Source organism: Oreochromis niloticus, linkage group LG1, assembly GCF_001858045.2.
Source record: "Oreochromis niloticus isolate F11D_XX linkage group LG1, O_niloticus_UMD_NMBU, whole genome shotgun sequence".
Classification (NCBI taxonomy): Eukaryota; Metazoa; Chordata; class Actinopteri; order Cichliformes; family Cichlidae; genus Oreochromis; species Oreochromis niloticus.
Genome location: NC_031965.2, coordinates 23,739,686 through 23,883,864, shown reverse-complemented (window position 1 = coordinate 23,883,864; position 144,179 = coordinate 23,739,686). Strand labels below are relative to the sequence as shown.

The 144,179-nt window shown below is 39.7% G+C and overlaps 1 protein-coding gene across 2 annotated transcripts; it reads left to right on the top strand.

Annotated features, from left to right (window-relative positions):
- Positions 1-31,568: 31,568 nt before the first annotated feature.
- mafa (MAF bZIP transcription factor a) lies at positions 31,569-103,607 on the top strand. Of its 2 annotated transcripts, XR_268989.4 has the most exons (4): positions 31,569-33,347; positions 40,906-40,973; positions 50,732-50,821; positions 51,463-52,492. XR_268989.4 is itself a non-coding variant. In XM_005467138.4 (3 exons), exons 1-2 carry the CDS (start codon positions 32,380-32,382, stop codon positions 40,931-40,933), a joined length of 996 nt encoding a protein of 331 aa, XP_005467195.1. In that variant the 5' UTR covers positions 31,569-32,379; the 3' UTR covers positions 40,934-40,973; positions 99,514-103,607. The 2 variants fall into 2 exon arrangements, 1 of the variants encoding a protein (XP_005467195.1); XM_005467138.4 differs by lacking the exons at positions 50,732-50,821; positions 51,463-52,492 and adding an exon at positions 99,514-103,607.
- The last annotated feature ends 40,572 nt before the right edge of the window (positions 103,608-144,179 follow it).

Here is a 144,179-nt window from a genome sequence, read left to right as displayed (position 1 = left end):
CAGGCAGAAAGATAAACATCCTAAATGTATTAGCAATAGCATTCTCACTGCAGTATGGCAAAGAAATGAAAATATGGTTTTGGAAGGCAGTGCATCATAACTGTTAAATACGGAGTCAGCTACACTTTGTGGGGGTCACTTCAGATTTTAAATAGGTTAGTGGAAAGTATGCAGCAAAAACAAATGTCTTGTGCCATCTCAATCCTCTAATTATTAGTAGGGATAAAAAGAATAAGACACGCAGATGAGCCGCAGTAAGAATAATAGACCACCTCTATTGTGACCTAGATAATCCATTATGTAAATGGCAATATTCACTGCTCATATTGTGTTAGCCGTCTATATTAATTTCTACTGTGTATGTGTGGGTGGGGTGGTTTTCCTCCTTGTGTTTAGTGTGAGTTGTGAAAATAAAACAAGATGTAAGACAAATCCACAGTGAAGAATTGCCCCTTTAGCATAATTCTTATACAGTATAATAAGTATATCTTATTGTAGAAGAATATGTCTTAATTATTTTGAGTGATCACCTTTGCACCACTTTGGGATCTTGTTGTGTGTAGCCACATAATTACTTTGCACCCAAATACATTCTGGCAGAATAAGGTAACCTATTATGATGTGTCATTGTTTAAAAAAACAACAGCATTCCACTGACTTACATGAACTTTCTTCAGGAACCTTAAACCAAATTTTAACCCTAAAACTTAATAGCCCCCTAAGAACCGAGGAAAAAAGAACCTTCCTATTGAACCTGCCTCTTTGGAGCTTAAAGAGGCCACCCAAACACATGAGATATCAATGGAAAACCCAGGATGCCCTCTATTTAGCACATCAGGACTTAATAGGGTAGCTCAAATAAGTCAAAAGATACAGACCAAAAACAAATGTCCATTACAGAGGACATAAATAAATAGGCTGGTTCTCAGGAGGATATAGAAATATGTGACAATCTGCCACAGTCTTCCTCTTCCTATAAGTGAACACCGCAATGAGTGTTAATCTGTTGCAGTGTTCCCATTAGCCTTTAGGTAATTTACATCAGAATTCTTACAGTGGATCACTTTGTCTTGCACATCATCTTTTAAACCATATCCAGTAAACATACAGACCCGAACTGTTCATTCTTGCACTGACAAGCTCTTTCTCGCTTACTCGAAATGCCTCTTTGTGGATTTCCTGTGTGAGGAACACAGACTAGTCAGCTTCTCAACGAATCCGGACTTTTTCTTGAGGTCTTCTAATGAAGGGTGTTGTTACTGCAATACAGGATGTAGATCACTGGCATCTTCATGTACATCTTGAAACCTCAATGAAAGTACCTTGTGGCCTTGTGAAATGCGAATGAAGAACTGCTTTTTAACAATTAAAAGCAAAGGAAAAAACGAATGCGAGAAAGTTTTCCTCGTGTAGTCATTTCATTACTATAACAGTTGTGGTTTTAGAAGGTGATTACACTGCATGCTCTGCAAATTGATGTCAGTCTAAAAAAGTTGTACATATGTTCTTGAATATGTTAAGCACAACTGTTGTTTATAGGGCAGTGCTCAAGGAGATGAGTGGGAGATGTGTTTTCTAATGCAGTATTAATAACAACTAGACTATGTACTCTCAAACACTGAGGTCTATTCAGACACATATTCATTTCAATCTCCATTTTAAAAATGTTTGATACTCAAATCTGCACTTAAGGAAGCATGGGTTTCTCATTGCCCTTGCTGACATACAATATCCCAATGATTGAGTTGTATTTATGCCAGTGACTGGAAATCTAATGCAAATGTGACGCAAAACAGGGCAACCTAAAAAGATGGTTGGAAAAAGAAAGGACAGCTACTCCACTTCTGGGATTGTGGCTATACAGTAGCTGCCAAAACTGAGACAAACCCAGTAATTCACCCAAATGTTAGTATGTTAATTCATGGTATCTATACCAGACAACTGTAACACCAACAAGAAATCTAAAGAGACACAAATGCACAGTGAAGAAACTGAAAAGCAGTGGTTAATTCTGTTCTACATTTTTGAAGAAAATAAAATATTTTGGGTGTGAAAAATTTATGTTAGTTTAAAAAAAAACCATATTTGCCCATTTGTACATAAAACCTCAGATCATCTTTTTGTGCACCACAGACTGTTTAAGGGGAAACACTGAGATTGATGCAACAAATTGACTTCTAAGTGAACAAGAAGTACATTCTTCTCTCAACACTTAGTAGGTTTGGGTTAGACATCATCGACATCATCTGTCAGAAAAAAAAGCCATCAAATGAAGTAAAAAAATTTAACCAATACTACCACTTTCATCTAAACTAGGATGAGGTGTGCTAAATCAATAAATAATCAAAACAATGTATTTACACTTACTGCCAAAAAATGCACAGTAGTTTAACACTGCACAAAATAAACCTGTGAAAGTTAATGACCTGAAAGCTATTCTATTATAAAATGCTCTTAATCACAAAACTCTAGTAGAGGATTGGAATAACAAAGGAAGCTTCAGAGAGAAGCGTATTAACAAAGACACCTCTAACCTTAAAGGACACACATTTGTTTATGTCTGGATGTGTGTATATTTTTTGAGTGGGGGAGGAGGAGCTGTCAGTGGCTTGTCTCATCTGTTGGCAGGCCTTCCATCCATCAGGGCTTAAGTAGTTTTCCAACAGTACATTGACCTTGAGTGCCTGGTATCGATTTCCTGTGGTGTCGCACTGAGAGGGGTCGTTACCACGTGGCCCCTGCCGTGGGGTGTGATCAGGAACAGATTCTTGAAATCCCGATGCGATGGTGATGGATCGGCAGCCTCTGCAGACCATCAATCCTCGCCTACCGTAACCAGGGTGACACCTGAACTGAATTTATCATCATACAAGCCACAGACGTGGCAAAGACAAGGATGCAGTGTTACACTGTCAAATAAACTTTCACGCAGGTACAAACAAATACACACTCAGTTGTGTGTACTATATCTGACCTTAGCTGAGAGCATATCCTTTTTCTATCTACGGTGGGCCCGTGATTAAACTGGGGATAGAATTTAGATTGGTGATGTGACAAGATGATGTATGACTAGATAAGAGTGTGTCCAGATATAGTTGCTCAGCTACATATAAAAGGCATCAACACAGTAGTAAAGATATCCTCTCTGTCTATGTGACATTGTAAAGAGGAGAAACTGAGTGAGCTCAAATTTCTTTAGCATTTAAAGACAAAAGCTAAAGTGACCTTACATGACCTGTCATCACTGGTTGTTATGAGCAAGTTTATTCTTATGATAGAAAGGTAAACAGAGGCTGTTCAGTGGTGAAATGAAAAAAAAAAAACACTCTCCTTTTTAAAAAAAAAATGAAATTTGTAGTATCTATATTTTCTCTCTCCTTGATATTTTCTCTGAGCAACAACCATGTCTAGTGCCTGTATTACTTGCTTTGTCGTAGAGGGAGTAGTCTGTGGTGCCCTCCAGACCACAGCTCAGAGCCACAGCTGTAGGCCCCATGTGGAGGACATCAGTTTACAAGTGATACCCACCAGAACACTCTCACAGTACAATGCTCCTTTTCTCTGAGTTCTCCAATAGGCACCACACGATGAGATTGAGACAGAGATTTTAAGAGCAAGCAGATACACGCATACACACACACGCGTGCACACACGTTCAAGTTCTTATATACTTATTTCATTAACTCTGACAGCCAAAGAGATTAATGCAACGCACCAGTAATAGCAAAAAAGCAGAGTCTAGAGGCCCAAAACTTCTCCATATGCAGATGCCTCACTCCCAACATCCTCACAGTAAGACCTGGATTAGGTAGCATCAAAGGAAGAAGACTGTAATCAATCGATTTCTTTTTGGATGTTAATTCTTTCATCAAAAGTAAAACTTTAAATTACTTTTACTTTCTATTTTCAATTAAGGTTTATATATATCTATATATACATATAGATAGATAGATAGATAGATAGATAGATAGATAGATTCTCAGAATAATCTTTTCTTGAATTCACATGATGGACTATGTACAACTGTTGACCAGACATACAGTAAGATCTTGCTGTGATAATTGTACAAACTAATGCCTTTTCATGTGCTAATGCACAGTTTTTTTTCATTGTTCTTTGATCTTCTCAGTTTGACAGTGGACTGGCCTCCATCTCACCAGGTTGACTGAGAACCAAAGCAGACAGGACTAATCTATCCACATACAGAAGATGGCCTAGACCATGCTTCAGAACGGCACGCTGCTTTGATAACGAATGGCTTTGAACGATTCCTTAAACTATTGATTAGCTTGAAGTTGACATCCAGCAGCAGGAGAAAAGAGACAAAAAAGACAGATAAAATCAAAAGGCTTCTTACTTATAACCCTTTAAGGCAAAGGTTTGTGTATGTGAATATCTAAGTAGTTTTCATCCTTGTTTTCTCTAAAATTCATTATTATACTTGCGTATAACATTTTATTTTTATTTCCTGAATGTTTTTAATTAAATATCTGGAGATGTTTTATGTAATTAGTATAAATTTTCCCAAGAACTAAGAGGCTTTACCAATTTAGGTGTCAAATGAAAAACATTTTTAGTGTTTAAAATATATTGATAGGAATTTATTTAACAAAACACAACACTAATGATAAATGACAGCACTTAAAAATAAACCTATGGCGGCATCAGCATGCATAGTTTCCTTCATATTTGCGGTTTCAGTGTGGTACAGTAAATACATAAATAAAGGCATGGGGTTGGAGGAGTTGCAATGAGTCTTCCTGTTTCCACTTGTGGTGTCCTTGTCCGTGGTCTGCTTCTGGCTGCACGGCTGTTGTAGGAACAGCTTCTCTCTGTGCACCACATAATTCAGCCTGGGAGGTAAGATCACCCCCTACAGCAAAGTCGAGACAAGACATTGCTCAGTTCTTCCACTACTCCATGTACTTCTACATGAATTAGTGGAAGAACATGTTACCATCCACATTTCTTTCTTTTTTTGATAGAAACGAGCTGAAGATTGTTATAGTTAAAACCTCGAAACATACAGTCGTGCATTTTCTGATGAATTTTCTTATGAAAACATAAAAAATAAATAATAGCAGCAATATGCTAACAACTACACAGGGAATTTTCAGGACTCTATATGTCTGTGTCCTTCCAACCACTGTGCGCCATTTCTCTGCCTCTCTCTTCGAACATTGACAACAGCGTAATTTGAACTGCTTTTCCCAGGGGCCTAATCGTTTACTTCCTGCTTGCAGAATATGCAGGTATTGATTAGATATCAGACCCTAATTGGGGTGCAATCTCTCTCACCCTCAAATGTTCAAATCTATGATGGAAATGGCAGAAAGTAAATAAGCTAATAATACTTGTAAATAATTCTGGCCACTTGCCCTGCCACCACATAAATACAATGTCTAATATTCATTCTTTCATTTTAAACCAAGGCCTTTAAGATCAAAACAGTCGAACTAACCTTTGCTTTAGCAAATATCTGCCTATTACATCCATGTTTCACTCTCTGCATTGTATGTAAAAGGATTGACCTACATGACCCCCAGCTCTAGAAAGCCTGCACAGCTTTCTGCTCTGCTTGGCCTCTTTGGAATACTGTGGGCGGCTCCGGGCACACGGTGCAGAGCATGGCTGGAATGGGAATAGACAGTTAATGGGCACTTACAGGATGGTGAAAACATTTTCCTCTGGAGATGCTGTGGTTTGGAGATTTCTCAGCAGGACGTAGCATAGCCAGTGTCCCGCCACTCACTGCCTCTGTGTCTATGTCTATTTTTTAGTGTACTTACCCAGTTTGTCTTAATTTCTGGTGTAATACCATTCAGCTGTTGGCATACCTCAATGGTAAATTGCAGCTGCTGGTATGCTGTTTACTTATGCCTATCTGCACCCCTACTAACTTTATTTTTCCTTCATTCATCCCATGGCACGCCACTGGACAGGTTTGGCAGACGCCAAAACCAGTCTGCTTATGGTGTGTCTGAGGGTCTGGATTACAGTGGAGCCTTTCGCTCACTGCCCAGCAGTGTCTGGTGATGGGTACTGGCTGGGCCCCAAGCCTCACGTCCACTCCAGACCAGACATATGAGAATGCCTTTGAGTCTGGTGTCACCTCAGGATACGCTGGAGTCAGCTGCACATTTTCCGAACCCGTCGTTCTGCTTTTTACTACACTGCTATATCTCTGTCTTGCTTCCATTTAATCCACACCTCATATAAGTTTGGACCTCAACCTCAATATACAGTAGATTTTATGATCTATAAAAAGCGCTTTCCCACTTTCACTTTCATGTGTTTTTTTTCACTTAACATGTTTGTTAATGTTAGGTCAAGTGTTTGCACTGATTCCTACTTTTCCACAGAATTGTAAAATTTTCCGATATCTACATATGAGGTTTACTTTTATGCCAGTCGTTTTGATTGAAAAACAGCAAAAAATCTGAGGCACAGATTAGATCACTTCAGTTGTAAATACTGAAGAACATACAAAGGCTAACGATGGCTAATGACTGCTGACATCTCAGCCTTGTAGACTGTTTTCTGCCACAGTACAGAATATGCCACAGAGGATTGTTGAAGTGTAGGTGCTTATTCTCCGAGAGTGAAGGATATGTGCGCCTGTGGGAGGGATGAAATCTGCAATGGAAGGCAGAAGTGTCCAAATGTGACCCCCTCAGCAGAACCATCCTACTCTAAAGGCTATCTAATTGACTGGACGGTGCTCTCCTGCCTCTGTCCATCCTCCCCCAGTCCCTGTGGATAGCCGTCAGATGGATTGTGTGAACTTGCCCCTAATCAAGACCCATTCACCACTAATGAGAGGACGGTTAATGACCAAATAATGTGTGTACATTAGGTCAGTGTGTCAGTAAGGCAGAGGAATGCATAAAGCTTTAGACAAGCAGGAAGCTTGAAAATTAAAATAGTCAAATTTAGCTGATATGGAAAAAAATCAGCTTTTGAAAATGAATAACAAAAAACTGAAAATAAAGGAAATACTTGTTTACTTTTTGCTTTTTAAACAGTTGGAAAGCTGGCTCTAAAAGCAATCTCTGTCTGTGAAATTGGACTTAAGTAGAATGTCAGCGGCTTGTTTTGTACTAAATGTATTTGGTAACACATTCAACATTATATTTGTAAGCTGTTATGAAAGCTCACTCATCAGAGAAACACTCTCTAAACAGCTGAACCCATTTGAGAACTCATATCAGTTGTTTCACGACTCTAAAGATGCAGATAATTTTCTTGCCCACTGGCTAGGCCATAGCTGCACATCAGTCATTGCTCACAAATTTAGATATGTTTTTATGCATCTAATTTTTTTAAGAATGTATTTAAATACATTACAAAAAACTGTGTGGGGAAAATAATCACTTGAAAATAAGTAACAATAATTAGATTTTTCAGCTCCAGCAGATTTTTTCTTTGTTGTAAGCCGACATGTGCTGCTGCTCCTCTGAGATTTACTGCACTTTGTGGTTTTAGCCAAGTGAATTCAACAAGCTATAAGCAGATGTTACATGATCTACCATGGCTGATTTCCAACCCTAGACAAGATAAAGCTAGTATAAAAGGTAGAAATCAGTGGGTAAATCTAATTATCATCATTACCTTAACATTAATATCCTGTGTGCAAGCCTTGATGTAACCTTACAATGATTATAGTGCATTACTTTATCTCAATAGTGTATACTATTGCCTCCATTAAACATTAAACCACCAATTATATAGTTCTAATATCTGATTAAAAACTATAAAATTAACTTGAATTCTATAATTAAGCTTTATAGGTTCCAGTTTATCAAAGTTCTTAATAAACATCTTTGAAAATAATCTCTCATCTTACTCTCACATCCTGTCTTTCTTAGAACTTTCTTAAGTGTCGCATGTTAACATTTTTTTTCTCAAGAATGGAAAACACAGCAACTATTTACTTATCAGGATACACTGTGTGACAAACTGTGCAGAAACAGTTTGTGTTTACTTATATTTGTTCAGTTAAAATAGTTGTATTTGAATTACTTTCCACTTTAAAAAGTATTATTCTGTTCCATAGCGTGTGGCGTTTGTTTTAATACCATGATCACAATGTTACTGACGTCCCCACCATGAACACATTGTAAGCATGAGGAGGAAAAACTGATGTGTTAAGGCTTTAAGTGGAACCATGGGATATCATTATTCTATTACAAACCAAGTATCTCCATGCCATCAATTGGAAGTAACACAAAGCTGAAGAACAAAAAAGGAACTTTAAGCATGAATCTGTAATTAATTTGAACTGTAATTAATTAATCTGTATTCTGTTATTCTATCAGGTCATCTCTAGAAAAGTTTAAGAAGCAAAACAAAGAAAATTACCAATTAGTAAAAAAAAAACAATATTACAAATGTAATTGTTAAGCTTCCCTAGAGTTACCACCAAACTTGGTAGCGAGACCTACATTTGGTAGGGGGAAATATTCATTGTCAAATGTAAAACAATAGCCTAAAACCAGGTTTAACTACAACTCCGTTGGTTGAGCAGGAAACGTATCTACCAAAAACCTGCTGAAGCTTGGGTTCAACTCTGGTCTAGAACATTTCCTGTCTCCTGTGTTTCTACTCTGACTGCACCATAATGCTAATAAAATATAACCAAAAATTATGTTTTTAGGCTCTAATATAACTCTCATTTTGGTCCATAATATGACGTTAATAGATCTATTTAAAACTGGAAACCTGGAAGTAGTAGAAATAAGGTCATTGACAAGAACTTTAATGAGCCTTGAAAAATCTCTCTCCAACTCTTTGGGATGCTAGGTGTCCCCATGAGAATTTAGAACCAGACTACTATTTAAAAGGCCCTGGATGACCATTTTCCAGTCCAGGTTAGAGTAATAAATGTCTATTTCTAGCTGATTGTGTGTCATCTTTGGACCGGATTAGTTAGCAGGCAGCTGGACCTCTGGTGGACCAACATACCCTCTTCTTCCACAGGAGAGACAAGGGTGAGGATTCATCCATCACTGCTTTTGTGAAGACCTTCCTCAAGGGAATGAGCAACTAATGACTGCTTTGCTAGGGTTGGAGATGAACCCCTGGGGTACATCATGGTCTTGTTTTCTTGAAACTGTGAACTGGATTTGATTTTTGATTGCTTGATTGGCTAAATGCAAGGCAATTTCAAAAGCTATGCCTAAACAGATAAGAGCTGTAAGTGTTTGAGACTGTTGCTTTCACTTTCAGTAGCACACTATAGGGTTAAGCAGAGTGCTGCTCAGGCTGGATTGTATTCTCTTCCTCCACACTGTGCGGGGCCAGGGAGGGGGAAGGGAAACAGGAGATTTATGTCCTTCTGTGACACATGCTGCTCTAGGTTTCATGTTAGTGGAAAATTAGATGTTTAAGAGTCTGGCAGAGAAATACAGCTCTCTTTAAATCCTCTGCTTGTCAGCCAGTGTAACAGCATTATAACTAAAGTCCAGCATGATAATGCTTTTAATGACAGCAATATGTCACCTTTTCAGCAGATTTTCATGGTTCTTTTACTCTGTGTCCAAGTGAAGCCTTCAGCTGTTTAGAATACAGCTTATATGATGCTTTATGACTGGTCATGTTAGGCACCTACAAGAAAAAATGAAACTTGACTTGAAGACGAACTTAAAAAATAAAGGGTTTTTGTCACTTTGACCTGATTAATATTCAGACAGCAAGTTCACTGACAATGGAAGCCCAGTTTATCAACTTGTCTGCCCACTCTGCCTGTACACAGAAAGGTCTATGAGTGAAAGTGGTTCCTAATGCTTTACCTAAGGTCTGTGGGAAAATGACTTGGGACATAATTTGGCAATCTTTTCCAAACAAGAAGTCACAATTCCATACTTTCCACCCATGACAGTTAGCCTTTGTCCATCCAATCTGACATTCCCATAATGCCCACGTGTTTCAGATGCCTCCCTCTTCCTTGTTTCTTCAATTCTGTGTCTGTTTACTTTCTAAAGGGCTCTCTCTGCCCTCTGTTCTCAGCCTTGCTGCCCACTCTTCTGTAGGAGAAGAATGGAGACTGTAGTAACTGCTGGACTTCTCGATGATGCTGAGGCTTGTGCCACAAGATACATGGTCCAGAAGCTTTTGAACCATCCATCCATCCGCTCTCTTCTGCCTATCCTTTTTCCCATTACACAATTTTTGTTCTTCAAACTGAGTTTCATCACATTTATTTTGAATACAAAATGTTAATGTCACATTTAAATACCAAATATCTGGTAAATCTGAATATGTTTATATCAGTACAGAAAAAAGAAAGTGAATGTGAGATGTATCCTTTTTAGCATACTGTGCCATAATGTCTAGGGGTCAAGCCAATACTAAATATATTGGGAATGCTGTACATGTGTATTATTTAAATGTTACTTCATGTACAAAATAACTAACATATTGTTTATTGCTGATTGAGATTTGAGAGATCTTTTCTGTTTTACCCCAAACCAGTCATGGTACCTGGCTGCTCCTCCATGACCCTGGTTCTGCCTGTGGTGTCTTACTCTCAGAAGAAAGGTCTTCCTTTCAGTTTTCATCAAGTGCTTGTTCAAAGAGATGCAGAGTCTCTTCCTGCCAGTATATAGCATGAACTGAAACTTTGTAAATCAAACTAAAATTGTTATATGCAGTGTAAAGATGTGACCATGCAAGTGAAGGAAACTCTAGTAAAAAAATCACATTTCACAACCGGGAGGAACAGAAGACCAAAGATGCGATCCCCTGTGTTGTTTATCAGAAGGACAGCATTGGTTTGGGTTGTCTGGAAATAAACCGAGACCCTACTAAGGAAAATGGAAATTTTCAAGTTGTTGAAATGATCAAATTTATCTATAAATGTTCATGGCTGCCTCTTTTCAGTGATATACTCTTGCCCAGTATGAAACCCACAACAACAAAAACTGAAAAGATTATGTTTTTTTAACGTGAGCGTAGATTTAGTCTCTTAATCACAAATGTTCTATGAATGTCAAAATTAATATATGTATATGTGGAAAATAGTCTAAAATATCAACGGAAGTAGTAAAGTTAATGTAGCAGTAGTTCAACCAGAGTTTTTTTTTTCTTTTGCAAGAACATGTTCATACAATTACCAAGAAAAGCAGTTTCACTTCACAGCTGAGATGTGACTGCAGCAGAGGAAATCTGTGACCTTATTAGGAAATCTGAATGTTGACATCTGCTCAATACTCTGAAGTTTGAACTTTTGGTTACTTTCACAAATGGGTTTCCCAGTTTTTCAGAATTCAGTTGAATTCAGTTCAGTTCATTGTTATTTATATAGTATCACCACAACAGTTGCCTCAAGGCATTTTTTATATTATACATCTTATTATATATCTAATTGTTATAACCCAACAATCAGTATATCCCCTTATGAAAAAGCAAGCAGAATGAAGAGAAGCTATTGTATTATGGGAGAAATATGATCTCTCTTTCTAGTCCCTGTCAGATATTCTCACTACAGCATTTTGGATCAACTGAAAGCCTTTTAAGTAGGTTTTAGGACAACCTGATAATAAAGAATTACAATAAACCAGCTTAGAAGTAATAAATGCATGAACTAGTTTTTCAGCTTCACTCCGAGGCAGGATATTTCTAATTGATCAAATTTTAGAAATATTATGCAAATACAAGAAAGCATATTTGTTTAATATCCACATTAAAGGAAATGTCCAGGATTCCTTACAGTGTTACTGTAGGCCAAGGTAATACCATCCATACTAAGTATCTGGTTAGACACCATGTTTCTAAGATTTTTAGGGCCAGGTACAAAAATCTCAGTTTGATGGGTTTGTGTCTTCTGGCTTCATGGACAAATAAAGTTGGGTATCATCTGCGTAGCAATAAAAATGCATGCTATGCCTTTTAAGAATACATGATTGAACACATAATGTTCTAATCTTTGTACAAACTTACAGTCAATGGTGGACTGAGGTTTAGCGGGACAAGCATAGAAATGAGTCCACTGTGAGAGGCCAGAACAAGATCACTTTTTAACCTGCATTAGTGATGTTTCTATACTGTCATGACAGTTTTACAACTCATCTTTCAAGAATTATTTGAAAAAGAAGGAAAGTTGGAGATTGGCCTGTAATTAGCTAACACAGCTGGATCAAGTGACAACTTTTTAAGTAATCGTTTTATTACCGCTCCTTAAAGGCGTGCGGTACACAGCCCATTAATAGACTTATGCTGATCATATTTAAGACTGAAGCATTAGTTAATATAAGGATTTTTACTTCCTCTCTGTCAGCCCAATTACTTTTATATTTTTAGAATAATGATTTATCTCTATAGAAGCATTGATCTAAAACTTTACTGTTTGCTACTGAACCACGAAAGACACTTTATCTCATTGCCTCATCTGTAATGGCTTCAGGACTATCATCAGACTTATACTGCCAGGAGATGGTTATCACCGCCGGACATCCCTGTTCAAAACTTCAAATCCAGCTCACCCTCATCAACGAACCAATCCCTAAAACAACAATAGGGGAGATAAAAACAGTGCTATATAAACCACAGCAGCTTGTCTTCCTCTTGAGCACAAAACCTGTGACCACTGCTTCCTGGGTCAGAGATTGCAGCCGGATTTCATCCAGGAAAGGACGAGTATTCTCTTAGCTAATCCCAGTTCTATGGATGTTGTGAGAAAAGCTTGACCAAAGAAAAACACTGGACTCCCATGAAAAGAACTGAATAGACGAGCAGCTGAAATTTTTGTATAGTATATGTGGGTTTGTGCAATTACCAGCACTTTTGGGGTTATTTGACTCATAAAGAAGAAGACAGTGGAAAAATGTTCTTCAGATGGCATTTAATAAGTGATTTGTAACGCTATAGCCTAGAGATTATGCTGTTTGTATACCACACAAGGCCATCCTATTTAATCTCATCAAACATAACAACCCATATCATGTCTTCTCTGCCTGGCACTCCTTAGAGATATACACAGCCTCATTTATCTGGTCTGGACTGGGTCCAAAATCTTCCAGCAAAACCTAAATTTGTGTAACAAGATCTGGACCTTGAGATGCACGCCTGCCACAGCAAATTGGCCTCATGTAGAGAGAAAAAAAAGAGGAGAAGTAGGGGAGGGCTGCAAAGCTAGTGAAGATGTAAGCTAGCAGGGGGAGGTAATCTTAGATCCTACATGGCCTGGAGTAGCGTGCCCCCTGATGCTAAACATTTGGCAGTGGACCAAACTGTGAGGACAAACACCATGTCTTCTACAATTAGACACAGTTCTCTCAACATAGTAACATAGTGCTACTTCAAATGCGTCTTTTTATGCAGAATTTTGGTATTTAATTTGGGCTTGCCACTGGAAGTGGCAATGGCTTAGTACACTCAATTAGTCAGTGAGCTGTAAAGCCAGTAGGTAGGTGCAGTTAGGTTTCTTTTGTACATGATAGAAAGTGTCACATTTTTCATTGTTACAGTTATTTGTTTTGGATTTTGCAATGCAAAAGAAAAATTGCTTGATTTCAGATGGAGAAAGATTCTGTCATTCAGTGATGTTTAGGATTGACTGTTTGAAAATCAAATATTCTCTCACGGGAAGACTTTCTGAGCACATTTCTGTAGTCTCTCTTTGTTCTGTTTCCCTTTTTCTGTCTGACAGCAGATGTAGGTGTGAGATAAATGTGTTCTAGTAGTGTGTTGCATGGCTGGTTGCAAATTTAATGCATATCCTTTTTAATCTGAAGTTTCTCTTGGTTTAGGTCCAGTTCATATCCACAACCTCTATGTACTGTTTTCGTTTCCCTGGTCAAGTTTTTCTTTCCGTAAAGGTGCAAATTAAATCACTTGTCTACCTGCCAAAATATTTACAGCTGCTTAAACAGCAATATACCACTCTGACTTTGTGTCACTGTTTCCTTATTACACATTTGTTTAATAATAATGAGTTGTTAATTACTACCAACTTCCTCTCCTTGTCCAGAAGTGATCAGTGAGGTCTTTAATCAACTCAGAGACAGAGAGAGTTTAAGACAGGCAAAGAGAAATTCACCAAGACTTTCCTCTGCTTGGATCGTATTGAGATGCAGCTTTTCTGGGGGTGAATGAAGCACTAGAAGTACTATCACTGTACACTTGAAACAGTGCATTTCGGGTAGCTACTGAGCTTATGGAGTGCAGCACTGTGACACTAGAGATAGTTCTCCCATCTATGGTGAGGTTTACATAGTACAGTAAAAGCACTTTGGTTAATGTTAGTCAAACGCTGTGGTCATGGTTAGAGGCTGATAAATACAGGCAAAGTCACTGTGAACATTCATGCATTAGAAATCTCACCAAGCCACACATTAACTAACCTAGGCCAACTGGGCCAGAGGCTAAACATAACCATAAAACATAATAATTTCACTCAAGAGGATATTATACAGCAAAATTGGATCTGAAGGCAAATCCATTCTCAAATATAATAAGTAGCATTTTTAGGAAATTTAATCTGTGTGCATTTACCTCCCTTCAAAATACACTGGCTCTCAATAATTAGCTGTAGCCTATATACAGGGAAGTTCTAGAAGCAGTAGTGGATCAAAAAATCAAAGAACTTTATCAACTAGTTTGTTCAACTTTCTTTCATTTGTTATTCTATATTTGTAGCTCTTCTTTTAGTATATAATACAGATTTCCTACAATATTTCCACTGTATATTTTTTATGCAAAGGCCCTTTTTTGTGCTGAAGACAAGGCCAGTTCGTGCCACGAGCTGGAGAGAATGAGGAAACCTCAGCTCAGTTTATGCAGCCAACACTGTAAAATTAACCCTTTCCATACCTCAAACTGGCTTTCCTTTGACCATTTCTTGTTGAAGAGTTATTGCACATGCATCACCCTCCGTTGTGCCTCCTGAACACAATGGGTTAACACAGAGACTTCCTGTGTTGGCAGCAGTCCCAGATAAAACATGCCTCTGCACGTAGACGTGCAGACGATGAAACATCTGTGTTGCAGAATTGACACGTGCATACAACATTTTACAGTTCTGTGTGCGCACCCCCCCACAAATCTTCTTTGTTGTTTGCCTTTTATCATATTTTTAGATGAAAAGATAACAGTGTGTGATTCATGAGTTTATTTCAATTCAGATTTGGAAAAAGAAAAAGAAAGACGCTTTATACAGCAAACTGCCAAGTCATGTGAAAGACTCAAGACGCTCATCTAATGTCACTTACTAAGAAAACAAGATTTAACACTACTTTTAAAAAACCAGTGATTGCAGTTGCCTTAAATACATGTTTGCATTTTAGTTTGTTAAAGAATCAGCTCTTTTATGAAGTACTTATTTCCACCTTCCAGTACTTTATTACCTTGTTTCTTCCTAAACATTTTTGCTTTCTTTATCTGTTGCAGGATAACGGGGTCATATAGAATGCACAGACAAAGTCCTGTTAAGTAGAAGTCAGAAAAACCCAAAGGTTTACTCATGTTGCTGGCGGTGATTAGTGAATTTTAAATTATCCCTTGCTGTCTTTGTTACTGAACAATCATAATCACATTTTGAGTACTGGGAAGCTATTCAAACAAATCAAATCAACCTGTGTGTCCTCTGTAGATAAAAATGAGCGTCTGATTTGATCTTATTTAAGCTATATGCTCATTATAACATGGGAGTCCAGCTTTTTTCTTTTGTCAACTTTATGACATTGGTGACATTAACACTGAGCTTTGAATAATCCACGAACTTTAATAATATAGGGGTATTTTCCCCCGTCCTTCCCACGTCTTCCAATTTGTAAACGTGAAGAATACATTGCACTTTCTACAACAGAGACCTTTTGTTTATTTAAAGGTTGCTATGCCAGACAGGCGGTATGCAACACTAGAGCTGTGGTGCCCTGAAGCAGTCAAATTAATGAAAATCAAAACAATTGTGAGCAGCAGGAACAGCTGTCGTGCATACGCATTGGCGAAATGAAACTGAGAAAACTGAGAGGAGGTAGTCCCCCAGTCTGCAATGCAGTATTAATGTGAAGGAAATTTACACTACTACTTGCCACTTGTTAGACTTTTCAACTCATCTCAGCTATATGTGCATAACTGTATCTCTCACTTGTTGCTTGTGTCTAGGTGCAGGGAGCTGGGTGTTTCTGCCCCAGGTGGAATTACTACCCTAACCATACCACTCGACTCGCTCATCTCCTGCTACAGGTGTGTTGTCTGATCTGGAAATCTATGGGAATCAGTTCTCTCTTTGTTCTTTTCCCCCATTATTTTCTGTCTTCCAGGAAAGGTACGCCTTACGATGCCAGTAAGGCATCTAGTGCAGATGTCACACCCCCATCCATCGACCCAGATCACGTCACTCACTAAACTGAAGATTCACTAAGATACAGAACTTCCGTAAATGACTTTATGCTACATCAGCTCAACCACACAATGCTAAACCATGCTAAACCACACAAACTCAATTAAAACAATTAGTTATCCACAGTCCAGCTAGTGATGTAGCATGATTTAGATTTATTTGAAAATACTTCATTTTCTTTTTTCCTCCATGCATCCTCTTGGGATTGCAGAGTAAGTTTCATGATGGGGATCCTTGAACTGGATCAGTGAGGTTTAAGACCTTCAGAGGAGTAAAAGCTGTATCTTTTTATCAGACTTTTCCCCACAGATGACAGACAGTTACAGCAACACAGGAAACATTGTAGTGTTTTAACACGTACCAAGTCCGGGGTTCCCCAACATCTCAGGATGTTATATATGAACTTGCGGCATCACATCCTGCCTTCCTCTCACTGCTCTACCACATCACATTAAAGAGAACCTATGCACATACACACACATATATACAGACAAAACAGTACACAGTACACATACACTTGAAAATATTCCCACACTGTGGTGTTTCAGTTTTGTTTTCTTTGCTATTGTACTTCACCTACTTTCTAGGCTTTTTTTTATCGCTCATTGTTTGTAACTTAACGTCTTTAACCACCTTTGAAGTATAATATTCTCTTATGTGAATAATGTAGACCATGCTTTATTTGGCATGTGAAAAAGTTAAAAGATTGCTTAGCATGGCTGCTCCTGAATGTCCTACATCGTAATAAAAGGATGACAGACCTTGTGAATATTAAAATGTCTTTCAAATGGGTACTGAAGAGCGAAAATGGAAATCTTAATGCAGAGAAGGAGAGACAGATCCGTTTTGCACTGTCCGTGTCTGACTCAGTGCTCAGTGTGCAATAATGACAGAAGTAAAGCACACCACAGTGATCAGTTGGGTAAGCTCCTAGACCTCCAATACACCCCTCTTCACTCTAATTGACGACTGTAATTTGATGGCACTCGTAACAGAGTTAGAAAGCAATTAGCGTCATGGCCCATCGGCACAAACAGTGCAGAGAGGCCACCTGTGGGTCACTTTTTAATTTAGTGAGTGCTTAGTGCTTAGCGCAGGACTATGCCTTTGATATACTCCGTAGATGGTAAATCCTGTTAGTGCTAACTTCACAAACTACCCCACCAACCAATATCCATCTAATCCACTGGTTAGGAGCTCACCAAGCCACACGGCAAATTATTAGGGTGTCATCTGGCCTAGGATTAAAATCCAGACTCCTTCGCAGAAAAAAAAAAAGAGAGATGAAAAAGTGGAGACGAAAGGGAGGGGAGGGAAGAAGGACAAGGCAATGATGGGGGAGGGTGTTTAATTAAAGCGACTGATCCGTGCTGTTTGTTGAAGGACTAATTGTCTTTCCCCTGAGGAGGCTGTTTCCTCAAGGAGCCTCTCCAAATTATACTCTAGACGGTAAATCCTTCTTGGTGGTGAGGACTACAGCTCTAACTGGAAAGGAAAGAATAATTTAAGGAAATAAGTTTATTTCAAAACAGTAACAACATACAAGGAGATTTCCTTTGTTCCTTTTGTTCTTTGTAAATACTGATTGTCCCAAGTGTCTGTGTTTGTTCTAATTAGGCCAGCAGTGTTGATCTTGTCAGACACTGTGCTGTCCCTTTTTTTTTTACCCTGGGGAGTGTGTTTAACATGTAGCCTGCAAGCAGGGTACTTGACCCAGAATGACCTTTAACCTCTAATTAAACCAGTTTGGGTTTTCCTCCCTAGCTGTTATCCTCTGGCCCAGATTTCTGACTTTCCTGCCTTTGACTGTAACCCTGCCGTTGAGCAAAACTCCACATGGGTCAGCAGGACACAGTATAAGCTGTTTATGGCAGTCAGTACTCATTGTGTTTATGTTCATTTTAATGTGTTAATGAAAAATGGATTGTACCAGCTGTATAGTGGGTAGAAAAAAAGAGCTCGACATAGTCTGTTTCTCAGAAAGAACGTTCCCATCACATGTTTTTAGGGATCAGTGTTTTCTTGTTTCTAAGACTTGACCCTGGTCTTGAGCAGGAGTCCAAATTATATTTTGTCTAATCTGGTCAGGTGGGGTTATGTTGCATTGATGGATTTCAATATGACTAATTCCTTGATGGATCTAAACAGACTCCCTATTAGCGCTGATCAAGTGGTGCACCACTATCATCACATGTCGGTTTTTAGGTGGGACAGAGAGTGTGAACTGATGAGAATATGACATTTATTCCTACTCATTTTGACCACAGCTGCTCATTAATGAGTGGCACGTCATGCTGCTGCCAGTTTTAGTGTTCTTTAATTGGGTCTGTTTGGGTTTACCGCATTTTCAGATCTAATTATCCTCGGGTTCGACAGTCCTTGGGTACTATTTGGTTCAGGTCTGTTTTTTTGAAAGCTAATTCAAGCACATCTGGTTCAGGGAACTTCCTCATGAGCTTATTTGAGACTGTTCTAAAATTTATTTTTCAGAACTTGAAATATTAACAAAACGGGCACCACAGCTTTTACTTTAGAGTCCATAACCCTTCACTTAGCAAATCTCATCGACTTCAGTTAACAGAAATCGCCATTCACACAAAAATTATGGTCTATCGGAGAGGAAAATTCCTCTAACAGTTTTTTGTTTTTTTCTTTGTTTTACACAAAAATCAAACTATATAACTGAACTCACATAATCACAAAATCAATGTATTGAAGCATGACTGACCTTTGCTTTTTTTGCTTTCCTTATAGGAGTCTTACACTAGACGTAGGTGTTTCATTAGAAAAAAATATTGCACAACCTTCAAAACATAATTGTACTTATGCTTTACATTCTCCGTCAATAGCTCAGCACTGATTGTGGGCTTTGTGACTGCAGGTTAAATCGTGAGTTTTTTGTTTGTTCTGTTTTTTAGAATATACATCCAACAGGTCCATAATAAATCACATGTTCAATTCCAGCATGGCTTCTGATTGGTGAAGAACACACTGTCACTAGGCAGTTTTAACCAGTCACATTTCTCAAAACTCCACCTACATAGACAAAGCCAAAGCTCTGGCCCCCACTTGACCAAACAAAAGAGGAGAAAAAGAAAAGAACTGAGAGATCCCACAGTGCTGGACAATGACACAGTGTAGATTGGACATGTGTGAATGTGTGGATGCTGTATCAGCTCTTTGTGCTACGACTGCTGAAAGCCTGAGTCACAGTAAAGTCCTCTGGGTTGATTTGTAACTGGTCATAATAGAAAAATACTAGTTATTCTTTTCTAATAACAGGACTTCAGAGAAATATTCTAATAGACAGCACTCTATAATAAGTACTGGTAAAGAAGTTTGAATGGCCCTTTTAAGCTAGTGCTCGATTACTGAAAATTCTTCACAATATAATATCAGAACACACTGTCCTCTTTTACATTTAGTTTCAAACGCCTGCAGACTAAATCAAGATACTCCACTGGGCATAAAATTACAATTGCATGCATATAAAATGTAGTGGTCTCTAATGCATCCGTTCTCCTGCAGTCTGCAGCTGAGGTTTGCCTATGAGGCCTGTGTGGACGTGTGAGTCTAACTGGCACTCTTGCAATATTTCCAGCCGGCGCTAATGTCTTTAACAGCCAACTGTGGTCTGAATGGGGTGCAACAGGAAACACATAGCTGTCATCAAAACACACTTTTCTGGTCAAGGGTCCTTGCGATAAATAAAAACAGGTTTGATTCATGCACTGACTATATTGTCACGATCCCAGATAAGCCTGCCAATTCACTGTCATAAACAGAGTGGATTTACAGTTTCTATTTTGCATTTTCTATGGAAGCGAGAAGGTTAAGTAAAATCCACTGGCAGCATATTCTGCCTTGTAAGAGAGTGAGCAGTGCTGTGTCTTCACTTCAACCGTGCATGGAGTGGGAGCAGCAGTCACAGATGGTGAACAAATGTTCTATTGAGGGAGTGTTGCACAAGAGTAGGTTCATGCGCAGCCTAGCAGTGAGCTTTGCTGCTGATGGTGTGAAAAGCAGCCACCAACAAACGTGCTCATGGCAAACACGACTTCTTCCATTGATCTGTGGTGCAATTTCACTCGAAGAGTGGGAATACATGTTTGCTTTATAGCATTTTGCCCTTTGTTTGTGTCTGAGCCCTTAACAAATCATTTTACTCATTGATCAGTATTGATCAGAGTAGCTTAGATATGGCCTAATCAGTCTTAAAATTTCTGTAAGAGCTGTTATAGATTTGTTTTACATGCCATGTATTATTATTTAAAATAAATCAACATCCTGTGTTGTCTGTCTGTAAGATATAGCTTGTAATGTAGCACCACTGAGTTTGGTTTTAAGAGAAATAATATTAAGACAAAAAAACATTTCTTGAGATTTAAGTAGGGCTAAAGCTATTTCCATTACATCTGGAATATTTCATCTCACACTGAATAACAAACCAGATTTTGCCCACAAAATTGCAGAGCAGGCCATTAACACGTAATTACTTGGTGTGAATAATGGCTGCATATATGAAATACAAGCATTTGGACAGCATTAACTTTTTTCAGGTTTATGTACCTTATAGAAACTGAGAAAATTAACAAAATGTGTCAGGAAAGGGAGGCTGAGTGTAAGTATGGACATTTTTTTTAAGTTTCAATATGGTATATAAATTATTTGGAAATGTGTATTCTCTTTAAACTTACATTTTACACTGTTTTATTGGAGGGGTAACCTAGCATAAAGTAAATCAAATAATTTTGATTTACTATATAAATTGTTCAGGCCTCATATCTTTAATCACTGACTATAACATCCAGTTTTGTTTTTCATGGTACACCTAGATACCAGTGTACAGATTTCTAGGGAAGATGTCCCACACACATCTGCTCTTTGGTGGAAAAGACAGACACACATACGTGTTGCTCTATCTTTCTCTTTAGTGTTGAAAATGTTATATTTGATTCAAGTCACGTAGCATACTTGGCCAGGTCATAGTTTTCACTTATTTCTTCTTTAGAAAGCCTCTGTGTGATTTTGGCAGTGTGCTTTAGATCGTTATCATGCTGGAATATTGCTCTTCTGTCAGACCTTTGGAGAGTTGGACTCGTCTCATCAGCCAAAATATTGGAATTATCCACAAGCATTCGTGGTGCCATCAACAAATTTCATCTCCCAAACACCTTTTGCACTCCATATGCATCACCATATTGTCATACTGTCACATCCCTGCTTCACTTGCAAAACTACACATTCACTTCAGCAGAGTTTGCCAGGCACATGCCAAACATGCTGGACACCACGTGCATTCATCTTTGTGAAGTTTCAGAATGAGATTTTTCCAGTTCCTTCGAGAATTCTTTTTTTGTGAAGCCTTGATGCAGACACAAGGATAGACACATCCCATAGATCCAAGCCAACATACTTCTATTGCTCACATGTCATTATATAATCATGTTCATGAAATTAACCTAATTAATCATGGGTCACCATCAAAGTTTCAACAAAGGTGTATTCACTTTCGTGGAATTAATTTTCTACTTAAAAAAAATAATTTTATTGTTCATAAAAGGAATTTTTACTTTTCAAATTATGAAATAATTGAGAGGTAACATAGCCTTGAATAGTTTCACATTTAGATTGTTGCACAGGGCGGTAGTCTCTTTTTTGTGTAATGCATTTTGCAGGAGGACCCCTGATTTTGCAGTGACGGACAGATGTGCATTGTGTTATGTATGTTGGTAAAACCAAAGGAAAACAAGGTCAAACAAATGTAGCGCTGTAGGGAAATCATAGATGAATTTGGAAACATTAATTGCTATTGAGCCTGACAGCAAACACACTACCAGGACTTGTTGTTATGGCCTTTACATTAATGTGAAAGCATGCAATGATTGAGGATTCTTCTAATGAATGAGTTAAGATTAATAACAAGATTGGACCAGGAGCAGAGGGGAAAGGCAGACAGAGTAATGAGGGTTGCCCTTGTGTGTGAACAGTTATGCCATTGTCTCCGTGAGTAGGTGTTTTGGTCTGGATTGGTGGGCCCTGTGCTGTAATTGCGGCTTGGAATGTCAGTCTGGTTAGAGGATGTGCTTCGACTACTGGGTGTCATTGTCTGTGTGCAGTCCAATGACAGAGCTGTGGAGTCACAAACTGCAATTTAGTTCATGACTTTTTATTAGCCAATTTAGTTCCTATGTCTCCATGGGAATAGCATCTTGCAGAGAAAGACATTTGACTAACTGCTTTGACAAGCCTGAATGTACAACAACAATGCCTAGCTTGAGTATTAGACATATTCTATGTAGATTATATGCATAGTATAGACTGAATGTGTGTGTGTCTGTGAAAAGTGCATGTGTGGTGGGTGGCAGAGTGCAGTAAGCATTAATACTGTATCCACATGCAGGTGCCACATTGGTTGCTAGTTTACTGAAATAATGCATTAATGTGGCTGCCATATTGTTCTGAGGGAGGCCTCTTAATGCACGAATGCCTGTGGAAGGAGAGGTCAATTACAACTCATTACTTGGTGAGTTTTTTTCCATATTTATTTATTATTTTATGCCAGCAACCTTATCTGACATTTCTATAACATAAGGTTTAAAACTGCTTGTCACTGACTCTACAGTTTTAAAGAACTGATGGGATTACTTCATTCATTTAGCTGCCTCTCCTGCCTGACTTTAAATGAAAGCTTCAAGTTGGTAATTTAGTCTCCTCTTTGTAGCACTGTGGCCGATGAATATCGTCAAACTGTATCTTTTAAGAAAACATGCACAAAATACACAGAATAAATCCACCTGAAACTATTTGAATGTGTTATTAACTACAGTTCAGATGCCGCTAGCTGTCACTAAAGGCCATGTTAGTATCGTTAGCATTCAGAGAAATAGCTTACATAATTTAAAGTCACTTTAAACATTTACACATACTGTTGCATTGAAAAGTATTACTGATAAACTATGTGATTTAAAAATGTCATTCATTTTCCTCTATCTGACACAAGCCAGTGATAGCTTAATCAATAATCAGGATAGGCAGTTGAAAATAACTGATGAAGTTACATACCAAATTCAAACCTGTGACATTCTACTTTGAAGCTACCATTAAGGTACCAGCGTTCAGTACAAACAGCCTGTTAAGTGTTTTGACCTCTACTGAGCATTAAGTCCTTAGCACCTCACTACAAGGTTGTCATTTTTTTACTGAGTTGTTGTTGAGTATTCATATTTAGAAAAGTTATTCAAACTACTGCTAATAATGCTACTACTTAGTATGATATACTCTAAAATTGCCTTCTTTCATGCTTTACTTTTTGTGGAGTACGGCAGTCTACAGTGGATCAATAGATGGCCAGACTCCAAGCTGTTGGGGTAATAATCCTCACTTTCACCATGTTTCTGACAAAAACAAATGCTTAGCAATTGTTCACTCTTTTGCAATAGCAATAATACTAAATATGTGACTTTTTGGTGTAAAATTTGGCTCAAACAGCCAAAAATTTAATGCATGTATTTTTATTCAGGATACCAAACACCTACAGATCCATAGATACTTGCATTTGTGTGTGTGTGCGTGTGTGTGTGTGTGTGTGTGTGTGTGTGTGTGTGTGTGTGTGTGTGTGTGCGTGCGTGTGCGTGTGTGTGTGCGCGTGCGTGTGTGTGTGTGTGTGCGTGTGTGTGTGTGTGTGTGTGTGAGCATGTGTGCATGCGTGCGTGTCAGGATGCAAAGGGAATCTTGATGCTTTGACACACTAATCACCACATTGACTGAATTATCATCATGTGCTGATTGCAAGAAAGCAATGTGAACTTTTATCAGTTTAGCTGCCAAGAGATATAAATGTACGCATTGTGCAATGGTGATCTATCTCTCTATCTCTCTGTTTTTCTCTTGCTCGCTCGCTCTCTCTGCCTATCTCCCTCTGTGTCTCTGTGTCTGTCAGACAAGCCCAGAGACTCATTGTTGCGCAGGAAATGCTCTCACGATACAGACTGCTAGCTTGTATACTCTAGATTTAACCCTATAATAGCAAGAGCGACATTTAACTAACCAGCTCCTGTTTGCCTTATGTTAAACCCTCATTCCAAAAACAAACTGGACTTTGACAGACTACAACCAAATAGAGTTACCAAGAAAAACCCAGACAGAAGACGAAACTGAAAGTATGGGGAGCAACTGGGGTGTTTTTTCAAATTATATATGTATTTTTGTTTGACATTATGCTTTGGAAATTAAAAGATATATTTCTTTTTTTTTTTCTTTTTTTGTTCAAGAGGTCTTTATGCTTACAGACACTGACAATCTCAGTGTCTGTAAACTGCTTCTGCTTCTGCCACTCATAAAGACTGACAATTATTTACCTGCACGTCTTGTGTCTCTCACGTACAAATACGGTGGGGCAGTAGTTGCCTTAGCTTAACAACATGTCTCCAGAGGAAGAGACATTTACAGGCCAAACAGCCCTGTGAATATCTTATCGCCCCCCTCCTTACCTATGCCTCTTTTATATGAGTCCACACTCATCAATGTCCACACTAAAATCTCCATTAAAATGAATCATTAAAATAGAGTTTGCAAATGAACTAAAACATATCTTTTGAAGAGTAGCAGGCCTTTGGCTCAGGATTGTTTAGTGCATTTTTTAGGCTCATTTAGCAGTGATAGATTTATTTATCCAGAAGGTGCTTCTCTGATCTTTTTATCAGTCTTGTAGGCTGAGAACGGGCCTGACTTTCAGCCTGCCTCCTAAGCCTCGTCAGTATCTTCCCATTTCATTAGGAATCGCTCAGCACTTCAGAGAAACATTCAATTACGCTCCAATGGTAATTAAATGTTCTTCAAATGAGTTCATTTAAATCATCGCCATTTGGGCTTCAGTTGGGTTTTTAATGCCGTGCTCAACACAGAGCTCAAATGAACGTTAAGCGCCTCACCCAGTGGGAATATTTGAACGGCCATGCTCACAATCACAGTCAGATGACTTTTAACCAGCTTAGCGGCGTTAACAATTGAGAAGATATCATTACTAGGAAAAGATCAAGACTGCAGGATTTAAACATGCAACAACTCTGATAATATTGGTAACTCTCTAAAGCAGATGGTGTGTACTTGCAGGTCAGAAATGAGCGCTGCAGCCTCACAGTTTCAATGTCACAGTCAGTCTTATTGGAGAACAGCAAGTGTGACATCGCCTGAAGTTGCTTTGCTCACCGTGTTAGATTATGTCTGATTTGACATGGGTAATAGAGGGGACAAAATTCATCCACTCACGTTTCATTGTGACGAAGGTTTCCACATTACAGGTTTGGAATGTATGACAATAAAAGGCTTAAATGTCATTGCAAATCCTCCAATTAGAAATAGCTGAAATGAGTTTTAACATTATGGGACATTATGGAAAAAGTTAAATATGACGAGGCAAAGCCCATAATGACACTTTGCACTCTTTCTTTTATAACAGTCTTTTTTTAGTTAATCAGACAATCCATTATAAAGGGCACAGGTTTAGTTTTACAATAGCTAATGCACCACTATAAAAGCTGTAAAGTGTTTTGCTTTTTTGTTTTTTTTACCAATGCTACCTTCAGAGCAGAACATAAGTACTGAGTACACTCGCAGAGAATAAACTTTTAATTGTTCATATTGTGTGTTAAAAGGACCACCTCCTACCACAATGGACCAGCCCTGTACAGTCCAACATAATAAATGCAATAATTATGTGTTTCTGATATAACTGTAAATCATTTAATGACCCTACAAGCGAGAGTTATTTTTAAAAGGGGATTCATCAATATTCTCCAGGGGTGTATAAAGAAAGGTCAGAAAATCTCTCATTAGGCTTGAGCATGCGCATGAGTGCGTGCCTCTCTTTGCATTTGTATATGTCTGCATGTAGTTGGGAATATGTTTGTGGAATTGTTTCTGCTTTTGTGTATTTATTTAAATAGAAGAAATGTCCTTATCACCCATTCACAAATATGTAGACGTATTTCATCACTGCGTGGTCATCTGCCACACAAGACTGATAAAATGAAGATCCTGCTTTTCTAAACATTATAATATTATGTGTCATAACCCTGAAGCCACATCATTTTTTGTATATGAGAAGTATTAGTTTTATGTACCAACATACAACACATAGGATTTGAGAACCCTTCTCAAAACTCTGTGGAGCTTATCAAACTGTTGTTTGTCATAAGCAGACTGTTTATCTTCACTAAGTCAATAGTCTGTATTGGCATATTTGACAAATACTGTGTTGAACATAATAAAGAGATAGTCTCATTAGGTTCACTGTAATGACCATGTAAAAGGTGACAAATGAATGGGAAAACAACATAAATAAGGACATGTCCAAGTGTTAAACTAAAGCTGAAGCCCTTGTATAGAGGTATAACATTGGAAAGGTATAACGTTAGGTGGTATTATATCATATTATTATTTACCTCTGCTATGATGATCAACTCAACGAGAATTGCAGGAGTAAAAAGAGGTATCACAATAAAATTTAACTTACAAAAGCAAATAATTCTTGTGTTCTGATATTCATTGTGCATTTATTCATTTTTGCATTTGTGAAAATAAACAGCAGGAGTTAGAGGCTGGATACTTTCCAGAGGCTTCTGTACAACGCAACAACTGAACATTGCATGTTTGCAGCGTAAAATCTTGTAGACTGGAAATTGAGAAATAGTAGCTTTATGGTAACGAACCTGCTATATCAGCACTGAACTGCTATATTGTATATTGCTCACCAGTGTATTGAAAAAACAAACAAGTAAGGGCTGCAAACAATGCAAATGCAAACAATTAAGTAAACATATTTTCTGTTCTTTCTTCTAAATTTAAAATATTAAACTCAGAACTGGCTTCCTTTCTTACAATGGCCTAAAAATGATCATATGAAGTGTAGCAGCTTAGAAAGGATAGAAACTTTTATCCCAATCAAAACTTAAACACACACTCTCACAAACAGATGCGTCCCAAAACTATCATGCTAGCAAATTACACAAGTAAAGGGAAATACTCAAGCATCACAGGCGCACACACATTTACACGCAGAGTGAAAGTTCAAAGTCCAAGTCGTGTGAAATCATTGGATGTCCGAAGGAGATAACCCTGGAAAGCTATCCACCAGTTAATATATCATTTAATTGTGATACACATTAACCTTACACATGACAGTAAACCAATACATTATGTTCATGTGAATGTAATTATGGCTAATATGCAAACCACTCTGCCAACGCTTGTACAATATTGACTAGTCTTCTTCGATTACTTTGCATGGGGTGAAGAGAATAGCATACATTTACTGGGCACATAGTATTAATTAGCAACCATGTCACTGAACTTGACAAATATTCAGCTGGGAGGGGAAGGGAATGGAATATGAGAGATAAAACCTCAAAACTCATGTGTCATCCCCGGGTCGTGTGACACTAAGACAGTCAAACATGTGTGACTGTGCTGTTCACAGCACTGTAACACATTCACTGGTTTACTGCTGGTTCTTTGCCATGAAGCCAAAGAACTGATACTAACTTGTGTTCAGACACCAGAGTTCTCTGCTTACATAAAGCCCACTAGCTGTAGGCTACGAAATACTTTCCACCAGTGTCACAGCGGCTAACCAAACTCCACCTCAGACTACAACCCTGCTCTCCTCCTGACCTTATTTTGTCTTCTCTGTCCTCTATCACACCCTTCTCGGCCTCACCCTTCTTCTGACTAATGGATTAAAGTAATTGTGACACGGCTGTGCCCACATTCTGTTGGTAGGGTGAAAATTGATATTCCGGCTTTGTTGCTGTCACTAAACTGTTGATGAAATTGCATTACAGCAGTGCAAAACCAGCTCATCTCGTTAGTAAAGATGTAAAGCATGGGTTGCTTTTCTGTCTTCTTCATTTTACAGTTAAAAGTAACGCCCAGAATGCTATGTTTTATTTTGTTTCTTGTTTGGTAAAGTCATACTGAACTTTTTTTTTAGCTAAATTGCCTGTATGGTTGCAGGCTCTATCGGCTTCCAGGTATTCATGAGTGCCAACATGGATTCAGTAACAGTCTCTGGTTAGTAGCAGCTTAGAAAAGTGAAGGAATGCAAATAGGGGGAGTAGATGGCCCTGCCTGAAACTGAGGAAGCCCCTTCCCACCACACACAAAGTCTAACAGATACAAAAGACAACTTACTGACCTCTGAACTTCCCACTCCGTTGCCTCTAGAGCTAACCAGAATGAGAGAAATTCAGACAGATAACAGCAAAAGACCAACCTAAAACACAGTATTCATGTTAATGCTAAAATTGTCTTCTGAGGTTTAACAACTACTGACTATATACTTTGTAAAAAATATGTGTCACCATAGACAAGGAGTCACACAACAGATGTGTGTAGAAGTAATGGAGAAGTAAATTTGAGTCCTTATCTTATCAAAGCCATTTTTAATATTCTAGATATGTTGACGTAATATTCTTCCTTTGAACCAACATAAAAATATTAAAGTCACCAGTCTGTTGTCTAAAATCGAACAAGTGAACATAAAGCAGATATTGCTAATTAACGTAAATATATTAATGTTTATGATGTTTAATTGCACTAATATTCCTGTTTCCATGATTGCGGGCATTTCCTTCAGCAAGGTCTGCAGGATTAAAGACATATTGCCAACAAAAGACACCTCTAACACTTAAGATATCACAGGAGCACGGCCCTAAGCTGATCAGATCTAATCTCAGATCAGAAGATCAAATTAGAACATGACCAACACCCTAGATTGATCATAAACCATTACAGACCGAAGCTACAAATAATCTTGTTTTGTTTCTTGTTTGTTTCTTGTTTCGTTTTTAAACTGTACACTGTAAACAACTACACAGTGTTTAATGCATCACATTTGACGGTTTACATGATGCATTTTAGATTAGCAAATTTAACATAGTCAAAGCAAATGAATTGATAACATGTAAGTGGATCCATAATTCAGTGTTTAACACATTCACCTAACCTGTGAAAGATCCCCAGCTCAAGAGTGGGAAGGGACACAAATCCCAGAGAGAGTTGTGCCAGGAAGGGCAAAAATCCATGCCAAATCAAATATGTGGATTCATCCCTTGTGGCAACTCAAAATGAAAATGTGTGTTAATTAAATAAAATGAGTTTAAGTGACACACAAAGTGAGTATATACACAAATAACCTTCTTAAGTCGTGTCTCACAATTCTTAACTTTGGAAAGCCAACGAACCCATTGAACATTAATGACTACAGCATTCTAACAAGCTGCACTCTTCGGTTTCATGTGGCTGCTGTGGTTTCAAAAATCCTCCAGGTTTTTTTTTCAAATTGCTGAAAAGCCTGAGCGAAAAAATGAGGTGACCTATTTAATGAGACTGGATGGTTTCACATCTTTATAAGTCAACCTCGCTTTGCTGTTCCATCTCATCCCATGAACTTCTGTCTTTCCAGTTTGATAAGTTGTCTTCACAGCATATACTGATCTCTCTCCATGTAGATCTCTCACAGCTCTGCATCATCAATAACTTCAAAGGCACAAAAGCAGCTAAATTAGGTTCGCCACTTTCTTCTGTCATGACTAATGAGCTTTCCCTTCGTTTGTATATTAGTCTCAGTCCGCTGTGGCTGCACCCCAGGGAACAGGCTGCTGCTGTGCCTTCCTGTGAACAGGTAAGCCCAAACAGATGACAAGGCAACAGAATGGAAATGAAAACAATAGGGTTTTGTTTGAATTTTATTTGAGCCATATGTAGCCATACAAATGGATACATCCACTTACCCTTTAATAAAACATTCAGTAACAGTAATGATGATGTTTTTACACAAAACACAGCCTTATAAAAAATCTTTTATTCTGCATTTATTCTAATTTATTCAACAAGTAATAAAATATATTTTGAAAGTCCCACTGCATTTAATGATTAGAATATCAGAGTCAGAATCCCTGAGGATGTTATGTCAAAAAAACTGAAAGACATAACCTGAACTATAGTTTTGGTCAGCCATAGCCAAGTGTTGAACTCCCCGTGGTTGTAACATATCTGGTTTATTGTCGAGATCATCTTCCACAGCTTTTGGCAGAATGGACATGACTGAGTTGAACTATCATTAAATAGGACGCATACAAAAATCTAAAAATATACATCATTGAAAAGATGAGATCATACACTTGGAGAGAGAGTGGGAAACAGGCTATGATTATAGGCTTTTGTCACAGGAAAGAAATGGTTATTTGTCAGCACCATGTCAAAATAGGCCACAAAAGAAATCAACACTCTTGTGGCCAGTAAGACAGGGCCACAGTGTGGCTTACATCACTATTTTCCCTAACAAACTGCTTTATTTTTTTTTAAGTGAGCTGCTATCAGTCATTAGTTAATTGCATTTTGCCTATACATTAATAGGAGACTTCAACTATACACTGTATACAAACTGTATACAAACCTTACTATTTATTCTGACTTTAAAAGGTCATGCTGTGTCCACTGGGGTAAAGAAACTATAGTCACCTAACTAGACAGGACTTACAGTGGAAGCTGGATTACCAAGACTGACTCATGTTAGTGCTGTACACAAGTCAATTAAATGTAGGAGACCTCTGAACTGAGATAAAGAGCAATGTACGAGAGAGTACTCAGATAAAGTGAGTTTTATGGCTTTTACAGAATATCAGTTTGCACTGAGCAGCGGGTTCACCCGCATCCACTTCCTCTGATATGACTACTTCCATAAAATACAAAATTGACTTTGTTATGTAAGTTGTTTGAAATTTAATTGGGGTACTATGTCTTTTCCCTACTGAAATGAAGAAAACAACGACACTCGGACCGTGTATATGTGTTTGTGTTTTGCAAACAGCATACGTTTCATTAAACTTTCAACTCTTCGAAAATTGTGTGGACTGGATGGGGAGGGGAATCCCTTTCACTAGCATGCCCAAAAGGTGGCAGTGTTGAGTTTTATAATGGTGTGCGAAAACATGACAACCTCTTCAATCCGCCTTTCATATTTTTTTCCCTTTTTTTGTCAAGTTACCGCGCAGCTTCTTTTACATGCCACTTTTGTTTTATATTTAGTTGGTAAAACATAGTTTCTAGATTTTAATTGCGCTGTACATTCAGACAAATATCAGACATTGCCATTAGGAAGTGGACGGGGGTTTTTTTCAGGTAATGTTCGCAAGATTAAGACTTTTGTCTTAAAATGTATAACCAGTGTACGCTATAGGATTACACGAACTACGTAAGGTCTGTTTTATGATTGCTTTCTCTCTTTTTTTTCTATATGTCAAGCATTACAACTCCGTTTTGTAATTAATTTAGAGCATGCATGCTCTGCTTCGTTCCACTTACAACTCATACTTCGAAAAAATAAATATATAAACAAATAAATAAAAAAATTGAAATCGAAATTACGATAATAAGAACAAAGGGATCTATGCCCCGACTGACACTCAGCTGGTGTCCATTGACGGTAGATAAAAGTTTTGTTTCTCTAGGCTACTAATATGTTAATTAGCTGTTAGAGTGTGCGACCCTATTGGCTCGTCGTCCGAGTCAATTTCCCATTTCCAGCCTGACGTCAGAGCGGCTACAATGCTTAAACTCATCTGCTGTGTGATCCCACTAAAAAATCGCCCCACCAGACAGCAGCTTAGAACGTGCAAGTGAGCTTTTACTCCCTGACTTTCGGTGTGTTTCCCTCTCCGCGTGCGCAATGTATTCATGAAGACACCGTAAAGTGTTAAATGTTTGAAATCCAAAACCGCCGAATTTCACATGCTGAAAAAGGACTCCGCTACTCGTACGCGCGGCACTGGTGTGTCAGTGCAATAGACTCTGCAAAGAAACTCTACTCTCACAAGCCTGCAAGTCCGCGGCTGCAAAAAGGACGCTGAAAACCTAATTTTTTTTTTCAGTTTCAAGACAAACGCGTAAAAATCAAACTGGCTCACGTTCTTCCCAACCAACCCAGTTTGACAGCTGCTCTTCACCCCATTTGGAGGACTGTCAGCAGCAAGAGGATGGCATCAGAGCTGGCAATGAGCAACTCCGACCTGCCCACCAGTCCCCTGGCCATGGAATATGTTAATGACTTCGATCTGATGAAGTTTGAAGTGAAAAAGGAGCCGGTGGAGCCCGATCGCAACATCAGCCAGTGCAGTCGCCTTATCGCCGGGGGATCCTTGTCTTCCACCCCGATGAGCACGCCTTGCAGCTCGGTGCCCCCTTCCCCAAGCTTCTCGGCGCCCAGTCCGGGCTCGGGGAGTGAGCAGAAGACACACATTGAGGATTTCTACTGGATGTCCGGTTATCAACAGCAGCTGAATCCAGAGGCGCTGGGCTTCAGCCCCGAAGACGCGGTCGAGGCGCTGATCAACAGCAGTCACCAGCTCCAGTCTTTCGATGGCTATGCCAGGGGCCAGCAGTTTGCTGGCGCAGCCGGAGCAGGAAGCACCATGGCCGGGGAAGAGATGGGGTCCGCCGCGGCGGTGGTGTCGGCAGTAATTGCTGCGGCAGCCGCTCAGAACGGAGCGCAACACCACCACCACCACCATCACCACCACAGCAGCAGCCACCACCAGGCACCGGGCGTCCAGTCCAACGGCACTTCTGGGACAAATCACCCACACATGCGCTTGGAGGAGCGGTTCACAGACGAGCAGCTGGTGACCATGTCAGTGCGGGAGCTCAACCGGCAGCTACGGGGGGTCAGCAAAGAAGAGGTGATCAGATTGAAACAGAAGAGGAGGACCCTAAAGAACAGAGGCTACGCTCAGTCCTGCCGGTTCAAGCGGGTTCAGCAGCGGCACGTCCTGGAGGGAGAGAAGACACAACTCATGCAGCAGGTCGAGCACCTAAAGCAAGAGATCTCCAGGCTGGTCCGGGAGAGGGACGCGTACAAAGAAAAGTATGAGAAGCTCATCAGCAACGGCTTCAGAGAAAATGGATCCAGCAGTGACAACAACCCTTCATCTCCGGAGTTTTTCATGTGAGTTTCGACATTATCGCGAAATAAAACTATATCAGATGAATAACTCACCCCGCGTAAAAAGTTTTCATTCTGAAACTTTTTTTTTATTATTTACTTGACGCAAATCCCACTATATGCCTAGATCAAGAACTAATTTATCAACTTTTTGATTTTTTTTTATTAAATTTATTTTTTTGAAAACAAGTTCCCTCCATTCTACCACTGCTGTATATTTGGAGGGCTTTGTTATCCGCATTTTTTTTTAATCTAGAAGAGGCGTATTGAGAAAACTTTCTACTTTTTGCTATCATACTCTGTATATTACACATAGTTTGTCTGTCAAGATTTTTTTTTTCATCTCTGTTCATTAGATTTGCAGTGTTTGATATTTGAAAGTTGATCCAACTTTATGCCGCAGTATACCAAGTGTGCATGCAAGCACTAAGTATACTCCTTTGAAGTTCATCAACTTGGCCCTTTTTCATCATTTTACTTTTGATTCAGTGTACAGATTCTTATCAAAAGTGCATCCATCGACAGTATGTTTTTCCTTTTTTTTTTCTTTCTTTCTCCTTTTTTATTTTTTATTTTTTATTTTTTTGTCTGCCAAACTTGGAGGATTGCGAGCCTGCCGTTTGACGCCACCTCATCTCATGCGTTTGCTTGTTATTGTGTGGAGCAACAAAAGACTGTATCCATTACAAACTCTTCATTGTTTTAAAGAGATGTGTTATTGAACTGCCCTGCATGCTGGACATGTATGGTTTTTCTTTCTGTGCTTGAAGATGTCCTTTTTTGTCGGATGACTCCAGCATGGCACTCATACTTCATTTAGGCCTCCTCACTTTTTTGGGACAGAGACAAAAAAGTGACAGGACTTCCCACCCCCTGTAGTGGTGCATTTCAGCTGTGTTGAAGTGCACCACCATCGGCTGTCATAAGACTGCAGTGAATGCGCTGGCATTCCTGGTGGAAGTTTGTCGGCGGGGACCCTGGTGCGAGGGGAAAAAGAAAAGACTTCACTATGAAGGAAATTACCAGTCAATTTCCTGGAAGTTTAGTCTGTTGCTAAGCCTATGTTGTTATTTAAATATATTCCATTGTGCATTTGTCATCATCTGAATAATTTTTAAAGCGTAATTTAAAGAAAAAGTTTTATAATCTATGATGCAAAAGATATCATGTGCTACAGCTTATGTCATATAGTTTCTAGGATAATTAATATTAAGATTGCTGCCCAAAACTATTTTTCACACTGATTAAGAGAAATTGGCTCGGCTCCAATTTATACAGTGAGCAGTATTGTGCAGTGCATAAAACAGCGCTTTTGCAGCATGTGCTATAAACCGAAGTGTGAGAGATCTGGTGTCCGCCACACATTTTATTATTATATTTTAAATAACTATATTTAAAAAAAGTATATTTGGAGAAGATAATTCTCACAACCGGAGTCTTAGTAAATTACTGTGCTTTTGAAAATGTGTTTCTTGATTGAACTGACTTATTCTGAACAGAAATGCACTAAAAAATGTCATGTGGAAGTTAAGGGAAAATTAGCTTTCCATCTCCCAAGAAGATAGATCTGACATTCGTTTACGACCTAGTCGTACCATTTGGAGATATTAGCATCAGTTCAGGGTATACTGTTGTTTTCTCTTAAATAAACCTAAAAATTTGCAAAGCAATAAGTAATTTTTCTAATCTATAATGTCCGGACATTATTAGATCGTCAGGGAGTGTCACCCTGCATGTATAAAAGGGGGGAGTACCATTCGCCAATAAATTTTGAAAATATGTTAATTAATCTTTCATCTTACATATAGTATATATATACTTATATATATATATTTTGCTGTGCAAAATTATTTCATTCACTAACCATATGTGATGTTCATATGTGCTCGTTTCTCATTTCATACAATTAAATGATATGCAATAAATGTATGTAATTGTCTTCAATAAGTTTCTCACTTTTCTTTTGAGTTGTCCTGAGACTCGTTGTTGTTTGTGAGTGAAACACACAGAAATGAAACTAGAAAACATGTCATCTCCATATTACTGCCCCACATTTTAACACTGCTTGTAGGGGTCTTGTTACCCTCTTTTTAAGGTGTTTCTGCCAGAATTAATTTAGTAAGAGCTTCTTAGACCATTTTGGAAGAATCAGAAACAGGAATGAGTTGAACATTTAAGGAAAGCAATTCAGGCTGGCAGTGTAAAAAAAATGTAAAATGTAGAGATGCAAGTTCATTGTTGCAATCACTTAATGAAGCCTAATAATAATAACAATAAATCACAGTGGCATGCAGCTAATTAAACATTTCTGCTTTGCCAGTCTGTTGAATGATAGAGACGCATGTTTCTTCACAATCCATGAATTAACACCAAATACAAATATACGTATTTATTATTTCCTATGATGATGATCCTAAAAGGGAGAAACAGACCTTACCTGCTGACATTTTTCATTTAAACTCCAACGTGATTCTATCGTTATAATCAAATAATTATGTGTTAGAAATATTGTGTTTGCATCTCAGTCCATGAATTTCATCCTAATTTTTATTTGCAGAAGTCCAGTTTGATTTTATGTCTGATAAATCCTGTTAATGTTATTGTGAACTGTCTGGTCATGTGTGAGCATTTCTATTTGTGCATATGTGTGTGCTTGTCTTAAGTGCTGCTTCATGTGGGAGTATGCAGGCGTGTATTTGGACTTAGGTGTAAATCTGAAAGTGTGTGTGTGTTTCCTTGAGTGGCAGTATGTAATAATGACAACGCTGTGAGTTTCTTGTGGCTGTGCATGATGCATGCTCCATATTTGTACCCTTCACTTACCCTTTTTTACACATTCTTTGCTTACTTATCTGTTGTGCCCGCTTACCGTGTTTCTCGGACACTCTGCACTTACAGTCATTAGCATGTCATCGTTTGGATTTCTCAGTTTTATCCAGCTCTATCCTGCTTGTCAGTGGGTCTGGACGTTGGCCTGAAGCAGACATGCTGTGGGAGACGGGGTGCACCGAGGGCACAGCCATGTCAGGCATGTGAGGGGGCGCTGGAGAAGGTGCCAATTTATGTCAGCCACTGTGGTTAACAGAAGAGTCTCCGCTCTGCTGTACCCAATCTTGCATTTCATTTGGTGTTTTTACATCATACGCTGAATTCTTTTTAACATAACTTTTGGACTACACTTGGACACGAACTAAACTTGCCACTTTCCAGAAAGACAAGAGGAAAAGTTCTTTGCTGAGTTCACAAGGAATAGGCTTGTGGGCATCCGGAACAATTTGTTTGTTGAAACAGGAAGACCAACGTGTCAAAATACACTTTGAGGAAACGCTACAGTTTCTGAAGAAAGATTCAATCTGGATTTGTCTTCTGTTTTGCAGTTTAGCCACAGATTATCAGTGTCCAACGGATACAGACAAAGAACGCCTTTTATAAAAATGAACCGCACTGTCAGTGTGTTAAAGCAGTAAGTGCTCAACTGTTCGGAGTCTTTGCCATTATAAATTTCATACTTGTTAAATTTGCAAAAAAGCAAGCTTCTGCGCCATCTGCCAATGATGATGTGCTACACAGCTCATCAAAAAGGAGAGAGAGGGAGAGGGAGAGGGAGAAAGACAGTTTTAACCCAAGATCTGAGGTGTGCACTGCTGCTGTGGTGGCTGATTTGCCCAGAGTGAGGGGAGAAGCTGAGACAATAGTCAGGCTTGGGCTGAATTAAATGATTTTGCTGATGATTAATAGTGGTGTGGGCCAGTGGCTCCTGCGATGTAAAGATGATAAATCGTGAGTGTAGCTCTGTGCAGCTGTGCCAGTGTTGGGTCTTAGCATGTACACACCATGCAATTTACAGCCAAGCCGTTCTCCTTCTTCTTCAATTTATCTAATTACATCTAAAGCAGTAGTACTGTTATAGTCTGATATGTCACATTAACCACAACAATGTATGAAATGACTTTAGAGAGGATGATCATTTGCTTTTCCCCTCATTTAAAAGACATGTTTTTGTATTTGCCATTTCAAAGAGGAAATAATTTCCTCTTTACTTAAGAGTCTCTTCTTTTCTGCCTCTCTTTAAACCATGCTTTCAGTGCAGTGGTTTTTTTTGATGTGTTTTGAGTGGCATGTAAAAAATGAACATTTGTTTTTTTGCTCAGGGCTTCTTTATAAGACTCTTAAACTTATTTAGTTTGACTGTTTCCTCATTGGAACAGATCATTTAGACCTCTAATGTCCATCCACTAAAACACAGTCACCGCACGCATACTAGACATGAAAACACACTCACCAACTTACAATACGAAAACAAAAGAATAGATTTGCTCCAGTCTTTTGTTTCAGAGCATAGCGTTAGTTGTGCTTCTCTCTGTGTGTGACTCAAACACTCGAGTCCCCGAGCTAAATGGCATTTTTTGCGAAGACAGATCTAATTTGTAAAAAGATGTTTCCTCTTATATCTGTGGTGCCCGTACGCAGCGGTTATGTAAGTGATAAAATGATCGATCTTCCAGCGAGGCACTCATGTGGAACGCTGGCGCTATGCAGGTTGACAGCATAAGATGCAGCACAATGTTCAGTTAAGTACCAGTACGCCAGTTGACAGAACCAAAAATAAGAGCCGGTTGGGGGTTTGAATTCTTACAGGCTTTAGAAAGTGCCAGAGGAACAATTGGAGCAAATCTTTTTGTCTTGCTGTTTCGCACGGTATGTCGTGTATGTGTTTGTAGGTGTAGATGCACGAATCCGTGTGTGTGCATGCATGTGTATTTCTCTTGTTTTGTTTTTTGTCAAAGAGGATGAGCAGAGGTCAAAAGTTACAGCGCACAAGGCTGCTCTCAAAGTCATTAGAGTAATCCCTGCCCTAGGGAACTCATGCTCATTTCCTCTGCCCAGAACCCAATGAATGAGATGTACACACACATCCAGCATGGCATAGTATCCAGTAAATTCAGCACTACTCCCTGCTATATATTTTTTAATTATCAACATCCTGTATTTCACTCATATCTTTACTTTTTTTTGAATTGCAAGAAGACAAATAATATATCTTTGACTGTGAAAAAATTATATAATAATGCTATATTATAATAGCACACACACAAAAGGCTTTTAAATACAGGGTGCAGGACAACTGTATATTAAATATGCTGTGAAGGGCAGTGGCACTTGGCTTAAGCTGGCCAGGTTTATTTTCTCGCTGCCATTCATTCTGATTATTTTCAGGTATTTATTTATTTATTTATTTATTTATTTACTTAACCCCACTTAGCCGAGCTGCCTCCGAGTCACTCTGAGTCTGGTAATATTTGTGGCACATGGTGAACATTCAATCTTGTTCTCACACCCACTTCATTCAAGCCTTTTATTGTGGGTGTTGCAAAACAAAGCAGCCAGTCGTACTTGGGGTAAATTCATTGTTCCTGTCTTAAATATCAACTGACTCAGAGTGGGTGTGTTAAGTTGTGGCTTTCTGTCACATTTTACACAACTGGGGTTAATAAAGACTTACAAGATATCAAAAGTGCCAAGTTTCAACTGTGTTTTTTTTTTAAAACATATTTTTCTAATCTGTCTTAGTGTGATGATGAATCCAAAATAAATGGAATAAGATCTGTGTTTCTTTTTTGTTCTTTGAATTTTCACATTTGTTCATCCTACCTTTGCATGAAATTTGCCTCTGTTTTTCATTTTTATTATTTTCATTTTTGCACATTTTTAGAGCTGAAGCATCTCCGAGCATCTCTCATATTCCTAAACATGTTCAGAGGACATCTCAGGGCCACAGTTATATTGCTTTTTGTTAACAGTTAGAAAATGTTCTAAATGAGTTTGGTTGTGGATAAACACCACTGTCGACAGAAGATGGGAGAGAGGATGTGCAGCAGCAGCAGCAGCAGCAGTCAGGTGTCTCAACACAACCAGGTGGCAGCCACATCTGTGAATGGTCTGTCTAAGTACAGAAACAAAAAAAGGAACATTATTCTCACTTCATAGTGTAGAAGAGAGGAATAGTACAATCGTATAAGAGAGGAATGGTGCAATAGTGCAGTTCACTGGGAATAAATAAATGCCAGGCATCAATACTTACACTTTACGCTTTGCTGTCTATGATGTCTGTACATTTCTTACTTCCTTTTGTGGCAGAAAGCTTGCTTCAAATAGACATTAAGCTGATACATGTGGTGTCATTAGAGAGTCGTCCTTGAAAGACTGGCTGCAGGTTATGTTGGTAATGAGGTGGTAGGGATTTGCTGGGGTAATTTTATATGTCTGTAAATGGACCCAAACCAAGAGCCTGTGACTTAAATAAATGCAGCAGTGCTAAAGCGCTAACAGAGTAAAAGAAAAAGTGAGGCAAACAGTCTTTCAAACGGGCATATGTTTGTGAAATTTCTCCCACTAAAAATCTAGTTACATGAGTGAAATCCCTCTGCGCTCCACAAATGTTATTGTTTTCTAAACATTTAAGTCCATTCCTTTGGTTCCTCAGGTGTAACTTTTAAAGCAGATCAGTATGAAATGGGGAGCTGCATGCAGAGCGATACACATGGAGCATAGATGTAAGTGCAATTTTGTTGTTTAGGTAAGTCCAAGTAATATCTCAGCATATATATTTTTAGACTTTAAGTACTTTCACCTTGAATGACAGGTGAAATAAAGCAAACCTAAGACATCCTGCTGTATCTAACAGGTGATATGATTTGTCAGCTGATTGGCTGCTGATAACAGTTTAGCACCATTAGGAGCCTTTTGGGTTTTTTTGGTTTTTTCTCAACATCTGTCATCACAACAGCTGCCTCGCTGCTTTTGTGTCGGTTCTATGTGGCATTTATTTGAAAATCCAGTGATTTAAAATTTCCCTCACAGTAGCGTACAGGCAAATTACTTCCACCGCTGTTATTTTCCAGGAACTTTAAACCTTGCTTGGAATCTGCACAGGGAGCTAAGAGCTAAGCTAATGTTTTTACTTGTGCAGCAACATTTATAGGGGATATGAACTGTATTTGGACCTGCCTAAAGCAACATGCTCACTTTTGTATGTTTTGCCAGGGTACTTCTGAAAGTTTAAGTCACAAGGTAGCAGGGAAACAGGACTTTATCCCTCTCTTTTTTATTTGCCACGATTCCTCCCCTGTTAGAACAATTAATTATTCAACTGAATGAGATGAACAGAAATAAATGCCTCTACAAAAAAGAATCTATTTTGCCTTGTCTGTGTGACGGCACGCCGTACGCTTAGATACTTTAGTTTTGTCTCTTGTGCTTACGGTGTTTTGATGCATGGTGTTCCGCCTGTAGAATCTATTTGCATGTAAATTTTTACAATTCCCCAGCATCAAACATCTACTATGATACATGTAGTGTATTTCACCAAAGAGACAAGGTGAGAGTGAATCTTGCTCAGAATGAGTCTGCTTGTTTCTTTGTGATTGTTTGTGTGGGCCTTCTTGTGTATATGCGTGTCTGACGCAGACAGGAGGGAAGAGGGTGAAAATGTGACACCAAGCATATTTACGCTGATATTAATTTATCTGATCTGTTTGTCCAATCTTTTCTGCTTCTTCAGGTCATCAAGAAAATTTCTCCATCTGTGATTTCAAGCACCATCCCTCCGTGCCCTTGAGGATTCTTGAGGTAAATGTCTGATATCTTTGGCCTTTTCAAAATATTTTTCTTTTTTTTTTTTAATTTTCTGCTTAATAACAATGAGCGATATCAGATTTGTTGAGTTTACAAAATATTCCTTCTTTAGAAAAATACCACAGCTGTGCACATAATACCAAACATAGCTGTGTTATGCTATAGTATACAAGTATTATTCATGGTATGCATTTTTCATTTATAGCGCTACACAATTAAATCCATATTAACTATTCATTAATATCAGGCAGTCATGTTAAATAGAGAAAATAGTCACCACATATGCTACTGAATGTTTTAAAACATAATGCATGTCTGTAAGCTTTTTATAATGGATACATAATGCATTGTATATGCTAAAGAGCACACACCTTCTTAATGTTGGCAATATCTCTCTACCACATCTATCTCCCTGATGCAATAACGTTCCTTGATATCAAATCCATTATCATACCTTATTTTAATCCTTGGAGAAGAAAAATGACACGACACATGAAGTTTTGAGTCTAGGGCAACATCCCTCATCCCCGATCAGGACAACCAGCAGATTAGAGCCACTCATTCAAATGCAAATTATATGTTCGTGTTTTGCACCAGTGACAAAGACTGAAGAATAAGATTCGAGTCTTGATATCAATTTGCAGAGACAAAGGGCAACCTGGGAGAATGTATATTGCAAACCCAAATGTTCCTGTAATGGTTTCACTGATTGTTCCAAAGCAAACAACTGCAATGTGCTTCATCATGACACATAAGAATGAAAGAGCGTTTGCATTCTAACTTTTTCCACCAACGTAAAGCAGAATATACTGTGTGTGTGTGCTTCTGTACATGTATTTGTATGTGCTGTTATTTACTTGATTGTCTCTAAGTGGGGAGCGGGATCAGTAGCTGGCCTTTCGCCAGATCCACTTAACTTCAGGAGGGGAAGCAGGACAAAAGCCATCAGGGAAGACAAGGACAAATCATCTTTAGATGAAGTGTTTTAAGTGCTCTGATTCTCCTCCCACGTCATCACTGTGAATTAGGTGCCCTCTGCTCACTGCTAAGGGGTGTCGAATATAAACAATGCCATGGGAACGGATGTTAAACGAATTAAAGTGGAAAACCATGAGGGTGTCTATCTTACGCGGCCTCGTAAATCTCGGTTCTCCTGCCATGCGCTGTGCTGATGTTGTGCTCTGACAACCTGCCAGCTGAACTTAGAGGTGCTGCGTGCGGTGTGGTCTGGTCCATCCCGTTCTTAGCAGTTTCAACCATGGCAGACATTCCAGGCAGAGCCATGTCTTTGTTTTATGCAAATCCATGCATATGAAGAACGGGGTGGGGGGGTTGGGGTGATGAGCAGTCTGGCCACGTAGCTCCAGGAGGACAAGCTGAGTGATGGAGACGGAGAGCCAGGTCTTGGTGTCCTTGCCTGGGGAAACAGTGTCCTGACTCGAGCCTGGACTGCCACCAGGACACTATGTCACTGCGCCTCTACCTAACTAATCCTAGAAGAAAAAGATTTTCGCAGGCACAAATGTATTTACGCCACGAGATGCAGAGCTGGTATGAGGATACTGTAAATAGAGGTTAACATTGGTATAAAACTACCTGCCAGTGTGTTTTTCCTGTGTGTTGTAAAGGTAGGCACAGCTCAGGGGATTGCCATGCAAAGAGACACTGGAGTTCAGAGCCCAGTAGGGAGCTGAAGGACCCAGAATATGCTGACAAAGATAAAATGCCAGGTGTGTGTATATGCAGTGTAAGAGGCTGTGAGAAAGTGGAGTGCAAATATAGATTGGGGGAAAAAGGTCTGAGTGTGTGTGTGTGTGAGAGTGTTTGTGCTCACATAAAGATACAGCATACAGTCATGTGACCATTGTATGACAAGGTGGTTTGGGTGAAACCTACTGAAGCAGCATCACCCACATACCACAGCTCATCGCACTGTTCAATTTCCCATCTTAACAAGTGTCTTTCGTTTCTTCACATCGGTGTTTTTCCTCTGTGCAGCAAATTATGATGTTTTTAAACTTCCCAAAACATCTTCTCTTGCCCATCCCTTCTTAGAGTTGCTTGTTAACGGTAATGGTTAGTGGGAGGCGAATCCGTCACAGCGTGCTCTATTTCTGGGTGCCAGGATGTTGGTCTCAGTCGTTGAGGGCAGATGAAATCGATCCAGATTAACCTGTCATGTGGGGGAGAAAATGAATGGGACAGAGGGGTGCAGAGGCCATAGAGAGAAAGGGGGGCAGTGTGAAGTATAAAAACAACCTCCTCCATATGGGTCAAAAGTTGTGGGATGATTTATTCAAGACTGGGTGCTACCCCACCTTCCCCCCCTCCTCCTCTGCTCCACCTGCCTCTCGGAAAGGAGTGAGAAACTGGAGACTGTTCAGGAGGAGGTGACTATATTTAGCCTTGATGACCAAAGACACTGTGGTCTAACTTTAAAGTTAAAAATACATACATCCATGTACAGTGAGATGGACACAGTTTGCGTCATCACAAGCCACCTATCACAAATTTATCAGCTTGAAGTGACTCAGATGCTTCATGAAGAACGAGTGCAAAGCAATGTGCAGCTTCCAATAGATGCGTTTTCATTACAAGACTGTATGAGATTGAACTAAGTTTTAGTACCACTGATTAAATTCATGCTATAAAAAGTTATCATGAAACAAAGATTTTACTCGTGAAAATTATGTATCCTAAGAAAAATATGTGTGTGTGGGGGTGGGTGTTAGGGGGCAAACAAATAAGCAAAAACAGAAGGAAAAGAATTGAGATTTATAGTTTCATTTGACTGTGAAGTGCTACTAGATTTAGCCTCGTGTGTTTGGGCAGAGCTCCACTTTGCTAATTATTTTCCTGTGGCAGAGTTCTCAGCATGGCGCTCCTTTCTCACTCTGAGAAGAGAGACTCAGTGGTAAGTGCTTAGTCAGCCCTACTCTGGGTGTGAGATACTGTTGAGTCTCTAGTGGACTGTAGGGAGGCAGAGCAGCGTGGGACCAAAGCCATCACAAGGTGAAGCCTTTAAAGTGAGGGCGGGCCCATCATCACCCATCAGTGAAAGGAAGCGAGATAAAATATGAAAGTTGGGGACGCTGAAAAAGAGTTCTGTTTAGTATATTTCTTATTCTACACTGTTAAAAGTGTTATGAGAAATATCATTGCTGTGTTGTTTTGTTAGGTTCTCGATGCCTCTTGCAGAGGCCTGAAGAACCCAGACACTGAGTAAGAGCTGTTATAAAGCTCCATAAAGCCAGCAGCTCCGCTCTTTATCAACTAGCAGTGGCATGGACTTTAAAATATATCAACACATCATCATCAGATTCAAGTTATGACTTGGTGGTTCTTGACTTGATCTCTGTGGAAATCCTGCCTGCGTTCTGTTTCTCTCTTCCCTCTCTATTTATATTCCAATGTCAAACTTGTCCTTCTTTCTATCGCTACTCCTCTTTATAGAGTGCCACACAGCTCCTCCTCTTCTGTCTGCCCCGCTATCCTCCAAATGACTCTCCTCCCAAACAAACTTAGCTTCCTTCCCCTCCCCTCTGTTCCCAGCGTCACTTTCCCTCCCTCCCTCCCTTCACCTCACACTGCACCTGCTTCCCTCCCGCTTTCTGTTCCCTCTCCAAACGTCACTACTCTCCCTCCCCCCCTCTCCACTTCTATTCTCCCCCTCGTTAGCTTGATGAATGGCTTCACTGCAGGGAAAGTGCTGATTTTCATCCCTCTGTCTGATTTCTGCTGGCTGTTATTAATTTCAAACACTCAGAGAAAAGCAAGTGAGTCAATAAATAAGGAAATGAACACACTTCATCCTGCCATATAGCAGCTCTTGCAGTCATTCACCCAGGGTGCGGGTCCTCTGTGGAGGCCAAGTCTGCATTTACACTGATAGAGTTCAGCTCCCCTCTTGAATCACAACACGGCAACATATTTTTTAAGGCAAGAATAAAAGTTGTCCAGTAGCACTGCATCATATCAAATGTTCCTGTAATATTTTTAGTATCTTGCTTCAACAGGGCTAGGGGGGAGACAGAATGGTACAAAGCTAATAGCTCTGAAGAGACTTCCAGTGTCTTCTCTCATCTCTCCTCTTTCACCCTATAGTGCACCATTTAAGAAATGTACACACAGAGTGACAAAGAGGAGGAGAGAAAGAGAAGCAATGAGAAGCAGCAGGCTAACAGAGTTATTGCTGCGCATTAAACAATGCTGTCGACGCTGTGTAGTTAGGGCTGTATGTCTAAGCGCACATTACTTACATTCCTGGCTTAATGCATTGTGCGTACCTGCTAATGTCAAACACAAATAGCCTCCGAGAACAACACAATTCTCTCAGTTTCTTGCTGTCAAACAGGAAAATTCCAACCAAAAGTTCCTTTTCTTTACTTTCTGTTTTCAATTAAAATGCTAGGGTATTTAATCAGTCCAGGATCCCAGTAATGCATGCAGAGGGACAGATATTAGGCCTAAGATATTATCACACTGTTTACAAAGTGTTAAGACAAGCAATCAGGTGGGAGTTTTAGTAATGCACACACATCATTAGATGTTTAGTCTGTGCTCTGGAGCCACAAGCCACAAGGCTGTTTCTCTTGGCCATTAAAACAATATTTGGTTTTACCTTAATAAACATACAGATTTTTTTGTAATTAGCTGATAGATTCCTGACACCTTACTAACTTAGTAATTTCAGCTTTATAGAGCTCCCCAGCTGAATCACCGCAGTGTTAAACAGTGTTGCAAGTGCAATTTAATGTTGTTTTGCAGGCGTACGTTAGTCATAACTTGACTCACCTAAACTTTTAGGCAGCATTTTACATTTAGCACACTTAACAGAAACTCCTAAACGTGGAGAAATCACACGTGGCTGCACAATGCACAGTCAGACAACTTGGACAATTTAGACAAAACTGATATTCTCTGGATAGTCAAAAAAAAAATACATCAGCTGATAAGATTAGGTGTGTTTAAAAGATCATGAAGAAAACTGGGTGTTAAGTTAATTTTGCTAAACCGATAGAAACATATGGTGTGCGTGGACTCCAAAGCCCCCACCTCCCCCATTCGCGATGTGGGGACAGGAGTGCTGTGATAGAAGAAACAGTTAGAGCATTTAACACTTTGTAAATAAACATCGGGAGTCTAAATGCAGTTCCATAACTAAACCAGAGGCCATTTATGGGAGGTGAGAACAGACATAACATATTTTAACTATGTATGTTTGAGAAAGTGCAGACTTGTCGTTCGGTCAGAGGAGAACCAAATCACATAATATAGAAAAGTGTGTGAGACCTAAAAGATTGTGTGTTTAATTTAAACAACAGTAGGTTCTGCTTCTTTTTGCTTACACTGATTATAAATTATGTGGGAATGTACGGTGGAAGAAGATGAAAACAAAGTTGTAATAATTACTTCGCACTCTTCAGTTGCACCCTGTTAAAGATATGCAAACTTTGCTTTTATAAAGGGACAACATATATACATGAGAGGGAGGAGAGGAGAGGAGAGGAGAGGAGAGGAGAGGAGAGGAGAGGAGAGGAGACGAGAGCTGTATTAGTAGTAGCTGCAGGGCTAGTGGAGCCTGTATGTCTGCTTCATGGCTCTGTGAGCGCAGACATAACTATTGTGTTTACAAGGCTGAGTTGCTCTTACTGTTAAATTATCGAGGTGGGGGCGTGTTAAAAGAGGAGGAACAGAGGGAAGGGGTGGGGAGGGGGTAAATATTTGTCCGTCTCTCATAGTTCTGGTTAACCAGGCTGAGGAATTCTCTTTGCATCTTATAATTACAGAATTTGGGTAGTGTCACTCTTGGAGAGTGCATGGCCTCAGAGACCTGAAAGAGGAGGCCCCTCTGACACAGCGTAGAGAACGAACCTTAAAGTGTGGAGGCGGGAGAGTGGCACACTTCTGCGTCTCACTACTGTCAAAGAGGCTTGTGTCAGGAGATTACACCGTGAAGTTAAACACCGCGTTGGTCACTTTTTTCTTTTCATTTTCTCTCTTTTTATTTTGGCTTGGACGAGTGTGAGACCTTTCGGAAAGAATGTTGTGGCTGAGGCAAAAAAATAAATAAATAACTGAAATGAAGAAAGAACCACAGTCCTAGTTTGCTCAGTCTTTCGCGGAACGGAGGAAGCTCTTTCCTCTCCCTCGTGCACAGCCCCTGTATTGAACAACATCTTCACTCCTCTTAGTTTTTATTCCTTCTTCCTCTCTGTGGCCTGATCATTAAAGGAGAGGGATGAGTTCACAGCTGATAGTGTCTGGTTGCAAGAAGCGGACAACGGTATAGGATGACATTATCGGAAGCGGCTGCATATAGATGCTAAGACCAAAAAAAAAGAGAGACACAAACAGAAAGAGAATATTATGGCGTACTTCTCTCAGTATAAACTTCTGTCTGCTTGAATTACAGTAATGACCCCTGACAAACCATAATAAGACACATGCATCTCTATGGATACAAGCCATGACCAAAGGAATGGCTCTCTGTTTACTTTCCAGTTTGACATTCTGGAGTATGAGACTCTTGTTAGCAAAAACTAAAACATGATTAGTTTCCTGTTCTCTTCTAAAACTAATAATACACTGCACACACACACACACACACACATGGAAAAACACACACACACACAGAGGCACACAAACGCACACACAAACCCATATGGCTAAAAGAAAGAATATTAGCAACTTACAGCCAAGCATGGCACAACTGCTATTAGTGAGAGAGATTTGTAAGGAGGGTGATGGAGAGGGACGAAGCTTACCCTCTGTCTCTGTGGCTGAAGTGGAATAGTTGTGGTGACGGGTTGTGACAGCCGAGGGAACGAGGGAGCAGGAGGGGAATATCACTCCAAAAATCCCCAGGATACAGGGAGGGAAGAGTAATTTAGAATGAATGGCCTGCCGTATGCTCTCGAGCAGTTTCTCTTGTCTTTCTCACTTATGGATATAGAATTGCATGTGGACAAGTCATTTTCTCTCTCCTTCTCTAACACACACACATGCGAACACACACACACATGCGTAATAGATATTTACTCTATGAATTCTTGCATTAACTCTCTAGTCACTAGATTATCATAATGATTCAGCCAATAAGTATTAATACTGGCTCCTTTGCTGGATCCCTCGGGTCAAAATTAGACATACATCACACATATGCCACACCAGAATGAGATGCGCACAAGTCCTGTACACTGACTCTCATTTCCTTCCCTCGTCTCTTGATAGTATCCCTAATAGACCTCTCTCCCAGTGGCACACTGCTGTTGCAACATTCACCTACTATTGCTTTAATGAGATGTCTGCGCCTGTATGAGTGTGTGCGCATGTGTCTGTGTGTGCCTGAGAAAGAAAGATGTTAGCGATCCTCGCGGCCCTGTTTATCTCCACGCTTGTGTTGGAGTAGAGGGAGGTCAGAAGCAGGGCTGCTTGTATCCATCTCCATTCCCATGGCTGCTCTGTCACAGGCACAGTGGTCACAGGAGAATGAAAAGACTATGGATTTTTTCTCCTCCTCCCTACACTCACCAGAGTAGGAAGATTAGGCAGAAGATGAGCACAGCCTGGCCCATTCAAAGCAGCTTTAAGCCCAACACTGGAAGCATCTGACCTGAGTTCTCTGGTTCATGGAGCACAAGTACACACAACACATGCATTTGCGCACGCACACATGCACAAATCAACCAGGAAAAGATTTCTGGGTTCGCTTTTCCGGTTCAGAGCTTGGTCACATGGTGCCTGGGTGTTAAATGCTGACACTGTGGCCTGTGTACATTAAGATGCTCCAAGCCCATGCAGGTGCACACACCTAAAACACTGAGAAATAAGCCTTCACACTCCCTGCTCAGCAGCCCCAGATGGAGGCTGACAGTTGCATGTGCATAAAAAGATATTTTTAGTGAAAACTTAATAGACAATAAGGTGAAGTGAGTCAGGAGAAAAGAGGGGAAGGAGGGGGCATCCGGGGTGGGTTTGTGAGAAAGACACTCGTGGGCAAACAGTAATAGGGAGATAAAATTCAAAGCTCTGCAGCTCTCACTAGCAATTAAAATAATTTCCGTATAATTTGAGAAAGGCCTGACCCGCCTTATCGGTTTCCAGATAAGTCTCCTCCTCCTTCTCCTCTTCTTCACCCAAATGCAGAGGGCCTGATGACTGAAAACCGACAGCGCACTGATAACCACCGCCATATGGGCTCCCTCCTCTCTGCTCAACTCATTTCACTTGCTGCTCTTCCCTCTGCACAAACACTTAAAGATGCAGGCACACATTCACACATGCAGACATGAAGCAAGCACCATGATCAAAAGCTTCCCTTGTTTCTTGTTTTATTGTGGTGTGTGTCCATGCGCGTGTAATTTTTATCATTTCATATTCTTTGTTTTGCACCTCGGTGGAGAAGAAAAACGTTAAGCGTTTGTTTCTTTAAACTGAATGGAAATTCTGATTGAGAAAAAAAGCGTAAGATTGAAAGAGTGAAGCATACTCTAGAGAAAGTGTGGGTTTGCAAAGCGAAACTAAACAGGGCCTGAAACCTGATGCCGTCTCTGTTTACGGGGGTTCGGTGTAAAACTACATATACTATATTAGATAAAACTAATGGTGTGGGCAAACGTGGAGCGCAAAAATTAAACATACAGATGAGGCATCATTTAAATATCTTTCACGGGAGTTGATTAGAGCGCTTTGGAACATCTAAAAGTGGCAACGAGTAACTGTAACTACTTCACACCTAGCAGATGTACTGCTGGGTATGGGCAGTGTCAAGTTACAATGTATTTATATTAACTAATATATATTCCAACATAGATTAGAATATGTTGTGGTTAAAAGCTGTTTTTTGATACTGTGTTTCACCTGGGTTGAGTGCTTTGTTCTGCTGTGTGTGGGAAAAGATTCCTACATTACTAAAAACAGATACACATACACATACATTGACACAACATGCAGAGGAGAGGAGAGAAACTAGTGTGGTTGTAAAAGATGCAAATAAAACAAACTGTGCACGTACTTTAAATAAGCCAAAGAACAGAAATCAGAAATTTGTGTACGTGTGTTATTTTTTTAATTTACTTTTTGTTGTTGTGTTTTTTTCCTTTTATAGTTTGGATGATTAGTTCTTAAGAAAGTTACAACATAAACAGGCCCATTTTAACAGGAACTTCCGTTGACAGTTTAACGTGAAAGTGCATCAAATCTGACTTGAGTAAACGGGTGCCACCAGGAGCAATATGCATTCTTGGGAAGCCAGTAAGGGTTCCAGTATTCTAGTGATGGTTCTCCAAATATGAACTAAGTTCCTCACATACAAGCTACATGGGAATCACTGTGGTCAAACTGTTGACACTCTTCTTGGTAGATGATAGGATGTGACAACTGACTACAGACCTTTTGCTACTTTACATAAACAGTTGTGGTGGGAAATGGTCAGTGGCAGTTATGGCTTGTGTGTCACAATGTGTCAGGTACGCTGGTCTCAGATGCTCATTTGGGTCATGTGTGAAACAGTGATGTGACACTGTTATTCACAAATGGTGTTTAAACCACAACCATCTGTAAGTGTGTGATCTGCAAAAGAGAGAACTAGGTTTTTCCAAGAAACAACAGTTTAGATTAGGTGTAATTTGGTGTGCTTTATTTAAAATCAATGTGGGATTTTTTTTTTTTTTTTAAAGGCGATTACAGATTTATAAAATGTGCTCTTGTGCATTTGGATGTTTGTGTATCTTCTTTACCTGTGTGTGCAGCGCAAGCCTCGAAGTTGGTAGCATGTCTGAATCATTTGGGAGGTTGTGCTGTCACGGACGCACAGAGGGCAACGTTCCAGTGAACAGGAGGTGGGTGCAGTGACATAAGCGGGACGCAGTGCATCTACTATACGCGATACTCTCACAACACCTACATATGGAGGGGTCAAGGACATGCACACACTAAGTAATGCACATACGCTATCATGAGATGTAATTTATTTTACATAACACTGACTATTTTAAAGACCAATTTCAAGACAAATTCTGTGCAACATTTCTTTGCACCATTATACTGCATTTAAAGTGAATACAATTTTTTTTCTAGTCTCTGAACAGATACAGTACAATACAGAGCGAGTCTGGTTTCATATACTTGGCAGCATCCTGCGCACACACTGTGTGCGTGCTGTAAATAGCCAGAGTGTGTCGTGCATCTCTGCTGTGTTTGGACCTATTTTAGAGCTGACACAGGAAACAGGGCCATTCTGACAGCCACCCTGCCAGCCGGTACTGCACACAGCAGCCCCGGAACCTTCTGTCACACACACAAACACGCACACTCATAGACACACACACACACACAGTCATACACAGAGAAAAACTAGATGTTTTTCATGTTAACAACCTACCAGTCCTTAATCCACCTCATAGGCTTCCACAAATCATTTAATGTCCTCTTTAAGTCCACATTTTTCTGTTCACCAATGTTTTTTTGTTTTTTTTTGCAGTTCAACAAAAAAGACCTTCAACAAAAGCCCTGGACCTGTTCTCAAACATCTCCCATCACATCTTAATTACTATGAATTTGCAGTGCAGAAGTGATTTCACATCTGAATCGGCTAGAAAAAAATAGCTTCTGTGTTACAGATCCTTGCATAATGTCAAGAAAAACGATAACTCTGGCAGAGGGAAGCTCAGTTACTCAAGACACAGGTTTCTGCTTTCAGCTACATGAGACAGCTGGAGATCCAGTCCACAGTTAATTTAAAGTTAATTCGTGTTGTTTAGTGTGTTTGCTATTCTGGTTCCTTGTTCCTGCACCGTTCTATTTTTTTCATCTATCCACCAGGGTGATGTAATTTAATTCAGCATCTTTGTAATTCATTCATTTGGTAAATATTTTGAGGGACTTAGTAATATAGAAGCACAGACTGCAGGAGTTTAAAACCTAAATTAAGCCGCATCTCAGTGATATGACAGTGCTAGCTCATTTAGAGACAGTTAGTATACAGACATAAATGCCTCTTCAAAGGCTGCTGCAGAGTCCCACTCACCAGCCTCTCATGTTTGGGGTGGAAGATAAATTCTGCAGGCTGCTTCTGCCTTCCTGTGTAATTATGTGCACGGTGATGTGCCTTTACAGCCTGCCTAACAGTCGGAAATTATCTCCCGGAAATGAAGTCCAATTAATTGTGGCACTTTGCAGGCGTACATGTGTGCAGAAACACTGTAATGACACTTAACGGGAAATTGGCTCCTGTTGAAATATTTAATAAATAACTTGCGAGGTGAAACAACCTCATATGATACTGACAAACGTAGCTTGTTCTTTTGGTTTTTTCTACACACGGACACACGTACACTTCAATGTAACACATTTCTCAGTTGCTTGGTGTAAGGCGTCACACTAACCGGTAGTTAAAAAGACGCATACTATGTAAACGTATCACAGTTTTTCCAGTGGACCTTTGTCACATGTCAGCCATTTCTTTTTCGCCTCATGTTTCCAGTCACTGCCTGCTGCCAGCTACTGAAAAGAAGAAAAATGCATGAATTTATAATTTTTTTAAAGGAAGATTTAAAAAAAATAGGTATATTTTTTTTCTGACCTACACGTGGCTTCACAGTATTGATCCGACCTAAAATGAAAAGGTCTATAAATGGAAACAGCAGTCTTTTAGGGTCAGTGACACACCGTGTCACGCCACAGCAGCTCTCTATTGTAGGGCACAGTGTGTTGAGTCAGCACTTTTCAGAGAATAGCACCTTTTGTTTTTGTCTCTGGGAGTCTGGGTGTTCTGCCCAGAATCACCGTCCAGACACAAGCCATTCGGGAATTCGATTTTTCTTTCTAATAAAAAAAGAGATTTGTTTCTTATTATGCTTATTTTCTTAGTTGCTCTCTGAATATATTTGAAGCTTTAATTCACTTTTGACATAGAATATTCCCCCTGTGATTTCTTATTTCTGAAATTATGTGATTACTAAATGTACAGCAAACAGTTACTTTCAAACCATAATTTTCAATTAAAGGACATTCTGTACTCTCATACAAAAGCTGTTGGAGTGGATTTGGTTGATTGCTCAAGCACTCCTCAGCAGCAACTTTTTACAGGAAGTGAGTGGATTTGAACACATACGCATCTGATCATCATCATAATTGGCTTCAGATTAGCTGAGACATTCATTTATATTGATGTGTTCACTTAATTTAAAAATTCCGATCCTGCAAGACAAGTTTTCTCAAATGTGTATGAAAGGATGTGTGAGTTTACGTTCACCTCTACATGTTTATAACACTAAATGACATTAGGGCCATTGTGATCTGCTTGGTTACACATAATAGGGTGTATCTGGCCAACGTGTGAGTCTGTCAATATGTGTGTGTGTGTGTGTGTGTGTGTCTCTCTCAGTGTGTAAAGACCCGTTCAGCTCGGCAGTATGGCACATAAATGGCCACAGAGGGGTGCGAGTGTCAGCCAGAACGCGTGCTTGGCAAGCACAGAGCTATGCTATTAGCAAGCGCTAACAGTTTTATTATTAGAAAATAAACGGTGCGCTGCAAAACTCTGAATGTTATTAGCACCTCACCATCTGGGTCTGACAGCTGTGTTCAGCCACCATCATGGCTGTTCTGCTAAAGGCTATATCTGAAATCGCCACTCTTTATCTACAGCATTTTCACAGTACGCCCTGTGTCTGTCAGTTTCCTCTCTTTCTCGCATTATCTCTTTTTCTTCCTCTTGTTGTTTTTCTTGCAGTCATGAAGATGGGTAGATAATTTGCAAGCACAAACTCTTGATTTCTCACACTGAAAGAATTCAAACATTTTTTATTATATCAGTAGAGGTTTTGTTAGTCCTATGTTTCAGAGAGTTTCACTAAGATTTAATTTAAATAAGAAAAAAAACCTAAACCAAAACCACAGGAAGAATTCTTGTGTTTCTCACAGCTAAGTCCATCTGCTCTCAGTCCTTGACTATTGTTCTGTTTTATATAAAACATGTTTTACACACAACAGCCAAAAAGAGCGTGGAAACAATAAGTCTCATAATGCTTTGTTAAAAGAGACATACTGTCTGTGCTTGCTTATGTGCGACCTCTTGCACACTAAAATGTGTTGCCTTTTTGCAAGTGCTTGAAAGTGTGTCTGCAGGGATACCTTTAGATTTTTTTTCCCCCCGCATGTGTGTTTTTCCCGCCTTGATCACACAGCTTCTGCAAGGCTTTATTTAAACAGATAACCTGCTACTAGAAGCCCCCAGCATCCCCCAAAACCTCCTAAGTCCTCTCCTGGCCTTCCAGTCTTTAACAACAACCCCCCATCGAAAGGAGACACCTCCAGAAATTAGCACTCTTATTGCAGACACTGCAGAAAAGCCTACCCTCCAGTGTTTCTCTTTCTCGAGCAGAAAATACTTTTCTCCACTAAAACAGGCCGACTGCTTCTAGGCGTGCATCTCCTGTGCCCGACCTAATCTACATGCATACTTACCTTCCTTTATACTTACGGGCGTCGCTACCGAGAAGCGTGAAGGACTCTGGATGGCATAAGAATCTATTTCACATATAGATGCACAGGGCTAGCGCACAGGAATAGGAAAGAGAGCAAGGAAATAGGAAATATGTTTTCAATTTCACTGACCCTCCATTGTATTGTGCCACGGTTATCCGCTGTCTAATTCTATTTGTTTAAGTGTTCCTTCACTGTCTGGTGGGTTTAGAGAACAGCGTCAAATAAGCTTTACAAAGAAAAAAAGTGGATGATAATAATTCATTATTTTATTTTAAATGTGATTCTTTCATTTACACAAGCAGCACATATTGAAAAATCCACAGCCCTGGTTTTAGAGAAGCCATGAGGTGTCCAGTACACCTCTTAAAATTGATTGAGATGGACTCAACCTTTTTTCTCTGTCTAGGTAAAAGTGGTATATTTTTAAATCTTCAAAAGCAAGTCTTCAGGATTCAGTTTTAGTACAAAAACTTGGCTTTAATTTGTAATAATTATGGGAAATGACATATGGATGCAAGATAGAGAGCAATTTATACAGACTTTAAATGAGTAGTGAGCAAGTGAGTCATTCTGGCAGAAGAAAAAGACAATATTTGGCTCTGGACTTGTTCAAATAAGTTACACAGCACTGACAGTATGCTTGTATTTTCCTCAGCAGTATGGTCTAAACAAACAGCTTTTGAAACGCTATCAGACACAGGGAAAGCAAGCACACTCATTTCACACTGCCTGAGGTTTGCAAAAGGACCATTTTGTTTTGATGGTGTGTGCGTTTGTATTTTTATGCAGCTAAATGTACACATCTGTGTGCAACGTGGTAATGCACTTGACTTGAGCCTGACCACAAATCAAAGTGATGGTTGGTGAGCACCACATAAGAGAACAGAAATGAAGCAGATAAGATTTGAGATCAAACAGACCTTCCCCAATCGAAACTCCCCTCAAGGGGCAGCACGGCTACAAAGTGCTACTTAGTGTATGTCTCATTTAGTGGAGCCAGCACCGCAACCACTAACGAGGTGATAACACAGACAGATGATAAGTTATTAGGAAAATGAAATAAGACCTGTTAAGTCACTTTTCTTTGCTTTCTCTGTCTCTCTCTTTCTCCCCATTATTGTGTCACTGTGTAGTATTTAATGGCATCTTTCAGAATAAATGCTGTGTATAAATACAGATTGTGATTTCAGTACTTCAGTGACTACATAAAATGCTGGTCTGAACTGAGATCTAAGTTCAATTGGTCCAAACACAGCAGACAATTGGCCTCCGAGGACAGATGAGGAATGGCATTGATGAGAGGTTTTTGTCACTGGCTGGGAGCCAGAACTTAATGTGGATAGTGGAGTATTTGAGTTTGACAGGACTGAACGCTGTTTGTCTGACAGCTTACTGCCGTATATTTAACTCTAAATAATGTCCAAAAACACTTCTGCCCCTTCTGCTCCCCTGCCCCTTAGCTTATTCCTCTTTTTTTAATGCAGGCTGAGATTTTCCCTCTCCTCTATATTCCACATATCCGTGTAATTGGTGTAATTCTCATCTTTAGTTTCCAACACACTCCAGCAAATGAAAAGGTCTCAGTTTCACTACAACCTAAGTGTAGCATATTCTGCTGAGAAAAAAAAATCAGCCAAGCCTAAACATGCATATATACAGGAGCACGTACTCCCGCAAAGATTCATGCGCAGCCATTGCGTTGTAAAATTATGAATGAATTTGCGGAAAAAGTCTGCTAAATCGAGCCACTGTGAGAAAACTATAAGAATGTGCCAAATAAAAGGGGTTGGGAACCAGTGCTGTTAGCATCATCGTCTATGTGTGCACTGCTATCCCTCCAGTTTTTGTTAACTCTCCCCTCTGTTGCTGTTTAATGTATCAGAGGTAGCCACCATCCTTCTAAGAACTGGGTTTTGGCTGACTCTATTAATGGCAGAGTGACAGAATCAAAGGCGGCTTTATAACAGTTATCCCCCTGTTGACAGCCAAATTGTTCTGTCAGAGAAATCCTGACTTATCTTATCCATTGTTCCTGTGGTACAAATTCAACCACAAAGCAATGGATACAATAGCGCACTCTTACACTTTAAATAACTTGAATTCAGCGTCCTCTGCTTTTGTGTTTCTTTTTTGCAGTGTAATACTCTAAAGACATTTAGGATTTCAAAGAGGACAGATTTGATAACTTACATCTCTGCTGGAGGAAATGTGCAGAGTGTGCGTGCGGGTATGAAGGGCGATGTATGTTGCGAGTAGTGGATTGAGAAAATGTTATTACATAAATGGACTATGCAAGACAAAGACGCTGATATTATCATAATTAAAAGTGAGCAGCACCATATGGTGTGGGAAAGAAAGCGGTTCATAAACAATCAAATTGAAAGCCTCTCGGTAAAAGAGAGGTAGAAGAACAGACAAAGTCTGAATGTACACTTTTCTATAACCTTCTCCTCTCCTCATCTCTTCTCATCCTCTATGTGAGTGTATGCTTGGTCAGTGCCCTGGTCTGCTAGGGGTCTACAGTATGCTCCAGGAATAGTCCAGTCACGTGGACGCTCTGTGGGATCTGTTCCCCTGGCAGGAAGCTGTTATATGGTTACAGTTATTTTTGTTGTCTGTCTGGGGATAGTTTTTACTGCGCTCCAGAGGATCAATAATTGTCATAAAAGGACTGCGTCACCTGGTGCCTTCTTTGAGCAGGGCATTCAGGCGGTGTGTGTCTGTGTGTTTACATGTTTGCAAGTATACACTGTGCGCAGATACGAATGGGTTAAATGCTTGGGTCTTTGTATATTAACTTAAGAAGGGAGAGTGGTCTGTCGATCTAAGCGTGTGTGAAAAATTGTGAAATGTGTTTGTTACGTGAGAGGAAATGAGCTGCAGACAGTGTGGTATCCGTGGTTATGAGATGTTTTTTAGATGTGTTACATTTGATATATAAGGATGAGGTGACATGGGTCAGTCAGCGTGTAGGTGAATTTGACCACAGCGTGCACTTTTGTGATGGTTTCATACTTGCAATAACAGTACATATTGCCCTTTACCTCTTTGACCTCTTGTGTCTGTCTGCACTTTTTTTTTTGTCTAGAAGGCCACACCACATCCCCGTCTATAGCATGTCTGCCAAGTATCTGTGTGTCTCTTATAACTTGTCTACTGTATACAGTATATGTACCACCACAGCCCTGAAGCTGAAGTCAGCCCTGGGGACTCAGAGAGGAGGTCCTATAACGGCACAGGCAACGGAAGCTGGCTTCTAGCTAATTGGTTCCTGTGTTCGCGGCACACAGAGACGGTGTCAGACTCAGCACTTTCCTCCCTCGTTCCCTCTCCTTTTCCCTTTCTCCATCCATCCATCCCTCGCTGCCTGCCAGCCACAGATGCCGCACATTTAACATCCCTTCAGGACACATGCATGAGCTAATATGTGCATTGCTTGATGCCTGTGTGCTGTGTGTTGGCAGAGAAGTTAGGTGTGGCTCAGGAGCTAATAGTTTGGCAAAAAATAAAAAATAAAAACAAAAATTGCAAAAAAAAAACATAAGAAATTTTGGTGAAAAATAAATAAAAACTTAAAAACATGGTTTAAAATTAAGAGTTTCTCTTTTAAATCTATTTCCTCTTTGAGGAAATCTACACCTCGGTCAGTGATATTCACAGTGATTGCTGCTAATCTATCCATCTATACCTGCAATCTTGCCCATCATTGTCTTCTTTGTCCTTTGTATCTGTCTCAACCCACAGCCACAGCCCTCTCCATGGGTACAGCTGATGAAGGTCACTGTCTAACTCTGTGTATGTCCACCCTCCCCCCCCTTCCACAAACACATACGAACACTCCTTCAACCGATGGTCCCAATGACAGGGAAGGCAGACTTCTGGTCCAAGTAATCACAGCTTGTAGGTGTCTGCGTTCCAAAATGCACACAGATGCCTCCACTGTGAGTGCTTGTGTGTTTTCATACTGTGGGAGGAGATGACTATGAAGGATATCCCACTGAGTGTGAGTGAATTTGAGGAAAGCGGGCCTTTTCGTGACCCAGTCACAGAGTAGGTGTCTGGTTGGTCACCGCCTAGTGCTGTGTGTTTATCGTCACAGGATGTCCTCTCACAAATGGGCTCAAACTTTGTGAGCCACTCGCTAACTCACATTCATAAGGTATTATCCTCTACATTCTTGTGTTCTTGCCAGAGGGTAAATACTGTAGCACTGTCTGTGCTGTATTTCCTTGCAGTTAAGGTTGATGGGAAAAAAAATAATCAGACATATTCTAGATACACAGAGAAGCTTAGCAACGCTTTGTCCAACAACTCAACAACAATCAAAATTTGTAACAACTTTAAAAAACCAACATATGCACATTCATATATACATTTATGTTCAGTATTTAATCTTTCAAGTTTTCTAAACATCACCATAAATGTTTGCAGTAGGCAGGAAGAAATATTGTGGGCTTGGAAATGTTGTCAATGAACATTTTTCATTAACTGAATTTAAATATATCCCTATGGTATTGCATTTCCTGCAAAATGCATTTGCTAATTAAAAAAAAATGTTATGCATGGAAATATGTTTTAGGCTGATCTGCTGAAACAAAGCTTTACAAAAATCTATGACCTCTGAGATGGAATTTCTTCCACGAGACACTTTGTGCGACAGACCCTTGTCTCCTGTCACACCCTTTAAATCGCTATGGTCTCCCTCCACCCTGTCGACTCCAGAGATGACCTCCTGTATGAGGGTGGCAGCACAGGCTTGGCCCCCTCTCTGCTCCACTGCATTAAACATTGATGGAGCTGTAAGGGAAGGCTGGAGCCTGTCTCACACTGTGGTCTGGCCCTTGCCTATAGCAAGTCTCTTCTCTGGCTGCAACCTGTCTCCTTTCAATTTCTCCCCCTCCTTTCGTAATCTTTACGTTTATTACTGCTGTGGTTATTTGAATGTGGTTGAATGAAGCTGTCTGCAGCAAGTGCTACTGAGTATAAGGAGACACATCAAATCTCAAGAAATGAGAATGATAAGTGTGTGCCTGTGGCCAGTTGCACTGCACAACGTGACTTCCTGGAAATGACTGTGTGTGTGTGTGTGTGTGTGTGTGTGTGTGTGTGTATTTGATTTCTGTATTTGCATCAGTGTCTGTGTGTGGTACATTTATGTTATGCATTATGACTCTTAACCACAGAGCACAGCTATATGAAAGGAAGTGGTAGGAGACAAGACGGCAAATACTTTCCTTTCCTTATCAGTGTGTGTGTGCTTGTATGTAGCAGAAGCGGTGCATAACATCAGACCATCAGCACCCTGCTATTTTCACAAAATGTAAAAAGATGCGCAATTGCTTCTAAAGCACTTTCAGATGCATATGAATAAAAGCTTGATTAAATCATACGCACAATGCAATTATACCTTGAAAAAATAAAATAAAAGTGTATGAAATGTGGGAGCATGCAGAGAGGACGGCATCAAAGTAACAAGCATCACTAACAAGTGAAATTTACTCATCCATTAGGCCAGTTGAACAACATGTAGTGACAAGTTCAAACACGAATATATCCAAGAGAGATTTAGTTACTGCCACCCTACCTCACCCATCTGTACCCAGTGCAGACTTACCATGGGAGATCTGCCACACAACCAACAAGTGGTAAAGTTCAGCTGCATACCAGACCTGTTAAGACTGTAAATGTATTTATAGGGTGCAATATGAGCTGGGTTCGGGTGTTGGACAGTAAGAGAATGAGACTTTGTGATCTACTATGTATGAGAATCAATGTCTGGTGTTACTTTGTGTTAATGTGCGAGGTCTGGCAGGAAGCATGTGCCGTATATGTTTGTGTGTGCGTGTGTGTGTTCCTGTGGTGAGGATGAATGTGTGGGAGAAGGCTTGCGTTAATTAGGATCATGCCTGATTATGTGGCTTTAAGGCATGGAGAGTTTATAGATAATCACAAGTGGTTTGTGCTGGCATGCTAGTGTGTTGGGTCCTGAGAAGGTCTACTGACAGATCTCTCTGCCAGTTACCTGCTTTAATAGCTCACAGGCGAACATCCATTCAACACATGTAGGAGTACAGTAGGACTGTTTTCAGCTCTGAATTACACAAAGCAGGGATATGATACATCCTGCAAGTGCTGAGTAATATAAGAGCAGTGCACTTTTGAAAATAAGATCATCATGATGCAGTGCAAAAACACAGAGGAGATAAAAAGGGTAAGACGCTAATAAAACGCTCAACTGATGTGGTACATTCCTTACTTTTTTTCTAGGTATTTTAAAATGATCTGAATTGGCAAAACTAAGCATTCTCATTAATCCGAGCATCTCAGAAGAGTTATCTGCTTTAAGATGAGAGAATCACATGAGAATAAACCTAAGTGAAATAATCACAGCTCTGAGCAACAGCAAACGCGGATGAATAAATAAGGCTGACTAAATAAATGATCAGTGATTGTTTGGCTCTAAGTGCTGTTGCTGTAGCTCAGCATCCTGATTTAGTCGAAGCCTTCAGCCATCCCTCAGCGGCGCTATGGTCTTAGCGGAAGAGAAACGGCTAAAAAGCCCCATTCTTCTTCATACCTTCAATATTCAATGAGAGTGCTAATTGCAACGTGCTGAAAGAAAGAAAAAAGGGAGGGAGGTGCAGTGGGGAGGTGGGAGGAACATACTGGCTAATGGTCCGTAGGGGGGAAATAAAGAAGAGGAAAAAAGGGGGATTTAAAAAGTTAGACATATCCTCAGGAGGTTCCTTCTTCTGGGTTTTTACCTGTGCGTCTCTTAGCTCTAATACTAATGCTCATTAGCCAGTCTGTGTGATATCCGCCGTATCACTGCTACTGTTAGCCACCATCACCGGGAGCACTCTTGTGAAGCGAGTGCATCGAATGGTTACACATATGCTCCTCTGTTGTCAGCCGGAATACGACCCCCCCACACGCACCTTTTTGGGGTTTTTTTTGTTTTACCTCAAAAGTTAGTTGGATAGATAGCTTGGAATATATTCGCTCAAGGTGCACCCATTTGTGAAGAAGAATTGGGGGATGCATATGCATTAAAAAGTCTTTGTGTGTATAAAATGCCAGCGCAGCACTTTAGCCTTCCCTCATCCTTCTACCCCTGTTTCTCCCTTTAATCTTTGGCTGAGTTATAATACAATAAGTCTCTATAATCACTGAATCTACTTCTCTCGACTTTGCTGGGATAAATGAATGGGCTTAAAAAGAGGTGAAGGAAACAGGAAAAACAAAATAATGCAAATTTAAACTTGATATTAATCATTATAGAATAAAAAGTGATAAAATTTCATTAGGTTTAATACTTTTTGCATTGGAATATCCCACTTATGACCACCAGAGGCAGCATTTCCAACACGTCTCTCTTAGATATTTTAGCTGTGGTGTTTCCTTGTCCTATGTCTTCCAGTCAGCCCTTTCACTGTCCCCTGGTATACAGCAACTGAAATACTGCTGATAGGAAGTTTTCCTCATAAATCATGCCATTCACCAAACAAAGCAATAAAGATGTTTGTTTGCATTATTGAAGGAAAACTATTGCCTGAGGTCAGCTTTAAGCAGTGGTGTGTGTGTGTGCATGCATGCATTCTTATAATACGTGTTTACTTCGTTGTTTTCCTGCCAAGTATTTTTTTTTTCCAGGTCTAAGGAAAGCACATTTTGTTCATTTTCTATTTTTTCCACACTGGATCAGGTAATAGTATTTCAGACTGCTCAGCCAATCAAAAAACAGCAGGGATATATATGTGTGTGTTTGCGAGCGCTTTTGAGTGCTAGAGTGGTACTGGGAAGGGGGTTCTGTATAATGCACAAACTTAAAATATACGTTTGGCTGCATGTCTGTACTTGTGCATAAGAGCTGGTCCGCTTTTATGTTCCAATGGGATCTTTGGGGATTATTTACAACTCTTGACAATTTTATAACAACCCATTTGGTGCTATTTATATTGATCACACATGCTGCCAAGTACAGACTCAGAATAAAGGCTCCTTCCTGAAATGTACTCTTTCTGGGCTTTCTGTTTTTTACTCTTTCCTCCTCTTTTCACTGCCTTACTGCAGTTTGACTTCCTTCAAGTTTTTTTTTGTTTGTTTGTTTGTTTGTTTTTGGTGACGCAAGCTCTCTCCTAAAACTTGTCCCTGGAGTTACAGTGTGGCCCTCTTATTAGACACACAGCAAAGTATATGTCATATAGTCCACTTTCAGTTTGCAAAAATATATTTGAGGTTAAACTGTGTGTTTTTCGCCACGCTTATGCTAAATATTAGTAGTATATCGGTACTGATCAGTGATGCCTAACCCTTTGCCTTGTTTGTCTTGTGTGGCTTCTGTCTTTCTATTGGTGAGTCACACAGATACCCAGATAAATACACAAAAAACACTCTGTGGTTTTGTGTTTTAATTACTGAAGTGAGTCAGGAAACTGAAAATCACAAAAAAAATGTTTCTAAAAGCATCTCTGACATAAATGAAATACTCCATATTGTCTGTTTGACAATATGTCAAAGGTCAAAATGTCGTCAGTACCTGTGCAACATAGCTTACACCTACTTGATAATTAGAGAGCAACCCAACCCAGGTCTCTATCAATAGGACCCTCTGCACAGTTGGTCAGTAAACAGCATTCCAGATTAAGCCTGAACCTGGTACACTCGTTAAAATCAAACCCAAGTATTTGGTTTCCCGTCATGACACTTCCATGTGATTCATCACTGCATGTGTTTGTTCAAGTGTGATGAAAGTTTATAGGCAACGTCTCCAGCTGTGCTGTAACTTAACCTGGTCCATGGGAGTCTGTTCTGGGCTCTTGACTGCACTCTCATGGCCTTCAAGCAGTCAGCACTTCATCAGAGGGCGAGTCTGTGAGTGCTTTGCATGGCAAAAATACTACTTTTATACCGAAACCAAGAGGGAAGCTTAAAGCACAACTCGAGAACGTTAAAAGACAAATAAGAACATGGGAGACAGGTAAAAGGTGTGCACTGGAGGGCTTACATATAGGAAACTAAACAGCTTATAAGAAAGACATTACTTGCTTGCTGTCCACTTACTTTAAAAACTTTTTACGATCTTGTTTATGCTGCCTCCTCATCCTTGCCACTCCTCCCTCCCGTTCTGTCACAGAATGAGTGATGGTAAGTGGCTTCCAAGCGGGTACTGCAGAGTGAGGGGACGAGAAAGTACCTGCTTTTGTTATCTTAACACGCAGCACCATGCAAGAGACAACCATCAAACATCCTGCACCATACTTGACAAGACCAACCTCTACTGATGTGGAGGGAGATGGGATTGACATGCTTGGTAGAGTGCGCTGCATTCCTGGGCCCGGTAGTTTTATGAGTCCAAGTCGACGATAAAGACACAGGCTTCCATGGCCTCAAATGCTCCCCGGGTTAGGGTTAGAAAAGCATATAAAGCAGGGACAGGATGCCTGTTTAGTCAGAGTTCAGTGTTATCTGAGTAAGCTCTTCCCATTCACAGAAGCAAGAGTAACCACATGACTGCTATAACTCACTAAGACTTGAACTTTAAACAATATCCGTATCCACGTATTACCACTAATTTTCCATTCAAGGTCACACAGATGCATCAAAATGAACAATGCAGCTTTATCTTTCCACGGGCACAAAAATAGGCAACTACACTACACGATAGTGTATGCAGACACAGTTATAACCATAGACAGTATAAAAAATGTAAAAAGCTACCGTGACATCACCTATTGATTTTGGACTCTTCGGTGTTAATGGTTTTTTTCCTGCTGCCACATTTGGATGAAAATGGCAGTGTCAGTGCACAAACACGTGTCACCACCAATTAGTGCAACGTAAAAAACTAATGAAACACTAAAATTTCACACACTAAAACTGAAACACAAAACTCTTGGACAGTTTGTACCACACAGGAAGCATATTTTTAGCTAGATAATCTATTAAGGATGCCCCGAAAAGCACCAAGATCACAAACACTGTGTAGTGAAGAGGTCCAGATTTGTTGATTCAGCCACATGTCAGACCTACAACTGCAGTTCTTGGAACTTACATTAGCTTCATTTCTCAGTTTTGCCCATTAGTTAGTTAGCTTTTTTGCAGAAAGGTGAAGATAATGGACAAGTGAGGTCATGGTGAAAAAACAGTAGTAAGGTTGACCATGCAGCATTTGGTAATTGCTGCTGGGAAGTGCAGCCAAGCGCTGAAGAAAGATGAACATGTAAGGAGCAACAAGAGAACTATCAATAATGGGGTGAGGCCCACCAAGGTAGGACTGCAATCAGGCAGACAGGATTTGTATGGACCTGATGCACACAGTTACTAGTAAGTAGACTACATAAAAACAAAGAGCTAGGACCTGAGTGTAACCACTGAGCAACACAGGAAATAGAGGGATAAAGTACAGGGAAAAGGGGAGAAAACAGAGGGCACATGCTGAACAATGGCAGCCACAAATGCGCACATGAATGCACTGGAAGAAAAGATTATTTCCTGCTTTTCACATACCTGTGGCATGTCACTGACAGATGCTTGTGTCAGTGTTTGTTTTAGCAGCTAGGTTTTTGGATGACAGGAGGAAGCTCTGGAAGAGCTCTATCAGTGTTTAGACAGATACCACTGAGCCTGAAAGACATGCAGGCTATCCCCAGGCCATCAGGTCACTACTCCTGAAGTAAAAGTATCTGGCCACTATAAATGGACCTTGACCAATTTATAATGCCAAATAATTTGATGTATTAGATGGGTAGTTTTACTGGCTCAGGGCAGTTTTCACTTTGTGTAATTGAAAAAAATAACAAATTTAAGAAGAAAGTTGTAATTTAATTAAAACTAACTGTACGGGCTGTGCTAAACCCTGTCCATTTATAGCTAATACCATTAGGTATGAGTAATTTAAATGAGTAATTTAACATAACCAGTGACTGACGCAACTGTTTGACCTTGTTTTCAAAGCTTTCTTTATGACTGGAAGTGGCCCTCTTTGCAGGAAGCTGAACAGTGTTTCATGGAAGAGAAATCTTCATTTTCCTACCCTCATGTTAGGGAGTTAACAGGACCATGATGAGGAGCGGGCAGAAAGAAGATGAGGAGCACAGGCAAGATTAGACACAATGAGAACACACAAGTAGGCCTACACAGACATCTGTTCCTACTGAGAAACTGATGAAGAACAGACCTTTACTTTCTGTAGGTACAGAGACACACAAACACATGCTCCCAGTTGCACTTAATGCAAAGGGTACATGCTCAGTCTTGTAGCACAGATGACGGACAAGTTTTCAGCATTTTATGGATGTAGTTCAGCATTGTTAAACTGGAAATAACAAGGCTGCAGGTACATCTAAATGCAACTGGCCGAGAGACGGTGGAGATGTGAGTCAGTGCAACAGTCCAATCGCACCCTGTTTTTCTAGGCGTGTGAGCGAGCGTTCCCTTGACAACCTCTGACAGTAAAGTGTGAATCATCAGTTGTTTCATCATCATCACACTCCTCCCCCGGAGCGCAGTATGGGGGTTGTGACCGCTCCAATCTTGTTTTCTAGTAATGTGTTAGCCAACAAAGCTTCATACACCTTTCTTCCTACTTTTCTAACCCGCCCTCTATTTCTATGACTTTGTCATGCTCTCAATAAAGTGGATCAGCTTCATCTTTATATGTATTTAAAAGGAAATCCATCTATGCACAGCAAATTACATACAAATTTATTTAAGTCTTTGACATTTACGCTAGGCTTTTCTCCAGAGTAGAATTTATACAGATTGTGAACGGGTCACTTTCTTTTTTTCTTTTTAAGTTGATTTAATTTCAGGAACATTTCTCTCAGAGAGGATTTGGACTGGGAATTGGAATTAATTAAATAACTCTGTGGGTCAGTGATGAATGGTTTCAAATGGTTCATGCAACAAGAGAAACCACAGCCCCGCTACTTGTCTCTAACAGCTCCTCAAACTGGAAGGGGGGTGAGGGGTACAGGCTGAGGGGTGTGGGGTGAGGGCTTCCAAAGGCAACCTGTGGTAAAGGTGGTCACACTGAGGTTCACAGCTACGTGTGAGTGCTGTATTGCTTTTGTTCAGATGAACTCGCGCACAACTGCAGGCAAAAACCTACATCCGTGTGGGGCCGTGAAAAGGGAGAGAGGCAGGTAGTGAAGTTTCTGTTGCCACAGATAGTGTATCAATTCTCACCACCTCAAAAGTCACCGGAATGCGAGACTGCAGCTTCTGCCACTGCTGTGCAAACAAAAACACTAACAGACTCTGAACATCTAAAATGCCCGCTGACATGTTCCACTGAGCGAGCTAACATAATGAATGTTGGTTTTCAGCAAACTGTCTTGACAATAAATTAACTGGATTTATTGCAACGGTACATAGTGACCTGGGCTTTCTGCTGTTAGAGACAAAACACTAATGCATCCAGTTATGTAGCTGTATTGCCTTTGTAGCTGTGCGCATTTGCGCCTGTTGTGGAAAGGTGTTTTATTTATAGTTATATTGTTTGACATTTCTAAAAATGCATTATACGTGAAAGGGGTGCATTAAATTGCCTTGGAGAAAAGTTGATGCATGTGATTTAGGATGGAGTGCAGTGTTTGTGAGCGAAACATCAGCAGGCTGTTTTGGCGCCTGCACAGCGACGCTGCCATGATTCACTCTTGTCCTGTGCACAAATGAAAATAAAACACCCAGTTCATGTCAGTAACGGCTGCAGTTGTGTAGCCCTTTGCAGGTTTTTACGTGTAGCTGTGCATGAGATCAGTGGATGCAGAGGTATGGGCAAAAAAAAAAACCCTGAAAAGGTGAAGAGAGGCCAAATAACTGCAAAATGAAGCAAAAAAAATCACTGTGTCAAAATAAAAACAGATCACAGTATTTTAATTTTGATAAATTCTACTTACTAGTATTATGAACTGTTAAATGTCACATTTTTTGTCTTGCAGTAGTGTTTGTTTTCTTCTGTAATATGATTGTCCGATATGAGCTGCACCTTCCCAGCACTGCGGAAAGGATGGTATCTATTTCTTCTCCTTCCTGCCATGGCTTATAGAGCAGGCATCCATATCTTACCCTAACCCCATCATAGTTCTCTCTAGCCTGATATCTTTGTCAACCGCACTGAATAAAACGCTGCTTCCTGTTTGGGTTGTCCAAGCAGTGCCAGCTCTCTCTTACTGGCTGCTCTAATGTTCCTATGTCAACTTTGACCCTACTTAACTGAAACCACTGTTATCAGCCTGGTTCGCCCCAGTCACAGGAAGTCATGCTCTGAACTCAAGGCCTAAGACAGGGTTATGAAAGCACGTTAAAAAAAAAAAAAAAGTGAGAGGTGAAAATCTACTCAGCAGAAACATTTTGTCCTTTCAGCCTGCAGTATGCACACGTGTAGTTTTAGTGAAAAACTGAAAAAAACAACAAGAACAAAAGTTCTATCCTGGTTAGTGATAATGCTATTGTGAACAGAAAATAGGTCAAAAAAAGAAAAAGGAAAAAAGAACATAACCTGAAATGATGCTGCTTTGACTGGGTTGGATTATTTATGATGTTCAGTATGGGTGTATGTTTAGTGTGTTGCAGTCCTTTTCTCATTTAGATTAAACAAACAGCTCAAGGTTTCAACTGCTTCCGGAGTCTGTCTGGTATAACCATCATCTTTTCATTCACGCTTTCAGAGATGATGTTTATTTGACTTCCTCTTCTATCCTCCTCCATTTCTGGTGTACTCTAAACCGCTACACTCCCACACGGAGTGCTGCAGCCCAGCAGCTGGTAAGACAGCGAGTAAAAAAATTTAAAAAGACAGACCTCTTTTGGCTTGGCTACAGGGGTAGTCACACGCAGCTAGTAGGTGCTAAGTCTCCTGCTGAGTCTGAGTACAGAAGACTTATGCTCCAGCAAAGCTCTGTCTCCTTGGTTACAACGCTGCGTTGTGTGCTTGTTATGCTGTTAAACATCCAAAGGTGGACTAACTGACAAATTATCTGATGGGAATCTTTGATGAGTAGGAAATTTTAAAGAGTAAAAGTAGGAGTGTGTCTGTCTCAGCGAGGGTGCATACATAAGGGACAGCGCAAAAGATGAAGAGACTGAAGTTTGAAAGGAGGGACAGACAGCATGACAGACCACTGAGTGTCTATGAAAGTGAGCATAGCACCATCTCCATCTTTCTTAATAGAAACACGCACTAGTCCATTATGGGTAGGTGTTTGAGAATAAATCATCTAACAGGGCCCTTTTCAAAGCATTACCCTGTCAAACCTAATCTAACCTACCTCTGTCTGCCTCTCTCCTCCCCTCCCGTACCATCCCATGCCGCACTCCCTCCCTCTCCTCCCTCCCTTAGTGAGCAAAGCCGTTTGCCGCCTCAGGCAAGGGCTGGGAACATAAGCAAAGTCAGAGCAGAGTCGTAGATTCGAGTCACCACCACAGTGTCTCCTCTCAGACTGCATGCTTTGCCTCGCAGAAACAGGCCGGCATTATGAAGAGAACACTCTGGGTGAACAACACCATCAATTTGTGTTTGGTCACCCGTCGCAATATTTAGCCTCAAAAATGATGCATTTTGCGTTCCAAGGACATTGTGAGTGCGGGATTTGTAAATGAATTTGTTTGTGAATTTAATTTTTAGAGGAAGAATGCCGGAGCCTTTGGTGAACCAAAAGAAAACAAGTTAATAGCCTTTGATGTGACCACTGCTGCATTGAACATAGATGAGAACTACTTTCCTCATGTCTCCTCTGTGTCTGTCACACAGTGTGGTTTTCACCACAAGACACATCCCCTATCCTTCTGGGAACCATAAGGCCAACCTCTATAACAGCATGGCAAAGCAACAAATAGACTAGTGCAGAGACTCTGAAATCCAGAAAAGTTTTTGGAAAAACATGCAGAGCGATACTATCTCTTATGCGGCTTAAAGAGGGGACTATTTGACTTTAAATGCACAGAAGCTTGTCTCTTTCTCATCTCAGCGGACTTTTTTTTTATCAATTAAGTTTGAGAAGTGTAAAAAAAATTTGTTTTCTAATTTGTATATTCAGAATTAACAATGTAAGGTTTGGCAAGGATTCTGATACATGAGAGCTGTTTTGCACAGCTTTGCACTTCCGTTCTCACTTAAGGACAAGCCCCATTGATCGGTTGGGATATCGGGCAATAAGCCCTGTGTGTTTTTCCATGGTTCCCTCCAGAGCTAAAGCACGCTGATGCACAGGGCTGCTATGACTGAGATGGCTCGGCCCACTGACTGACAGCACTGGATAAGGGATAGTGTGACTGTCCTCAGTGCCAGCACAGCTAGAAGTGATAAACACCAGAAACCTGATCCAGAGACAAGAGACGCCTTTGCCTCCGACAGAGCTCCAACTTAATGCACTTCTGTTCTTCTTAGCCAAGCCCAGATTTGCTTGGCTCACGCTAACTGAGTCCGATATATTCTGGCCAGGTGGAGGTCAGTGGAGGCTATTCTGGTAGTTTTTTGCCCACTTCTGATTGGCTCTTCCAATTGCCAGTCTGTCACAGCACTAGATAGACAAACCATCAAACTTTGAATCTGTGTGCTGCCTCTGCATTATACTGGGCCTTTCAGTCTCCATTATTCCAAAAGCTTGTCCTATCCAATATTCCTAAAGGACATACAGGACCTGAGCATTCTCTCCAGTCTGGAATATTTATGGAAAGTTTATTTTATCTGTTTTTTTTATTGCTACTCTTGTGCAAATAGGCCCCCATAGAGTCCCTGGTCCCTGCCCTTGCAGTAATGGCAATGTAAACATGGGAAAGTAATTTGAATTCTAACAAAGTGGAGATTAGCTGGTGACAGTTTGTGGCATGGGCGATTATTTCTAAAATAATCCTGTTTTGATATGCATCTGCGTCCTGGCAGGGATTTTCAATTTGTTTTCCCATTGCCGCATGTAAACAAGCTCTAGTGTCTCCTTATCATGGCGTCGCACGGACAAGGAAAGCGCGTATTCCCCCCACCACCCCACCCTTTCCATCTCACCACACAACCTGTCTCCTCAAGCCTGCATCTGGTTAGAGTCGCTGAGCAGCCGCGCTTGTCTGGGTTTCAACAAGTCTCTTTATCGAGAGCAGGTAGGGGGTTTTATGTGTGTACCTGCAAGTCATTTGCAAACATGAAGTCCTCAAAACGCACCTCCTGAATATGTTCTGCTTGAGGGGTTCTGCCCATTCCCCGTCTGAATAGGCAAATATGCAGCATGGCAAAATGGCCTCCTGTCTGCCAAAGGAGGCATCCTACCCACAGGTCTGGGGCATGTGATAAATGTTTACACTTTTGATTGTCAACCGGCAGTTCGGAAAGAATTGACTATTAAAATGAATTACTTGCATTAAAAAACCACTTTAAAGTTACAGACTTAATCCAAAATATTACTGGAAAATGCTGTATTAGAAAGATTTATTGTTGCAAGTCTTATCTGGCACTTCTGTAGATGGTAACTAGTGACGGGCATTCCACATGGTATCATTTCACATGGTGCTTATAGAGGTGGTAAAACCATGGTAAGTTCTGAGCAGCAATATATTAGCTGTTTACTTGCCCTTCTTTCATGTGGATAGAAAGCCAGGGAGCTATTTATCTCTCTCTGATTGATTGCTCCTGCCTGAAGCTAATCAGCATGTAGCTTGTTGTGTCTTAATGTTTATGGGGATTAAAGGAGGATAAACATGGTAATCCCTAGTGTTGTGCAGGACTTCCAATTATCACGCTGCTTCACCAAAAATAAGGTCACCATAGATTTAACCTATTAATACGATATAAGCCAGCCAATATCCCCCTGTTGTTCATTTCACCATAGCCAAACGTGACATTGGACCCAGATCCAAACCCACAAGAACAGGCTAAAACTTACAGGTGACTCATCTCCACGACAGTAGGTTGTGACTGGAGCTGACCAGCTGGGTTAGGCTGTGGTCACTGACGTGCCAGAGGCAGGCTTCCTTACAGATAGAGATAACAGGCAGAGGTGAATGTCTAGTCCATGCTGACAGTCTGGATCGATTAGGGATGGATCACTTACACGTACCGATCGTTACAACCCCACCCCAGCACTCAGGTGGAGCCATGGAGTGCACAGCAACATAGAAAGGTGATGGTCCTGACTGAAGTGCGTCCTTGCCCAGATAGCTGTTCTTTGGTGGAGGTGGCATTTGCGTGAAGTTACTTTTAAGAGTCGTTTACAAAACTATTGACAAAAGTATCTTGCGATCTTTGACTGACACAGATTGCAAGATTGATATACCTTCACTTTTCATACCATTAAGGGTGTGTGAAAAGCAGAGTGGACTGGCTTTCAGTGCAAACCACCTCCATATCCTCCCCTCATTAATCTACTCTAATATATTCAGTGCAAAGAGCTGCTTTCCTGGGGAAGAGCAAGCAGGCCTTAAATTACAATACAGAGGAGTGGAATCATTACTACCTTTAATGTTCCCAATCTAATTGAGGTATTAATTTAAGTAGAGTCTCCAGTGAGGATTATTCATAACTGCTTTTTAATTTAGAAGGGTGATCAGCAGAAATATTCCCAGATCAGAGGCAAAGTTCCTCCCCTGGTTTCCCATTTCACTGCTTTTGAAAACCCCCTGACATTTACATGGTGAAGCAGGAAGAAAATACCGCAGAAGAGAACAGTCTGGGTTTTTTTTTTTTTTTAGCAATAAACGCAAACAATAAATTAAATCTACTTTAGCATTACAAAAGAAACACACCAAAGATTATGTGTTGCTCAAGGCAAAACTAGACACAAGTGTGGCACTGACTATGTAAAGTATGCTAATCTAAGTATTACTGAATGTCTCTAGTTGAATGATAGCAGAGAGGCTGATGTGTTAATTAGCTGCTTCTGATGAAGCATAAACAGTGGATTGAAACACAATATCAGTGTTCTGTCTGAAGGAGCCCAGTCAAGTGTAACAGAAGCTTTAGCCGAGGAGAATATATGTATGTATACATTATTCCTCCTACAATGAAATGTTTTTGGAAATCCATGACAAGTTTTCACAGACTGTGTTCTTCCGTTTGAAATCACTTACTTAAACAGTGAGGCTCCGCGGGGAGGATTATTTGTGATGGAACTCCATATTGAACCACAGCAGCCAAATTTGGCCAACGGGGAGAAATCAGCAGCCCAAGAGAGAAAGGCATTTGACTTTAAAACACACACCAAAAAAAAAAGCACTTAAGGGACGCGCACACACGCTTACATTCACATACCAAAACAAGCACACTCACACACACATGCACATGGACCATGCCCCAAGGCACTCGAGTCACGCCGATACTGTCGCAGTCCCCCTGTGGCACAAGAACCAGGCATGGCATGCCATCTGGAGTTGGGAGGAGGGTTTGTTAGAAGGGTGTTGAAACCGAGTGGTACATGCTTCGACCGTGCGGCTGACCATCTGGCTTGGCATACTGTGTATCAGTAACTTTGAGCATTCCTGCAAGAGGGAGGAGGAGGGGAGATGGATGGATGGAGACAGAGAGGTAGATAGCTGTAGGGTTAAAAGCAGCCAGAGCACAGTGGCACCAAGTTGATGGATGTATTCTGTGCTCTCTCTCTCTCTCTCTCTCTCTCTCTATTTTCTCTTTTGCGTTTGTGTTGAGAAAGCAAAGTTGTCAGTTTTGCAGAGACACAATGAGCACACACTGTGCATGCTTTCACACAGAAATTAAATAAAATTCTGCGTGCAGTATACAACATGAGGACCAAAAATACTGATCACTATTCTTTAATGAATTAGTTATTATTTATTTACCTAAAAACATTAGAAACTGTGAAATTGGGAAGTCTAATGTTGGGTACTGGCATAGAAAACATACAATTTTAGGCTTTCTGCAGTCTGGCGCCGTTATGCAGATGGTATCAGGTGAAAAGTAGTACTGCACAAAAATCTGAATATGGGTTCATTTTAAATAATTATTTTGTCCTAAATCTATTTAAACAACAAATTCTAGAGTTTAAAATAGTTGAGTGTGTGTGTGTGTGTGTGTGTGTGTGTGTGTGAGTGTGTGGTTCAGGTTGGTTTAAATAATCTGAGGTATGATAATGGTGGTTTAGACAGTAAAGGATATGTTTTTTCAAAGATAAAGATAGCTGTTGAGCTAGTAATTATGAGGTTTGATTAAATAAAATGTTCTAGATTATCTTTACTGTTACTTTTAGATCACTCCACACAAGTCTTATTGCAGTCCGATGTACTTGTACTGAGAAAGTGGATGAAATTGGAAAGTTTGGCAATATATCCAGGCAGTGAGCAAAGACTGTTGGTATGGCTAAAAAGTAAACGTAGCTTCAATATATTATGTGTCAGCACTCAATTTCACAGTTCACAACCCAGCAAATGTCAGTAAAAAAGGATAAGCATGCTCTTGGTCATGCTCCTCAATTGACCTGCTGCCTTCAGGTTTGGAAACTTTGGACCCTTTTACTAAAAACCTGCTCAGTTGTAGCTAAAGACCCAGCTCTCATTCCCTCTGCTTATCCTTCACATGAAATCGGGGGTTAGTTTGAAAGAGATGTACACTCTGTGGAAGTCTGTGGTCCCCAGTGATCACAGAGCAAATGCTCAGAACAGGACTTCCATGGAGTAATCTAAAACTAGCTGCTGCAAATAAAGTTGTCTGGAAATACATTGGAATCTAATTTTAAATGGTAGATAAGCTGCACTGAAATCAAATAAGGTTTTTTAATTTTTTCATGGCCCAGACCTTCCAAGGACCTTTTGATCACACCTCTCAGTCTCCAGTAAAAACACGCTTTTACCAACTAAACCATCATTATCAATACAGGTGTCACTGATGTCAATGACATATAGAACTGTGACGAGATACGAAATGACCAGCTTGCCAGTCAAGCCTATTTTTAGCCTATTTCCCCATTGATGGGTTAAATTAGTATCATCAATATGAGATTAATAATAAATTAAATCAACTCACTATAGTTTCAGATAACCGGCACTTGTAACACAGGAATTCCTGGACTTCTGCATGCTTTGAAATCAATGTGGGGGTGTGCAGAGTGGCATACTGATCCTTCATTGTCATCTTTATAACATTCAAGAAGAGAAGTATATTCTGACAGAGTACATGTCTGACAGTTCAACGGATATTTAAATTACAGCTGAATGTGAGTGTGCAATCAGAGATGCGCTCCTTTATTTCATATACTTAACAGCCTTTTTATAACAATTATGGTAAATCTAATTCGTTCATTCTCATATTCCAACATGTGAAAGTCTCTTTATGCTGGAAATGAGAAGTAAGACCCCCGGTGTGTAGTCCTCTGTCACTTGTGTGCTGAGTTTTTGTTTTGTTGTTTCATTTACTTATTTATTTTTGTATTTTATGTCACACACTGCGGATTATAAAGGGTGCATGGAACTATCCTAACGGGCGCACATTAACCTCCACTACCACACTATCCCAGCAGTGATGCTATCGGTTATCTGTGGCACAGGGACGAGAGAACGATTGGACTATGGAACAGATCGCCCAGTCCTATACTAAATGGCTTTAAAAGCGCATGCTATGATGGAAATCACAGTCGCTGAGTTACAAACCTTTTTGTTGGCTGCTTTGGCTGAATTTTGTGCAGCTTTTTTTGTTGTTTCCTTAAATAGATTGTGTAGTTTACACACATATTTTAAGTCAGAAGTGGGACATTACTGATCTTATTTCTGAAAAATAACGTTCCCTTAATTTATTGAAGTACAAGGGGAAGTTTGGAAAATGTAATCATTTATTTTTAGTGACTTCTGATCAAAGCAATGCTTTTTCTTCTAATCCAGTTCTTACTTATTACATAGTGTGCATAAGCAAAGCAAATGACTGGATATCTGTGATGAAAGTGAAGACAAAATAAGTGCAGGAAAACCCAGTGCTGAGGAAGTCCTGCTTGTGGCAGAACTGAAAAGAGCCGACAGGAACGCTTAAAATCCGTGTAGCTTGAAACTCCATGACATTTTTCTTACCACAAAGACTGACAGAGATAGTAAGGGAAGGAAAGCGCGAGAAAGAGATAAAGAGAGAAAAAGAAGATTTCGCTTGTGAGCCTATGTGTGGCCTGACTCATGTCCGCATTAAGCCAAGTGAGGTATCCACTTCCCCTTAATATTTTATGGTTTCCTTCAAAGAGGTCCTGCTGCACGTACTAAAGTCTCTGTAAGGGTTCAGTGCAAGAATTCAGACTTCCTACCTGGTATCCTGGCCCTGTATAGAGTTACCCTCTCTCTTTTGCTGATCTCCTTCCACACACATTTAACTGTATTTCCCCATAACAGTGACTGCGCAGTTAACCTGAACCCATGAGGAGAAATCCACCGAACCATACTGACTGGATATATGATCAGACAGCTTCTTAGCTGAGGTAGATAAAGAAACATGAGAAAAAGCATTCAGTTCAAAAACATTGAAAAGCTTTGGTTTAATTGGCATGAGTACGTGTTACGGTGTCATGGCATACTATATATTATAAAGGTGTTAATGTATAATGAAATGTGTCAATGAAAACAGATTCCAGACACTGTTAATTTGATCTTGTTGAAAAACTTTTTAAAAAAGAAGATGCACTATATGTATTTATCTTGGTGCCCAATTACTGACCAGTGAAAGGGACCAAAGATTTTCAAGGAACACATAAAATCTGGCCTTGCTTTAACTTCAAAGCCAGGAAAGGGTATACGGTTCCTAAACACATCATGAATATTGCAAGATTGTAAAGTCACTCTTTCTGATCTGAAACAGAAACTTTTGAAGAGCTCCACCCCGCCTCCTCTAGCCCTCCAACTTACAGTAGCAAAGCGGATGGGCAGTCCATTAACTATTTAAATGCACACAGAGATGTGAGAAGTACTGGCCAGCATTTTAATGAAAAACAGAAAGTGAATTGGCTCCTGGCGGGACCACTCTGTTTCTGATTACCATTACTACAGCTCAGAGTTACATTTTATAGGTCTGGATGTGATTAAAGTTACATTGCTATTTTCTTTTCGTCTTTTTCAGTCTGCATATGCATGCTCTTTTCTACAAAACCAGATGTGGGTACATAGCCTTCGTGGCAGATCCATTTTAATGTCTGCAAGTGTAGACGGTGACAAACTGCTACCAAATACAAATAGGTTTGAGTCAAAGCCAAAGTGTCATCTGTCATTCCTATTTTCTAACCCTTGGAGCAGTTCTCACCCCTCCAGCTTTCATGCTCCTATCTTTTGCTTGACACAAAAAGCAACATCTTGCATTTAAGCTGTGCTCTGGTCCAAGACTTGGTTTCTGTCAGGATGAGACACAGAGGTTAAAATACAGAGTTCACTCATTCTTTCAATGTTTTCCTGTGGATGCTGGTAGCTTTTTACACTCATTTTTAAGCTGGTCCTTTTTACCTGAGCATTCTTTTTTACCTTACACAAACATATGAATCACATATGCATGAAAAATGCACTTAACGTAAGGGATGAATCAGTGTTGTATCTACACATAACAGACAACTTAGCAAGGACCCAAATTTAAATTGTATCTTTAAACACTTTTGTTACTATCACCCTTTTACGACAATATATAATTTGTTCCAGCTTCTTTAGTTGAATCCAAAAAATAGTATTTTTGTTCCAGTAATGTGATTATTGTTCAGTGAAACCTCATCAGCAATGGTCTGAGTGGAAACCTGGCAATCAAGAAGCCATTTTTAAATAAAGTAAACAGTGAGGAAAGGTTGAGGTGTACCAAATTACACAAGAACTGAACTGAAAAGCAGGAAATCAGTGGCAACCGGTTTTTATAGAGTGATTAACTCAAATTTGAAAATTTGGGTTCAAATTGTTTTGAAGTCAAGCAGAGAAGCAGAGCAGTGAGTGTCTAAAGCCGTCTGTAAAACATGATGGAGGCACTATCGTAGTCTCGGGCTACATTTTAGTCATTGGTGGTGGGATCTTGTCATAACCGATGGAATTATGAACATAGAAAAGTACCACCATACAAAACCATCTGGGAAGCATGGGATTGGCAGTGGCTTCATTTTTCAGCATGACAATGATCCAAACACACTGTTCATTATATATCCAACTAATGAGTCCCAAACCGAACAAAAGCTGAATACAAACATTTTAGATTGTAAAAGTGACGCATCTCTAAAATCACCCTGTGTTCTAACTGCACCATGAAAGAAGGTGCTGCACATGTAGGGTACAGTGCACCACTAGATTATGTACTTCAGTTGCAACCAAAGTATGAATCTCATAGTACATCCACTCTCTTGCTAACATGGTCACTACTTTCTCTGGTGTGTTCCAGTCCCAGCACAGACTGGAGATTTGTGAGAAATGTTCATTTTGCTCAGTTCACATTAAATAGAAACCTACAAGTGGAAAAAAGATAACTCGTGTATTCAGGGAAGGAAACAGGATCTGTATTTCCTATAAGGGATTTTTCTGCCCAAATTAATTGTCTGCAGATCTCTACAAATTAGTCTTGCAATTTTGTTTTTCACCATCAGAACAACATTACAATATAATTCTAACTTTGCTGTGAGCTCTGTTATTGCTCCAGACATGAATGATTTCTTCAGTGGAGAATAAGCTTGATATATGCTTATTCTTTATTCTTCTTATATCTTTCATCAGTATCAAGTTTGTTTGCATTTCACGTTGTTTGATGCAAATTCATGTTTACATGTCAGCAAAATTTAAAATCTTTTTTTTTTAAATATCTGTATTGTTATCTTTTTTTTAAAATATAACAATACGACTGAATTGTGTGATAATGATTACAAAATTCAGGCAACATTCAATTTCCTACAAGCATATTATTTCTGCTATTGTAAATGATTTAATACTATCATATTTTGGAGCTAGAGAAGAACATCTGGACATAAAGCACAGCAATATGTAATCTGATGTCCACTATCTTAAGTATGTGTGTAACAGATGCATAAAGTGATGCAAAAGTTTTTACATATATTCTGACCATTTTTTACTCAACAAGTCTATTAATGCATCTAAGAACAGAGAGTGAACTTTAATGAAGCATTATTTCAAAAAGTATGTACTGTCTTTTTAAGAAGACGATCTATCTAAAGCACAGTTCTGTTCTTTATTTTCAAAGCATCTGACTCTTTAGTATTTTTACCCGAGATGTTACAGCAACAGCCACTTGAGCTCCCTCAGGCAGGGTGCTAAGTGGCTGAGAGGACTGGGAGCACTTGTGCAGAAGACTAAAGACGTGCCTCTGTAGACACGCATGCATCTTTGCACCGCTCCTACTTCACACACAAGCTCTCCCCAGCAGAGTCAATAAACGGTTTGTTTTAAGTGTCTCTCTCACTTTCATTCACTCTGTGTATCCTTTGCTTAGCTCTGTGCTCATCTTATGAAATGCCTTTCTCTCTCTCTTCTCTCTCTTTCTGCGCTTCTGAAGCAGTGCTCAATCTTGCGCTGCAGCGCAACAGGAAGCCGTTTAGAGTGAAGTCCCCACCATTGTTCCAGTCTGTTTCTCTCAAAAAGCTTTTATCGCTTCTACTAAGCGCTCTGCCAGGGGGAGAAACAAAGATTTGTTGATGGTTTGCTGCTACTAAAATTGCACCCTGGAGGTCCGCACGCTTAACATGTGGAACATGTAATAAATTAGGAAAAACGATATGCAAACGTGGATGATGGAGGATGTTCCTGTGAGTGATGACAGTGGGGCATGTACCATGGCGGGGACACTGCCATTTCCTCTTTGCTATCTAAAATCCCTCACTCTAGCTTTCCTGTTGATCTTAAACCTTTTCCTTCTTTTTTCCTTCGCTTTCCTGGAAACAATCGTGCCTGTATAAGCTTACCGTAGAAGATTACTGGAAGGTTTTATATTAACTGTTGTTGTGAATGTCACAACAACAGTTTGTTGCAACATGTTTATTTAATGTTTAACTTGACACAGTACAGGTTACAATTCATGCATAAATATTGCATTTGACTTGTAGAAAGACGGTAAGAAAATGCAAGACAAAAGGACCCATTTTATCAAGAACCAAGCATTACAGATGTCTGAAAGACACACAGTGGAAATAATGATATTAGGATTGAGATTTGGTTCTCAAATTATTATTTTTAATTACCTCATTTAAGGAGTATATTATGATCATTGGTTTCTTAAACACTGAATATCAAATTAAGCTATGAACAAAATAAAACCTTTTTGGGTGGGGGGTATGTGAAGAAAACAAAACAAAACGAAAAAATCTGAATCACAATGGGCAACACTATAAATATAAAACGTGCTTACAAACTTTTTTAAATGTAAAGATTTACATTTTATTGGCATTCATTTTCTTTGTCACATTATCACAAACATCATTATACTTTAAAAAATCAGGCAAATAGATTTTGGAGTCATCAGCATATTACGCATAATATAGTCTCATGCTTAGAAGGGTGTGCCTTTCTCTTGACTTGTCCAGTTCTGTCTTGTTTAATGCTAAGAATCCAAGTCTGTTCCTTGACCCTTGCTAGGCTAAACTACTTTTGGATAATCAGTGAACATAAGTTAAAGTTAATTGCCATGTCACAATGTCACAGACACCACAGACTCGCCATTGAGGACTATGTGTGGGAGGCAGTTGTAAGAGGATTACAGGGACCAGATGTCTGTCTGTTTAGTTTGGCTTTAGTCCAGGCAGGTTCAGGTCGGACTGACCGCCAAGGTGAGTTCCCAGAAAAAAGAAAAGAACAAAAAAAAATGAATTTATGTTCCTGAAAATGCATCTTGTTTTATTAGAAGCCACGGTGTTGCCAGGCACTGACAGTTAGACTGATGAAAATCATAACACCAGTGAGAGCATGTAGTACAGCATATGTTATCATGCAGGGGTAGCAATATCACCCCATAACTTCAGGACAGTGCTACACTAACAGGCAAGCAATTTTTTTTTTTTTTTTTTGCATAATATTACACTATAACCTTTATGTAAATAATTTAAAATGCTACCTGAATTATTCATCAAAAGTGGCTATAAAGCCAAGGAAGCACTCAATCTGGCGGTATTCCATTTTTTTAATGTTCTTTACTATAGTAACTATATGTATTTATTGAGAATACATCACTGCATTTCTTTGTTGATGCCCAGCTAAATGCATAATGTGAACATATACAGTCTTCTGAGCACAGATGAGGGCTCATTGGTGTTGCCACTATGTCTACAAGTCATGGTTGCACAGTAGTGCACAGCTGCTTATGGTATACAAATATGCTTTTAAAGCTGTACTCATCTATAGTGAAGCATGTTTATGTGACGATGAAGAACCTCCTTGGGTTTCAACATATCTGTTGTGTGGTGAAAACCAGCTACGACTGATCTATAGCTGCTCTTACAGCAGCATGCAGACTTTATCCTAGAGATAGAGTCTAAACATATACTGTTGCAGTTGAGAGACCACACAAGATATTGCAGATGTGCTCCCTACTTAATTCCCCCAAACTCCAGCTGACAACTTTGTAATATCCATGCTAAAGTCCTTCTCTCCTGCCTCCTTGATAAGGCATGTTGCTGAGTACAGACTTGCCTTGGATACCGTGAAGGTTTTGGGACTGGAGCAACTCTGGTGTTCATACCAAGGACTGAAGGCACCCATCAAAGCCTTTTGTCAGCCTGTCACCATCTCTTTTCTGTGTGACTTATGTCCCCTCAGGCATCTTTGGGCCTCCATTACCTTTGTGTGTATTGTGGGAATGCCAGGACCTTCCCGCGTGTAGAGCGTGTGGCTCAGATTGATGGGCAAAGGTCTAACTGTGACCTGGCTCACTTTCGCTTTGAGCACATACAGATTTATATGGTGCAGGGATGGGAGAGGATACAGAGACACTCAAGGGAAACATTTAGATGACTGATTTACAAGCATACAGTTCCTGAAAAATCCTTTAAATGAGGACAATGGATTTTTTTAAATACATACACAAAAAAGTGTCATTTAGAACCTGTTAAAATGACAATCGGAAGACTCCAAGCAGTAAACAGACTTCTTTTTTTTTTACTTTTATGTCACAGCGGCAGTGTTGAAAGGATGACTTGTGATCTAAAGGTTAAAGTTAGTTTCACTTACGTATGGGGCAGCTGTGCAGTGTTTCAGTGCTGGTAGGAGAAATTTGCCACATTTATGATCTGTTGATCCGTTTTTTTTAATAGAAATTATAATAAACACTCAACAAGACACTTATTATTTGCACAAAAAGTGAATTTTGCTATACTGTCTGGGAAAACTATGCAAACCTACTTTCTATAGTCGTGGCTTTCTCTCCATTTCCACATTACAGCACTTGAACACATTCAGTTGTCAGTTCATTGGGTTGAGGAGCGTAGTGTTTTTTTCCCTCCAGAGAAGCTGTACAGCGCCTTGAGCAGAGAGCTGAAGCTTTGTAATCACTGTCCTGTCTCAGCCTCTGCATTTCTCTGTCTGTGTTTTTTGTTAGTATTGGAGCTGACAGCCTCTCAGCGCACGATGGGCTTTGAACCTGAGGGCTCTTCTCTCTACCAGAGGCTAATCGCTACTTCAGAACAGGGGACTGCCCCTAAACAAACATTTACTGTTGTAAAAAGAGGGTCAGCCCCTAACGATGTGGGTCAGCGGGGCTTTTTTACTGCACAGCCTTTATGGAGACGGATGCCAGAGACGGACAAATATCATGACATTAGCTGTCAGCAGCACCAGAAGGGGCCAGATCCAGTCATACTTTAATAGCTGTTTGTTGGTGGAGAGGAAGAGCCTCATAAAAGAGGAGACTCTTATCTTCTGCGGACCCTGTGTGCTTGTGTCACAGCCAAGATTGACCACAATGAATCACCACCAGACTGATTCAGGCCAGAGATGGACTGCACTCCATCTAATTGCAGTGCATACTTCCATCTACAATGGCCTACAGAAGGAATTATAAAGCTACATTAGCATGAGAGTCTCTCTGTCTTTATAGCATATTCCACGTAGGTTATTTGTCAACACTGCATATACATTAGTTTAGGTGTCATGTAATACAATGATATTTTGGACAGCATAATCAGTTCATCCAACAAGGTTTTATTTGGTGACAGCGCTGAGGGTCTTTCTCAGCCTGAGGATGTACACCCCCCACCTCCACATGCTCACACCTTTAACGACTTCTTAAATGTCACTGAATGTCAGGCGGAGGGATAAAAGCAGAGGACCTCCTCCTGCTTGCCAGTGATCCTCGGTAGTTTTTACTATGCTACAGTGCTGCCGGGCAGGACATATGCACTCAGGTGTGGCCCAGATTTCACTGGACCGGCTGGTGACATGATTTAATGCACTCACTACTAAGGAGCCAAGTGAGAAGAACTCCTTGTCAGTGGAAGAACACTGATTGAGCACAGCATGCTCTAACAAATGTATCCTTTGTGCATGATACTTAGGAGAAAATCATCCATCACATGTGGTTTCATACAGTATAACACTTCAAAATAAAAAGCAGGCTCAGAACCAGGACCTTCACAAAAACCACACTATTTATTTTCCTTTGTTTCGGAAAGATTTAAAATCATTGTAAGTTGACTGTGTATTCCCTGCGGAATGGGCTACTGCTGTGATGAAATAAGCATCAACTCTGCTCAATTTTCCATTGAGCTAACCAGGCAGCTCATCTCCATTAGTGTTAGTCTAACCAGCTCCGCTCTGGATCTCTTTAGCTGTGATCTCGCCAGAAGCCAGCTGGGTGTTATGTGTGTGCGCGCGCATGGGTTTGTGTGTGAGCTTGTGTGATTTTGTGAGAGCTCAGTACTCTGAGCCCTACAGCTGTGAGAGATCTGAGTGTAAGGCCATGACGGGGCTCAGTTAAGCTCAACAGCGTGAGCCTGTATCAATTACGCTGCAACAGCGATACGGACACAGTGTGCGGTCTTCAAAGACAAAGACTTATGACCGCCCAGCGTCTCAGTTCCTCTGGCCACAGAGTCAGCTGGATAACCTTCAGACAACACACACTCAGTAGGGGGTGGAGAAAGACACAGAGAGACGATTTTAATACTATGTGCTAAAAGCGTTACAGCTTACGCGCAGTTTTTTTCATAGAGATGTAAATCTACTCAAATAAGAGTTCAGAGTTTGAACATTGATATAGCATTAAGTATTGCATTTTACATTGATTGTGCTAAAGTAGAAAACCACAGGCAATTATCTAACTTTGCAAATGTTTACAGTCTAGACTGTAAAGTCTGTTACAGTACTCTGTAACAATCCTGCACATCTTTGAGTACATAATACAGTAACTTTTGCAATTAAGGAGTTTGAAGTGAAGTAACATAGGCGTTTCCTTGAAGGACAATGGTACCTGTCTCACCTCTGTGCAAAAAATCTGTGTGGTCCAGCACTCCTTTGAACATCCTATGGATCTAGGTCCAGGGCTGGAGACTAGTGGTATAGATGTATAGATGAGCTATAATCCATGCAGGTGTTTCTCTACCTAAAACCTTCTTTCCAATATCTTTGTACCTCCACATCCAATATTGCTCAAAAGGCAAGCCAATTCCTTTGCGGATATCACCAACTTTGAGAAATTCCAAAGGCAAAACTGTCATGCATATTATGTCTGGTATTTTCCTCTACTCCAGTTAAAGAAATGACTGCTGTATCAACCAGTCAGCTGTGGACTGTAGGGAATGTAAAGGTGTATGTGTGTGCGTGAAGAGTGGTAATGAATGAAGGTAAATGGCAGGGTATGAAGCACTTCCTATCGTAATTTCACACTTGTCAGCTCTTGTGAGGAAACTTCACCTTTACACAAGGATAGCAGAACAGGCCAGACTATAGAAAACAGAGAGAATATGTCTTCATGTTGTGAGATAAATTCTCTATGCAAAGAATTTCCCTTGCAAATATGTCCTGTTTTTAAATCCAGTAAAATAGTGGTGTTTTGACAACATTTCAGTCGTCAATCAAAGGATATTTAATGAATACACAATATGCATTTAAAAAGTCAAGACAAAAGACTGTAGTATTGTATATGTTGCTTTATAGAAACAGGTGGCAGTTATCGTGTACGTGCACAGGCACACGCGCACACGCCCATGCACACATTAAGTTGGGTGGTATCTCATTAAACTCTGAGGTGGGTGCGTTAAGTGCAAGCACATGATATCCATTAAAGTCGCTTCTTAAACCACATTAATAAAATTCATCACTGCTTGATGGGAACTGCTTTTCATTATTAATCCTTGTGCATGTATGAGTCAAATCCTCACAGTGACTGTGGAATGAAAGGACCCTATCCTGCTCACGTTCCAGGACCATACAGCCGATACTCTCCAGCTAAATTGAACCGTTCCTTTATTATTTTTAATTATTTATTATTATTATTTTTCTTTTTTGGCAGTCGAGCTCCAGTTAGCAACAAGAACAGGAACAATAGTCACCCTGAGCCTAATTCCTTCAGTTAAAAAAAAACTATGAATTATTTTATGCATTGTTAAACGTACACAACAATAAACATTTATCCTCAGTGTAAATTTTAGCTTCGGTCTGTTCAAACATTTATTTTCAGTCACCGCATTTACTCATAATGTATTACATGAGAGACGTTATACAACTCTCTGCTGATGCAGCACTATCCATATTCATGTTCCATGCTTTTCACTGAGCCCTTCAAACTTTTGTAAGTGCATTACTAGGAAAATCATTATCACTTCTATCACATTTACTCCAAACAAAGCTTAAAAGCTAAATTAAAAGTACAAAAAGAGATATTCCAATATTAATGATATTGATTAAATATGGACGGAGCTGAAAAAATAATCAATTGATTCATTTGCACATGTCAGCTTCTATCTGCCTATTTAATATGTGATGCGAGTTAGGGAGCATGAAAAGTAAGTGTTTTTGTGTGTGTGAGCACGAGAGAAACAGAGCAGGGATGAGGAAGGGGTGAGTAGAGGGAGGATATGAGAGCCTTCTCAGGGGACCTTAAACAAACTGACTAAAGTGGTCCTGTTTTCTGATCAGGCACAGAGAGGAGAACACTTAGCACTGCTAGAGACACTCTAAACAGCCACTGAGGAATTAGCCTGTTACTGGGGAACTTCACAGCTCCAGTACTGGGCTGTGTCCCTGCCTAAGTAATACAGAAAATAGAACAGGCAATAAACAGCAATAAACAAGTGCATGCATGCACACAGCTATCCATACTCCACCCACACTCGTTCACACATACACAGGTGCAGCAGGACGTACTCTGTGTATCCAGCACTCTGGATAGTTGTCTCAAACCAGCACACATAAACATATAAACACAAAAAACCCAGGATACCATATGCAGAACAGTTTCTCTGAGGAAAAGTTGCAGATAATGAATGGGCCCCTCACACATTTCATAAAAGTGTTGCGTGTGACTTAAAGAAAAATATGTTCCCACTGAGGAAAAGCGATGACCTTATTCCTTCTCCGTGTTCTCCGTGTACAGTTTCCCCGCATCGCCAGGTTTGGGCAAACAAAGATGAGTTTAAACTTAGGCCCCATGATGTCAACACAAACACAGGATAGAAAGTTCATCTTTAATTAGGTGTCCCCCCTTTTCTAAAGTTCATTTCAATTAGTCCCACCTCGGCCCCACTTTCAGGTCTCAGTGATTTGTCAATGCCTCAACTTCTATGTAGCGCAGTTTGGTCACAATGCAGCATGCAAACAGGCGCGTGTATGTTTTCTGCATGCGTGTTGCTGTTTATTCTGTTTGTGTGACCTCGACAAAAAAAGAAAAAAGAAAAAAGGAACTCCTGTGCCCTTGACATTTCTTTCTTGTTCTTATGATGAATTGCAGGGGTTATTTACTAGTTCATAGGAGAGAATCCCAGATCCCTGCTTTGTTACCAAACGCTCAAAAAGAATGCAGAGACATACATAAAAATAACTGCTCTGGAACTTTAACTGTTTAAACTGAAACGCTAGTGAGAAATGCACGAGGTGTACTGCTATTAACCTCAAATTATTTTGCAATTTTCTAAATTAGGAGATTAATATTTCTAGAACACTTAATGGTTTTGTTAATATCAAGAACATAATTTGCTGGTTAAAAGACTTACATCAGAGAAGCAGTTCAATTGCTGATTTGAAGTTTAACAGAAGTTTTGTTTATACAATAAGCATTTTAATCAAACGCTGTCAAATGTCAGTGGGCTGTGTACAAATCAAGCATCAAGAACTATTAAAAAAATATGTCTGATGATTTACTGTATATCAGCGTCTCATGTAGGAGCCTTGATAAATAGCCTATAGGTCCTGTATAGGATCCTGAAGGTATATTATGTCTACTCTGTCCATTTTGTGACACCCTAACATAAGCCGATCAATCAGCTGTAATGAAACCCATCAGGTCACCTTTGAAATTTATCATTTTTTTGTGCGCGTAAAATGAAACGCCCCTTGATGGTATGGATGCTAAATTTAGATCACCTATGCTATATGCAAACATATGACTCCCCCTCCCCCCTCACAAAAAAGAGGGGGGAGGGAGGCCTGTGAATTATGCTGATACCGAGGCCATATGCTCATGAACTTGTGGAAGGCGAGTCTCAGATGAGACATTTGACTTTGTTTTTGTTGTTTTTTTCTTTGCAGCAACTGTTCTATTTAAACATAAAATTATGCTCTTTTGTTAAGAGCAAAGTTGAAAATGTAAACGTAACATGTAACGGTGCTTTGTTGCTCATCAGCGAAAGAAAAATTGAGCAATCACCTGAGTGTTTGACTCGCTTTCACCCTGTGGTGTGCTTTCCTCTCTTGCTAAGGTTTGAGGTGCTTAGCATCTCTTGTTTGCACACAATCCGTCTGTGATTATTGCCCGCTTCAGGCTTCATGCACAGTGATGCGTCTTTTCACAAAGCAGCTTAATTTGCATAGATTTTGCCAAGAACCTCTCAAGTCTTTAGGAGTGTGCTTAAATGAGCAATCATAATGACAGATCTTCTGGTTTGGTAAAGGCATGCGATATCAGTATCAGCCGAGTTGCACGCAGTAAATTGGCTCTTCAAGTCAGAGAAGGCTCACAAGAACTTATAAATTAATTCGTTCTGATGTGGTGGGAGGATTTCCAGCACTTTAGTGAATTTTCCACAAGTTTTCTTGAATAGTGAGCGCAAACCTGTCTAAGTGCACTCCAGGTCCAACTCTACGGTTCACTTTCTGCAGATGGCACACAAAAAACTCCTTATTCGAGCATTTGCAAAGAAATAAGCTTCTCTTATGTGTTTGTTGATTTGTTTATTTATTTCTTTATTTTGTTGTTGTCATTTTTTTTCTGCTGAACACAGCTGCTTGGGCTCCGCCATGCATAAAGGCCCAATATGGCTATGTCTGTAAATCGGAGTCCGGGGGCCACAAGACAGAAAAGAGGGGAGAAACACCCGGCGAAATTTAGCGCACGATGGCTCCCAGCGGGCATCATTTGGGGACCAGAGAGATTTTTTTCCTCATTCTCTTTTTTCCCTTTTTCCTGCATGGTGAGCAGGTTGGAAAGCTCAACCCTAACGTTGCTGCTGACACAACCACTCAGGGACGGCTGTAACAGCTCTCTTAGCATGGCACCTGTTATTGAGCCATCAGAGGGAGAAAGAGAGAGGGAGAGAATGAGAAAGAAAGTATTGCAGGGGGGGGGGGGTCAAGCAAAGAAGGAGGAGGTAAGTGTGGAAGCAGGAAAGAGTGAAACTCAATTGTAATTTCAGGGTTGTCACAGTTCTGAGAGCCTGTAATTCTGCTGTCGTATTGGCGAGTGGACGTACTAGACTGCCTCTTCGTGCTGAGACTGATCTCATCTTCACAGTGCAGCCTACCTAAATTTTCATTCATCTCAAATCAAGTAAACAAACTGATTATAATTAGATTCACATCAGGTTACTTTGTAAACAGAGAGTGGAGTGTGTCTACGTAGCGGTCACATTCCTGCTCTTACTCTTTCTCCACTGTTGTGTTTGTCTGGCTTAACACATTTTCTTCCCACTGTCTCTTTTCCATTTTAATGCATCTAAAATTACTTGGACAATCCAGTCTGCCTTTTATGCAACTCCTTTTCATTTGTCTTCATCCCCTGAATACAATTGGCTTTTGGAGTGAAGTGATTCATAATGCTTTCATCAATGATTCTAAGACTCCCTATGTCTCAAGCCTTACGAAGATAAATGAGCTAGTGTACAGTCAAAGAGGAGGTAATAATAGCAGTGTTTTTCATTCATAATCTATTTTCTCTTGAAATGATAACACGATAGAGAACAGAGACGTTTCAAGGATTTCCATAACAGGTCAACGTAACTGATAGCTGAGAGAAATCGTACAAATATCAGTGAAGAAAACAAAGACAAACACTAGTCTCGTTTTTTTCTGTTTGAGACAATCATAAGAGGTGCACAGCAAGTTGTTGTCCACTCAAGCAAAGCAGCTGCATTCCTCTGCAGAGCAATCAAAATGGATTAAACCAACCACGCTCCAGCTGCCTCCACGCAAATCAGATATGCCTGTGATGATGATAATCAATCCATAATAAAATAACACAACATAAATCTGATAGTGTTGTTCCAACAATTTTAATAACATAGATTTAAATATTGCCATGTGCACTGGAGTGATTTATTGACGAAAAAGTGCTATCAAGCTTATATACACCCCGTTCCTGGTTGCCCGCCAATAATGCCATTAACTGCATTGTTCAAACTCATTATGTGATGAGAAACACAATAATAATCGCAGGACTACAAACGCACAATTTCTCCCATTGAGCTAATCACTTTCGCTAGCATTATTAGTCTCTCTTCCTCTCTCGCTTTCTCCCTCCCCAGTTCTCTTTCGTCATAAATCCTGGGAGAGGCGGGTGTATAAATCCCTAGCGCTGAATTAGTATTGTAATTTCTGGTATCCATGCATGCTTTGCCAGCACAGACTTTGGAGTTATTAATCTGGGGAGACAGGTGCCACAGAAACAATATGCTGAGCGGTTGGCCTGGATACTGGGCCGACCCCACGCAAGCTTAAGTCCTCAGTGCATTCAATTAAAATTACAAGGTATGGACTGAAGCCTGCTTTTAGAGAAAATAAACAATCAGAGAACTGCAGGGATTTTATATGTTTTATTGTTGTAAGTTACTTTTTTTTTTTTAAATGTGAACATATAAAAAGTAATAATCACATGGAACATAAAAGTGGTGAAAAAAATGTCTGTTTTTTTCTCTTTTGGCATATGCATTGAGACTTCTTTTTAAGTCCTATAATGTGCGAGTCTCTGTGGTTTGCCACATTTCTGATAGAAAAACTGTTACCGCACACATATGGGCGGCCGACGAACACAACAGATGAAACACTTTGTTTGCTTTTGTTTAGGCATGAACTCTTCTCCTAATACAAGCCTTTTAAGTGATCAAAAAGGCCTGGCAATATTTGATGTTGTCTGCGTAAAGAGGGGGAGGCAAAAGAAGTGTCATCGAGTGATATACAGCTCTAGTCCTCTGTCACACAGCGCAGTGTCTGCTGGGAAATAATCTGACATCTTGCGCTCGACACATTCAAGCGATGAGTACAGCCGGGTGGAGAAAAAAAAAAGAGGCGGGGGGAGAAGGAGAGATGGAAGGCAGAGTGATGGGACAAAGAGGCGAGGGAGGAGAGAGAGTCCAGAAGAAGTAGGAGTGCGAGCAGAAAAGTGAAAGGAGAGAGAGGACACAATCAATTCACCAGCCCCGTCTCCATCATGTCATCGCCTGTCAGCATAGATTTAAGAATAAACCTTTTGAGAGACCTTCCAGAGCTTTAGTCTGATCGATGTCCTGGCAGTGTTGGCCCAGATGTCACTGACATGAATCACATGGCCTTCCATCAACTCATCACCGGGAACTATCTGACCCTACTCCTCACTATTCTAAGTTTGTAGTGGCACCCATTCTGTAATCTTGTCTTATATATATACAAGTATCCACATATAACCCTACACAACCCAGACAAACTAGTTCAGATGCTAACCTTGCACCCATAACTAATAATATCCCAATGGGACAGAAAAGTGAAAGCACATATGGGCAAAATCATTAGAAAAAAACAGAAAGACGGAGAGAAAGCAATAGTGACGGGGTGAATAAATGGAGTCATTAAGCATGTGTTTGTGGGAGCCTGACTCCCATATGACAGCGCAGGGTGGCAGGATGCTTCCTCCGCCTTTTGCCATAAACAGACAAACAGATTGACTCGATCGTCTCTCTCCTATGGGTGGCTTTTCGTCTCCTACTTTCTGGGGACCACTTAGGACTTTGGCTCCCCTGACTCTCCAGAGAGACTGCTGCTTGCGCCACTGCAGTGCATGGCATGGCTTCTCTTAATTAATCATTAGCTCTATCAGATATCAGACTGATATAAAAGCTGATATTAACCCATTTAGTCTGTATCCACAAATAAAATGACATTTATTTTGTTAAGAATTTGCTGAAAGCTGTCAATGAAATAGAAAATGTTTATTTAAGGTGTAAGTAGTTGCTCTCTTTTTCTTCCTTAGTTTACCAGCTACAGTATAGTTTGGAGGATTTTTTTTTCACACACTGCTGAAAACATAAAAAAAACATTTTTTTCTTCTGTTAAAAATTATCACCACATTTTCCTGAAACCATTTGATGTAAGTAAAATGTAAGTAGAATTCCAGGCCCAAATGTGCATACTTATGGCTTTCTGCTGACCCAGCCGTCCAGGATGTGGACTGGCAGCTTCAACAAGAAACTCTATCCTGTCTGTTGTGAACTTCCGGACTAAAAACACTGCCTTTAAAAATAAAAACTGATGAACTCATGAATCATCAAATGTTTTATATATATATATTAAAAAAATCTGTATGTGTAAGGTGAAAAGTGTTCATGTTTGATCACACTTTTGGCATATATACCATTTTTGTTCTTTGAGTCTTCAGTAGCAAAATTAGTGCTCACCAAGGTGATTTTTAACATAGGCAATACTGCTCTAAATGCCTCAGACGGTTTAGGTTCATTGCTAAAAAATGTTAATGACTGGGCCCTATAATAATAATCCAGGACAAAATGAAGTGTTAAAAATCAGATCTGTCAGCAGAGTGGAACAAATTCTCCTCTCTGGCCAGTGGAAAGAGAAAACCACTGTTATTCCATCTCTGCAGCGCATAGAGGAAAATCTACCTCTGAGTTCAAAACCTTATGAAATCATGAAAAAAAATGTTCAGTTTCATAGATGAAACTGAGATAAAATTGACTCTTTCCTCTCTCACCGTGTTTGAGTAAGATACGTGAGCTGTTATTTTTACTTCCGTTAGTTCAGTCCTTCCCCACCCTCTCACTCTGTCTCGTTATGTGAGTGATGTTACCCATCAGTGTAGTGCATGTGTTGTAAAACTGTCAGCCACTGAAAGATTGACTGACATGGTCAGCCCTAAGATTACCACCATAGAACAAGCAGGGGTAGAGAGAAAGAGATACAGAGTGAAAGACGTGCAAAGGGGGAAAAAATGAGGAGAAACAGGTGCATTTAGACAGCCACGTTTTATTTTACTTTCTTCTCTGAGCACTGATCAAATCCGGCACTAAAACCATAAAACAAACACTGTTAGCATTAAAAAAAGTGAAAAGAATGAAAAATAAAAGACTGATCTACAGACAAGGAGTGTTCCCGTGCAATTTCCAACAGCTGTTGATTCAAAGGGAAAAACTTTATTTGGTCCAGATGGTCTCAGTCAGTGGCAGAATGAGAGAGCTGACTTCATTGGCTCCAGCCATGTGTTTTTCCTCCTGATAGAAATTAAAATGGTCGTTCGTTTGTCACCGCTCACTACACAGCTTAAAATGTAGCAATGAAACGTTCCTTGGCGATAATGCACCATAATTACTCAAACGCCTGTTCTTTATCTGCAGCAGAGGGAGGACAGAAGGAGCATTTCCTCAGATGAGATTTTAAAACCCAGAGAGCTGTCTCAACCCGCAGCAAAAGATGGAGAACACAGTCAAAAGCGTTGTTCTTTTTGAGCTGGAAAGAGACATAAGCCTGTCATCTTCTTGTTCAAACCGAGGAAAATGAAAATCCAAGTGTCATACGACTTGTAATTCTTTTTATTTTTTTTAAACAGGACACGTAGACAGTTTGATCAGAGCTTCTCTAGCTACAGAATGAGCCTGAGTATCTCTGCCTCCGATCAGATGTAACAGGCTGTAGTAGCGTGGTGTAGCAAGTATCCCGCTGTGATAAATGTATTTATTTTAGCAGTCTGATGGGTATTGATCTCTTCAGCGGCTCCTCCACAGGTTAACATTATGGGACCTTGGAAAGGAAGATAGTAGGCGATTCTCAAAGAGCACACATCTCACACCTTACAAATGAGGTGAAAAAAAGTCTGTTGTGGAGGTGTGGAAAGGTTAACATTGGTCCTTTGACTGCCAGCTAAACGTAAAATCAGTCATTTATCGGAAATAAAAGTAAGAGTATCTTAGCAGATGCCGATGCCGAGATGAAAGACCTAACATGACAGAAGTTGAGTCACAGCAGCGTGAAACTGACACACAGTGGCGAGAAAAAGAAAAGAAAAGAAAAGAAAAACTATCCACATGACATTTTTTGAAAGCTGTAATGTGCACATCCAACGGCACTCATGAGTAGGCAGCAGAGGTATGAGATGAAGTAGAAGAAGTAGATGTGACCTGTGCTTGTTTGACTCAAGCATCCACTACAGCGAGGATGCTGCTTGTAGAGGACATGAGTGGAGCTCACTGAATCATACAAAAAGATATTTTGAATGGCTGATTGTGACTGGCCTAAAACTCATCCGTGGGCGAAGTCCAGTCATAATGCTTTGTGAGAAATTTCACAAGCACTTGCTTTTCAGTTCGGTTTCACTCATGTATTTTTCTTTTGATCTCCCTGTCTAAGCCTTTTCATGTTAAAACTTTGACAAATGATTCACTGAGCTTTTTCTATGCCTATTGAAAATGTCAGCTGCATAGCCAAAAGGACTGGAATAATTTGAATAAAAATAAAGCAAATACATACATATATATATATGAAATGCATTTGCATGTATCACTATTAGTTATGCAATTAAATGTACAATTCCCCAATTTAAAAAGGGTTTCAGTTTTATTGAATGAGCATATAGGATGTAGTAATATTTTATATATTTATATTTTAAACAGAAAATGAAAATTAATGTCTTCAGATTGAAGTGCAATGAAGCAAAATTTTATTTTTCTGTTCTGTAGATGTTTGTTTCTTAAATTCAACTCTACCACTCAAGTGGAAACTGAGCTGAAAGGAAAGGGTGTTTTCTGGCATACTGTATTTTACCATGACTTTAAAAAAATCAGTGTGTGTGTGTGTGCATTGGAATAAAAAATGTAAATAATACAAGATAAATGTGCAAAGGCAAAAGAAAAAAAATGTATGAATGCTAAAAGTTGTCAGTGTCAGTGTTTGGCTGTGCAGATGGTGCTAAATAGCCGCAGATTATGAAATGTTGCCCTCATTGTGGCTGATTCTATGAACACAGGATCCGACTGGGTAATCTGTGTCTCCGTTTAAGTCTTCTTAACAGGGGGACTGTAAAAGGTTAACCAGAATAATACAATGTTCACAGACATAAATGCTGAGCAGATATTATTAATAATAATAGGGAATTTCCACACTTAAGTCCATTGTGATATCAAATCAAGGTCTATTCTGATTAGTGATGATTTGGGGTCGGTTATGAACACGTTCATGGTGATTTTATCGCGCATGCAATAAAGTTGTGCATTCCTGGGTCACCTAAGTTTGCTAGAGACCATTTAAATGAATTCACAGAAAATCTGAGTACAATCAAATCCTGTTTTTTATCTTGTTTCGCTGTTGTCTTTCTCACTTTCGACTTTTTCATCTGCTAGAGCTACTTTTAGTCACAATGTCTAACTCATATTTTGAAAATTCATTTAATGTTACATTAAGCATTTTTTTTTCCATTACATATTCTCTTATTTTTTCATGGCAAATGGATGTTTAAGTGTGTAGAGTTTTAGCTGCTGAGAAATTTTTAAAAAAAAGGCTATCGGCAAATGAACCACAAGCATTTGCATCTCAGGAAATGTGTCACCCTTATGGGACAGTCCCAAGACCAAGCACTGAATGTGGTCGATTGTTTGAATTCTTTTACTGGAAAAAACTATACAATTTTTAGAGATTACACTGTGCAAGCTATGTCTCTAAACTACATTACCTTTTTATTATTTTTAGTTTTCATTATGTTACTCGATGTTATGCTATATGTTTCCCTCTTCCAGTAATATTGCATTAGATTTCCAATATTCATGGTGTGTTTTTCCATCTTTCACAGATCAAGACTTCATGGGCTTTTTAGATGAAAAATTATCAATACAACATGAAGCATCAGCAAAAAACCAGTGACACATTGCCAACATGCTCTTGTTCCCGGTGCCAGCATCAATAATTCAAACACTAGCTCATAACTTTATTTTCAATGCATAATTGAGGCCAACCCGTGATGGTTGGTCTTTCTTTATTCAGCCATTTATATGTTGAGCAATTTTTAAACAATAAGAGCAGCAGTCCATTAAGCTTTTAACATCTCCCTTTCATATTCCAGTACACGCTGGAAAGTATGGCCAGTGGCCTGTGGTGCTGCTTTACTCTGTGCTTTGTCGTCAGTGCTGTAAGTGGTGGATTGCTTTCAGGTGCTTTTTTTTTTGTCTGTCGTTGTATCTAGTGAGAGCATGAAAATCTTAAAGTGATAACTGTGGGGAAAAGCTGTGGTGTGGAAGTGAAAAAAGTATAGACTCCACATTTAAAAAGTGTGGTTTGGAAAGGAAGGGGTCTCAGGTTGAGGTGAGAATTTGCACCTGCAAAAGCACTTCCATTTGTGCAAGGCATGGGTGTCTGTGTCTTTCTAGTAATTTACAGCATGCCTAATTCATTTCAAAGCTAATTTGTAGCTTTCTAAGTTGTTTTCACAACTAAATATTTGCAGTGGAGAATGCAACTTGGAAGGGCACAACCACTACCCTGCGACTCATTATATGACCTGGCTACATTTATTATGTGTTTTGTACTACTGCTTAATAAATATTGATTTACTATTTTAATTACATGTTAATCTCAAAACACATAGGTACCAGGGTTATTACTCTCTCAAGTCATACTGCAAATTTCCTGTTTGCAAATATTTGTTGAGGATGACATCCTGAGAGGGCCATAAAAGTGAATAGCAATCATTAAACAGAGACTAGCTGTCTACAATATCTGCAAAAGTGTCAATATCAGCAGCACAGACTGACCCAGTCTTTAATCAATTGCTTGTACACTTCTTTTTCAAAAGCAATAATTTTCATGGCATGCACGCAAAAAGATATAGGTAAAAATCTCAAAGGTTCCTTTCCATATTTAAATATGGATTTAAGAAAAGCATTTCTAACCTCTATTTAATTTTCTCCTTAACAAAAGAAACCCAAATAATCAGGTTTAAATTTCCTGATAAGCTTTTGAACTTTCCAAACAGACAGAACAACCCCAACCAATTTACTGAAAAGGAATAATGACTCCGGTATTGTTTTGAGATAACTGTAGTGAAATGTTAGTACAATCCCAAAGCAACTCGTGATTGAATTGATATTAAATGAAAGCATGAAGAAAAGACAGATTAATAGGTCCCTTTTTATTTATTTATTGTATGAATGAAATTATCCTAACCATTGTATTTTTTGACAGATTTTAAGACCTGTTAAAGCAGCTCTTTGAAACTAAGTCTAGGTAATAATTCTCCTAAAGGTTGCAATCTCTTCCAGTTGCTGTTCACAATGATGCAAATCAAATCAAAGGAATTTAAATAACAAGCATTAATTAAGCTGTGTGTGAACTTCTTGCTATTGTTATAGTAAAAGAGGGACTTTTTCAGGCTTTCCAAGTTATTGAGTTTTAAAATGCGAGAAAACAATGGGGCAGGTAAAAGCTATTTTTTTTCTCTTTGTACTAGAAGTTTTTTTTTTCCTTCTCTGTTGCACATACAAAGTGCTTTGCGTGAAACCAGTAAACAGTAGTCCTTTCTTGACATTTGTAGTTCAAAGACAAAATACTTGAAACTCAAACATCAATCAAACAAACTAAGATTATACTCTGGTAAAACAGTTCCCGGGAGGGAAAAGGTATAAATAAAATACATACATGGAAGTAAAAACTCGCAGTTCCAACAGTATTTGGAATTTATCATTGTATACTATCTGTAAAACTATACTGTATATATACTGTCATAGTTTTCTTTTTGCTTGGCATGAACACCTGCAGACCCCTTAGGCCTTTTGTGTATGTAACTTTAAAAGGTTATCATACAGCAGTGGTTCTTAAACATTTCTAACATGCCTTCTTTCAAAAGCCAGAAAAAGCTCAGATCTTAGAGTTTGTATCAATGTTTAACTAAATTAAAATATTAAAGGTGAATTCCAGTAAAATAAAGGTGAGCATGACACAATTGGCTGGCTGTAGTTAGGTCATTATATTCGCCTCGTATTTTTTCTTTGTTCATTTTGCCTGAACAAAAGTTTAAAAAAAAACATTTCTTTTGATGAGGGTGAACAACACTGAGTGTGTGTTTGGGAATAATCTATGCAGTATGTAGTATTCACATGGTTTGTTCCTGAGATCAAGGTGGCTGGTTTAATTGAGCCTGTACTGGACCCAGGGCTGAGAGTGCAGGCAGAGGAACATCGATAAACTATAAAATGGTTCCAATATGGCTAATCGATGAGGCTTTGTGAGCAGCTCCCTTGGGACTTTGATTTTCCTCTCAAACAACAATCCAGGATCCCTGGTCTTCAAAGCCAAACTCCATCTTTGCTGTTATTGTAGTTGTTGCTTTCCCCGTGTTTGAGTGATGTCACTGAGGTCGATTTCATCCCTGCCCATAAAGGCTCTCCCACACTTGAATCACCCAGGAGACAGCTTCGCTTGGTCTGTGCAATGGTAACAACAACCAATAAAGGTCAATCTCCCATGGTAATGGCCAATTGGGTTTGTTCCCGTTATTGGCCCTCTGAGCTGTGGTCAACAGATGGAGAGCTGGCATCACTGACGCAAGTTACACTCCAACCTTCTGTATCCAGGCACTGCTGTGTGATTCTACTCAGCTTCTCCCTCAGCTTGTGTTGGCCTGTACATTACTCTATCATGCACAGCTTCTGTATGAGGAGGACCGTCACAGTAGAGTCACAGGAGTGCTGCCAGTGAGGGCTAACCGTCTAACCATTTCAGCTAATTGCCTCATTAATGATTCACTGGTGTTAGGCTGCTCTAGCACTTCGCTGTGGGGAGCAAATTGTTCTGATTGGTTTGCCTCTGTCAATTATTGATGAGGCAGTGAGCTGAAGTGCTAACACCTGGCTTTAGAAGTCCAAGTGGCCCTGCATTCCCATCACATACTCTGTTATCACACACCTTGGGACTACATTCTGTTTGGAAAGGATGTAGTCTTGATGGTTGCAGCTCTCTGAGAATGGACGTAGCATGCCCTGGGGTAATAGCTGTGATCTCACTTGCGAGCATGTTAGCTCAAAGAACACGGCTAGCTGCTGTGCAAAAGATGGACAAAAAAGACACTTGTAGTGATTTGTGCCGTAACTAACCGAACGCAAACGCATGAAGAGGCACCACTGATGAAGCCAGACTGTGTACACGTATTTATATGCGACTACAAATAACAGCAAAATCTAAAATACTTGCTTATAATAATGTAAAAATACTAGAAATCCTAATCATAAATCATATTCTTCAGTGTATATTTTACCATCACTCATCATGTCCTTAGGAATCATGTTAGGCAAAATTAAACAAAATATAAATAGATAAAAATAAAAACATTTTCCACAAATGGATACAATGTAAATACAATGACATAAAAATATATAGATTCTACCAGCATCAGTGGAGCTGTGATGGTATGCAACACAATGCCAATACTTTGTTTATGGTGATTTATAATGGGTGCAGGCAGCACCTTTACAGTAGGGTCATGTAATTGGATCTCCAGTAGATAGCAGCTGAATTCCACTATAGTCTCTGTGTCTAATGGCCCACCCACAAAGACCTCCCTCTGGCCACATGAATCATTCTTTCACAGTGCACAAGATGCTGCAAGGTCTCCCGAAACTTTTTAGAAACACACAACACAATAAAGAAAATTTGTGAAAAAAAATGTTTATGGTTCAAAATGGTTCAAAATCACAACCAGACAAAATAATATTTTAATAGAATTAAATTAGACTCACCCATACTGTTGGTGAATTGCCTCATCTCTCCTTGGCCTTAATTGAAGCTGATTATAGAGTCACCCCCCATGCTGACGCCACTGTCACTCTGAATCTCAGCCAAGTGGGCTTTCCATGTACACTCACAGGGTGGTCATTCTGCCTTTGTTTTTACACTGGCACCAGTGACAGCAGAGCCCATCCCACACTTCAAATGCAGTGACTGTTACTTACTCTGTGTCACCATAAACCCTGGACAAGCACGCACAGTTCAGACAAGAGTCCTGTATTGCTCACAATGTGGACTTCACTCACAGTCTTGAGGTGTACTTTGTGTGTATGTGTGTGTGTGTGTCTGTGTGTGTGTTTACATATCTTTGTGGGGACCAAAGAGTTTACTATACTTGTGGGGACCAACAGCCCTTATGGTAACAAAATGCCTGTCCACACGAGTTTGAAGGCATTTTTGAGACTCAAAATGTGGTTTTAGTGTCAGGGGTATAATTAGGTTATGGGTAGGTTTAGGGTAAGGGTTACGGTTAGGCATTCATTTTTGATGGTTAGGGTAACGGTAAGCAACTAGGGAAAGCATTATGCCAATTAGATGTCACCACAAAGATATGTAAACACAACTGTGTGTGTGTGTTTGTATGTGCGCGTGTGTGTGTTCACGGCGTACATGGAAAAACAACATTAGTCAATTGCAGTATGACTCTCACTTTAATTCTTGTCTTCTTTTCTTCTCCAACCCCTCCTCCCCCCTTTCTCTTTTTGTCTCTCTCCATTAACAGATAACCTAATGACTGAGCAGTGATGACATCAAAGCGACTGACCAATTGCACCGAGACACCTACAAAGCACAACATTCAAAATTATTTCCCGAAGAACAACAGACAAGACCCGCTGGAATTCTTCAAAATCTCTACAGCGATTCTTGAAAAGCCTCTTACTACTCCTGTTTCCTTTCCTGATATTTTACCTCCAGCTTTTTTCTACAAAACCACAAAAATAAAAAACAAATAAAATAAAATAAAACAAAAATAAAAATCACAGAGACTCATAATCAGGAGATGGTTGATTCTCTTCGATGGGAAGATCACTGATGCATGCTTCTGTAAATAGATCATAATAAAACCCTATTCTTATTCCTAATATAGGAAACGTACCGAGTTGCTCTCACCAAATTCATAAACCTTCATTACTGTGAATAGAATACCCATGGTTCAATATTTTCCATATAAAATCAGTATTCTTACCTATTCAGCGCCCACATAGCTATCATTTCAAATATTGCTTCTCTAGTCTTTGAAGTTAATTTGATTGTAAAAACTGTACTTACAATTGTTCTTATTCTCAGCCTAGTCTTCCTCTCCAGTATCCACACTAGTATGTGTAAATAGAGACAAATGAAGACAACCGCATGGATCAGACTTTAGTGTATATTTACCATGCTCTTAGATCACACATCTCAGTATGTGGATATTTCAGACAACATTTTTGAAAGTTTAAAATAGCTGAAGATATTTTTCTGATGGCCAGTGATTTAGTCTCAGATACCTGGATACTGTCTGAATAGATCAAATTTATCCGGCCACATTACAATGATTATACAACACAAACTCCTTCGCTATCATCAGTGAATTCCACTGGGAAACAGGCAAATTGAACAGAAGAAGCAGGCAATTTGCCCAAGCCATGATTCTAACATAGCACCTCTAAGTATTAGGTTTAATATTTGATGTACTGTTTTTTTCCTTTTTGTTTTTTTTTTCTTTAAATATAATTTACAGATTTCTCCCATTGTCGTCTTATTTATTATTTTCTACTACAACAACTGCCCTGCCCTCTCATGCCCACTTCGTAACTGTTGTAGCAAAGCTGCTGTTAGACTGAGAGGGACACATTTTTTTCTTTGCATGGTTTGAAACTGTGCTCCAGTCCTGAGCCTACACAGGGGCAAAAGAAGACCTCAGTAACTGCAATGTAGAAATGAGGATTCTGGCCTCTGTCTTCAGTGGACTATGAAGCTAACCAAAAGGACTGACAGATATCGTACCAAGCCAATGAAGAGATGACCTCAAGGATTAGGCCCTCACTGGTGAAGACAGAAATCCTTTTGCATGGACAACAGGGAAAATTTCTAGCTTGTTGAAGACCTCATCTCCACCATTGTGCATCCTCTACCTCTCAGTGTTCTGCTGTGCATCAAGAAATCCATGTCTTCACACTGACCCCCCCTCTACTACCCCACGTTTCTGCTGCATGTCCCTCTAGAGCCTCACGAGGAGAGTTCAGCATTAAATGCTTTGGATGGATCTATATGGCAATGGGAGAAACCAATGTCCAAACAAGTACACACATATGACGCATGCATAGAGATGCTCAATCATACACAATGCCTCTCAAATATGTTGCTGTATATATGTACACTATGTCAAGTATGTATAGTCTCAGATGCTGTACTTTGCATGTTGATTTGTAGATGGAATGTGACCTTTATTCAAACAAGAGGATGAGCAGGTAGTGAGTGGGTTGACTCTCTAAACCAATGCAAGCCCTTTGACAGCTTTACATCTCCATATTTGATGGCAGGAGATTTACACTAAGGTGGCAGAAACAGTTTGATGTCTACTGTGACATGTTGTCTTCCAGCAAACAGCAGTTCTGATAAGGTTTAAACTCTCTGAAGGGACACATACTGTCCCTGCTGATGTCACACAGAACCTGGCCACAGCGAATGTGGGTAGAAGAAGAGAAGGCAAACTGGGGCGCTCCAATTAAGTGGCAGCGCACAAAGTGGCATAGGGCATCCTGCCAGCAACTGTCTATTCATCCAGTGTCAAAGGGATTTGCACGTCTCAATGAGTGTATGCACTGACATAGAAGTCCAAGAGCAAAGCAGAGGAGGGGAAGGAAAGGAAACAAGGCTGGGCTGAAAGGAGATTTTTTTTCCTTTTTGTGTGTAATTTCACAGCTTTATTTCTGATCAAAATTTAAGGTTGTACTAAGCTTATGTTGACATATTTTACTGGTCGGTCCACTTATTTGGCAATTTTTAAAAATTTTTCAATAACCTCTTGACCCCATCTATTACTATCATACAGCTGTCATGACCTAATGTCCTGTCTAAGGTTAACTTTGTGTTAATGAGTATGGCCCTCGGCTCCACCAGATGTTCACCCTTGTGGCCAAATACCCAATACCCTCTGTGCTTCTTTAATGCCTGCCCACTACATCTGTACTCTTTCTGGAAGCAGCCGCAGAAATAATTCAACCATCAAAAATGCAGTTGAAGTAGGAAACGACATAAACTCTGCAAAACAGGTGTTTTCTTTTGGAGTAAAATTAATAAAAGACATAAATCAAAATGCTGCACCCTAAAAATAGAATTTTAGCAAAATACATGTGGTTGCCTAATTTGCGTGTCTTACACAAAGTAGGTCTTACAATTTATGTGAGCAAATCTTCTTAAATCAAATATTGTCAGAGCACACCAAAGCTATTTACAGTCAACATGTAAACTGACTTGAAATTTGGACTTCTGACTTAGCGGTGATTAGTTAAAGAAGATTTAAAATACAGAAAAGGATGAAGATGTCATTCAAATATGAGACTGCGTGTGGTTTGTGTCAAGGCTTTCCACTTTGTTAGAAGTGAAACAAAGATGAAGCCGTATGTGACAGGTAGATGTGCTTTCCATGTTTTTGATTGCAGTGTTTAAACACTATCTGGCAATAAAACTGGACAGGACCAGAACAATATAGACAGCTATACACCTGAACACACAAAACGTGTGTAAATGCATACAAACACAGAAGCACATCCTTGATCTTTTTGTGACAGACGCACACACACGCGCACAGCAAGCTAATCTAAACAGCAAGGCTGCATGTAAACAGATCGTCGACATAATGGGATTGTTCAGTGTGCAAACAATAAGCTGTTAGTGTAATCACAGGTCAAAGATATATTACCCAGAGGGCCACGCTGTATGTATATTAACATGATGGATACGCTGGAGAGGAGGGGGCAGGGATATCGGGGATATAGAGCTCTACTGATTCGGATTTACCCCCTACTGGGTCTTGTCCGCTGCCTTTCTCTCCTCTGGCTCCTGCATATGGGCCCCACTTAATCAGTCTTCTTCTCATCTTGCTCCTCCCCCCATTCACCCACCTCTTCCTTATACACCAAATTCTTCTATTTCTTCACAACGCTCCTTGTTAAATACTTTAGTCATGTCTTTAACACAGTATCTTCATTTACTTCTTTCCTCTCCCATCTCCCTGTCACCCCTGGGCAGATTATGATCAGCTTCAGTAAAGTGGTCAGTCCATCTCTGTGGTCAGTGGGGTATCAGGATAAAGTAGCTCCACAATCTTATTTTTGGATTAGGCCAAGAGAGGTCTGGCTTATACTGGACTACTGAGGTGCTTCACCCATGTCTAATACAAACACTGAAAGAGCAAGGGTAGAAGACAAAAGACAGCACCATGTTGGGGATGAACAATGCATGTGATAAAGAGAGATTGCCACATGTTCCCCTTAACTATGTACTGTGCTTTGTGTCACAGTGAGTAGCAGCATACTAGAGCCATTTCGGGCAGGATAAATGCTGCAGAGCTTACTTTATAAGATCTCAGCTTATTAACTTATCTCTACTTTATTTGATTATGATCTAGCCCATTCTCTAAACTGGTTAATAAGTCCATGTCCTCCTGACTAAACACTTGATTAGTGTCATCACCGGCTAGCTTGTGTGTGTGTGCTGCATATGCCTGTGGATCATTGAAGCAGATGCACACTGGGGCCAAGTGACAGAGTAAACACATAGACAGAACACTGCAGAGAAAAACAACCTGAATAAAATGGGCCTGTTTGATTATTTCAAGTCTGTCTGCCTTCTGGATGTGTGGCTGAAGATATGGTGAAAAGCTTTTGTGTGGGCAACCAATGCTCAATACAGAATAGTGAAAAGGCAATGTTACATCAACTACTTCACTACAGCTGCTCGCAGGTCAAATCACGTTATAAAACTATCCCAAGAGTGTGAGACAGTTGCTTGTCACAGGCAGCTAGTTAATCCTATGCCAACTGCTAAGCAAAGTTCTGTTACCTTGCCTTGTGAGTGATTGGTTGTTGCTATGACAATCGTGCCAGCAAAGATACTTCCCAAGCCTCAGGCATCTTAACCATCAAGTATTGACACTACGCATACATGTGAATCCTACCAAGGACACAATGCTGTAGCAAGTGATAGCTGCCCCCACCCCTGGCACACAAGACAGAGATCACTATTCTGAACAGGGAATAGCAAAAATGTATCACAGAAAAAAATGCATGACTAAAAGGCGATTTATTAAAAAATACGAGTATAAATTTGACAAGCCAAGATTTTATAGTCAGACCCAAAATGTATTTTTAGTCAAAAAAGCTACAAAAGACTCACTTAACACTGTATAACAGAGTGGCATGGTATTTAGAGCTCTTTAAGTAACCACCATCTTTGATCATGAAGGATGGCGGCACAATTCCCAGTGTGAATTTAAAATTCTTATTTTGTGTTTGTGTAGCATTAAGTTACACAACCATAACCTTATCCAAATGACCTCTATTTCTATGTTAAGTAATACTGCAAATATTATTAGAAGAAAGATTTGAAAGGGGAATACATATATATATATATATATATATATATGGTAACTTTGGTGACAGACACATGCTTGACAGCAGCTCTTCTCACCATGCAACTCTGTACTGCAGAAATATGCAGCAGCATACATATCCATGCCCTGCTCTTCTCTCTGTCACACACAGCTCCTTTTCGCACACACAAAAACACACACTTTGGCTGTCTGTGTCTATGTCTGATGGAGTGTCATGATTAGCAGTGACCTCAAGCTAGACAGGGATGGGGTATTGGGAGTGGGGTCAAAGGTGGAAGGATTACAGTGAAGCAACCCGTGTCAACTCCTCTACTTCAATCCTGACCTCCAGGCTGACCTGAATCTCTTGAAAAATTATTCACATGTATGAGCTCAACATACTGTGGGTACATCAACACATTACTCACAGAATATCTAACTCATGTGTGTATTTGAACTAAGAGAGGACTCTTAAAATGCTTGAAATGTAACATATGAAGTGGTGTGGATTTTGACGTAGGGATACAGTGGATGAAGGTCTCACAGCCAGACAGCAAGAAAGACAGAACAGCCCTCCTTATGCCACATAGCTAATGGCAGGGATGAATAATAGAGCCTTTAAAGCCCTTACTGCCACCTCATTCTGGCCTGCACATAAGCTTGAGCTCTAGGTGGGCAGTTAGCCATCAAGCCCCTCGCTGAGATGAGATGGGCTCCCAAGAAGATTGGGGATGGGGGTGAAGAAAATCGGATTAACCAAAATGCCTCAATTGGAAGAAATGCTCTGGGTGACCTCACTGTAATACCATTGATAAATGCTGTAAACCAAATCTTTAGCATCTGATTAGATAATGGAGGAAATCACAACCTTTGGCTGTGGGATACAATGGTTCAAAACACACAGAATGTGAGTTTTTAAAATCAAACAAACAAAAAAACAAGAGACAATAGGGACTTCTACAAATAGCCAAGTTTGCTACTATAGAAACAAATAAATGGGGAAATAATAAATTGCCAGAAGCTGTGGACAGGTGGCATTTCAGTCTGCACCGTTTAGCTGTGCAGTCTGGTTTCTGACAGCTTGATTTAGTCTCCCGCACCTGAGCCAGAAAACAGAGAGAAAATTAACGGCAGGGAAAACAGCTTAACTAGATTCCAATTTGCCTGCTTTGAAACACAATTGATGAAGCTAATGCACATGGAAAACACAGAATGCAGTTTTTGGTAGAGTACCAAACTTACTTTGATTGTGCGAAGTCTGTGCACACTAATTCAGGGTCAGACAGGGAGGTAATAGTACTAATTTAATTTACCCCTGTTTTGTTCTATTCTGCTTCGGGGGCTGGGGGGTAAGGGTTTACCTTTAGGGTGTAAAACTGAGATTATAGTGGCTCAAGAGGAGATAACATGCTGTTCTCCCTGCTGTGATTTCGGTGTAATCCTTCAGTTTTAGAGAAGTGAAAAGTTTGTAAAGTCCAGAAAGTTATGAATACATCCCTTCTGGGCCCCCTACAGAGCAGAGAGTCTGAGACAGCAGGGGATAACCATATGCTATCAAAGTGTTCTTCAAAGCTCCCATCTTTAGTCGACTAAATTATACAGTATCATCACATATACCTGACAAAAATAGAAGAAACATAATTATGCAGCCTAATGTACTAACGGGGGAAAAAAAAACATTACTAGAAAAATATGTTTTAGGAAGTCTGGTCACTTTGAAAGGTGAATAATTTTCTTTTTCACTCGAATGCGTTTGTTTAAACTGCGTTTGTGCTCCAATAGTGTGGGTCAGCTCATCATTTTGTTTTTACATGCTTTTAAAATACTGCTGCTGGTGAACAATTAAAAATTTATGATTCCTATCACAATGAGCCCCTTCACTGTTACCAGAGGTTAATTTGTGCTCGCCCCTCATTTCAATTGTACCGTAGTAAATGTCCACATTATTTCCCACATGGGCCTGGATGAGGGGTTTGATTATCCAAAGGTAGACCTTGGTTGGCTCTGTTATTATCAGAGGGGCCGTAAGCTGCAGTAACAGCTTCTAGGGTCTTATTGCTATGGCGATCAGCCCCTTGCCACTTGGCCTCCATGACCCTAGTCAGAGATAAGCTTTATGGGAAAGCACATTAACATGCTCTGGCAGTCACCTCCCTCCTTTATCAAAGGCAGTTCTGTGAAATCAAGTGTTTATGGACCCCCAGTGAGGGTATAGTGCTGCTGATTGCCCATATTAGAGGTTGACTGTAAATGAGCTCGAGGTGGACAAAGGACTTGTAGTAGTTGGGAGAATTGAGGATACGTGATAGTGATGTTATCCTCACTAAATGAGCAATATCTTTAATGACTGCAACACCCCATGAGCAGGTTACTAGCCCCTGGATTACAAATGCTGTCTGCGGCCTAAATATATCCACGTCTTCCATTCTTTCTACAAAAACTGACAAAACTATAACAATAAAAATGCAAAATCTGCTTTTAGATATGGTGTAACATATTTTGTAGTTATTTATTCTATTCGCACTATACTGTAAGTGGCAGCTTCTTCTTCGACTGTCTTCTCGTTTGTGTTGCACTACATCCATTAAATAAAACATTTTAAAGGCCTTTTTTTCTACATTTCCAAGCACACTGATGTGGGCATTTTTCTGTGGCTATGAAAGGCACAATTCGAAAAAGATTGTGTCAGTGTCGAGTGCCTGCTTAGAGCCTGATCGCTGATATAAGATCATCTCAGTATGTCCGCAGTGATGGATGGTGATAGCCCAGTGTCTTTGTACAAATCAGGAGGCCCTCCTGTTGTCACTGACTGGACAGATAGAGGAAGCATGAAAGAGAGAGACGCAGCCGCAGCTTAATGTCCTTCTCTGGTGCTGTGCATGCTCTTTCCTATTTGCTTTTCCCTTCACGGCACGGTTAACATCGTAAATTAACCTTTCCAAGCCCCCTGTGCTCAGAGACTAGTGCGCAATACAGACAAAGGGAAAACTAGATCTCTGTTATGCAATGCGGTAGCACTGGTCAGAGACAAAGCCTGTTACAGAACTGAGCTATTCCTTTTGCAGTGAAGGGGAATAAAACAACACACCTTGTTTAGTCGTGCAAACATTCTCTTTTATGTGCATGTCCCGTGTACTCAAATCGGTATGAGGCTGCTTTTTGTTCTCCATCCTAGAAATGTAAATGACAAACATGAAAGAAAATGTATTGTAGAGTCTTTTCTTCCTAGTTCAAGTCTGTAAATAGGATGTAAATACCGAACAGCTATGCATGCTAATATACAAGCAATTTGTTCAGGTACTTTTGTAATCCAGACTTCTCATATGGCATGTAGTGACGACATGAAGCAAACACTGAAAATCATAAGAAATTGTAAACACGGATATGGTTTGTAAACAACTTCAAAACTGAAAAGTATATGTCTTTGCTGTTAATGTTTTCTTACTGATAACTAATGCATTGGCCTGCCATTTACTACACTGCTCTGCTCATGTTACTTTTTTATCTTTTTTATGTTTCATAAGGTAGGGCTGAGGCAAAAAAAAAACAAAAGTCACTGGTTTGTGGTCTAGTTGGGATGGGCACTAAGAAGCTGAGGGGAAAGCAGTCAGATCATGTTTGTAGGTCTTTTGCTTTTTTGTTGATTTGTTTTTCTTTTCTTTTTTTGTGTTTCTTTTTTCCATTGCCACTGCATGTTTACATGCATACGCTTAATAATTAAATACATATCCTGAATGTCTTCCACAATAAATCAAGTGTTGTGGCAAAACTACTTAAAAGTAGTGAAACTGCGGTGCAATTTTAGTTATTTCACCAAAAAAGTCTTATTACAAGCTTTAGAGTGTGCGCTTTTAAAAAAGGCATTAATCTGTTTTCTATAAATGAAAAAACAATTCTGTAAATGTCTGTAAATTCCGATTAACAACAAACTACAAAGCTGGTACAAAAGGCAATTTTGACTCCAAATTGTCCAACTCATGACATGCAAGGGAAAGAGTTTTTGATATTTTTTTTCTAATATGAAAAGAATAACAATGTCCAATGAAAAATGATGATCTATATTTCAAATTTGCCTCTGCCCTAGCAACTCTAATGTGACATTTTATGAAAACAGAAATAGGGAGGAGTGAAAATAAAAAATTGTTTTTGTTTCTAGAGGATTTATTTTCAACCATGTTAGAACCATGTTAAATCCCAAGGCGCTCATAGTAGATGGAAGTGTCTAATTTTTAACCTGTGCTAAAGATATTTTAAATTTAATAAATAATTATTGTAACAAGAAAACATGTCTGTCTTCTGAAGTCTCTCTTGAATCCTCGTATCTTCTGCGTATGAGTGATAAAGTAAAACTAAACAGTGAAGGGAAACCAAACACAATTACAGAGTTTAGTTATAAAACATATTAATCCGGTATTGTGTCCTGGTAAACTCTAGGTCTGCTCTGTACGGGAGCCTATTTGCTGGATTTTTCCTCTTTTTATATCTTTGGTGGAATACAAGGAGAGCAATTAACAATGACCTTTGACCCCTGGCGCCCAGTTGTATAAGATGGAGTAGAAACCTTTCACTTCACCTTGGCTTTGGTGAACTAGACTGTCTATTACATGCCACTTTAATATCGCAGAGATTCCCATAATATTTGTGAGTTCTGTGGCATCTGTTTAATTATCATCCTCGCATTTATCGCTAAGATTACCCCTCGCCTGAAACTAAAGGCATGGCTAATAGTTTTGTGAAGGTTATCAGACTCAGTCTTCAATTAATTAAAAGTCTCTTGCACAGAGCAGGGGAAGTTTGTGCTTTGTATGTTTCAACAAATTGTTTACAAGAGGACACATTCAATTAGTTATTTCATTATCGCCCTAGGTGTAATCAATTGACAATGCCAATAACAAAGCCAAATCAATTTGTGAGCTGACTCCAGCAAATTTCTGTAAATGACTGAAGAGAACTTCTAGGTTCGTTTTTTCCTGCAGCGTTTACGCAGAAACCCCAATAACAGACCATGCTAACGCACAGGCCATGAGATTATTTTCAGATTTGAGTGTTCCAAAGATGTTTGATTCAGTGGCTTCGGTCAGGAATTCCACATGTACACACGGTCTTCTGCAGGGAGCAAGGTTCTGTATTTTTCTTTGCTCCTCTTTTCCCCTCGAGTGATATGTGGCAAAGAAAGAAAGAAGCACTCGCTTTCCCTCTGTCATCCCTTTCTCTCCCCTCCTGTAGCATAGATAAACAATGCGAGTGACAGTCTCTCATCACTCAAGAGGCTGAATCTCTGGCCCTGACCCGATAACATCAAGTGTGTGTGTCACCTGTCAAGTGGCTTCTGTCACACTTCAGTGGGAACTCAAAAACAAGACTCTGTGTGTGTGTGTGTGTGTGTGTGTGTGTGTGTGTGTGTGTGTGTGTGAAGTCGATTGGGGGATGGTGTTGTGGGTTTAAGAGTGCCTGTTGGCATGCAAGCGCAGGCCTCTTTAGGCATGAGTGGAGTTGAGAGTGGCGAAGGGGGGGGTTGGTGCTTCTGAAGGTATGCCAGGAAACTGAGAAAGAAGGAGGGGGAGGCGTAACGACCCAAATGAGAAGGACTTGTGCAGACACTGTGAAACTATCTCATTTTGTAGGCTCCGCTAGTCTCATTCTCATGTTCAGAATGGACAGGGTGATCTGGGAACGCAATTATTTTCACCTATAAAAGGCAACATATGCCAAGATCATAAAAGATCTTATTGGACAGTAATTTATTAAAGCAAGTCATAGAAATGGAGAGAGGTAGGGCACTAGCTATAATACGAAGGTGTCGTTCTGCTTCTCATTAGGGGCCAGTGTCAGTGAAATTCAATACTCCAGGTGGCTGACAACAGAGGGATAGAAGAGCTAAACAGAAAGATGCCCTCTCTTTATAAGATCCTGGGGAAAAGGGAACATTTACTGCAGCTATATTGTATTGAAATTCCATTCTTGATTCGTTTTCTGTGTTTCACTGGAAACTTGCATAGTTGAATATGTGTAATTAAGTGCATCTCATTTCATGGGCACCTCTACTGCAGGACAGGGATCCTTACTATGATTTATTTTTCCATTTTATTGGTTAAACATGCGTTTTCGTTTTCCAAAGGTACCAATCAACTGTAGAGCTTTGAGGCTAACAATGATCATCATCCTCATTGCAACAAACAGCTGCTACTAAGCAGAACTGGCATCCTCTTAAATGGATGAGTGATCTGAGACAGCGTGTTTGTTCCTATATTTCGAACGTTTAAATCACTGTTGAGCCCTGAATGAGCAATAATAAACCATCATTGTGATCCTCACAATACTGAATGATGTGGATTAGCCAGTGGGGAGCAGATTGTATTGAGGAACTTATCAGCATCTTCTCATTATCTAATACACGAAGTGAAGGGGGAGATGATTATGCTATGGCACATTTTAACCAGAACAATAGAAGCGTGTGTACCTCTGTTCATTTGTTGCACAAAATGAACAAGGCAGATATATGCTATTGTCTGAGGTTATTGTAATGTTAAAATACAGTTTTTTTGTTAATGTAAATGATTGTAAATGACTCTTCTTTCAGACAAGAGCAGGTTTTTGTATTCTTCACTGAGATAAATACCATCACAAATGAGGCGGGACGAAACAAAAGCAGAATACAGAGAGAAACGGGCAATTGTGATCGAGGGAGGGAGGGTTTTTGTGCAAACCTATTGTGTAATGTTTGGCAACACGCTTGCATGTTTGTTTTCGTCTTTCACACTGACAACCACGTTCTGACACACTCAAAATGGAGGAACATCCTCACACACACAAAAATGTTTCAGGCCAAATAAGACAGGAACTTTGATACATTTTTTTTCTTGAGCCACTTAAGACTCTATATTTTCACACCTTTTTTTAAGATATCTTGAGCAATAGTTTTCAAGGCTTTCTGAAGGGTTTTCAAACTTTGTCTTTGTGCACTGGCTGCATTTTTCGCTCATTTTAACCAAAAATGTGGCATATGTCAGCATGGTGTGCAGTGTGTTTTAAAAAAATATAATGGAACACTTTCAGTGATGGATTGGCCTCCCCAGAGCTCTGATCTCAACCTTACTGAATCAGTGTAAAATCATCTTGATAGAGCACTGAATGTCCTTCAAAAAGCCTGGAGAACACTTGCAGAAGACTGCTTACAGAAACTAGAAGGAAATTTGCCTAAGAGAGGATGTGTTGAAGAATAAAGGTGGTCATACCAAATATTGACTTTCAAGCTTAGTAGAATTGTCAAAAGTTTCTGCCTTATACACTGCATTTCCATTTATGCTTGTAAATGCTTCAATAATTAGATAATAATGGATTTAATTAGTTCCCCTTTTCCTAGAAAAAAAAAGAAAGAAATGAAGGTCGGTTCTAGACTTTTGCACAGCATTTAAGGATTTAAAGTTGAACTGCCAACAACTAGACAGAGATAAAAGTTATATCATTCCATAACTCCTGTTGACATTTCAAATAATCATGTTATTAATTTATCAATATCACTGATTTTTTCCCTAATTTTTATGTTACTTTAAAACTTTAAGAAACTACATTAAAAAAATCTGTTTATCTCAAGTATTCAGTAGAACAAAGACAATCTAAGAGCCTTACATTTCTACAAAGTGTTAATAAGTTATCTACATTACAACTCACACAAGTGAAATTGTGTTACCAGCTAATTAGTCAAAATTACACAATTATGCAAATTCTCAGTGTGTATTGACATGATGTTTAAAGACATTTGCTTTTGGCAACTTCTAACTCTACGTTTTCCCATAACCTCTGTGTTCAGTTCAATCACGTATTGATGTAAACTTGGTCAAGGTTGCACAGGCCATTTGGTCAGCCTGTCGAACACGTCCAGATCATGTCTGCCCGAACTGTCCAGAGAACACAGAAAGCTCTAATCCCTTGTTTGCATTGTAATCAATGTCAATATAGATCTCAGACTAATTACATAATCATACTTGTATCAATAATAGATGAAATTGACTTCTATTATATAAAAGTGGTGTAGCCTCATTATAAGGTAAACACAGAATGTATCCTTGACTTTCAGATACAAATAGTACATGCAAATTCTGAAAGCAAGGAAAGGAGCTTATTTGAAGTCCCTCAATGAACTTCATTAGTCACAGGCATGCATTCTTGAACATACAGATGCACATCTTAAGTCAGAGTCATATATGGACACACACATGCATCCAGTATATGCACACAAGCACACAGCCCCTTGGACATGTCTCATTAAATTCAGGTGAGGAGATTAATTAAAATGATATTTAAATCCCTCAGGGCTGTAAATTTGCACTACTGGGGGTATATGTCACACACACATATAGACACATACACATACTGATAAAGCATATTGTATGCTGCATAGAAATGAAAGGTAAAGGTAAGATGAGTCATTTGTGGGTAAGCCTAAAAAATTATGCAAGCAATGAGTAAATCAAAGAAAATGAGAAAATATCAAAATGCACACTTTCTCTACTTTGTCTGGATTTTACATGATTAAATAATTTGATTACTTATTAGATCAATGCTCAAAATGTTATTCTCAATTTTAAAAATATTTTCTAGCATTAAGTATCAACTTTTGTTATTACTTAGAACTGTCACACTCTGAATCCTTCTGCTATGAAGAAAAAAGAAAAACAAATAGAGGTGACATCCTAAAATGTTTCATAGTTATGTCTAAACCACTTAAGGCTACTTCACCACATGGTGACACTGGGGGTTCTTGAAAGGTGAATCAGCCATCTGTATTCACATTCACATGGGGTGTTTATACACGATATCAACAAAATGTCATTGCATACTAACACAGAAAGCTCAAGTGTTACGTAGGAGGTGTGTTTCGCATATGCTCACCTACTTTCCCACCAATCACATCTAGATAACGGATATGAAATGAAACTTCAGAGCACTTAGATACGTGCCTATTATCAAAAAGGAAATGATGACAGGAAGTGTCAGGTGTACATAAGTCTAATGTCTTTCTTCTTCAAGTTAGCCTCTGCATTTTGAAACCGCGTATTTTTTAAAGTTAATAGCAGTTTTAACCGCTCGTATTTTTCAAGCTTGCTTCGTGTTGTATATATTCAGATTCAGGTTCGGTAAATTGTTTGAAGTTGACCCGAAGAAAGAAAGTGATTAAACATTAAAAGAAAACGAACAAAATAATAAAACCCTCAACTGGTATGCTTTAAGCCCTCTCATGACCTTCACCTGCTGGAAAGGTGGAGAGCCAAATTGCATTAGAGAATGGCATGTCATTCATCTGGGCTGTACTTGGAGGATCATTTAGCTAATTTAATGATTAATAAGTTTAACACCTCTTAATAATTTCATTTGGCCCTCTGATTGAAATCCTGGGCTGAGCGCAGCGGGAGGCAGATGAAGATGTCTGCGACTGAGACTGCCTGTTCGAGGCTGAGCAGAAACAGAGAGGTGTAGAGGAAAGAGAGAAGAAAGAAAGAAAGAAAGAAAGAAAGAAAGAAAGAGAGAGAGGAAGAATCTCCCTGAGGACGACAGATCAGTCTATTACCACCATGACCTTTTCCCTTCACTGGATTTGCCATTAGAGAGGAAATCTGAAAGTAAAGCCTTGATTAACACAGTTATCCAACATGTTGAAAGAAAAAAATGGAAAAGAAAAAATATGTTCCCTCATTAGGAAAATGTTCTGCATTATTAATGTTAGAGAAGCCCGGCTAAGTGGACCTCAGAGCATTTAGAATTCTTGGTTTAACCAGAGGTGATCACTGTAGAGACTCACAAAGACTATATGGTACAACGTGATTGTGCAACAGAGTGACAAAAGAATTTACTGGAAATCTTGAGACTAATGAATCTTCAGTGATCCAACCTTAATTCTTGGTGACATTTAGTCCAATTTGATGATGTGTATGACCTTTTTAACCGCTTCCTGATCTTGACAAACCGGTATTAAAATACACTGAAGAAGAAAAAAAAAAAGACGGGCGTCTTCATTTTCACCTGTTACGAAATAAATTATGCGGTCAGAACTTTCCACGTTTTTGGCGAACGTGCATGTTCATTTTTCTAGTACATTTGTTTCCATCTTCGACACACGGAGGAAGTACAACAGCATGTCAGTTCTCACGATCTAGCAGCAGAACATCAGCAGTTAGGCAAGAATGCTCTCGACCGAAACTCATGACAATCATCCGGGGGTGAATCTAAGCACAGTGAGCTGAAGTTGTGGTAAGATTACAGTCAGACCTGATCACAGAACTCTGATGGGTGTCTCGTAGGTGGGATGACTTAGCTCTGAGCCAAAGCTTCACAAGCTCGCACACATTCATTTTATAAATACATTTCACCTCAAGTGTTATATATGCCTTTTACTCCAGTAGCGGTTTCACCTCAACAGTCAGATCTACACAGTTTGTGTAGCTTAAGCTGAAAACAGAAGAGTAGCCACAAACTGCTCCAGTATCATTGGAAAATGTGTCCCCGAGAGTTTTAGCCACTCAGTATACTTGTGAGATGAAGAAGTCCGGAAAACACTCACCGAAGTCGTTGATGTACAACACGGTAAAGAAACATGTTCGCCAAAGCATTAAAGTCCAATTGGATTAAAATGGGACCTTGCCCCTTCTCACCTTGGTGTCCACATCTATTGATAAGCCCATTTGCCGTGGCCCATATCAACTAACTAAGCAACCTTGTAAAGCCCATTGAAAAACACAATGACCTTGTCTTTTTCTGTTCTGTACCAAATGCTTTACATCATCCCCACCTTTCTCTCCTCATGACCCAGGCCACACAAGGTCATGACAGATCCCCCCTCCCCCAATGTTCCTTTCCTACTCCTTAGAGAAGCAAGCTCTGTGAATGAGCAGCCAAACAGTAAAAGACCTCCAGACAACCTTGGAGAGTCTGTTCCAATCTATACAGCCAGCAGGTGATGTTTATCTCTAGTATAGCAGGAAGGAGTCCTCTCTAATTGTTCAAAGCCACATATTGTCACAGTGGACAAAGAGAGTCTATTAAGTTCATGCTATAAGATTCAGGGGAAGCAAACTCCTGGATATGTCAAAGCCATGCCAGCTGGCACCACCTCTGCATGTGTAAACACAAATTTGCAAATGTTATTTTCAAATTTCTTCATTAATAAAGCCATTTATTATGTCTTGCATAGCTCAAGAGGCGAGGGAACTCCCTCTCTCTTAGGATTCACAACTGGACTAAACCCAACAAAGGACCAAAAATGTGAAACATTTTGCAAAATAAAGCCTGTTTAACTTTATTTTTTTAACTTTTTTTTTAACATTGTAAAAACTCCTTTCTAGGCTCCACAAAATTCCTGGCCTGCAACGCTAGCCTTGACTTCAAAACAAACTTTTGCACCTAAGACGTGCAAAGGTCTGCGGACGGACACAGTGAGCGGAAATGGCTACGGTCTCTGTTAGGTTAGATGCTGACACGCATCGTGTGTGTGCTTAAATGCCTTGGTGAAACTCTAACCTGTTCAAAAACTACTTGGGAAAACAAATACAGTTCACATTCCAAATAAATGTCTGTTTGAAATGAAATGTTGGACAAATATTTTGGATTTGCTTATACAGAGAGAAAGAATGGAATACATTTTGTAAATGGACTTTGAGCTGAAGAGGGAACTCACTTTGAGGGTGGCGCAGATCAAAGGTTGTGCACTGCCTGTTTGTAAGGGCAGAATACCAACAGCCACATTACTCTGGCAACAGGACCCTTCCTCAGCAGGGTGCACCTGGAGAACACTAAGGCCAGTGTTTTGGCCAGAAAAGTCAGAGGCTTCACTTTTAACTGCTTCTCTCCCAATTTTCTTTCTGAAACCCAAGCTTCTGTAAGACTGAAGAACATAAGAGAAAAGTCACACAACACATCTGAGTATACATTTTCATACTATATATGTGTATACATGCACAAACAAAAGACACAAAAGCACTCATAATCTTGCTGACTTGTGTTAATTGCCATTTAGTTGCTGCAATTTGCTCATTTTCAAGTGAGTCCTACTGAAGTGAGTCCAGAGGGTTATTAAGTAATTTATTTAGCAATTATTATTCTATCAGCAGCTTTTCTTCGTCTGATTTGTGTTTATTGGCGCTGTAGTCAAGTTTGTGTTGGTTTGCTTTTTTTTTTAAATTCTTCATTTCTGTTTTAATTGCCTGTTTCCACCTGTAGAGAGAGGAATGGAGAGGTTTTCCCCTCTCACTGACAAACACAGTAGGCTTTGAGATGTCAGCTGCTCTCTTTAACAGGCCAATGATAGTTTCCTCCTGTCACAACTCCGACTTCCTGTATGAACATAACCTCATTAAAACTGCCACCCTGGTCTGTGGGCGGGCCTCTTGGCCCTCCCCTCCAATTAAGAGCAGCAAGGGCTGTCGCACTGACAACTCCCACTTTGAGTTAAAATCCTAGCGCTCTGGGGGCTAACGCCATGTGTCAAAACATAATTATGATCTCACCCGTACCTCAGTCCAAAAGAGAAGAGGGAGTAGGAGAGAAAAAAGGAACTAAAGCAGAGTGAATGAGAGAGAGGAGAGTAGATGGAGGTTGCAGGTTTGGGGTCAGCGAACGGAGGCAGTGGAGGGAATAATGAAGTGAGAGAGATAATGAGCACATCTGACCATAGTACATTATCAACCCTAACACATATGCTTGTGTCTTCAAAATAAAGTGTAATATTCATTCTGAAATCATCACTGTTGGGCAAGGGCATGTTCATCAATTGTGCGCTGATTGTTTCCTCCCAGCGGTGAAGGTTAAGTTCAGCAGTCAAAAAGTCACAGCCTGCCTCTGTTAAGGATGTCTGGAAGTGACAGAGGCTGATACCTACCACGTTTAAAACCATAAACCTCATATACATGTGGAACAATCGACATATATCCATGAGGTTTCTCCGGAAAGAATCCGCTCCCTCTAATCTCTTGTCCCAGCAGGTGAGACATGTTTTCCATGCCAGCTGATCTGCGTTATCCCTATTTTATCTCAGTGGATAGCACATAAAGATGAAGAGGCTGAAGAGAGCGGAGGATGCAAGCAGGAGGTCACAGAAGACTGACACTAAAGGCCACCCCCTGTCTGCAGCACACAGTGCCTCAGTGACCCAGTAACAGAACACTGCAGGGGCCAACACACTCCAAGCTGTGCCAACTGTCACAGCTGCCAGTCAGCTATCCTTGATTACAAACAAATTATAATACCTATGTACCCCACCGTGTGAATCACACACTGATAAAAAATCTTTAATTAAACCTGTGCTTTAGAAAATTAATAGGGCAGTAATTGAGTCATAATTTACTACGTGCAGGGATCCTTCCTCCTTTCAATACACAAGAGGAATTATCCTCTTTTATTTCTCCACAGCCACTCCCATGGTTTTGTCCTTTCCCTTGCTCATCTTGTGTGACCGGGGTGAGGTGGGGCTGGAGACATGAACAGACAGGTGCTCAGGTGCGTGATGTTTGACATGCTCACACAGCATGCGTTCATCACATGCAGGAGATGTGTTTGACAGCAGCAACTCCCTGACCATGATTACATTATCTCTTGGTGTGCTGCTGAAGGTCAGGGCACAGGCGTCGCTGCAGTGAGGAAAACCAGACTTTTAAGGAAGACAGAATTAAAACAAACACTAAATAAAATATTAAATAAAAGCATTTTAATGTGTTGCATAAGTCTGTTTACTGTTAAATCAGATTGAGAAGCTGGTGGTTATTTTCTTTGTCTTGAAACAAAACCTGTTGATGCTCAAATATGCAGTTAAGCAAAGCGTTTAATTGTTAAAGCAAGGAATACACCAAAAAAAGAAGAATATATCAAAACTTTGCTCAGCAAATGCAACCGGAAAACATTCGCATTATTGTTTTGAGTAATCATTACATAAAACAAGTAGAAAGTAACTGCTTACACAGTGAGATGAATATCAAGGTGATATATGATGCAAAAGGAAACCTGCATGTTTTTCAGGATGATGACGGGCATACCCATTTATAAATCACTTAGTCAAGTCAATCTGTGTCTGTGGTTGCTATTAAACACTAAAAACAATGCATATTTTATAAGGGAATGTTTACATTCTGTTAATATGGCCTAAAAGGCCCTTAACTCTTAAAGCTTCCTTAGTTTCGTCATAGTTTGTCAGCTTTTTTGGACAAACACGCATCTTGAGGAATGAAAACACAGCTACGTGACCTTGTTTTTTTTAAATAAGAAAAAAAAACTGAACAAAACTGCAGAAAACCTAAAGTCACCTTGGAGAAAGGCCTGACAGAAACAGGTGAGAGAGAGCAGAAGAGTTCTTAAGTATCAAATTCCTACATTAATGGAATGCAAAGAACAGACGATATGAATGTGCAGTTAAGATTTGGCAGAGGACAAAAAGTGTCCAAGACAGACAATGAGATGTAAAGTGGAACGAACAGATCATTTAAGGCTCCTTCATCTCCCAGTAATTAACACAGTCTAACTTGGCTTCAAACAAGAGGCTACTCAAATTAAATATGAAATATTTGTCTGGAACTCATGAATTATACAAAGCTTGGGATAATAATACCCTCATTATTTGCTCACTTTGGTTTTTCCTTCTGTGCTGTTCATTTTTGTTGAATATCAACAAATCAAGCAGAGCAAAACAATAAACATTAGCTGAATAGAGATGTCAGTTACAGTGGGTACAGATCCATTATATGGCATCGCCCCTGGGGTGGCAGTGTGACTGGAGAGGGGGGGGACACCGGGATAAATGGGTCCAGTGTTTGTAATAGAGAGGAGCGTGGCCGCTAGCCAGGGATTTGAGTTAGCAGGCCTTGTCCTGGAGAGGAACACTTCACAATCTGCCAACTGGGGCTGTCCGTGCAGGGAATGGCATGGGGACCTCTCTTTTCTCTATCTCCTTATCCTTGTGTGTTTGTGTGCGTACATGGTCATCATAGTGCAAGAGTGTGTGCATGTGCGAGTGTGATTAAGGAGAGTCCTCTGGAGCACGCTACTCAGTCCTACTCTCTTGTGTGGCTGACAAAGCAAGCGCGGCTCAGCTTGTTCGCAGCATTTCCCGGTTGAGCTCTGGGGTAGCCATGGTGAACTTGGGCTGAAATACAGCACAGTGGGAGCCCCTGCATCTCCTTTGGGAAAGTCTTTCTTGGGCTCTAAACAATCAGTTTTAACCATTTCTTTTCACAAACTGGCAGGACAGTTGGATTTTACCTTTACACATACACGCGCTCATAAGAGCAACAGAGAAACACACACATACACAAACACTAATTGCTGTAAGTGAGTGAGTGTTTGGAGTGGGTGGACAGGTCTGGCTGAGTGGACGGTTTCACGCGTTCATGCACTGCTGCTCGAGCAGCATAATGAGGTGTGACGCATCAGACTAAGTGGCTAATGGGGTGTGAAGTCATTAGAACACTGCCTGTATCCCTCTAGCTCTCCCTGTCTCTAACTTGATCTCTCTATGCAACTCCATCTCATTTGTTTTCAGTTTCTCCACCCTTCCTTCCTATTCACGTTTTTTTAAGCAACTTCTCTCATTTCTTTTCTTGCAGTGGCCACGCCAATCTATTTTTAAAGTGATCAACAAGTCTGCATCAAGAGATTGACTTGAAGATAAGACAATTACATTTTGTCTTTTTTTTTTTTCATTTTTCTAATAAACTAAAAAAGAAACTTGGTTAAAGCTTCCTGACGTTTGGTTGCAAAGCGGCTGACTATTAAACTGTTTAGAGTTTACAATACATATAAAGTTTATTGAACAACAAATTTAAAAAAGTAAACCTAAAAAAGATAAACTAACATACAGCGAATAAGAAATTGATTACAGTTACAACTCACAAATGCTTCCCTGTAACAAATGGTTATAAAACTGAAAAAAACAGACAGGGAGACACTACCATCTGTACCTTGGGATCAGACATAGTTGTTAACAGCTGTAAGAACAGAGAACAGATTGAAGTCAGTGAAACTTAATATCTTTGTCCAGCTGTCATTTTTATACTTTGGCTTCTTTTAATACTCAGCTCACTCTTGGCCACAAGGGTAGATCTATTTATCACTGGGACTTTTGACCTGTTACAGTAAGCAACATTAGAGAACAAAAAAACCCATGAATCATGGATCCTCCAATCGATAGTATTTTGGCTTGTATTTTTTGGAAGCTAAGTGACTTAATGGAAGTACAACTTATCTTGTGACACCAATGCTATATGTGTTTATTTCTATGACCTTAAGAGATTTCAGTGTTTTGTTTTGCTCCATGTGTTGTTGACATGGTTCTGGTATCTGGTACAATAAAGCAGTTATACTTGTTATACTAGACACAAGTTAAAAATTGTACTTTTAGTATTTTTATTTTTCTGTCAAACTTCTAAAGAGGTTTGTGTCTCATTGTCTATGATATGAGCAGGTTACAGATGAGCCAAGTGATCAGGCCAAGAAGAGTTAAACAGAAAGCGGAAAGTAAAGCACATATAGAGCAGTTACCATAAATGTAAGGAAAGTAGTCAACATTTTCATATATATATACATAACTGTTCGCAGTTTCGTGTATTACCACATGTCGGTCTGGTCCATTGTGCTGTATGTTTAGCTATATGCAGCTTCTTCTATCTGAAAATGCACGCGTATGGAATCATTTCACAACTGGCCTTGTTATTTTTTCCAGCGGTCGGTTAAGTGTGCCCGTCTGTGAGAGAGCAAACCTGCAGCTGTGGCACAACCCCCTGCATAATTTAATTAACCTTTAAGGAAAACAGAGCATGTACAGATCCTCCCAGCAGATCACAAGCAGTGAGTCCTCCCACACATTCACTGAAAGTTACAGCTGTACCGTGTAAAAGTCGAAGGTGTTAATCCATAAAATTCTTGTTTTCTTTATTTTGTGTTCATCTTCACTGCTTTACTGTTTTGCACTCAGTTTACTCAACACGTATACTGGGGCTCAGTAGAAGTGACAGCTAGTAAACAAAAGCCAAACCCCTAGACTATTAGCTCAAATGAGCTGCATTACCCCTCCCTGTAAGTTTCAGTGGAGAAGTTTTTTTTTCCCTCTGACAAGGTAAGAGCTGAGGTATCTTTTCATTGTTGCATATATTTTTCTGTTTGTCTCTCAGTCTGTGAGCACAAATATGCAAAAGCTTCCAAGCTGAATTTAACTTGGTGGGGGATGGATGCAGACCCAGAGCACTTTTAAATTACAAAATAAGGCAGAAGCCTTGGCACCCAGGCCAGATAAACACGCAAAAATCAACAGAAAGTGAATGTGACCTGCAACAATTCAGAAACTTGCTTTCCAGGATGGTGTAGTAGTGGAAAATCGTCATTTTGCGTGTGCGTAACTGTCCGCCCACACACATTCACGCCCGATAGTGTGAGAAGAGAGAAGCCTTGAAAAACAATGAAACACCATATTCCCTCGACAAAGGCAGACACTGTCCCCAGGCACTGATCCAGGTTAACTTTCACATTCTATCATATAACAGTGAGGTCAGGAGCTGTGATAGGAGAATCTGATTCCACACCAGCCCGTGGTGATTGCCCTTCCCATGGAGCATGTCTCCTCCCACCAGGGAGAAGGAGATAACACTGGCAGGCCAGGGAAGCTCACAGACTGGAGGAATCAACAGTTTAATGCTGCAGACTTCTCAGAACTCCCATCAGACCTCGTCAGCAATGGAGGGTCTTTGATGGCCCATAGCAGCAGTTTGCATATCTTTGTACATTTTTTAGTAATAATAATAATAATAATAAATTTTTATTTATATAGCACCTTTCAAGACAGAATCACAAAGTGCTGCACATAAGATTAAAAGTCATAAAAAGATTTAAAAAGAGAAAATAAAACAGGCAAAAAATTAACCAAAAGCAGTTTTAAAAAGGTAAGTTTTGAGTTGTTTTTTAAAAACAGCTACTGAGTCCACAGTTCTTAATGCTTGGGGGAGAGAGTTCCACAGTCTAGGGGCCACATTGGCAAAAGCTCTATCACCCTTAGTCCTCCTCTTAGTATTTTTTATAGCAAGTAAGCCCTGATCAGATGACCTCAAAGACCTGCTAGGGACATAGGGCTGTAGCAGATCAAAGATGTAGGCAGGTGCCAGTCCATGCACAGCTCTGTAGGTCAAGACCAGGATCTTAAAATCAACTCTAAATTTAACAGGAAGCCAGTGTAACTGAGATAACAACAGTGTCACATGTGAGTACTTGGAGGATTTTGTCAAAAGCCTAGCTGCAGCGTTTTGCACAACCTGCAGATGATCCAGAGAACCTTTGCTAAGACACATAAATAGCAATTTACAATAATCCAAGCGTGACGAAATAAATGCATGTACAGCAATCTCCAGTTCAGAGCGAGATAAAATCGGGCTTAGCCTAGCCACATTTCTTAAATGATAAAAACAAGACCGAACCAGAGATTTGACATGCCCATCCAATGTGAGACTCGAGTCAAAGGTGACACCTAAATTCCTGATAGAGGATTTAACATAGAGTGAGAGAGGACCAAGGGCTTTCACTATCTGCTATAGAAATCTATCAGGGGCACATACGAGGACTTCGGTTTTCCCCTCGTTGAGTTGGAGGAAATTTGCAGCCATCCAACATTTGATCAAATCTAAGCAATCATTCAGACGCTGAAGCTTAGATAAATCCTCGGGCATAAAAGAAACGTACAACTGAATATCATCAGCATAACAATGATAAGAAATATCCTCAAAAGAGCCCATTATATGCTGGAGGGGGAGAAGATAAATTAAAAACAATAAAGGCCCCAAAACTGACCCTTGAGGGACACCATAAGTAAGGGAGGTAGAGGATGACCTAAAATCGGAGACTGCCACAGAAAAGGATCGGTGATGGAGATAAGAGGAGAACCACTCTAATGCAGTTCCAGATACACCAACCCATTTTTTCAGCCTTTCAATGAGGATGTGATGGTCAACTGTGTCGAAAGCTGATGTGAGGTCCAACATGAGTAGTACATCAAGTACACTTTAGAAAACAGAGAAGCGATTTTTAAAAACTATTCTAAGCATCCTTTACTTGTCAGTTAGTAGACATCAGCGAGAAGTTCTCCATTTGTTTAATTTCTGTTGACACACTGTATTTATCTACCTCATCAAGTGCAACAGTAATAATGACAGTATACACATCTCAAGTAAGTCAGGCTCCTAGCTAATTGAAAATAATTATCAATAAGCTAATTACTTTTTTAAATGTTTCATCCAGGTATGCGCAAGACTTTAAATGTTGCCCCTCTTCCTACATTATTTTATTACTACACTACCTGCTGCTTACCCGGTCTACAGCTACGACAGCAGCAGTGCCTGTCTGTGACAGGAGAGAGAAGCGCCAACTTCGATACTTAAGAACTCATGCTCTTCTCTATTACAAACACTGGACCCAATTTATTCAAGAAGAATAAATGGTTGTATGCCAGCTGTGTTAGAGTAAACTGATATGAAACCATATAACCAAAGCGATGTGCGACTGCATTTTGCACAGGTGTGTGCATGTCCTTGACTGCTAGAAATGCTAACGTTAGCTACACTGGCCAAAATAATCAGACATCACCTTTGTACAGCATTATACACAACGCACGGTGACATACATTTCAGCAGGATTAAACCACTATTTGTTTCAGGTTAATGTTTTATGTCAGGATGAGTCGACTAACAGCTAGTAAATAAGTCACTAGGAGCATCCCTAGTTTCATCAATAGAACATATACATACCCATTAAACTCTCGTGCAGAGTGCACTGCCATTAAATGTTTCGCTGCTGTCAAACAGACAGTTCAAAACTTCCAAACTGAACAGGAGAACTCAAGTTCACTATGAAGAGATGTCCCAGTAACAAAGTACTGTGGCTCTGATTCTTGGCGCTCTCCCCCTCAGCTGTCAGGTTTCTGGAAAACAAGAAATGGCATAAACCAGCGCAGCTACTGGAAGCTCTCTGAAGCATTAAAACAATATTTTTTTTAACAACAAACTAGTTAAACAGTTGTATTTGGGTCTCATTTATAGTCAAGACAAAATTATCTACCTAAAAGTGCCATTTTGCTCCTCTACCGATCTCCATCTGGGGATACTTACCAGCTGACCAGATGTCTTAATTGCCATGTCTTATAACTTGTGATGCAACAGTGATTTTATGTGCAAATAATGAAAAAAGGTACTGGGTACATTCAAGATGCATGTTGTAATCAGATTTGTGCATAGCATTTTAAGTCAATTAAGTAGTAATAAGGTATATCTTTAATAATAAAGTGTAATAAGGTATGAAATCTGCCAGAAATATCTCTCTTTTCTTTTTCTCTTCTTGTATAGTTACAGTTTTATCACTGAATCACTACACAAAGTTTCAAGCATGTTACCCCTGTCCTTTGACTCAGTTCTTTATTCAGTGGCAAACTCTATTTTAGCTTTAAGGTTATTTTTTGACAGCAGTAGCTTTTCTGGCGCACCTCCCATCCAGGTCAAATCTATGCAATCTCTTTCCACCTGTGCCTTACCTAGAAATCCTGTGATGACATTTTGGTTTCCTTGGAAACCTCGCTTTACATCAAATGATCTTCGCAAACAGCTAAATTTGCAGGGCAGCCAGAAATTCTGTACCACTTACACTGTTGCAGCAAAAGCATATATAGTGATTTATTTCAAATATTTTGGAAATATTTTGAAATCCCTTGCCAGACTCATAGGCATCTACATTTTGTTATTTTGTTTGTTTTTTCTTACAGATTTGGAAGCTTTCCAGATCTTGGCATGACAGCATCACATCCTTCAACAGGAACAGGAAGCAGCAAATGTCAATGGCATTTCCTAAGAAGGTTCCAGTCACTGGTATCATTTTATGCATCTGAGAATAAACATTGTTATAACCCCTGATTGCAAGGGAAAAGGAAGGTAACATCAGTCAGTCAGATGGATGGACATTCATTTTAACAGGTAAAGTTATTACATCGATGCGCAAATAGAAAAAACAGGAGAACACTGGACAGGGAGACGCCCCTAAAAAACAGAGAAAGAAAAAAAAGTGACTTCTGATAGTTTGAGTGAAAAAAATGAAATTGAATTCAAATCTTTACTTACTTTCACCAGGGTCGTCATCAGATACAGCAATATCACTTTGGTATGGCTTAATTGTACATAGAATAATGCCATTTACTCAGTTAAAAACAAAAGTTAGTATTTTCATATTACATTTGTGGACAGCTTTCTCATCTGCCTCTTTTTTGTTGCCTTCTGCTTTTCCTTCACTTTACAAGTCTTGTAGCATGCATGTTAACCACCAAGGAACCTGCAGGTGAAATGTATTTATACATTATGTGATTTTATATGAACACCTATCAGATTCAGTGAAACACAATAGTATTTCAAAATACTAATATCATTTACAGGACCTATACATGTGTGGAGTCTTTGTTCTCAGTGCAAATGTGGCTATTTAAAAGATTCACAGCTTTGCATTTAAGCATTTTTTTTCTTGCTCAGCAATCATATCAACCGTATATTTTTCAACACACAGCTGTGGTATTCCTATGAGCCAGCCAAGTTGAGGTACATGTTTGTCTAAAAATTATTCACTTACATAAGCACAAAACTGCATTTCCTCAGAAAATAAACAAAACCAATTACATTTCCAGTCCAGCGCACCGCCTACTGCCAAGGGCGCAAAACATGTGTTCTTTAGCAATACACTAAATATTTCTCGGGAAAAGAACAACTCCCCCATTAAATGTATGTCCTTAAAATCATGAACCCAAGGTTACAAAAGAATGTGTGAATAAAGAATTAAGCCATTTACATTAATATAAGTCATGTTAAATTTTTAGTGAAGAATCACAAAAGTTATCTCATTACTCCAAAAACATTGTAACACTTTAAAATAACAGAATCAGTTATTGAGCTTCTTATATATCACAGCAGTTAAAGGTAAAACATGGAGAAGATTAAATGTTAATCTTGTCTGTTTTCTAAAATCAATATAATGCATCTAGTATCAAAACATTTTGTTAGCGAACAAAGACAATAAAATGTGTTTGATTAGCTTTAGAATGATGTGCTAAAGCTGATTTTGGGAGGTGGAGGAAAGTGACATTTTCATCGTGAGAGCAGGCGGTAAAGGGTTTAGAAGAAACGTTGCAACCACAGTAATATGTTCAGTACCTGATCAATATACTTTTCATATCATATCAATAGTGAAGATGATTAAAAAACAATTACCTAGGAAAACAATTAACGTATGTGGGCAAAAAGAAATTATATGATTTAGGAATTATTATTCCAACCTATTATCCATTCACTCTCTAATACAGTTAAATGCTGAAACTGATATATACATATATCTATATATCTATATATAGAGAGAAACATATAAGTATGTATTAAAAACAATACAGAATCATAGCAACATCAAGAAGCTCGAGATGTGAAGAAATGGAGGGTGAAGTCAACATGTACACTTTTAAGAAGTGGGCTTTATTTGCAGTTTCCTTTGTTAGTGAGGCTGTGATTTTTCACAAATCCAGTAAGTGGTTGCACACAAAATTAAAATGCACAGTATTTTTTTTTTAATTATTATTAAAATGTTGCAATTCACACAGTACATGAAAAAGGATTTTAAAAATTAGCACATTATATTATATTTGGAAACCAATTTCACCAAAGTCTAAATTAATATCAAAAATGCTATTATGACTACATCTTTTCCGAGAGCCTGACATATATTACGGGTTGCACTCTGCATATAGAACACATTTCATTTCCAAAGCTCTCCGGAGAAATTCATGTGTAATTAGATCAATACTTACATTTGATTATTTAGCTTTTAATATGAAAAGATTAGAGGTGCCCCCAAAAGGATTAAATGTTCATTTGAGGACCACTGGTGTGTGGCCATTACTCTTGTAAGGATTAAGTAAACTAATTAGGCAGAATTTGCATCTGGAGTTAAATGTGTGCTCCCATTTAGTGAATTGGAGAAACCATGACGTTTACCTTTTCACCTATCCTTCTTTCTGTCCAAACATGTAGGGCAAATTTTCCATCAATTTTTAAACCACGTGAAATTAAGGGATCACGGCTAGAAGACACTAATATGAGAAGATATCATTAGGGAGAAGTGAGATAGACTGATTAGTTAGTATAAAACAATAATGCAGGGTTAATACTGGTTCTGTCAGCCTAAACTTCTGCTGTCTGAAGAGTTAGGTCATCTGTGAACAGCCACTGCTGTGGAGCAGGTGTGTAGCCATATGCATAAGGCTGCAGTAGTGTGGCCTGGGAAGGAGACAGGAATCTGGGGCCTCATTAAACTGGTGCTAACCTAAGTAAGCAGCAGTTCTCAATAGGCAATACCGTCAGGGAGCGACTTCTTAAAGGGCAGGTGGCACTCAAGCCAAAATATTACAGAATAACACAGAGATATAGTACAGACAGTAATCGTGTTCCCACAATTTTGAACTTGGCATTTATCAAACTACACAGTCCCTCCCGGTCCACCCTCTCATTCTGTGTCTTTAGCCACACTTTCCTTCAACTGTAACTACCAACTGATAGCAATAATGGCAAATGATTCACACTTGCAGTTTCATTACACCAATGGTCCCCTTTCTATTACATGTCTTCGTGTGATGTTCACGGCCATAACAGGCAAAGTGAAATTCACTTGCCATGACAGTCTTACTGTAGTCCATATGTCAGAGGATGGCTCTATGGCCTAGCCACAGCAGAGGGGTCAATCTCTCAACCCTAATGGCTCACTTTGGCTCACGTGACTGCCAAGTAGTCTGGAACACTCGTTACAGCAGATAGGAGCAGGAAATGATTATCAAGAGGTCAATTTATGCAAGGGAGAAGGAGAATGACAGAGTAAGAGGTCAGAACTGGTCCATATCTCTAGGCATTAAAGATTGACATGCAGAATCTGAGATGGCCCCCACGCTGCCTCGCTCCTCACCACACACACGCACTTCTCCATTTAAATATCTGACAGACGATGAAAGTGCAGCCATTAAAATGTCCGCGGAGCGCTTCAGGAATGAAATGGGGGAGATAAAAGAATTCCCCTGGGTAATCAACGGAGCTATGAATTAGCTGTGAGTTTTAGATGGGGAGGGGGGGTTAAAGGATTGGGTGCATGTTTTACTCATTTGTCATTCATTTCCTCTGAAAACATCAGCCCAGAGAGGACGCTAAAAAGCTATCCGCTCTCATACCTATATGGTTAAAGAAGACAATTGGCACTTGATGACATTTTAAATCAGGGAGACAGTAGATGTTAAATGCAGATAAATGACTTTACTTTCTTCTAAAATTGTTGACATAGTTTCTGTTTACACAGTTTACACAGCTGATCACCCTGCCAGCAGATCATGTCTGATCTCTAACCACTTAGATAAGAGTAAATCCATTCAGATGTATCATTCGGCAGTTAAACTGCCTGGAATACATGCAAAATATTTGTAATACTTGTGTGTGTGAACGCCTTTTTCTTGTTAAGCCACTTGGCATCCTTTAGACAATGAAAAAAGTTAGAGAGCCTTACAAAAATGTTGAATTAAAACAGATCATTTCTAGGCTCAGTGAAAGATAACAGAGGGTATACATTTGAATCCCTGGTATCTTGGCTTCATAAGTAAAAGCTACGTTTGGCTGCCGTCTTCATAAGGGGTCAACACAGTAGATAGGTTCCACATTTTGCTTTGACAGATCTTTACACCAGATGCCCTTCTTGATAAAATCCGAAAGCGATTTGTATGCCCCCCCCCGGATAAAACCAGTGATTTTTGGCTTGTAAGGTAAATGCGTAGATGACTGCATAATGGGCAAAGGCTGTGCAATATGACCAAAATCTCATATCATGTGAATCTCGGGCAACTCGACTTGCGTGAAGTGTTTTCAGCTGGGCGTCGTGTACGTGGAGTCGAGTGTTATATAAGTTGAAACGGCCGCAATTTTCTTTGTGAGTATTTATTACACGACGTGTTCTAAGGTTTATTTTTTAGCACCTGGCGGCTCTTTTTAGCTTCTCGTCCGTAAACACTCTGCATACTATTTCACGTGATTCAGTTTATTTTGAAAATTCTCAACAGTATCTTCAGCTTTATTGTGAAAGGTTTATGTGGAATATAAACAAACGGACAGCAGAGCCACGCGATGGTTTTACCATCGTTGTTGCTAACGACAAAACATAAAAACAGTCGCTTGTCCGTCCGTAGTGTAGCTATATTAAATATAAGAGAAAGAGAGAACTTTAAGAAATTCTACAGTTGCCATCGAAACGATGAAAAAATACTGCCGTAAACAGTTTATTTTGCGACACCACAAAACAAACGATAGCATACTACGAAACGATAGACGTTTTTATATCGTCATCCGATATATATCGTTATATCGAACAGCCCTATAATGGGCCCTTCGTAAGTATCAATACTTAATATGTTCCCTCTTTCCTCATTGTCCACAATTGATTATAGCTTTCTTTTCTTGATTGGTGGGAGGTGCTAACTGGACAGACATTCACAAATCTTTTTATTTAGTTTGTCTAAGCAGAGGAAAAGTATTACCACAGTGTGGCAGAAAGAAAGACAATTGTCAAACAGAACCTCAGAGTATCTGGCTTCCCTCGAGTCTCCATGTTTATTTCTGAAGGAGGATCTTGAACATCTGTTCAAATACATGGTAGGGGTTTCTGCCAGATAGACTTGGTAGAACTACATGGATAGTAATGATAAAATGGAAATATCCCCCTTTGAAATAAGTTGAGCACTTTCTTCTAAACTCTTAAACCTGAGTGACCCACCTCTAAAATAGTATGAAATCTCGCAATACTTTGAGATAAACTTTATCTATTTATTAGAAAATACGGCCCTGAAGGCAGAGAAATGATTTGAAAGCTGTGTTCTAATGAGACATGGAACTAAACACTATTCCTGCTGTATGAACTCATTATTTTCCCACTTTTCACTGTACTTGTGGATTTGGTGGAGTCTCTGTTCTTTGGTGTATGCCACTGGAGCCCACTGAGAGATGACTTAGGGAGGCAGTTGGGTCCTTGACAATGATTCAAACAATGTGTTTGGTAATAGGAAACATTATTTTCTGCTAATCACTGCGGGTGACCTGTCTGTTATTTACTTATGGGACAGTATATTACATTGGGACAGTTTGCAGCAAAGTGTTAAGCTGCTGGGATCAGTGCCAGCTATCTCACCTCAGGCAATAGTACACTGATGTGGGGGGAAAAGTGGATTTCCATCTGTTCTTTGAAGGTGAGTTGCTGCTTGAAATGACAAGATGGAAAGATCCAGGATTCTTGCTCATGAGTCTAGGCCAGGAGCTGCATACAGTTCTTTTGGCCATGTCCAGTGGCTCTTTATGGCTCAAAACTAAATATGGAAAGATTCAGAGTCATCTAGACTGGTTTATTTTTATCACCAGTGCTCACCAGGATAGTTGATCTGCAGCTGCACAACACTGAAAGTAGCCTTTATTGTTGTTATTGCTTTTTCAAGCTATTATGCAGCTAAATGTTTTGTTTGTTTATATGTTTATTTGCTTTAATCAAAGCAGGGTAATTTTAATCTAATTAACTTGCACAATCACAGCCATGACTCAAAGTGGCCTGCATAGCTTTACAGCCACTCTATTTCAAAGTAGGCTTAAACATGCTAATGAGTACTTTTTCCTGCAACTCACGATTGTGCCATCATTTTCATTTTTGTAGTTCTGCCTTGCAGAATAATCACATGTGGTAAAATATTTAAATTACATTAAAATTAAATGTAATTAAATTTACACCTAATAGTAATGTTAATAGGCTAATTTTGACTTAATAGGCTATGTCACCTTCATTGTAGGAGTCAAATATGTTTTGTGGCTCCATACAGATTTGTTTCTTTCTAGCAATTCCTCAAAAATATCTCTCTTGATAGCAAAAGTTGCCAACCTTTGGCCTAGGCTTTTCAAAGTGACCATGCACATCTGACTGCTGACATTACTGGCCAATGTTGTCACGTGGAGGTACTCAAGGGTGTTCAAGGAACTGCTGGGATGATTAAAACCTTTGATTAGGGTGATTTTAAGATATCTCCCCTTAGAGGTACTGTGGGAACATCCTACTGGGAGTCAACCCAAGGACAGCCCCAACAGAGAAAGGGATTACTTCAGCTCATCCTGGGATTTCTCAGGAGATGGAGATGTGGCAGACTGGTACTTTCAATAGATTTCTATTATTTTAACAGACCAGCATAAAAAAAGGAAAATAAAAGGGAATTTTTGTCACACACATCTCTGTCTGTATCTGATTTAGTCTACTTTGCTAATTTAGACACACACACACACACATCACTGTTCACTAGCTCTATAGCATCTTCATAGTTGTTCCATTATTTAAAAAAAGAAAAATCTAAATTGAAAAATGTAGATTTTCCTGCTCAATTTACAGTAAGATTTTAAGTTTTTCAATTTTATTCATCAATTTAGTTATTTAGTGATGGGGGAATACTCCAACCATTTTCAGCTATTAAAAAATACACATGGGTTACAACGCATTACTTTTTTTTTGAGGGTTTGAGATATAAATGAGCACACAATTGGTCATACTGGAATTTTTTTTTCACACAAAGGCTTATCATGTTTTGACACCATCATTTCTCATAGTGCACATAGAATGCGAAACTAAATATCAGATAAAACTGGCTGCAAGGCAATTTAAACCAGATGTGATATCATTCAACCGCCCAAGAGTGTACACACTGTATGCAGTGAGCAGTAGTCCCCTTCATGAACAATTTATATGTGAAAGTGGCCACAAGAGTTAAAAGTAAAAATAACGTCCTATAAAGAAATCTATCCATCTTAATGTAATGTGTCAGTTTAGTTAGATGTATTGTCTACTCAAATGTATTTAACACTTTCCTAGAAATCTTTTTAAAGGTAAGACATATATACATAAATATACAATATAGAGCAAAAAACTGACTGACAATTGTGCAGAGAGGTGCTCTGATCATGTCTCCTCATTCAAAGTCCTGAGACTAAAATGTATGAATCTGATAGTTCACAACCAGCAGCTAAGGTGTTAAAGCTGCAGATTGTCTCTGGGGTGGGCTGGACTGATGCTGGCGGAGGATGACTGAGGTGAAGGGGTTAGGAGAGGAGCGAGCACAGCTACAAGGGCCTCTGTCCCAGGCCAGGCTGTGAGCTGCAGCCCTGTGCTGATAAGACTGTAATAGTCCTCCTTAGAGGACCCAGGGCTCCGCTCCCCTTATTAGTCATTTATCACACCTGGCAGCCTCACTGAACCATAATTACTCTTCCCTTATCCCCCCGCACTGTCATGTCCATGAGAGCGAGTGAGGCAGAGGGGGAGGGAGAGAAATAGCTGTGAGAAACAGTGTTCGAAGAGAGTGGACTGAGAGAAGGACACAGGAGTTAGAAGGAGAGTAAGGAGAAGGAGAAAGTGCTAGTGAAGAACAGTCATGAAAGGACAAACTGTAAACCAGACATATGAATAGTGTGTACCACACTACCAGCTTAACAAAAAACCACACATTTTTTAAACACAACAAAGGGAGCAAAAAACTACTGTGGTGCAAACCTTTAAAAACCTGTTTGTAACAATGAATCTAAATACAATCATTACAGATATGCTCTTTTCAGACAGATCAGCCTTCCTACTACAAATCATACACTGTTATTCTGACCACAGTTCTTCTACTGTTTGATAAAACAGAAGCTGAGAAAATTCTACTGGGCCATTAAATTCAGAGCTTTGTAACACTGAAATAACATGATTTACAGCTGGAAAAGTATGTGCCAACATGGGAACATGTGTTTCATATTCAACAGATTTATCATTGTGGATTTACAAAAAAGCCAAGTAATTGCACAAAATTATTCACATACATTGTATCACATAGCGTTACAGTTAGAATATACAATATACCCTATGCTGTTAATGCAGCATGGAGAAAAGAAAAAAGGAACCCAATGGACACAGCCTGTTAGCTGAAATCAAAACGACACCTCATATCTCAGTACTTGCAGTGGAAAGATCTCCTGCTCATGCCAAAAGTTGTTAAACTTTGCACAACCCTTCCTCCCCTGTCTGTTATAAATACAATGCTAAGCTTGTCAAAAGTGCTTGCCACACTAACATTTCTTTCACGAGTGAGTTACTGGGACATTTTCTCCGCAAAGGTTTTACTTTGTTGCCACGTGCCTGGCTGTCACGAAGGCGCCCTCCTTGCCACTGTAAGCAGATCCAGATGTGAGACACATGCTTCCAATCCCAAGCTACTACACCCCAAATCACCTGACCCTTAGCAATTGAAATCAGGTCTCAAACACACAGTTAGTTACATTAGCAAAAGGGTTTTGACTTTCAGAAAAGAAAAAAAACAAAACAGCATGCCAGTGTATAATCCTTCTTGTCTTGTTTTGGGTTGTCCAGCCGTATAAATCTGTCTTCAACTTTTTTTTTTGATGATTTAAGTCATTCGTGTACCCTGCAAAAATCCTGTGCTTGCACAACAGCAATGCATGTGGCTGTGTGGTTACAGGAATGTGCACACACAACGTAGAAAACAGACACTACAATGTGTTTCTTTAAAGAACACACAGTTAATAAAAAAAAGCTCTAAAAGCTGTCTGAAAAATAAACATAAAAAAATAACATTTTTGCTGTTTCTTTAACGGCAACGCTCAGCACATAAACGCAAACAAATTTGTGCGGACACACATCAAAATTGCCAAGGAGGAACAGTTTGAGCGCACAGACTCCCTGGATGCCCTGTCCAGTCTTGGGTCCAACTAGAAAAAATTGTGCCAACAGTTGTGTCATCCTTCACAGATGGGGACCACATCAGGGCACATACAGCTAAGTCCAGATGTGTGAAAGAAGGGAGAACAGAGGGACTGCAGCAGGGAGGAAGGGTAGGGAAAGTGAGAAGAGAAATGGGATTGCATGAATTTTGCTGTCATTAAAAAAAAAAAAAAAAAACCAACAGATGTGCAGGTCCCAGAGGAAAGACATCTGGCTCCTCTCTCGCTTTCTCTTTCTCTCTCTAACTTTTCATCGAGCATGTAAGGTAAGAAAATTTAGAATGCTCTTGGCTTCTTAAGATCCGTATTGCTGGCTTCCTCCATTTTAACTGGGGTTTTATGGAGCAGCTTCCTTAATAGCCACTCACTTATAAAACAAAGCTGTAATGACATGCAAATGACTCAGGGAAACACTGTAAAGAGGATGTGATGTATGGCCCGTCTGTGCATTACAAGCACACACACCAAAACAGTAACACACAAACAACAAAGAGGCAGTGCTTCACAGAACAATGCAGAAATAGTTTTCTTTTTTTTCCCCCATCTTCACTATAAATACCAGTACAAAAGGGATGCAGTGCTGTGCAAAAGTCTTGAGCCACCATTCATTTCTTTATATGTTGCTAGGAAAATGAAAAATACCTGCAGCAATTTATTGAAACATGCAAACATGGAAATACAGTATATAGGCAAACACAGAGTATGTACAACTCTAACGAGCTTTAAAGTCAATATTTGGAATCATCTTGTTGGCGTAAAATGAATATTTTAGGCTTGTTAAACTGTGAAACCTATACAATCTTTCACAGATTCAGCTAAATAAATGGGAACAAATGATGGGTTTTGTGGCAGGATGCTGGTAACAAAGTGTCTAAAGATGCAATATAAAATTGGTTTCTTTGCTAAACTGACACATGCTGATTGAGTTAAGTGCCTTTTTGTACTTGTATGATTTATAGGTCAGTTGTGAGTGGCCTTAATAAACAAACAGTCCAATGCAAGGTCTGGATTCAAATGAGTGAAAATTGCTTTAATCACTGCCCTGGAAGCATGAGTTTACCAATAATTAAAGACTAAGAAAGTGGCAAGTGCACTGCTTGTAAGTGTGTTAGCGGCAGACATTCCATTAAACATCATCCTGGATTATGTGGATTATTAGGCCCTGGGACTGGTGATGTGCCATTATTATGATAAAGAGGTTTATCATAATAATGTTTATTACACTCCTTACATATTTCTTTTATAATACGCAATATTTAGCAGCATTTCCCAGAAAGTCAAATGCATAAAGAAAAAAAAAGTTGCATTTACTTGCAGTGTATTCTCAGAAAATTACCTCCTAATTTAAACAAACCAACAGAATCATATCTTATTTTTTTTCCATTCAGGTGATCCTCCTCCTTTCCATCATTTCAGTCTCATAAAGAAGGTGTGTATGCATGTCGCTCGCAACCTTCCAGAGCATCTGCATCCTGACTCCAATTAGGAGAATAAACCAGAGGGAGGCATACACACCGTCGGGAGTTCAAAGGTCAGCTGACAGGATGGAAAGAAATAAGGCTGACAGACAGACAGCAAGTACAGTAGATAGAGTAGCAGGGAAATTATTCACTCTACAGTAAAACTGACTGAAATAATAAGCCAAAGTCTCTCTCACGCTCTCGCTTTCACTCCGCATGTCCCCGTCACCTCTTCAGTCTGTTTCCTCTTCCCTCCTCTCTTCCTTAGTTTTGTTCTATTTATGACTTCCTCTGAAATCTCAGCGTCTCTTGCACACTTATGTGGGCCATAAATCAGCCATTGAAAAGGACAGCGGACAGGAGGAGAGAGAAATGGAAAATCGGAGGGAGGCCTTCAGTGTTGTCTGAGCAACCGTTTAAAGGCCCACCTGAGAGCTTTAAAACTGAAACCTGCTGGAAATATTAGCCAACACAGGCAGACAGGAGAACCAGCAGCATGTAGCATTAGCAAACGCCGTTGTGACAAGCCATCAGTGTCAACTCTGCTTTGTGACACTGCACAAGTGTGTTATTAATTCTTCTCGTGGGTGATTTAAATGCAATTTATTTCATACTGCATAACAAGAGCCATAACGGGGTTTTTTTTCTTATTATTTAATGAAATGCTCTCCAGCGTTGCAGCAGTTTGTTCACTGGTGGCTGCTTTCAGTGTGAGGGAGCTTGGCCAGAGCAGTTCAGCAGATGCAAAGAAGAGACTTGTATGGGACTCTGGGGTGATTAATTTTTGAAGTGTGTTGTAAAGAGCTATGAGATCCATAAACAGGAGAGCACACAACAGGCAATCCCAGGATAGTGAGGGCCACAACACAGCTCACAAAGCACTATGGTCACATATAACCACAGCCAAGAATAATATCCAAAGCTTATTGTTCAAATCAATAGGACCTTTAACATACGAGAACACTTGTGACATTTATGGGACTGCATTCTGTTTTATCTAATTTTAAAAGGATCCCATTCTTTCTTTATTCCCCTTGTCACAGTCCGAGTCTTTAATACATCTTTAAGGGACAAGATTATCTGATCTCAAATTTTCTAATGAAAGCTACAGGTTCAGCCTTGTCTTTCATGTGCAGTTCCTTAAAACTTTACACTGACATGTCTCACCAGGGTGTCTTTTAAAACAGAAGGGGTCTCCTTCAAACAATACCCTGCTAATCTCAGGAAGAAACCCTTGAAAGAAAGAAATGAAGGTGAGTGTAGTGTGTGTGTGTACTGTTGTTTCATTAATATGCCCCTGAGATGGTGGCAGTAGCAGAAGAATGAGAGGAGGGTTATCAGCCCTCATCTGTGAGGAAAGCCCCTCGCTCCCCCTCCCTCGTGTCTCACTAGACTGTGCGTCCATCAGGCCTCATTACTCTAATGGTAGTGGCAGTGATTAAGGCTTCCTGGCTGCAGACCCCTTTGTTTGTTCACTTGTGTTTCGCCTCCATAAAGACAGTTTTCAGGATGCCTGTGGCCCAGCTCCCCCCTCCTTATGTAGAGATGTAGCACTGGCAGAACGCCCCTAGACCTTGAAGTTATCACATGGGGGTTCATACAGGTTATCACAAGAAAAAAGGAGGAGAAAGCCAGGAACTTCTCAGGTCCTGCATGCATACTGATAATATGGTGAGGGTGTTTAGCTGCAACAATGCTCTCCTTGGACTCTTTTTTTTTTTTCTTCCAGTCACTTATCATATGCCAGCACACTGTATGTACATGTAAAGAGTCCTAGGACGTGTGCTAGATTTCTCACTGCAGAGCTACAGGCTAATCGAGCACCATCTCTCGGCCCAGCCCAATCTCCAGCCTAATTCGCAGACTACGGTGGAGTTGGAAGAGGTCAGGCTCCACCCAATCTGGCCCTACAATGAGCACTAATTATGATTTGCACACATACAGCTGGTAATTAACGGTGCAACAGACTAATCAAACTCTAGGGAAAAGTTAATATTGTGAAAAAAACAAAAACAAAAGCTAAGACAGAATAATGGGTTGGAGCAAAAGCCAGAGCAAGTTGACAAATTGTAGAAGGTGATGCAGAATGGCATGAATATGTTTCATACTATCCTCAGTTCTGGTACTCGTATTGTAGCAAAGAGCAGAACAAATAGTCAGGTTATGCCTCTGACTACAACGTTGCAACTGAAATTGCGGACCACTTAAGAAAGAAAGGCACTTGATTTATGTTTGCTCCATTTCTTTTGTGAGCTAAATGTTACGAACACAACAGCAAGTTTATCCCCATGTGAACCTTAAATTAATTTGTTTTCAGGACTAGTCATAGAGTTATACAGACTACTTCCCAAGTGGAATCATGTGTAAGAAACACCAAGGTGTGAATACTATATATACTCACTGGACCTCAGTATATACGAATCTGTCAGTCAGATACAGAATGCCTTACTGGATTTTTCCAACTCCTGATTAGGACTGATTGGGATATTGTCAAGCCGGCTAACACAAGGAAAACTTGGAATCCCTCTTTTTTCAAGGTGTCTTCTTTATTCTTTATTAAACTTTTTCTGAAATGCTTTTTCACCTTTTTCTCATTTTTTTCTCTCTCTGTAAACTATCGGATAAAACAACTAGAACCTAAAAAGGAGTTTACCTTTAATGGTGATAAAGCACTATTATCATAAAACACACACACACAAATCTCCCAGGAGACAAAGCTGCAACAGGAACCAGGTACTGCCTGATCCCTCTCCATCCACTACATAAGGGGAAAGTGTAGACATTCATTGTTCTTTGTACAACATTACTAAAGCAATCCTGTCTCTGGACTCAGTCAAGTGTTCAGTGATGTGAGGCACTCTGCCTGGCCTTCTTCAGTTTCACTCTATTCAGTCCTCTTTTTCCCTGCTTCATTCATAATGGATAGCTCTTTGGGTTGCTGTCACCAAGAGTCTATCAATGACTGAAAATCCATGGATCTCAGAGACATCAGTTGTCACTTACTGACATAAAATCCACTTGTTGTGTTCACGGTGAAGACAGATTAAGGTAAAATTAAAGGATTGCAAAATAGGCAAACTATGATTACGGAAGCATCTGTGGTTCTGTGGGTGCAACTAAAACCAGGTAACATAAAAACAAAAGTTGAAAAGAGGGTGCATTAAAAATCAAATGAAAGTAGGTAAGTAGGGAGAAGAACTACAGACATCAGGTGCAGTCTTGCTCAATGGGAAGCCTAAAATGTAACAGGCTTTTAAAAATGCTCATTGTGGCATGCACCTATAACACCCCAAGAGGACCATCAGCTGCCAGGCGCTGAAACTTGAAAACGATGACCATGCAGAACAATGTCTGTCATGGGAGGCCGTCAAAAAAACAACACGTACACAAAAAGCAAGTAAACAAGCACAATACGTACACAACGACCAAGTGTAAACAAAGAGCGGTATCTGTTTGTCCTACATCTGAGCAGTGAGCATCAGAGCTGAGGACCTGTGCACAGCTGTTCTTCCTGTGCTGTCAGTGGGCTTCACCAGGCTGGGCCTGTCCCAAAGGCCTGTACTGGGAGGCCTGGATACAGTCTGACATCTGGACTACACAGGAGGGAGGGATCCTTCCCATTCTCAGATTTTTTATTTATTTATTTTTTTTACTGCCTCTCTTTCTATCTCAGTCTATCCATCTTTGTCTCTGTTAGTAACTCCCACTCTCTCTCATTTCCCTCTCCTCTATTTTCTGTATCCTTCTACGGAAGGGTCCACAAGTCGCAGTCGCTAGGGAAAGGATGATGAACAGCTCTACAACTGAGCCAGCTGACTCCTTAGCAGCAGAACTGTCCCCTTGTTCCCTTCATTCTCCCTCTATGCACTTTCTCCCTTTAAATTCTTCTCATTGTATTGCCTCAGTTCACCTATCTCTTATTCCACCCTGGCAGGGCTGCTGAGGGAAAGAGCCCAGGGACAGTCTACATATGCAGCCTCAGAGGAGAGCTGTGACACGTAACAGCTTTCAGGTCATTAATCAGTATTGGGTGTCACCATCTCTTTATTCCCACAAAGAAAATTATCATTATATCTACTGAGAAATACACATTTTCTATTGATTTTGTTGCCGTTTTTTGTTTTTATTTGTTGGAATTCAATAAGTATAAAAACTTTTTTATTTTATTGCAATGAGTGCAGAACTTCAGACCTGCATGGTACAATAAAAGCTCTTTGTGTAGGCAAACTACTAAATAACAATATTCAGATCTTTGTCCTTTGTTGACCTCTTTGTGAAGGTGCACAGTCCTTTGCCTACATCTTGGCTTCACCTTAATGAGCTCAGCATCACTGGCTACACTGACTTTGTTTTCACTCTTATAAGAGACAAGAACTTATGCTTAAGCCTCCATAATGCTTTAAAGAGCTGCCATAACCTTCTGTTATTCTTCTGGTTCTTTGTTCTTGTCTCCTGCTTGATAAGGCATGCCAGCGCCAAGGTCATGGAGACAGGAGAGAGAAGAAGAAGGGGGGTGGGTATTTCTCTGGTGTAAATGAATAGTTCTCTCTCTCTCTAGATGAAGAGGAAGAACCTCATCAAAATGTTGTCTCTTCCCTTCACAAAACGAGACTACATTCAAGTCAGATGAATGAGAATTGTCACGCGCAAAATCATAATTACAAGCCCACATATTCCCTCCAGCACCGGGGAATGACTTTATCAGGCACCCACTGGTCTGTTCTTGTGTGCTTGCTAGGGGAGGATCCTCTAAGCCCTTCTCTTGTCTGCAATCTGCGATTGTTGTATTCCAAGGGGGGTATCAAGGCTGAAAGGACCAAATTTAACAAACCTAATTATCATGCTTTAATTAGTATCAGGGGTAAACCTCGGTGGGACACCTGCAGACTTAATTTATATCCTGACAAGCCAGGAACAAGTGTTAATGTACCGTATTTATGATAATGCCCCAAAGTGTACAGGAGGAGCAGGAGGAAGCTCACCTCAACTCTTCCAGAACAATGTGAGAGGCAGGTAATTACAGGGAAAGGGTCTGAAGTGTTCAGGGATCAACCCTGTCCCAGTGTTGATGCACAACAATAAAATAACCTCAAATGCTATCTGTGTATTAAGATGACTTCATACCTGGGCATTAAGCTGTTTTTCTCTTGGAAGATTCCAAAGGTAAAACGATAAAACCATTTAATTTTTTTTCCTTCCATATCCAATAAAGAAAAATGAGATAACAAGAAACGAATCGACAAAGATTAAAGAGAAAAATTATAAGGTGGCATCATTCCCTATTCGCTGTTTTTCTGTTAAGCAGGTATATGGGCCCCACATCGCCGAGCTGAGAAATGCTAGCCTGCACAGAAAATTCTGCTACCACAAATAAATGGGACAATCGTTGTCCTATTAGTCAAAAATAGATGTGCCGTTTGTCTGTTGTGCTACCACAAGCAAACCTTTGCAATTGAAAAAATAGGTTAGCAGGGCGGGGAAGAAACCTGGAAAATTGTGCATATTCTGTATAGTGAGTGTTTACATAGTTGAAAACCACTACAAACTTCCGTCCGGCCTTGATGTGCTGAAAAGAAAAAAACGCGGCGGAAATATTTCCACTGATCAATTATGGAGGTCATGTCGCACCGTGTTGAAATGTCCTATACAAAATGAGAAAACAACAAAAACATTTGTAAATGGCTTATAAAGATATATACATATATATATATATATATATATATATACACACATATATATATATATATATATATGTATATATGCATATATGTATCAATTTCATATGGCTCATGCCGTTTCTCACATATCACAAACAAAAACAACATGACTTTTGACACAGACAACTATGCAGACTTTCAAGTTGGTCACAACAAAGTTGTGCGTGAGTAGTAATGTGGTAGTACAGCAATTATTCATCTGTAATTTCAAGTTTTTTAATGGAATGAAGATGTTTTCCCTCAGTATGTTTCATGTTCTGTCTTTGGTGAGAAACTTTTTGTTTTTGCTTTCATCTTAATGTCTCTATATTGTCACATTGTCCTTATCACGTTTTTAGACTCGTGGGTTGGCTGACACTTCACCCTTTCACTGGACCACATTAAAAGACTGTTGTATAACGTTTTTACATACCGTGGGCTGACCTAGTTCTCTTGTTTTTCTTTTCTTGTTTTTTTTTTTTTAAATTCAAACTATCATATAGTCTATTAGCGAAAGAAATGTATGGAAATACTAAAATCACTTTCATTATGAGTCAATATCTGAAGTGCGTTATGATGCATGATGGTGCATAATGAATGTTCTGACATTTGTTGAGGTGGCATTGTTCTCTTTTGATGCAACTGTTTAAGGGGATAAATTTAACATCACAGACTAAAGGGGACTTTGAAGTGTTTTATACTACGTTTTTTTACGTTTTTTCAGGGATTAAAAAAAAACTGAATTGTATGTATGAACTGAATGAATTACATGAGTAACTAACTAAAAAAATACCCCTCAGCAACAGTACTTTTGGACAGTCAGTTTTCTCTTACTGAGCAGTTCATACTTGGAATACAATACAGAAATAAGGAACCTAACATTCTTTACTTCTTTCTCTAAATCTGTAAAACTGTGATTACTGGATAATCAAACATGTCGTGATTTTAAATAATGTCAGTGAAGATCCATGAGTCTAATATGTTTTTATAAGAGATTTTAACGTTTGATTTTTAATATGTTATGTATGTTTATTTTACATGTGTTTCTGTCTTTTACTTATGTTCACGTGCCATCGAATGTTTGGTTTTCTTGATTAGTTTAATATACCATCAACCTGCCAGAGACTACAGAAGAAAATTAGCCTATGCGGTTAAATCTGGCATATTTACATGATGAATTTAAGTGTTCATGTTAATTACGATGCATTGTCCCTTTTAAATAAACAAATAGAAACTTAACTAGACGCATAAGTAAATGTAGGCATTACAGTTTGCACAAAAAGATTATTGTACACTCCAGTTATTTGGCAAGTCCTACATTTGGCCCCAACACTCCCAGCTTAAAGTTGGTGTCTTTTCCTGGGAATGAAAATAGATTTCCTGGAACTCTGGATGATTCATCATACACTGAAAGCAGAGGTCATTAGTCTGATGATCACAAATACGGGTGGTTTGGTATGTGTGCGGGATTTGTGCGTGTGTGAAGGGCCAAGCTTGTGAAAGGTGTTTTTAATGTATTTTATTGTCCTAAAATAATAATAATAAAACAGCCCCACCAAATCCACCTAAACCACAAAAATCCTATGGCTTAGGTTTGTCCAAAATTGGATAATTTACTTGTAGAAAGTACTTCAATTACTGCAGTGCGCACTGTAATTGTGTCAGTAATGAAACATCTGTCAATCTTGGATGGATGTTTTCTGAAAAGATTTCCTTCTTTCATGTTTGACTTCATCTACATAACAGACAACCAATGAAAAAGATGTTCAGCCTTTTATTGCAGGGTCTGTTGAAGGACAATGTGCCTTCTCCCGGGGGAACTGCAATTCAGAAGTGTGGTAACGTCAAAATAAAAAATAAATAAAAATGTAAAAAAATGTCCTCCTTTCAGTTATCATACGTTAATGTGGGTTCAATAATTTCATGGACACTATAATAAGATCTTCCTCCAAATGCACATGAAGGCTAAAGTAAGCAGAAAATCTAAGAATATCTGAAACACCTTTTAAATGAAAGCAATTTTTTTACATATATATAACTAAGAAGTTCAAGGTAGTGCTTACAGTAATCAATGAAGTCACACCTTTTTTTTCATAGCCGGAGCAGAACTAGTTTACCTTACCGGACGTTTGGTTATTAGTGTTATTCTTGCCCACATTCACCGACATCTACGGCTTACTTTTCTTCCCAGGGAGATGTAAAAGTAGTAGATTTTGTTTTTCAGATGTATACGTGTTGCTAGATAAAAGTTGTGTGTCAGTACTGAAAGTTTACTGGATTGGCTGAACACAGCTGCCGACCTTGCAGCCTCTTCTATTCGGCTTCTGGGTTTGAGGTTGTTTAGAGCTAAAGGTGCTGCTACATGAGATTACACTTCCTGTAACCTTCTGTGTACTGTCTTTGTGGAGCAGCAGTATTTATGCCAGTATCAAGTATTGACAGGTAGCCGTGAGGCCCTGCCCCAGGAGCTCTTTGGGCAGATTGTGAGCAACAGAAAAGCTGGATTGAGTAATCAGGCTCTTGGCAGGCAGACGGAAGCCCTCCAGTTGAGCTGAACTGCTTTAAAAGTCCTATCTCCTGTTGTTCCCCGCTGCGCTGGCAGCTTATCACCAAGACAGATTTCAGGGGCCTTGAACCGTGCAGAGAGTCCATCCACGTGTGAGAAAGCCCAGGCTCTCGCTCAGACAATATGAACCACCGCCTCTGAGACACGCAGATAAGTCTTTGGCCCACGTCACCGTGAGAAAAACAAAACTCTGCAATCTCTTCGGCTTCTGTTAGTGTCATTCGCATGT

Bases quoted from the DNA above. Each gene is read 5' to 3' on its own strand.
- mafa (XM_005467138.4), top strand. From the start codon at position 32,380: ATGGCATCAGAGCTGGCAATGAGCAACTCCGACCTGCCCACCAGTCCC. The intron at 33,348-40,905 runs GTGAGTTTCGAC...CTGCTTCTTCAG, and splicing joins TCATCTCCGGAGTTTTTCAT to GTCATCAAGAAAATTTCTCC.